General features: G+C 46.9%; 1 protein-coding gene across 1 annotated transcript; it reads right to left on the bottom strand.

Moving 5' to 3' along the window:
* Positions 1-25,721: 25,721 nt before the first annotated feature.
* UTP23 (UTP23 small subunit processome component) lies at positions 25,722-101,675 on the bottom strand. Its single transcript, XM_086966138.1, has 3 exons — positions 101,367-101,675; positions 67,504-67,678; positions 25,722-27,340 (listed from the first exon to the last, which is right to left on the bottom strand). Exons 1-3 carry the CDS (start codon positions 101,552-101,554, stop codon positions 26,942-26,944), a joined length of 762 nt encoding a protein of 253 aa, XP_086822264.1. The 5' UTR covers positions 101,555-101,675; the 3' UTR covers positions 25,722-26,941.
* Between the last annotated feature and the right edge of the window lie 42,504 nt (positions 101,676-144,179).

The raw sequence follows: 144,179 nt of genomic DNA, 5'->3' as shown, positions 1-144,179 counted from the left end.
TCAGAGCCCACGTCCTTCAATATATGCTCTTTTTCCCGGCAAGTCTTAAACTGAGACCTTTCTTCTTCGATATCCCCAAGACAGCCAAGACATGGGCAACAGATGAGTATCCCTTGTTAGGCAACCTGCAACCACTGTGGGGGTGATGAATGCTCTTCAGGAAAACAAAGCTAAAACCAAATACCTGAGGGGAATCCGAGGTCAACAAGACAGAGGTGCAGGGGCTCCCACCCTTGATTACCATCTAACTCCGAGGGGGGCAAGGCTTGGGCCCTGGTACTCCCCTAGGACTCACTGTGGGCCAAGCCGCCCCCATCACCACCCAGATCTGAGCTACAGCAGTCCTCACACCTCAGAATGACCAGTACTGCAACTCTTTCGCAATTCTGTATTGTCAGCACCACTATATCCTTGATGTATTACCGGTTCTTACCGGTTTGTACCGATCAAGGCTGGACCCAGGTCGGACTGGGACCGGGGAGTGGGCAGTACTAGGGGGTAGGGAGTAGTATATAGGGCTGGAGGCTGGTATCAGGGTAGTTTTTAAGGCTATGGACCGAGATTTAGGGCTTATGGCAGGGAGGAAGGGGCAGTTTTAGGGTGGTGGTTGGAGTCGTTTTTTGGGTTGGGATCCAGGTTTGAGGGCTCAGGGTGGGGTCGGAGTGGTTTTTAGAGGTAGGGTGGTTAGATTGAAAGGTTGGGGGTCAGATTTTAGGGCTCAGGGCAGGGGGGGCTGGGGTGTGATCTGTACCACACTTTTACCTTTTAACAATCATACAACAAAATTCATTGTAAAATCATGCGTGGTAAAGACACAGCCATTGTTAAGACCAGGTTGTTAAGGCATATGTGGTTTAAGGAGTTTTTGTTCCATCATACAACCACGCAGTAGACTCCGTAGTGTGGTGCCAGACTCAAACTACTTTTAAAAGAAAGGAGAACAAACGATTTTAAAAAACTATTTAGGCAGATACTAATACCTACACAATCCCAACACCATCCATTCAATATCAGATCTTTCTGTTTACTTTCTTAAATTGTGCGAATACGGATCAGGTATAAAGACAAACTAAATTAAGTAGTACAGAGTAATGTGTCTTAAGTCATTTGCATAAAGGTGGTGAGACCAATAAGCAATTCTAATTATCCCATTCATTCCATAAGCTGGCATTTTGGCACAGTGCCTATTTGTTTCAGCATTTATTACAGCTGTGAGGTAGAATACAGATCCGGATGCAAGCTACATTTTCATAGCACTACCTGGACATGGAGGTTACATCCATGCACTCACCTTAGGGTGAGCCAGTGAACTGGGCATCACATACCTTGTCCCCCATCACTTCCGCTACACAGATTGGGTAGGAATATTATATACTTTTTTTAAGCCCTCCAATCTTCATTGCTTCCACATTTGCATCTACTATTGCTGTTACAGCAGCAAAGAACTGCTCGGGCTGTATCTCTGATCCTATTTGGCTTCTGAAAATAGAATGACAACTTCTGCATCGATGCACTAACACCGATGCGTCAGAAAGTTGTGCTGTAGTCGGACCGTCGTCTAAGCGCTATGAATGCAACGTATTTACATTACAGAGCATCATGTTATAATGTCACAAGGTGCATCAAAAATATTGACGTATTTGTGAGATGGATGGCACAAAGAAATGTGATGCATTTGCATCCAAAGTGAAACTTAGCTGTTTTTCACCTCTTTGTGTCACATTGGAGTGCATCATGCGCCACACCCGCAGAATAAACAACACATTACAAAAAACAAAAAACCATTGATTCCAACACAAAGGGAAGAAATGGAGCAGGCAGCAACAGTCAGGGCAACAACCCAAACACCAACCAGGATGTCCAGATAGAACCCCAGGGGAAGAGGAAGAGTAATATAAGTGAAAAGACGAATCGCACTTTAATTACAGAGGCCACAAAGAATGAACACCTTCCATTTGTTACCTTCAAATTGCCATTAGGGACGGAAAAAGACATTTGGCAGTTGTTGGACTTGGCCCTTTTGGCAGGTTCACCCCTAAACTTTTTGTTTTTAAATGTGACCTGATGTTAGTTGTTTTTGGCTTCTGCGCCCTTTAACACTGTGTCCCAGTGTAAAGTGTGTGCACAATATGAGTGCGTGTGGTGAGATTGGCCTGCCCTCCCATAGGAATGCATGGAGGATATATGTGTTCATGGTCATTCCTGGTGTGAGAGGAGTGCAGGGGCGAGTTTGGTATGCGTGAATTCGTGAGAATAAGTGCTGCGCAATGGTGTGCGCAGATTTAATGGGACTAGTGGAGAAGTGGCACTTTTAGAAGTTCGCATTTCTGTGTGCAGTGAATGTGAATTGCCTGTCTGGCTTGTGAGTGACAGGGGGTGGCTGGTGTGCGTGGCTCCAGGAGCCAGAATGGGTCGGCCTGGTGGTGAATAGGGAGCTCTGCATGTAGATGGGAGGGAGGAGTTGCACCTGGGACCTGAATAGGGCTGTGCCTTCCCTCCACAATGCTGGCTCTGCCCCCTGTGTTGCATCTGATGTCCCTGGCCCATCCTATGAATAGAAGAGGAGCTGAGCAAAACAAAGTGCTCAAGTGCTCCCAAACCAGTTGCATCTGGTTTTCCCTAAAACCTGTGCTAGGTGACAAAGGAAATTTGTGTATAAGAAGGGGCTGTGACCCCATGAAAATGTTCTCTCTCTGTATTCCTAACTTGAGGGGGGCCTGCTGCTGCTGGGCTCCAGGAGGTGCCGCCACTGGGGACTGCCTCCCTGCTGGAGGGCCCTGTGAGCTGGCCCCTGGGCCCAGCCTTTGCCCCCTTTATTCTGCAGGACTTTCCCTGAGCCCTGCCTTGCATTGGTGTGGAAGAGCGCTTTGTTCTGACCCTGGACATGGGACTTCCAGGACCTGAGAGTGCTCCCGTTTGCTGTTGTTCTAGGGGGCACTTGTCTCATCCCAGGAGCACATGGGCTCCGCAGCGCGGAGCTGCCTCGTCTACAGAGGGAATCCCGGCCTGGGGATTCCCCCGCCATTGCCATCTCCCAGGCAGGTGCCCACCCTGCATCTGTGCGCTGGACAATGCATTTTTGCAGCATTTCTGCTTATGCCACAAGCGGGTGCCCACCCCGCGTTGTGGCTGCCTTTTTTTAATTAGGTCTCCAAGCGGGTGCCCACCCCGCATCTTTGGCGGTTCCTGAAGCTTATTCCCCTAGCGGGTGCCCACCCTGCCAGGGACTATGTGCATAGAGAGACGGGAGCCTACCCTGTATTGCCGCCTGCAGCTGCCAGGAATTGAAACACCGAGGGCCGCTCTGCCCGCAGTGACCCGGAAGTAAAGGGGAGAAACAGGAAGCGGATGAGAGCCCACCCCGCGCTCCTGTACACTGAAGGAGGCTCGCCTGGCGCGAGGAACAAAGGCGGCGTTGGCACCCGGGGCCCCCAAAAACGCGGGAGAGCCTCGTGGTGCCCAGAGAAAATTGGAAGCCAGAAGCCGACAAGAGCCCACCCTGCACTCTGGTGCCCAATGGAGAAGTGTGCCAGTCGGGACACCAGCGGAGCTGTGCCGGTGTCCCGGGAAGCGCCGCATTAAGAGAACCCAGGCGGGAGCCTACACCGCGCTGGGACGTGAGCGAGACCCAAATGGCAGGTCAAGAAGCAGCCTGTCCGGCAGCAGGGCTCCCATGCACGGAGGAGAGCCCCGCACCCTGCTGCTGTTGAGTAACTGAGGCGGAGGGGGCCAGAGGCACATTGTCGGTGCCTGCCCCCGCCGCGGTAGGAGAAGTGCTGCGTGGCCAGCGAGGACTCTGCAGTGAGAATCCTGCAGCGTGGAGAGGCCAGCCAAACCAACGAGGAGCCTCGCGCACTACCCCGCCATCGACCAAAAGAGTCTGCATAAAAGCCTGGTGAGTGGGGCTGGAGATCGTCTGGCGGGGTGGGAGACCTGGTGCACAAAAAGAAAGAGCCCGGTGAGCAGGGCTCCTGGGTTTATTGTTGTAGAGGGGGCATCAGGGTACATTGCTGGTGCCCCCCCCCCCTCTCCTGGTGTACCTACTTCGTTTGGGGCCTGGTGCATTTCTTTAGTCCCAGAGTCAGACTCTCCTGTGCCAGGCCACATTGCTGGTGGGGCATGATTTGTGGCACCAGAGGCACAGAGAGTGCCAGTGCTTGGTGGTGCTGCGAGAGTGCAGGCAGCTGCAATGTGGCGCAGAATCGTTGAGAGCCTCAGTGTGGATTCCTGTGGATACCAAGTGCCCGTGCACATCCTCTGGATTTTCTACAGCTGCCAAGCAATTAGTGGGCAACTGCCACGTTTAGGTGAGTTTGCGCACTTTGCTTTCGCTGCCTAGGCAGCGCGCCCTGACACTATTGGACAAAGGGCATTTGAGCCCATTGGAAGGCCAGTTGGCCTGGGTCAGTACCTAAAGTGATTCTGGCGCAAAGTGATCGCATCCTGTGTTTCCGGTCGGATATGTTTTATGCCTTTGGCGTAATGTATGTATGCACCCTGTGTTAGACCTCTAAATGTGTTTTACGATTAGGAGGTTGTTTTGCCTAGTATAGTTTATGCTAGTAAGTTTGTTTCACTGCGTGACCTATGCCTAAGGTGATTAGTATTGCGTAGTGTGTTCCCACCTTTTACCAGTGGTTACTGGTTGTGTCCTACAATTGTTCTTTGTGCTAAATTTACAATTGGTGATTTGTGATTGTTCTAACAGAGGCCCAATTGGACCTGTCAGGTGTATATAATCTCCGGAGGTTGATGACAGCACAACAGGTACCCCACAGGCCTTGACCTAGAATCCCGGTCAATTCCCTTGCCGAATCACTCCAGGGAGCACTCTCAACAAATCGTTAGCGTATGCATGAGGAGGGAATCCCCCTCTTACACTTATAGCAACTTAGTGAGTGCGACACAGTCTGAAAACACTCTATTGTTTTTAACCTACACTTGCACTATTTATGGTCCTGAGGAAAGCCAGCATAATCAAAGGCACTGGCTGAAACATGTTGACCCAAACTGGATGTAGGAGGTCTTAATCTTGCCACCACAACATCCACCTGCCTTGTTTGTAACCGCTGACGTAGGCCCAGGCTATTAAAATTTAATTCACCCTCGGGTACTGGGACCATCGTTTAGCCGTTTTAACTTCACTGCACAATTCACCACACTGCACTCTCAGAAAAATACCTGCTCCACAGTAATCAGGCATCGAAGCACACCCGGGACGCATTAGGTGTCACTGGGTGGGCCCGATGATGAAGCATGCCAGCAACTAGGTTGGTGGGTGAGGGCTTCATAAAAACCTAATAGTGCCTGCTGACAATCTAGTTCAGAGTCCTAGAATATGGTCATACCCAAACTAGTCCTTGTTGATAAACAGGTGTATATATCCCCTGTAGATACTGCCCAATGCCAGTTGGCACAGTGTACATTGTGTGATTATGATCTAATGTGTTTATGGTAATGCAAAGGCTATTTTTATATATAACCTTGTGTGGAGTTCCTTTTGTGGTGTGCCTAGTGTGTTGTTGCTGTGTGTGTGTTGCACAAGTGATTTACACATTGCCTCCGGCATAAGCCTGACTGTTCGTGCCAAGCTACCAATGGGGTGAAGCAGGGGTATCTTTGGTGTGCAACTCCCAAGCCCCGACTAGAGTAGTGGTCTCTGCCTGGCTTTGGCGCAAGCCTTAGCCAACCAGAGATCCCATTTCTAACAGCAGTCCATAGTGGAGAAGATCAACAGTGTATGGCAAACTAGAAGGACAGTGCCAGAGTGCAAGAAGCGCTGGTCTGCAGGTATGAATAAGCGCAGGACCAAGGAGAAACTGGCCAAGAACCTGAGGGCAGCCATGCAGACCGGAGGAGAAGGACAGGGAGGTGCTGGCCCCCGCAGAGGAGCAGGTGGCATCAGTCATACCAGCAGAGTTGGTGGCAGGAGGTGCTTGAGAGGACAGTGCTAAGGTTGAGGACCAGGAAGATCCACAGGGTAAGTGGCAACAAGGGACAATATGGTTAAAATTTAATGCATTCAGCAAGCTAAACTACTGCACTGCACTGTGCGCAAGGGAAAGGGCAGGAATCTCACATGTTAAGTAATAAATGTAAGTCATTCTGCCCAGTTACTTTTTGTACAGCCCAGGCCACCTCTGTCAAGTTTGTTAGGTTCATACATGATGTGCTGCCCCGTCAAGGTTCTACTTTGCATACTGGTACTTGTTGTGGAATGTATAACATCATTGACCAGTCCCACAATACAAAGCAAAAAACCAGTACTGGAGCAGCACATCATACATGGACGTTTGAACCCTGCCCAACTTTACTGTGATAATGCAAACCCCCTTGCACCATGAGGCTAGTGTGTCGGTCTCAGGCCTATGCAGCCAAGTGTAATGGAATGGGGTTACTAGAGGATTAACTCATCACCTGAAAGGGAATCCAAGTGTGGAGTAAGTGACGTATCTCCAAGCAGGAACATGAGAAGAGCAACATGTACAATTTCTAGCATGAAACTACGTTGCACACAGCTGTTCTGATGTGCGGGTGAGATCACACAGGTGTTGCCTGTCATGTTAGAGACTACCCTGCCCCTGGAGTGGGGGTGAATGCAAGTGATACACACCAGTGGACCATGAGTGTTTGTTTGAAGCATAAATGATGTGTGAACCACTGGTAGTGTAGTGCAATGTAGATGTGGCTGAACGCATTGAACTGGCCGTGTGTCTGAAAGGTGAGCCATTAGATAGCAAGGAGGGGAATTGTGATGTGTGTACTGCAAGGTACCCTGACCAATAGTCACACACTGCTGTGTCTGATTATGTTACACTTGTGTAGCAGCTGTGAAAAGATGAGTAGAAGATGGCATTGGTGTACTACATCGTACATGTAATGTGGGCGTGGGTGAAGGTGTAGCAGTTGTCAGGAGAGAGGGGTTAAAAGAAACGTCGGACTACACCACACATGCCAGATCAGGAAGGAGTGAAACAGGGAATAGTGAAGTGACAGGATGAGCTAGGTGTCCAGGATGATGCACAGGTTGTGTGGGTGGGTGGAGGGTGAGGTGTGTTTGCCTAGTTGTGTGGTCTACCAGGGTAGATACAGGTTACAAAATATCAGTGGAGTACAACTTGACCCATAGACCTCACACACAGCTAGGCATGTTGGTCAATTCCACATGATAACATATTGGTGGTGTTCATGTCACATACAAGCCAATGTATGATCTGGGTGTCATCAGTGTGTGACAGTAAGTTGAGTCCCTGGGTCTAAATGATGATTGCCAGAAGAGCTATGTACAGGTACAAGTAAGCTGGGTTGATAAAAGAGATGCAGGATACTCAGAATATTAACTTCGGCAATGACTATATGGAGTGAGCGTCAGTGGTTGCAATTTTCCAAGCTTGAAGGGCCTATCCCTCTCAGAGATGGTACACAGTGCCTACTGGTCTGGACTAAGGAGAGGAGTGTGTTTAATGAAATTACAGGATTACACACAAATAATTAAACCATGGTAAGTACATGCCCTTACACATTCCTGCAGTGTAGCAAGGTTGCTTGCTCTGTAGAGTTGAGTGGATCCATGTAAAATATGGGGCCTTTGCCACACGAGTGCACGAAGTGCATGCAAGACAGCACAACAAGGCAGACTGGCGTAGTGTACTGTGTGAGAGGCAGAGTGCAGGACCAAACTCAATACATGACTAATCCTACATCACTTTCCCAGGAGCTATGGGTAAGTAGTGGCTGATAGGAATGCAGGCACTCTGGTGACTTGGTGCAATGTGCACAGTAGGATCTCAAATCAGTTTAGCTATCACAAAAAAAATTACGTTAATCAACATAGTAAATGTGGCCCTTACCTGCACCTACCCTCATTGGCAGGACAGCAAGCTGCGTAACTGCATTGTAATGTGTGGTATGACATGATAAGGCATCCTTGTCACACATTGGTTATGTGACCAATTCAAAGATACTGCCATGTGAAAGGCAACTACAGTATAAATTGGCCTCATTTTCTTTCAGTAACATATGCTGTACACGTCAATGTTTAACATAAAGTGAATGAAAATAAAGCTGGTATGGAAGGCTTATTACTCGGCAACATCTATCATAGATCATCATTAACATATTCCATCATTACAGAGGGACAAACAAAACTTCCTGACAACCAGCCTGTCCTAGATGACCAACCTGTTGGTGCATACGGCCCTCACATGGACGATGACACCTTCTGGCAACTCCTGGACTCTATTGGAACTCCTTCTCAGGTCATGTCAAGGGGTGACAGTGCCACTGGGTCTCCAGAGGCACCACCGACCACTGCACATGTCCCATCTGCCAGCCCAAGCCCAGCTATGGACTCCTAGGTCTGCAAGGTTGCCTTCCAAAAGCAAGTGTTAGGAGTCCAGCAGCTGCGGTTTGATGAGGTGTGGCTGGGGATAGAGACCATGACAGGTACCCTAGAAGGTGTCTGAGGTGCCTCAGTTGTAATAAGGGCACCTGCTTTTGGCTCCATAGAATGGACGAGTCCCTGGCTGACCTTGCTAGTTATGAGGCAGAGGAAAGAACAGCCCTGCAAATGTGACCCCGGAGAGGTTGCCCTCACACCCTCCAGCTGAGGGCCATCCGTAACATCTTGCATTATATGGAGAGCAAGCAGGACTCCTACACATAGCAACTATAGGTGACTTCCACAGCAACATTGTTGCCTTGTTGACAAGCTATGAGGCTGCTGTCAGCGCTGAGCTGCCTTCCTTGCTGGCTCAGATGCTTCCCACACAAACACCACCACCTTCAGAGGAAGGACAACAACCATCAGAGGAGGAAGATGTGGACTTCACCATTTTCTATCTGCGAAGTGCCCAGTAACATTTATCAGTGCCTCCTGGCCAGTTTCTTAGTGGTCCTGTGTACAAAAACATGCCATCTAGTACTGCCCCTTTTTGTTTGCGTACATGTTTATCTAATCCACTTATAGACCGTGGGTAAGGCCTACCTTTCCTAATATCACTATGTACCTCCTCGCTGGAATTCTCCCCTCTACATGTCGCATGACATGATCCCATATGGACTCTATTTGGACATCCTTTGGTCACAATCAATGCTGGTTTTGTGGCCTCAAAAACTGCAAATATGCTCATGCTGACCCACGCACGTGAAAATAAATGTACTCCTATGAACCTGTAAGTTGCATGTCTGTTGCAGAAAGGACTAATTAGACTATGGGGAATGTGTATCAGCAGCAGCCACATCTTAACATCTCAAGGAGAGTTAGCCACAGTCACGAGCACTTCGGCCATTTGGAACTGCACCGACAACAAGTATATGCACTGCAATGGCATTATAAGGAATGTGTTGCTTCCCAACAGAATGAAAGACAGTGACAATAAGCTTCAGCTACTTGATTGACATACAGTGAAAAGCTGCAACTAAACACACAAATGCCTACCATCTAAAATAAATGGGGTCTGTGAGCCAATAACACCGTTGAACTCATCCACATATTTCTGGCTCACTGAACATGACAACTTGATAAAACACAATAGCATCAAAGTTCACACTGAAGAGATTCTACAGTACTTGAAATATCTTGAATGCAGTAATGATAGGCAGATTGTCATGCCCATACTCCTGAATCAGCATAATACCTGTTCCACACATGGCTGCAGAAGGCCAATTCAATACCTTGGATGTCAGTATAGCAGGAATACATGCACTTACGGTTGGGGCCCAGTTTCAACAGGAGGGCTTGAAAAATCCAAAAAATGGTACTAGTCCTGCAGGACTAGTACCTTAAAAAATGTCCTCGACCTAACTGCAACCTACTTGACCTCCGTCTCTGAAAGCAGAGCAAATGTGACAAGATAACAAGATATAAAGGCATCTTTATTGCTCATTTGCTTTGTGAGCAATAAAAATGTCTTTAAATCTTGTTATCTTGTCACATTTTCTCCGTTTTCATAGACAGAGGACAAAAGTTGGCTTGTTTGCCCTTTCTGGCGAGTAGGACCTAAAAACAGCTCGACCTTGTTAAATTTAGCTCGACTATGCGAGCGGAATTTTCTAGTCCTGAACAGATAAATGCTGATTATTACTACTTCGAGTCAAGTAGGGTAAATGTGTTTCTCTGACCTCAAGAGGACTTATATGTTTGGAGTGCGAGTACATAAACACATTACATCTATGGTACATTGGACACACATACTTCTGCATGGGAGACAGAGCAAAGAAGCAGGCACAAAGCAACACCACACAGGAAGATGACATGGGACACTTATGTGCATGAATCAACTAAAGAAGTTCCCCAAAGTGAACTGCATGTAGTGCAACACTTACCAAGTAGTCAATGGCAATGATGATGTCAGTTCTACACGCAGGTGTGGATAAATTCATGATTGGAAACCAGACAAGAACGTGACACTTTTAGAAACGAAGCGGTTAGACAGTGGAGCCCAACAGACCTCAGCACCTGACTTGCTATCCCTATCTTGTATGTATATAACCTGCAATTACCCATAGAGTCCTTGTGCACACCGAAAAAACACCCACTGTCACAATGTAATTCCAATACAGCAATATAACAATTTAAACAAAAAGCACAGGTGCACCACCAAAAGACATCTAACAAAGACTTTTTTAGAATCCAAGCCACAAGTATTCTTCCAAATTTCTTCTTTTATTTATATGAGTTTTAAAACACGATCAAGATGATCAAAACACAGCCGACGCGTTTCGTCCTTTTCAAAAGGACTTCTTCAGGGCTGATGGTTTAACAAACATATACAAACATAAATATATACAACAATGGAGAAAGGACAGATATGAAACAGTTACGACCACATTTAAGAAGGTACATTTTGATGTTGCGTACTGTTAAAATGTACATATCTTGTACTAATCTGTTGCCTGACCTTTAATAAAAATCAATAATACATTTCTGCCGTTATAGGTAGCAAAGATCGATTGTTGTAGTTGAATAACACATATCAATTGATAAATCCAAAGCAATTTAAAAAGTACAATTTAATTTAACGTATTGTTACTCTGAATGGATCATATCATTTTCTAATGCATGACCTTTAATAACAGTCTATAATAGATTACTGCCGTTATGGAGAAGAGAGGTCCATTAACATAGTTGGATAACACAAATATCAATTTATAAATCCAAAAAGGAGCCTTCAAGACCAAGGGATAAGACAGAAAAAAAATCTCAAGTGATGAAATTGTGGTGCAATTTACGAAGTGTAACACATCTAAGAGGTCAGTAAGAGAGAGCCTTATTCCCAATTTGTGTTGCAACATCTATATAATTTACCCACCGCAATAAGTCTGTACCCTTGTAACTGTTGAAAATAGTCCAAAGAGCGAGGAGAGTGGTCAAAGTATGGTATGCTTCCGTCATTGAAGTATCTATATTAGGAGAGACAGACAGTTTATTAATCCCAAAACCGGGTGTGGACTGGGTAGAAAAGCAGAGATCGGAAGGTATGAGCCTAATACTCACTTTGCTTAGTTTTAAGCAGCGCCTAGTCAGGTAGGGAAGGCAGATATATATATATATATATATATATATATATATATATATATATATTTCTCCCAAAGTGATCCTTTGTTAGCCAGCTTAGCGCTCAACAGCGGGTGCTCCGCGTTGTGGCCGGATCCTGGCCATCAATTTTAATTAATCCACAAATGTCGCGGCACTCCATATTAGGTTATTTATGGTATTGTTTATTCATACCACACCACACACCAACTCGACCAACGCGTTTCAGCCTGACTGGCTTTTTTCACGGTCAGTGAGTCCCTCTTTACTTTCACTATTTGTACCCATATCTGCCACAATGAGGCATTATGGGACTTGTAGTGATTCTAGTAAATTTAAAAACAAAACTATGCAATTTGAACATTTTAAACATTTTCAAAAGGACGTTGTGTGAGTGGATTGGTTTCGATCATTACATTGTGTAATCATGTAACTTTTACTTTTATGTCAATTATTTGTGACAAAGTGTTCAATATTTTGGATTCATCGCGCTTTGGTAAAACGGTATAGTACATAGTTCTTTCCTTAGCGCAGTATTGTCTCTGATGGTTTCAGACATTTTACGTTTTGGGTGTAGTACCCAATCGGTTGCTTTGTATTCAGTCATGTTGAAGTCTTTTCGGCACCTCTCTTAATCATATTTTGCTGATTATTCAAGATGAACATGAAGTTCCTCATCGAAATTGATGCCACGAGGATGTTTCGTTCTGAGTCGTATGATGTATTTGGACTCAATTTGATGCAGTTTCCTGATTCTATTTCCCCCTCGTTCTCCTAGGGGGGGATCATGGTGATTGCATAATATTGCATTGCTTTCCAGTTCCCTTTTTGGAATATGGCGAGGTGTTTTGCTGTGGCGTATGCAAAGTTACCATTTTTGACATGTTCAAATTGCATAAAGTTTTGTATTTAAACTTACTTGAAGGAGGGAAAAGTGAAGGAAAACGGACTAATACAGAACCAAGCCGAAAACGGGCGCAATCGTCAAATGGTGTCTATGCTCAGTGAAGTATTGCGGTGTAATCGAGAAGGTGACATTCTTACAAACTTAAATGCACCACCAAACGCGTGTGGTAAATATTTTAGTAATTTACCTTGATCGGAATTTCTATAATATCAATAAGGTCAAGTATGAAGAGCAGAATTCAGGGTCTTTATTCAGTAACCCGAGTTAAGGGAGAGCTCCGTCACCTGAGGAGGATCGGAAGAATCTCTAACTTTATTCTCAGAACACAGTATATTTATACATAGAAATGAGGAAGGAGCTTCCCTTTAATGCAGGCATGTGTCAATTGTTGCAATAAAACAGGAGTCATGACTAAAGAAAAGAGGCAGCATCATAAAAAGAGGAAACATGGCAGAGGAGATGAGGCTCGTCATGATTAAATGAGGAAGCACGAGAGAAGTAGAAATGTGGAGAAATAACCCTAGGCTGGTTCCTTAGATAAGAGAGAGATGGTCGTGACAGGATGTCTGTTTTGTCGTGTTTCAGCATTCGGGGACTCTTCTTCTCGGAATTGGTTGTCGTGGTTTAGCAAAACGGGGCCTATTTCTCGGAATCGGCTCGATTATAGGGAAATGGTTACAAATGGGGGGTCCTGTTCTCGGAATCGGCTTAACCATAGGAATGTACAGTTTGAGCGAGGAAGTTGTTTCTCTGAATCGCCCTAACCATAAGAACGTACCTTGGAATTTAGGAGGAAGGAGAGTGCGTGTGCAACTTTGTGTGCGCGTGATCGGGTTTGCTCGTGTTCTCGTTTGCTTGTTTTCCGGCATGATGGGCTCGGGGACGTGACTGAGAGGGTGAATGATGGGACATAAACTACGAAAAATAATCTTTTTCCACATTCCCTCCTTGTCCCATAATATACCCTTTTAAAATTCTTCTTCTTATTAGTCTACTTCTATACTCATTAGGCCGACTACTTGTTCCTGTAACATGATTCTTTCATTTTCTTTCTTTCTGGAGTGGGGTTTGGGAATGCAGGCAGTGGTACAGAAACTACAGAGAGCTGGGCCAGGCTGAATACAGAGGCAACAGGTGAAGAGAACGGCTAGAGCAAGACCTAGTATCGTAAGGATCTTCCACCCCCATGAGGACAGGAGGCCCCAGAGCCATCCCGTCAGGGACCAGGCTCTGGTGTCTGCATCTAGTTTCTTTGAAAGTACATGAAGGTGGGAAATGGCAGAATATACTGAGGGAGCATTATCTGGAATGTATATACAGCAGCTGGATCCGATCAGTTCACATACGCCACCACGGTCCGCTAATATGATATCTAGGGCCATACAGTTCTGTAACGTCATGAGTCTATCGGAAGCAATCTCAGCGGTGATGTTACTTAATGCACCAGCTGTTTCGTTTATGGCTCCCTGAACTACACGAGTCAGTTGTCTTATGTGGCGGCTATTGATCATGGGCCCCAGAAAGGGATGATTCCTTTGAAGAAATCGCCAGCCTCCTGATCCACTGTCTTCAGCATCCATGACCCCCCTTTCGCCGTTTATTAATCACGGTCAGAGGATCACTTAGATGATAATCTGCTGGGGCAGTGTAGGTAGGGGGGAGGAGAAATGCAATGTAGCATCTCCCGGACCAGCCTTGAGGTAGCCAAGTACGTGCGTGAGATCCACAAATAAAATAAGTGTTGGGGGCGGTGGTCATTGTTAGGAAGTTTAAGTCAGGTAGGGTGTACGTCTTATTACACTCACTGTCTCCCATCTTCTGACCCTTGCCCTTACCTCTTACACAAAACAGGCCCTTATGAGGCACAGCCCATCCTCCCTGCTCGGTCTGTCTCTTCTGAACTGAGAATGTTTCTCTAAAGGAGGTAGTGTTGTTAAAGAGGGAATAACTGGTGTTTTCACTATTATCTGCTCGTCCCCATGTTGCGGTGAAATCTACCATCTTTTGAACAGAGCGCACAGTCTTTGTTTTGATCTCGTTCCAGGTACTAGTGTTCTTGGTCTTGGTTTCAGGGATGTTTCTAACAGAGGCGGAGAATATCAGAGAGAGCATAGGTAGATCCAGCATAGCCGAGAGGGATAAAAGGCAGACCTCCGTGTACGGAGTGTGGCATTAAGCCGCAGACCCAACAATTGGTTTTGCTGATAACTAGTTGGTGATGTAGTGTGGAGATTAATGTGTTATTGAAGAATTCTTTTCTCCTACTTTCGAGATGCGGGGGAAGATCTACGTGTGAATGCATAGCAGTGTTGTTCAAAAGCATAGGGGAAGAAAGTGGAAAAGCTAGATGAAGGAACCAACCTAGACAAGCCATGATGCAGAAAATAAGAATCATGATAGAAAGGAAAATGTGAACTTTGTTTCGTAACAGTTTCGTACAATGAGTCTTGGTCTTCATGATTTCGGCTGCTTAGTCTGAGTAAAGTATGCGCCAATGACCGGACACTTCCCAGCAACCGCTTCACCAAGCGTCCGTCTTGGGCTTAATTAGCCACTGGTAGGTCGAGGTCAGGCACAATGTCTCAAGTCTGTTTTGGATAAGATCGCAGCCGCGATTTGTACTCTTCTTTGGGCAAAAGTTCTGGAAGTGGTGAAATAAAGTCTGTCGTTTCAGTGTCTTTAAAGTCTAATGGTTTAGTGTCTTTGGTCTCGGGACTAGCAACAGCGTCCGAAGGAGTTGGTCCGTAGAAAGGCTTGCAGTGGCTCACATGGAGCCACCCTTTTCGTCCTTCGACTTGGACGGCGGTCCTTGTTGTGAGCAGCACCAGTTTGGGAGACGTCCATCTTCTTTCCAGAGGGCTGGTTCGGTCAAAGTTTCTGACGAGCACCCATTGGCCAGGCTGAAGGGAGTGCTCGTCGGGCGTGGTCTTGTCTGGAAAGGCTGCAGCCACCTGTGAACGGCAAGAACGTAGTGCAGACATCAAAGAAGCCAAGTAATCGGTCAGTACATTTGCGTTAATACCAGTTAGTTTTTTAGGAGATGGGACACCCCAGATATTTGGAGGTCTCCCATATGTGACCTCATAGGGTGACAGGTCCGTCCGAGAATGTGCCACCATTCGCATGTAGAACAGGGCAACTGGAAGAGCTGTCACCCAGTCGATTTGCTTGTCAGCGCATATTTTTGCCAACTTGGTTTTTAATGTCTGGTTGTGTCGCTCCACCAGACCTGCTGCTTGGGGATGTCTAACACAGTGAAATTTCCAGGGGTAACCTAACAGTAGGGAAACTGCTTCCATTAATTTAGAGGAGAAGGGTTGTCCATTGTCAGAGTAGATGACTCTGGGCAACCCATATCTGGGGAAAAATTCCCTCACCAATTGTTTAGCTGTCATTTGGGCACCATAGTCTGGGACAGGGTAAGCTTCAGTCCATCGGGTTAAGGTACAGACTACTACGAGGACATACTTGTATCCTCGACATCTTTCCATTTGGATATAATCCATTTGGAGGACTTCAAAGGGATGGTCTGGAGGATGGAACCCTCCTTGTTCAACTGATACTCTTTTTCCGGGATTGAAGTGACAGCAAATCATACAGGTTCGTACTTTTTGTTTGGCTGCTGCACGCAGATGCTTGTTGTGCCATATCAAATTCAGACTCTCTAACCTTCATTTTTCTCCTAGGTGGGCAGGACCATGGGCAGTTTCTATCAATACGGGAACCATTAAGTCAGGGAGAAACCATTTGAACTTGTCTTTTGTTACCCAACCTTGATCTGTGAGTGAACCTCCCTCTTCCTCCCATTTTCTCTTTTCGGTCTCTGTGGCTTGGTTTTGGATGTCTACTTCATCTTTGGTGGGATCGATAACTGGACAGATAGTTCTAGTGATGGTTTCAGTGCTTAGTGTTCCTGTCTGAGCAGCATGTTTAGCTGTGGCGTCCGCCAGAGCATTGCCTCTAGTGATAGAGTCTATGACTTTGGTATGTGCTTTGCATTTTAGTATAGCTACTTCTGTGGGTCTGTGTACTGCTTCTAGTAGCTGGAGGATAAGATCTCCATGTTGGATCTTTGTTCCATGAGAGGTTAGGAAACCTCTCTCCCTCCACAAAATACCAAAATTGTGGACTACCCCGAATGCGTACTGTGAATCGGTGTAGATGTTGACTCGTTTTCCTTTAGACCACTCACATGCTTGTGTGAGAGCGATTAACTCTGCTGCTTGTGCTGAATGTACGGATATCCTAGCTGCTAAGAGGACTGTTTTCTGTAGTGACAGCATAGGCTGCTGAAAGTTCGCCTGATTGGAGGCGCATACAGGAACCGTCTACAAACAGTGTGTGTTCTGGTGTACTTAGAGGGACATCTGTAAGATCAGACCGGGGCTTTATGACTAGTTTGACTACCTCTAAGCAGTCGTGAATCGGATTGTCAACTGGAATAGTAGGCAGTAATGTAGCTGGGTTGAGGATATTGCATCTTTTGATGATGATGTGGGGTTGAAACAGAGTGACTTCGTAACCTGTGAGGCGGGCTATGGTCAAGTGTTGTGTTTGTGTCCTATTCAAGAGTAGTTCTACTGCATGTGGAACTTGTACTTCAAGAGAGTGTCCTAGTACTATGGAATCACTTTGTCGCATTGCTAGAGCTGTAGCTGCGACAGATTTCAAACAGGCAGGCAAACCTTGTGCAACAGGGTCAAGAGTGCTAGAAAAATAAGCACAGGGACGATGTTTGTTGGCTTGTGTTTGTGTGAGTACTGACAAGGCTGTACCTTCCCGTTCTGTGACAAAGAGGACAAATGGTTTGGCATAATCGGGTGTAGCTAGGACGGGTGCAGAGCATAATGCTTGTTTAAGGGTGTCAAAAGCAAAAGTATGATCAGGTGTCCATGGCAATGGGGAAGAGGTTGTGGTCGTTAGCTGTATCAGGGGTTTGGCCAAGTATGCAAATTGAGGAATCCACTGTCTACAGTAGGACGTGAGGCCAATAAAGGCACACACTTCTTTCTGTGTCTTAGGGACAGGAATGTTAAAAATGAGTTGAATTCTTTCAGGTGTGAGTGCCCTACCCTCCTTTGACAGCAGGTGTCCTAGGTAGGCCACCTACTGTAAACACAATTGTTATTTCGAGGGTGACACCTTGTGGCCATGTTGTGCAAGGAAGATTAGGACAATTCGTGATGCTTGTTCATATTCTGGTTCAGAGCGTGCGGTGATCAGTAGGTCATCGACATATTGTAACAATGTTGTATTTGAGGGCATAACAATGTCGTCTAACTGTCTTAAGTGCCTGACTGTAGATACTGGGACTTTCTGTGTACCCTTGAGGAGCTCTTGTGAAACAGAAGCTACGACCTTGTAGTGAGAATCCGAATAGGTACTGACTGTCTTGGTGAATGGGTACACTAAAGAAAGCGTTCTTCAGGTCGACTACAGTAAAATGTGTGGCTTCAGGATCTATAGCTGTTAGCAGAGTACTGATGTCAGAGACCACAGGGTATTGTGGTACCACAAACTTGTTTAGTTCGCGTAAGTCAACTACTAGTCTGTAAACCGGTGGTGCACCGTCATCTGTTTTCTTTCTTACTGGTAAGACTGGCGAATTACATATATTGGAAGGTACTTCTCTGACTACTCCTTTCTATATTAAGTCATCGATAATATGGATGAGGGCTTGTTCTGCATCTGGAGGTAACTTGTATTGTCGGACACGAGGTAGGACGACACCTTCTTTTAATGTGACCATGTGTGGTGTGATGTCCATGAACCCTACGTCAGTCGGATCTGTAGCCCATAATGTAGCAGAAATGTCTTAGTCTGATGTCTAATTCTCGTGTGGTAAAAATGACCTTTGAAATCTCGGAGGAATAGTCGTATTCCTTCCGGGGAACAGCATATCACAGCACCCAGTTCCTTTAACGTCTGGATGGCGAGTAAGTTTTCGGGACATGACTTAGTAAGTACCAAATCAGTGGATGTTGTGAGAGGACCAACTTGAAGTGATACTGGTTCAGAAACTTTGTTGATGACTGGTGTACCTGAAAAACCCAAGGAAATACTATTCGAGCCAGAGAGGGGTACCTTGGGAACTTCGTTGTGCTGTACTGTCGTCCTACTGGCCCCGGTGTCTATTAGAAATTTTGTTTCCTTACCTAAGAGCTTAGCATTTACATAGGGACCCTTTTGGTCGACCGGGACCAGGATCAGTGGACGACTGTCGTGTTCCTCCCAGCTGTCTCATGAAATTGAGGGGAATTCAGGATAGGATGACACTGGGTACTGATAGAGTTGGGTGGCAGGTTTAGTATCAGTCGGAGGAGCTGATGTGGGAACAGAGGGTCGTGGGGGATAGTTACGGGGTTGGGTCTTCCCAGTGGCAATATTATGTTGCAATACTGGACAGTCGCGCACAAAGTGACCTGGCTTTTTACAATAATTGCAAGTAACTTTTTCTTGTGACATTTGAGATTGTTTACGGGTCTGTTGGATTGTATTAGTCTGTGCTACCAATACCTTCATTTTAGTATCCTTTGTTCTTTTCTTTTCTTGTTCATCTCTAATCCTATTTTGGTGATATTGGAGCATCTGAAGTGCTTGTGAAGGGGAGCTTGCTTGCCAAGTACTCTCTACCTTCAGTGCTCTATTTCTGATCGCAGGCAAGGCATTTTCTACAAATTTGGAAACAAATAGACTATAGGCGTCTCCACCTGAGGAGAGGCCGCTGTTTCTAACCTGGTATAATAGTCCCCTATATCCTCATCTGGTTTCTGTTTGCATGCAGAGATAGCATCCCAATCTTCTTTCTTAGTGGTCAGCAACTGGGAGAGTATTTTCGGGAGAAGGCGAGGGAGTTCTAGAACTAGAGGTCCCAAGCCTTGTCTAGCATCACGAGTACTTTCTTCTGTCTCTAAAGCTGTCCATGCTATCTTTTTCCCTTCTACCTCCCAATCTTTTCCTTTTAGTTTGTCATATGTCCCTTGAGGCAGTAGGACTTTGAGGAGAATATGGAGATCCTTATAGGTAAAAGAACCCATTTGAAGAATATGCTTGAGTTCCCTATGAAAACCCGAAGGTTCTTTTTCGTGAGAAGGGACCATTTTCTTCATTTCTAGTATTGCTATTTTTGTCAGGGGTGTGTAGACAAATGTTTGTTGTAGTTTTCCTCCAAAATCTACAACGGGATGTACTTCTCGGAGGGGGAACTGTCCTTGGTCATAGTGATGGGGATTTGCGTCGTAACTGTCTGAAAAATATTGGACATATCGCGGTCGTAGGTCAAGGACGATATTAAGGAATTCTTGTCCCCTGGCCACCCACCTCCCTTCTAAGCAGTCTCGTAAGAGAGAATGTAACCTTTTGGGCGGGCAACCAGTATCTTCGTACATCGTAATGAGGTGTTGAACCATATAGATGCTTGCTAGCCTTTGGGATGTTAGAGGGATCGATAAAAACATTTGAGCGACTATATCAGGGCCATATATGGAGTATTGAGATACCCAATGGGTGCTTGATCGAGCTAGTTATTTTTCTTGGGTAGTGAGTGGAGGTTCGTCGTCCATCCAATCGTCTAGAGCGTCTTGTGTTCTTTGGAACAACCTATCTGTAGGAGCTGACAATTTCTTATTTTTAATCTTTATTTGTCCACTATTCTGGGAACGAGGGATACAGGAGCATACTGCTCCTTGAAAAGGAGTTTCTTCCTCCCTGTCTGTACTCTCATTCTCTATTTCCTGAGTAGGGGTGTCTTTTCGATGGCAGTCAGAAACCTTGCTTGTAAAGAGTGGAATAAAAATATCTATTTCTTTTATCTTATTATAACTACCTGCAACCACTGCTTGATCTAGTTGTAATAAATCATCAGGAACTCTTTTTCCTGCACTATCATCCTGATAAAACAGGTGATCATGAATCGTGAGAGGCATTTTCTATGCGCTATGGGTCTATTTTTAATAGCTTCCTGTAGGGCTTCTAAATTTTCTCCTGTTCGGAGAGTCTCGTAAATCTTGTTCAGGCAATTTGCGACATTCGGTACCTCTTGTATACCTTCTAGAGCTTCTCGTAGACGAAGGGAGATATCTACTTGTGAACCTTCCCCTGGGGTCGGGTCGTAATCACATTCTAAAATGGGTGGATCCCTGCTTGAGGTGTCAGAGATGGTTTCGGTCTGGGTGACTATTCGTCTGGCGGTTATTTGATTGGTTTAAGCAGGAGGAGGTTCCATTAAGTAAGTGGTAATGAAGTCTTTGGGAGCAGGAGGAGTTTTAGGACATGGAGGGGCTGTGGGAATACTAGGGTTATCATCGGACTCTGTCTTTTGTGAAAGGACGGGATACATTCCTGTCACGGAGGCAGAGGCCTCCCGCTTTATTTGTTCAAAATTAATACCCGCATTCTGTTCTCGTAACTTTCTCATCTTACTTTCTTCTGACATTCTATTTGCTTTCTCTACTTTCCTTTGCCCTTTCTGTTCCCTTTGATGTGCTTACTTTCGCCATAATTCGATACTTTCTAACATCGAGGGTCTTGCTTTCTTTTCCCAACATTTCTTTTCAACTGCCATAATACAATTCAAATCCCATGTGCCACTCTTTGGCCATCTAATCGCAATTTCTAAATCTTGAGTGTACTCTTTCTACAAATCCAAATACAAATACAAAACGGCACCTTTGCCATATTTTGTATACATAAGAAAACCAGGAGTATCCTTTGGGGGGACTGGTACATCTTGTTCCAGTAACCCCCTCCGGGTACCCAGTTTACACAACTTTGAAAACAAAGGCAATGTGACAACAAACAACAAACAAAAAACTTACACTTGATAACTTGATATATTCTGAGTATCAGAATACAAACATACCGTTTTCTAGAAACCTAGAACCCGTCTTGACCGTGCTCTTAAAAATCAGAACCCGTCTTGACCGTGCTCTGAAAAATCAGAACCCATCTTGATACACCCCCAGCAGTACTCACTGAGGTGCAGAGAACTTGAAGATCTGGACACTGTACTACTTGCGCTGCGCTCTTAATCGGTGGACTTGGAGGGATTCTGAAGACCTCGGACTCTGCAATCTTCACAGGTTTCGGGCTCTGGGTCGAGACTTCCGCTGTCGTCCTCACAGCCTCGTATGGATGCTCAGACCTCGGTACAGCCTCTCTCGGACACAGAGTTCATGCAGGAACACCCTGCAGCGTGCACTCTTTTGAAGTCCGTCGATGTCTTGAAGAGACCGGTTTGGGTCCGCATCACCGGCGTGTGGGGAGAAAGGGAAGTTCCTGTTCGGGCACCAATTTGCTGTGGTAAATATTTTAGTAATTTACCTTGATCGGAATTTCTATAATATCAATAAGGTCAAGTATGAAGAGCAGAATCTGTGGTGGTTCGAATTCAGGGTCTTTATTCAGTAACCCGAGTTAAGGGAGAGCTCCGTCACCTGAGGAGGATCGGAAGAATCTCTAACTTTATTCTCAGAACACAGTATATTTATACATAGAAATGAGGAAGGAGCTTCCCTTTAATGCAGGCACGTGTCAATTGTTGCAATAAAACAGGAGTCATGACTAAAGAAAAGAGGCTGCATCATAAAAAGAGGAAACATGGCAGAGGAGAGAAGTAGAAATGTGGAGAAATAACCCTATGCTGGTTCCTTAGATAAGAGAGAGAAGGTCGTGGCAGGATGTCCGTTTGTCATGTTTCAGCATTCGGGGGCTCTTCTTCTCGGAATTGGTTGTTGTGGTTTAGCAAAACTGGGCCTATTTCTTGGAATCGGCTCGATTATAGGGAAATGGTTACAAATGGGGGGTCCTGTTCTCGGAATCGTCTTAACCATAGGAATGTACAGTTTGAGCGAGTAAGTTGTTTCTCGGAATCGCCCTAACCATAAGAATCTACCTTTGAATTTAAGAGGAAGGAGAGTGTGTGTGCAACTTTGTGTGCGCTTGATCGGGTTTGCTCGTGATCTCGTTTGCTTGTTTTCCGGCATGATGGGCTCGGGGACGTGACTGAGAGGGTGTATGATGGGACATAAACTACGAAAAATAATCTTTTTCCACACGCGGTTCTGTGTGCTAGTTTAGGGAAGACGGTAGGGTAACTTAGGTATCATACTCCCATACTTGGTTAGAACCACAATTTTGAGTAGTGCTAAAGGCGAGTCAATACGTGTATGAACAAGGTGCTTAAAATATGAAAAAAAAGCTATGGAAATAGTTTGAAACAATCTGATTAGTCAAACAGAGTGCCCAGAACAGCTACCATTTTAGTGGAGCTTAATGAAGCAGCCTCATTTTATATTATGGGATAAGCTATAGAGTTAGTTTGAAACTATATAATTAGCCAAATAGAGTGCCCAGAGCAGCTATCATTTTTGTGGAGCTAAATGAAACGGCCTTATTTTATATTATGGGATAAGGTTCTATACAACCATAACCTCCATAGTATACCAGTGAATTGTCCTTGTTTGTATTGCTGTAATATATGGCCAACTCTGTTGACATAGCAAAGGGTGATAGTGAGTTTTGCAACTTATTGACTCTTTAGGTTGGATTTTAGACTTATACCAGGGATACCGGTATCAACCTACGTACTTGTAGCATTATTCTGGGAGAAAGAAACAAAATACAGATACTATAGCTCCCAGATTTCAATATATGGAACAGAGGAGAGTAACCATAATAAGCATAGTATGACAAACACAATTGTAACCGAAGCGGGAGTCATTTGATACTAGAGAAAAGGTATAAAGACAGTGATTTGAGAGAGTGGTAAAGAAATAAACAAAAGAAAGTATATACATTTTACTTGTCAATATTTTGACAAATTACACCATTTGCGCAGACACAGATTAATCCAACCTATAAGTGTGTGTTAATCAGGACCGGTACACAAAGGTATAACTTTTGAATTCTGTGATATAACCGTTCTGATGACAGTGATTCGCCATGTTGTATTCACAGCTGTCCCTCAGAGACATTTCAACAGTATAAAGAGTCTATAAGAAATAATGCATCTCCTCATCACTGTTATGACCCATCTCCACACACAGAAGTTTACAAATCCAGCCAGCTCCGTTTTTTCTCAGTGATAGAGCTGGCCTTAATTAAATCCACTGAAGAGATCAGAGAGGCACTAGATCAGGGAGGTGCAGCAATTCGGATTATGTTGGATTTGTTGGTGGCCTTCGACAAGGTCCACCATGAAGTGTTGTTGAACCGGTTAGTTGAAAGGGGGGGTTCAAGGCAAGGCCCACGCCCTTTTAAAATCTTTTCTCACCGATAGAACCCAAACAATGGATCTGGGCAATGATCGATCGAGGCCTTTCTCCCTGCCCTGCGGGGTCCACAGGGGTCTGCGCTCAGCCCTACTTTATTAATTGTATACATATCCCCGCTGGCAGCCCTTATACGATCTTTTGGGCTCCAGCTGACCTCCTACACCGATGACACATAAATAGTGTTGTCAGTACAGAATGGCAACGAGGCTGAGATAGGTTGAGACTGCCACGATTGCATGCAAGCCATAGCAAGCTGGTTGTCAGCAAACTGCCTCAAGCTAAATTCAGGGAAAACTGAGTTGATCATCTTCGGTAATCTCTCCAACCTCCTGTCACCCGACTGGTGGCCTAAAATCATGGGTCCGCCCCCAGTCCCTACAGTCAAGGTGAAGATAGTCGACTCTAAACTCTCCTTTGGGGATCAGATCAGCCGAGTGGTCTCTTCTTGTTTCCAACTTCTCAAGATCATGAGAAAATTAAATTTCTTCTTCCGGAGGATAGCTTCAGGACAGTAGTCACTGCTCTCATTTTGTCTTGACTGGATTACTGTAACAGCCGTTATCTTAACATTAAAAAAACACCTAAGCTAACAGGTCATGCAAAATGCAGCAGCCAGGTTCCTTTTGGGCACTCCGATGTTTGTTTCAGTGAAGAAGGGACTTTGGAACCTCCACTGGCATCCGGTGAAACAACGTGTGGAATTTAAGGCCCTTTGTACGGTCTTTAAGGCCCTTAAGGGTTCTGGCCCAGTTTACATGAGACAACACCTCCAATGGTATGTTTCCGGCAGAGCATTGCGCTCCGCTGAGGCAAAACTAATAAAAATTCTGCAAGTAAAAAAAAAAAAACAGTTGGGGGGCAGGAGTTTCTTATGTTGTGCCGCTAAAACATGGAACGACCTTCCCCTCCATCTCAGAAGTACAACCGAGCTCCTTTCTTTTAGAAAGGGGCTGAAATCTGTTTTTTTTCCTGAATCGGTCATTCTACCAGTAACCAAGTAGGCAGCTCTTTCAGCGCCAGAACACCTTAGGGTAGCAGGGCGCTTTATTAACATAACATAGCTCCCATTCACCTCCTCTCGGGTGAGGTAGAATATGATCTATGCCTATGAACCAACATTCTTTATTGGTACTGTTATTTTCTTTCCTATGGTAAGTCAGAGGATATCTATGATCACTGTTCCGTATAGCCTGTAAACGCAAGAAAATCAAGGTACCAATGACTAATTAGATTAGGTCAAATGATCTTTTTGGAGGCTTTTATTTTACAATAATGGGATGCTGGAAGTTTTTGGTCCTGGTGGTTGCACGCAGAAAGCCTACAACCCAAAGACATTTCTTTAAAGTGGAGAACCAGGAGGATTCAGGAAGGGGAGTAATCTGTTGATTATGAATGCTTTCCTCACACATAATGCTCGGCAAGCTCTTTCACCATTTCCCCCTACTTTACAAAGAAGCAACCCACCCCGCAGATGAATAAGCTCATAACTGCAGCAATGCAATTCAGCCTGTTTTCTTCTTTGGGAGCTGCCATTTTTATTATGAGAAATGTGGGAACAGGGGGTGGTAGAATTTTGCCAGCACACAGCAGAGTATTTCCGCATGTGAGATCGTGTTTTTTTTTTTTAACCATTTGACACTTTATGGCTATTCTTGGTAAGTAAAACAGGTGCGGATCCATGCGTGCCAGACTTTACTTGATTGCTCTGGCTTTTTTCTTTACAAAATGTCTGGGGTTGGAAGGATTACCGAGACCCTATAAAACACTTACCTTGACACGATTATGATTCAGGCCGTTCCTCTTCTGTACCATGTCAGGCGTGGTACCATGCACAAAGTTAACACGTTCGCTAGTAATTGAGATGCACAAAACTTTATAATTGCTCAGCAAAACCCCCCTCACAATCCCATGCATTACGGGTAATGCAGATTCAGGGAGGTAGAAAAGATACTGTTCAACTCAGATTTCGAAGTACTATAAAAAATATGCAGCTTTCCTTCATATCCACATTCTACTCCCTTTATTTTTCAATGTCAAATTTGGCTTGGTCGGTACAGGATTAAATCACTGGAAGACACATCTCAATAGTTGGGATTCTTTATTCCCCCCCCCCCCCCTCCCCCTCACTGTATCTAGGTGATGTAGCACACTATTACGATCATACAGCAGCATTCAATATAAAGTAACACACAAAAACCTTTACACCCATTTCTCGTTTTCTCGATTCATGTACACACCACGTTATGAATTTGATGACAATGTCTAACGAAACGTTTACCAGAATGTAATCGTGTGTAGAGCTACATGGGTGCTTTCACATATTTTCCACAGAAAATGCATGCATGAAGGATCAGCAGAAAATGAAATACTGGACAAACATTTACAAAAATGCTGAAATAATTATGAAAAACATTAATTCGTAACTGATTTTAGGAAGCTCAGAAGACGGTGGGAACAAAACTTTCATTTACACTATTAATGAAAAATGTTGTACAGCACTTTCTCTAGTTTTTTCAAAGTAATTGTTGTCATATTTTCGCAGATTAGAGAGGGTTAAATGAAACCATGCCCAAATGTCAGAAATGGGGCCCAGCATCAGGGGAACAACATCTAAATCAGAAAAACTGTTAAAGTCTTTAAATCTCATACAATTTACATTCATCCATAAAACTACCAATTGGCAAAGAGGTGGATTCAGACCCCAGCTCTTTGCACCCAGGGAATTAGCTGCACCTTACCAATGAATCTCAAGCAGGAGAAAATACCCTTGGGGGTTACTCTTGTTCCTATATATCACGGGCAGGGGTGGATTACAGCTGTCCTCGCAGATCCAGCTGGACTGGTCCCCAGGGCAGGGACAGGAACGGATTACATATTTAATCCCCTTTTGCAATTTGGCAGATGAGCTAAAAACAATTAAATTGAATGGTTCCAAGAGAAAGACGCTTTGCACCAAGTACTTCCATAAAACATCTTTTTCATGCTCTAAAAGGAAATAGCAGCACCAGCATAATTGATATTTTTAACTGTAACAACAATGCTAACAATTTTGGCAAGAACATAATTTTTTTTTTTAAATACATGGACAACAATGGCGTTTTTGTTTTCCATTTTCACTGTTTCTGTCCAGTCTACTTTACTGTACCATGAACAGGAATACTGTTTGCTGATAAAAAAAAACGTCTTTTATTACAATAAGCAAATGTAATTATTTTTCTTAACAGTTTACACTTTCACAGTGGTGTTAGGTAATTGTGCAGGCACAGGATTTCCTGTAGATTTCGAACGTTTCCGTTTCCGCTTCTTCTTTGCAGCAGGTGATGTTGCAGCGGGTTTTGGTGGGGTGGGTCCTTTTTTCTTTTTCTTCATACAGCTAAGAGGATTAGGGCCACTCATCCTCTTCCGTTTATGGCCTCTGCGGACTGAGTCTTTTACTATCCCCTCTTGTTCCTTGAGCATCTCAATGCTTTTATGCTGATGTACTGGGACAAGCTGGGTTACCTGCATTGACTGGACAAACGCAAGAGACTTTGGAGAGGGTTTGTCCAACACCATAGTGTTCTGAATGATGAAGAGGAGGGGAACCCCAGGCTTTTTCTTTACTTTTTCGGCCAACTCTTGATCCTGTTTAGACAAAAGAATAAAATCAAAATTTTCTTTCTGGTCTAGAAATTGACTACACAGATTCAACTTGCCTTCGGCTGCCCATTGCTTTGGGGAAAATAGACTTGCCTGTAAACCCAAAAATATTTGACCCTATCCAGGAGAAACCCGAATGCACGACTGACGTCAAGGGTGCAAATTACATATATCTGCCACTGGACAACAGATAGTTGGTTTATCTACTTACTATCTCAATCTAAATAAGTCTGTGTTCAGAGATTAGCGGTAAATCTGCTGTCAATGGCAATACTTAATGCTAAGGGGTTCTAAACTGCATACCAATGTCAATCCGTAATTATGGCGATTGGAGAAGACACATCAAGATTTTTTCAGTGGAACTTATCACTAGTAATACTACTGAGAAGCTGAAAACAGACTGTAGAAAAGAGTGCACATAATATGTCTTGGACAGTGGCTCACAAGCATAGCATTTTTGTGGCTGTCCATGTAAGAAAATATTGAGGAGGATATGTACGGAGTGCATGAATAGTGAAAGCTGTGATACTTGTTTTGAAATCTTTTGGTTAGTAACTAGAAGTTTTTTAACATAATACCAGAGAATCATCCTGGTCAATTATAATAGCAGGAGGACATTGACGAGCATGCTGGACTATGGGAACTTCCTCTACGCAGGAACGACCAAGCAACTCACGAAGAAACTACAGACCATTCAGAACACAGTTGCCAGACTTGTCGTCAACCTTCCACACAGGTCACATCACACATAAGGGAATGTCACTTGCTCCTGATACACAAGCACACCCAATCCAAGCTTCTCACCCACAAATAGGAAGCACTACACAATTCAGTCCCAACCTATCAGCTGGGCTCTTACTAGCATGCATCCCACGCATCCACAGAAGTAGATCCGGGGGTAAAACATTCTCATTTATCGCTCCTAAAACATATATTGACCTCCCACCCCACAGAAGACCCTCTTCATTTCTCCTTGACTTCCCCAAGAAGCTGAAGACTTGGCTTTTTAAGAAAGTCCCCCTTCCCGGACAAGCCTCTCACACCTGCAAAGAGCCAAGACACCCTCATGAGTGACAGTGCACTATACAAATACATTCAACATGTTTTACAAACCAATGGAGCCATGGAAATAATAAAATGGGTATTGGTTGAGTATATCCAGGGGGCAAAATTATGTGGCATGAAGATAGAGCAAGCAGTTCAGAGTATGTTTTAGGTCCACTACACTATTACACATTCTACAATGGAACTTTCTCCTTTTGAACTCTGGAGAGAAAGGCAAGAGTTGTATGAGAGGTGTCCTACTTGGAGGAGGAAGTGGGTTGACTAAAATAAAAAATCATAGGGGACTAGATGATTGGGGTATGCAAGAACGAGAGTTGAGTCAAAAGAAAATTAAAATCAAATATGCTCGAAGGAGGAATGTCATAAAAAATTCATTAAAGAAGGACGACTGGCTCAGCATGAAAGATTCCACTTAGTGAAGAAAGTGTTTGTAATTTCAAGGGTCCTTTAAAGATCGACTGAGTGACTTGAAACGCTGTAAAAGTATGAGGGTAGAATGTGGTAAGACTTGTTAAAATTGTGAGTAGTGTCTTAATGCACTTTTTTGTGTGTGTACCCCCATTTATTTGCTGAATTTTCTTGCCAGTTTTACACCCTGAATACTTTGAGCCCTCCTGTCTAGTGTATGATGTCTGATCCCTAAAGTATTTAGAATTTGGCTGGTGGACGAAGCATATTATACAGTTCACAGATCATCTTTTTATCCGAGTATTTGGTTATAAGCCATTTCTCATCCGTCGTCAGTTTTCTGCCGACCATCGGGTGCACATCGGGGTGTAGGAGCCAATTACTGATTTGGAAGTATTGGAATCGTTTAGGTTCTTTGATATCATAGGCTTCTGAGAACTTGAGAAACCCCTCTAAATCCAATAGAAGCCCTGTCGACTTGCAGTCTGAAGCCGGCCACTGCGAGAACGTTCGCTCTTCTACCCCTGGTGGAAATTCTGGATTGTCAAAGAGGGGTGTTAATGGTGAGAAGAAGGATGTGAATCAGTGTCCCAGACTCGCATCACCGTGCGTGTAAGGGGGGAGCCCTCAAGGTTCGAGGGCCTATCTGAATGCTTTAAAAAGGGTACCTTCACTAGGGATAACTTCGCCAGTGCCCGATATGAAACATCAAATCTCTTTTCGGACTCAGGTCTGTTCCATTCTACCAAGTATCTAAGTTGCGTCGCCCGAAAGTATTCCAGGAAATTTGGAACACCCAGTCCCCCCTCGTCAGGTGGGTTGTCGATGAGATAAATCTCCATGCATCCGAGGCCGCGCCCCAGCCCAGATGAAGTGTTGCACCGCCGCTTGCAGTTTGTGACTATCCCCAGGTATGGGAATCGATGCTTGGGATTGGAGTTCTCCGTATTCCCTTTGTTCTCCCTTATGTGGGTTCTCATTTAGGCCTAGCGGCAGGATCATCGATTTCCCCATGTTCATTTTAAAACCGGAGACTCTACCAAAGGAGGTCAATTTCCGAAGGAAAGCTGGAACCCAACACTCGGGTGCTGCCAAGGTCACCAATATATCGTCCGCATACAGGCTGACTGCGTGCCTTTCTCCTCAGAAGGGAATATCAAGATGTTGGGGTTGTCCCTTACCCTTTCTGCTAAGGGTCTACATAAAACGCAAAAAGGAGGGGAGAGAACGGGCATTCCTGCCTCGTGCCCCGGTGGATGTCGAAGGGCTGCGAAATTGTCCCATTGACAAGTATCGTAGCTCTGGGATTGTTGTAGCAACTTGCCGCCCAGGCTCTGAACCGCTCTTGGAAGCCAAAATGCGTCAGTGTTTTGTCCAAGAAGCCCTAGTGGACATGGTCGAATGCCTTTTCGGCATCGATCGACAGTTGTAGGGCATTCATCTTGGTGCGTGGGCTTTGTCGATTAGATGCATGATGCGTTTGGTGTTGTCGCTGCTCTGTCGATTTGGTATACAGCCGGACTGGTCTGGTTCAATGATACCGCGCATGCTTGGGCCTAGTCTGGCCGCTAGAACCCCTGTAAACAACTTCAGGTCCAGATTGAGTAGGGAAATCGGCCGGTAAGCACCGCATTGAGTTGCATCCTTCCCAGGCTTGGGAAGGACGACGATATCAGCAGCTAGCGTATCTGGGGAATAGATCCAGGGCCCTGGAAGGAGTTAAAAAGGGGAGCTAAAATCAGGGCTATGAGAGGACAAAACGTTGCAGAAAACCCTGCTGAAAAGCCATCCGGCCCTGGTGATTTTAGATGTTTGAGACGGGGAAAAAGCCCCTATCACCTCTTCAATCCTAATGGGTGCATCTAAGGCCTCTGCCCCTGCTGAGTTCAGTGCCGTCGTAGCGGCTTGTTGAAGATATGCCCCTCCATCCTCACTCAGTTGCATATCTTTACAATATAAGGAGGCATAGAAGTCCCGGAAGGTTTCGGCTATCTGATCGTCTTGTTCCACCTTTTCTCCCTTACTATTTTGAAGGGTCGGAATTTTGAAACGCTGGGTGCTGGCTCTAAGTTTACTCACTAGGAGACGTCCTGTTTTGTCTCCCCCTATATAATATGAGTGTTCGAGCCGCAGAGCTGCGTATTCAGCTCTGTCTAGGTCCAGACTTGCTAAAAATAACCCTTTTTGACAGGTCTACCTTTTAAAATATAAGTAAGGTATCCCTGTTAGACTTGAATTTTTCAGCAGGTTTATCCCCAGACCTTTTGCTTTTTGGGGTCCTATTTCTGACCCTGTTTTTTGGGGTTTTAGGACTCTGGGCACTTTACCGCAGCTAATCAGTGTTAATGTGCGTATGCTCTGTGTAATTTGTTATTATGGATTGATGTTTCCATGATTGGCTTGTTTGACCTACTACTAAGTCTCTAGTACCGTGCACTGTGTGTGCCCAGGGCCTGTAAGTCAAATGCTGCTGGTGGGGCTGCATAACTGACTGAGACACCCACAAAAGCAGCCTTTTAAAAGGGGTCTCAGAACTGCCACTGCAGTGTCTGCGTGCAGTTTCTACTGCCATGTCAACCTGGCAAGTGCACCCACTTCCCAGGCCCTAACCTTCCCTTTTCTTACATGTAAGACACCCCTAAGGTAGGCATTGACCTCAGAATATAAAAATGCATCTTTTAGTAAAGAGGATTTAAATATTGTGTCTTTGAAAATACCACCTTTTAGAAAGTAGGTATTTTCTTGCTTAGGCATCCTGTGTGCCTCTGCTAGTTTGTGGATTGACTGCCTGGCTTTGGAATGACAGGGGCTGGGGGTGTGCATTCACTATAGACAGCCTCTGGGGGGGTGGGGGTGAGGTGTGTTCTGCGTTTCCTGGATGAGTCAGGACTGGGCTGAATGGACCTGGTCTGCACATAGAGAAGTGCGATGAGATTTCCTTGCACCTGAATGGGCCTGGTCTGCCTTGCACAATGATGTCTCCACCTCCTACCTGTAAGCTGAACCAGGGAGGACAGAACTGGTTTTGAGCGAGCTCGGAGCCTCTTTGCCACAAGAAAACAAAGAGAAACAGAGTATAAATATTGGGGCCCAGAACCCACAACTTTAGAATACTTCTGGACCCAAGAGAAACCTCTGACAAGGAGAAGAGCTGGGAAAGCTGAAGGAGAAGTACTGCCCCTTTGCTATGTGCTGTGGCTGTTTCAATGGAGAGGACAAAGATTTGCTGTGTGCAGTATATCCTGCTTGAAGACGATCTCCAAGGACTTGAAGTAGAGCTTGCCTCCAGTTCTGAAGTCTCAGGGACACAAAGACTTCACCACCAGCTCCCCGGAAGTCCCTTGCAGGGAGTTCTGACCTGTCAAGAGGTGCCTGTTCCTGTGATGGGCTTCTGGAGGTTGTTCCTGCTGGTGTGAGCTAAGGAAAGAGAAGCAACTAAAGAAGCGTGATGCACCCGCACTCGTTTCCAATGCAGCACCCCCCTGTGAGAAGAATTTCCACGCATCACCGCTGGTGAAGAAACCGGCACAGCACCTACCAGTGGCTGGAGAAATCATCAAACTCGGAGTCTTGTGCACACTCTGAATCACTGCACTGACTGGGACGCAGGCCATGCTGTGCAACTGCAATAACCAATGCATTGAAGGACCACGGCTGGAGAGATCGATGTAACGCTATTGCTACATCAAAAGCCGATGCCTCCCGAATCCCCATGCATCGCACTAGGGCGCCAGGTCTACAGCAACACCGGGGCCGCAGTAAGAAACCAACGCATCACCTTCCCGCACAGTAAGAAGCTAAAGCAGCACTTCCTTTTAGTGACAAACTGCCGCATCACCTCTCCTGCGTGGTAGTAAGGAATCGACGCATCACCTCCCATGGAGCAAGGAACCGACGCATCACTTTCCCTGTGCGTAAAACTAAATATATATATATATATATATATATATATATATATATATATATATATATTTTGATGCATCACCTTCCCTGCGGCTGTTTTTGCTTATGATTTCGATGCATCCAAGGTACTTTGTGTTGAAAGTGTTAAATCAATAGTTTGCTATGGACAGAACTGTTTTTATCTTTTAAAAGTCATATCTTGATAACCATGTTGGATTTTTGTCGTTTTGGTCTTGTTTGGTTTAGATAAAGATTACTTATTTTTCTAAACTGGTGTGGTGTCCATTTGTAGTGTTTTCACTGTATTACTGTAGGTGTGCACAAATGCTTTACAAACTGCCTCTGAGATAAGCCGGTCTGCTCGTGTCAATCTACCAAGGGGGTGAACAAGGGTTGTCTAAGGCTGCAACTACCTGACTAGAAGAAAGGGTCCCTACTTGGACAAAGGTGCAAACCATTGCCAACGAGAGACCTCCATTTCGAACAATCCCTATGTAGGTCTTGTAGCCCACAAAGTAGAGTGCATGGTACTTCAAAATAGGACAGGTAGAACAAGGTGTAAAAAACAATTTTTACTGCGAGATGCCAAGCTGTTCTATGTATAAAATCAGAGTACATATTAAAATACTAAATCTTTGGAACAGGACCAACTTGATAAATAATTAAACCACCATTTAATTGGGCTTTTAATAATTAATAAAAACATGGTGAAGTTGAATTTGTAATAAATATTAAGGAAACATAACTTTTAGAAAGTTATCTATTCCCTGCTGCCTGGAGGCTAATCTCTATTAACTCTACAGCTCCTCACAGCCTATGCCCAGCCTGGGAAAAGGCGTGAAACAGCTGTGGAATGCCTCCCAGGAGCAAACATTAGGCTGACTTAAATGGGCAGACAGGACTCCTCAGAACGCCACAGAATATCCAGTGAAGGGGAAGTGGGCATCCTGTGACAACAGTGTCACATCCTGCTTGACGGATCAACTGAGCCAAATTTAACACTTTGGGCACACTTGAATGGGAGAGAACAGGATTCAAAGATCACTTTAGTGTATCCCCTGCCTCATAGCTGAAGGACCCTGCTTTAGTCCTACCAGGCTTCTGGGTTTGTTATGGGCACGGTGGCTGCTTCATACTAGAATTTAGTGTTACATGTGGAATGACGCTGGTGATTTCATTTTGGTTCTACCACACCCACCCTCAGCCCTCAGACACCAAGTTTATTGTGGCGAAAGACTCGCGCCATCATGAAAGTGCCCCGGCATAAGCCATTTTGGGCGATTTTGCAGCTAAGCAAACCGGACTACTGCAAAAGTAGCTAGGTCAGGGCCTGGGAACCTTTACTCAATTGGTCACAGAGGAACTAAGAGGGTCTTAAGGAGTGTCCGGCAGAGCCACAACCCCACCCACTCACAGGCCAGTGATCCCTACAAAACTGAACCCGCATCCAGCCTTCCTCAGCACGGAGCTGGACTTGCAAAAGGATACCATGTGGATGAAACCAACTGCACTTGGCATCTGTGACTTGTAAGAAGGACCTGAAGTAGTTGGACCCCTGACCACCTAAACTCTAAGGACACAAAGCTCTCCAAGGATCTAAAGACAGATTCCCCCTCAGTGGCTCCAATAACATAACAAAGCTGAAGGACATTCCTGTGAAAAATCCCAGCTGACTAGTGACAACTGAACCAGCACTGGACTTTTCTCTTGCCCTCTGCCGGACATCCTGATAGTCTCCAAGTGCTCTCCCTGAAGACCACAGAAGTGTACACCTATGGTTGTTTGGGCACCAAAAGAAGCGTGGGAAATTTTGCAAAACCTTTGCCTCAGCTCTCGAAGGGGACAGACAGACAGATTCACAGCATTTGACTAAAGTTTAGGTTTGCCCCATGTGGAGAAGAGGTTTTCCTCAGAAAAACAACAAAGACCCCAGTTAGATTTGGACTTTGATACTTTTTCAAATTTCTCTACTTCCTGGCAGGGCCAATCTACTTGGTATTTCCGACCGCACTCCATCTCGGTCAGCTTCAAGGCCCCGGTTTACTGCAGTCATTGACAACTATTGGCACTTTATGCTTTTTGGTGCTATTTTCCCTCAGATCTTTGAAAATGCATATCTCTAGTTCCCCTTATCGGAGGTTTGTTCTTTTGGTGTTATTTTGCTTTATAAACTTTTCTCTATTTTAATACACTGGGTGGAATGTTTATAGGTGTTGTGTTTTTTACTTTCCACTGTCTTGGTGCTTCTAAATGCTTTACAGATTTTTATTAAGTTAAGCTTGTCTGCTCTGTGCAATAGCTGCCAGGGATTGAGCTCAGGTTTAAATTACTAAACTGTTTGACTGGACCCAACAGGATAGTGTCTTATTTGTGATGAAAACCAATACACCTCAACTAATAAACCACTTTCTAACAAGACACGGCTTTCTAATGAGAGAAACCTTGAGGAGAGTGTTCAAGGTCCTTGTCTGACTCAAAGGAAGAGCGGATTGAGACATAATGGGATAAATAGTACTTTCCCATAAGACAGATACATTTTTAATTTCCAGGTCTGCTTTTAGGGAGATTTTGGGTGTTATCTATTAGGCATTGGTGTGTTTGGTTTGATTTCATGTTATGTTTTTGGTGTGTCCTGTTGTTCAGAGTGTTGGGGCAACATATTATATTGTGGAATGTTTGTAAAAGTGGGCAATCTGTTGAGATCATTGTACTAGAATTAAAGCGGAGATCTGTAGTAGTAACTAGCTTAGGTGTTAAAATATACTTTGTAGAGCATCAATTATATCAAAGGAATCCAGTTGAGCCTTCTTGCTGTTGGCTGGTTGGTTGTCAACGGCTGAAAGAAGACTTACTTCCATTAAGCCTGCTCATGGAATTCGATTAAATAGGTCAGGGATGAAGGGGTGAACCACACTGTTCAACCCACACAGGTTTAATTTTAGTGGCTCGGGCCTTCAATTATAACATGATATCCTAAGTTCTTTACATCTGTTCCACTCCATTCATTGTTATGGATTCTTCAACCCAGCTCTTAGTTACTACTACATCAGTTTCTGCCTCCTTTACCCTGTGGCTCGAATTTTAAAATACATTCAAAGTTCTCCTTTAGTCTTTCAAAGTGCGTTGATGCTATTTAAATCTTCATTAAACAAAGACGAATTTTCAAACACAGAGGCAGCCACTAGATTGTTCTCTGTGCAAGGCTGCCATGAGAAGCGATGGCCTCTTTATTCGGTCCCAAACGTTTGGATGCCACAGGGTATGGCTGTAGGAAGGCAAAAAACACTGGAGCTCTTCCAGGCTGATGGCAATGGGAGCCATCTTGTGCCTTCCAATCTTTTCAAAGTCACACCTTCAGTTCTGCAGCTCTGGGAGGTGACAAAATCAGAGCCTTCCTAGAACTGAAACCCTGCAATAATATGAACCCCGGTGTATTCAGTGAAGCTATTATCAGAGCACAGATATAAAGAGAACACTGCCATAATGTGTCTCTGTTACAGTAGAAGTGATTTCTGAAGTTTCCAGTCCCTTGGCCAACCAGATATTTTATGAAATTCCATACCACTGACAACATTATGGGCCACTATCATCACATCAAATGTCTCACTCCCCTTCATAACAAAGGTGTATATTGGGGTGTTGATTGGGAGTGTCAATAGAGAGACAATCTTACCACTCCACTATGCCAGAGATATATGGAACGTAAAATACCAAGAGGAGAAGGACTCTTCTTTTATCAAAATGGATCATATATATCAATAGAATGCAAATACAGCTGCAGAGGATATTAGGATGTTGTTAAAGATGATGCAGAAAACATGGGAATGTAGTTGTGGGTGGACTGTTTAGCCTTTCCTTTTTGAATTCACAAAGTGCAGGCCCCTCAAATTTCCTCTTGTGCTGAAAACGAGTTTATTTTGGTGTCCTACTGGAATATGGGCACCACACCTCCTCTCACCTTTTCCTCTATTGGTTTAGCCCCAGCTACCACAAAAGGTTGGTCTGCACCTGTGCTTTAAGAATCAATGCAGGACTGCTCACACACTGGCCTATATGCCACTCATAATAATGCTAGGTTCAACAATTCAAGAGATGACAGGCGTAAAGACATGAGGAATAATTATGTCTTTACATCTAATGATCTCTCAACATTAGATTTATTGGCTGCATTGTGAATGGGTAGAGAGGCTTCAACTCTGGCAGAGTAAGATCAAATCAATCACTGAGTGCACCAAGGTAACAGTCACTTTAGAAAACAGGGATGCAAATAGTACCTCCTTTCAAAAAAGACATCCTAAACTGCAACCCCAGGCACCACGGTCAATTCCATAACCCAAAGTGGGCTAAGTGGAACAGCCCACTGAGCAGCCAATCAACAAGGCATCCTTGGTACACAACTAGACTTCAAACGTCACTGACGGAAGTGCTTCATGGCTAGGAGCTAGAAAAGCTCTCACTATAATATTCACTGTTCCAGGCTGCCTTATGGGGCCACAGTTGGTACATATTGCCCTGGTCACAAATAGGCTGACAATACCCAGGAGTCCAAACAAGCAGCACTAATATGGAACAGTCCCAGGCTGCAGAGCTGCAACAATCAAAGTCCAGAACACAGCATGGAAGAGTGAAGTCAAAAACACTCACTGTGTAGCGAGACCTTATTTCAAGTGTACCATTGCTAATTTACCACCTTTAAGTACCAACCAGCTACTGTATAGCCAAAGACCACAGAACCTCAGTGTACAAGATCAGATATCCAAATTATTAGCGAACTGCAAATGCCGTAAAGAGCTTACAACTGAGCATGTGTATGAGCTAGAAGCTAGGATAAACTGTCAAAAGGGGGTCAGCTATAGGGAGGTATTAAGCTTGATTACTTCAGAGGAACCCTGCAAAAAGCTAACCAAATCTCTATTTACCGGACTGCCGTGCTGATCATTGTGCTGCCCAGTGGAGCGAGGGGAGCAGGGAGAAAGGAGGAGAGTCGCCGGAGCAGAGTCCCCCCCGCCGCCGCGTTTGACACCTGAAGCGGCCGCAGAGCGGGGGGACTTCAACCCCCAGGAGCCTTTGCGGGGGCGCTACAAGTGACGCAGGAACTGGCGCCCGGAGGCGCTTAAAACCCCAACACCCCCTCCACAAAGCGGGACGCGTGCGGGACACAGCACGGGGCTAAGCCCGGGCAAAGGGCGGGCCCTCTGTGGCCCTCAGAGGCCTGAGGAGCCTGGCCTGGGCCCCGGATCCTGGTCCATTTGCATCCAACCTCCAACGCTTGGACATCTGAACTGTAAGCATTGGAGCTCTCTTTTGACTTTAGTTCTACAGAAACTTATAAGGGGGGTGTAAATTGCTAAGAATTTGTTTTTTGCTGCCACAAGACTTATACCAATATAACGATAAGAGTTAAAATGGAGTGCCGAGAGACACGAAGTAGGACAGCAGGGGCCAAAAAGTTGACTGGCACCCTTGATGACTTCATAGTTCGCACCAACTCACTCATAGATGAAGGGATAGTCTTGATGGGTAGAAGGGTGTCTCAAGACCTGGCATTAGCGAAAAGATCCTCTCTAGGCCATATTGCCCAGGCTCGGTCCCCAGATACTTTAGCATGTGGTACACTTCCTGAAAGGCCCAGCCCCCTTAAAAACCCAGGGGCATTACTTGATCCTAATCCTGTGTTAGACCTTAATATGGGTAATGATCCTGGTACTCCGCTTGTGAATAATCAATCTATTATCACTGATATCACTGATATAAATGTGAGGGGCTTGAAAGAGGGGGCGATCCCTAAGAATAGACCCACTATTTTACCAGTTAATACAACGAGGAAGGTGGAATCCACCCCCAATCAGACAACAGGTGGCAAAGTAATGACGGCTGTTACTGGGACAATGGCCGCAGGAGCCAATGACCTTGGGGTTGTACAGCCAGCGGCTGGGGGCCTGTCATTGAGTTTGCTTGATGACACGCTTGCAGACGACAGCCTGGATGACATCCTAGAATTAAGTGGGGGAAATGTTAACCCGGGGGACTTAGATCAAGAAAGAGAAGTAACCCCAAATCTCATCGAGGACTTGAAAACCCTACTAGCACCTTTGGAGGCAAGGCTATGTCGCATTGAGCATGTATTAAAAAATATCCACATTGAAATAAGTACTCCTGGCCCAATTGGGAACCGGGCATCCACTGCGACCAATAGCAATCGGTCGCATCTCGTAGCAAGCAGTAATGTGGCAGTGGGTAAAAAAACAATGCTAAAGAAACCTAGTAATACCCCAACTGTGGTAGGCTCTAATGCTAATGCTAATACATCTGCCCCTAATAAAACCCCCACGCCTGTCACTGCTAAACCCAAGTCTACTCCTCAGGTTAAATTTAAGGATCAGACATCCCAGACATCACAGACCCCTCTGACACCGACATTGGACTCGGCCCCATTAGAAAAGGCTGAGCCCCGCAGAAATATTCATCTCCCCTCAGATGCCAGCCCCTATGTTGTGGTATTGACCGGGGTCACAGAACTATCACCACCCCACGTGGAATTTTTTCAAGCTTTAAAGAACAAGGTATGCCACTGGCTATAAAGCAATTACCCCCTTCCAGTGAACACCCCCAGCAATATCTTGATGGTGGAGAGAGCCCCTTGGGTGGGTGGCAATAGGAAAAGATTAACAGGTGATTGCATAGTGGTAACTTTTGAAAATCGGCAGGTGGTGGAATATATTTGTAACAGGCCCCCACGCTATCAAGCCAGCCTAGTCATTGCTAGACCACTTTCCTACTTTTATCAACAAACCGAACAGGTGGACAAGAGATGGAGTTGTTTGAGAGCTCCAAATGAACAAAAGGGTATGACTAGGGCTGTTTTTCCTTGGAACACAAACATTCAGGGATGGGGAGATGGAGGAGAGGGTGGCTGTAGCATGGTTCATGGTAGAGGGGGTAGACCTATGCAAGGGGGATTTGGGACCGAGTTACTAAATGGCAACTGTAACAGCTATCCTCATTTTAACAACCACCAAGATCAATTGTTTCACATCCCTATGGCTAACCGTTATGATTGTCTTTCTAATTTGGGCTGGGTAGACTGACAAATACAGGGATTGTTGGCTAAGGAGTTAGTTACCACTAACCAAACCCCACTACACCAGGCAAGCAATGTTATAAATTCCGGGGAGTTGAATGTAGATACAAGCCCATCACCTGTAGTCAGTGATTTGTGCACGGATGGGGCCAAATATGATTTAACAATTGGGGAACAGGAAGTAAGAGGGATGGGGGAGTGTGTAATGGCCACATGGAATATTGCTGGTCTTAGAAACAAAATTGATGACCCTATTTGGAGGGATTTTCTAGGCACCATGGACATCATCGGTATGCAGGAAACATGGGACACACAAAATGCTTTAACACTAGATGGGTTCACTACCTTCCATCTCTCAGCAGTTCCCTCCACCCGGGGGCGGGCGCGGGGTGGCTTGATAACACTGATCTCCGCAAAAATTCCCGGCACTTACAAAGAAATAGCCACTGGTTGCCCGTATTGCTTGGCAGTGCACATTTCATGTAAGGGTCGCCACAATGTCCTTGTGGTAAATTTTTATAACTCCTTTGATAGGATTGAGTCCACCAGTAATTTAAGAATGCTAAACTCCTTTCTTATAAGCTTCAAAGAATCAACTGAGGCTGAGTGTACTATTCTTTTGCTGGGGGACTTTAACATCCATGAGTGCCCGGACAAATGCCCACCAGATGTTTTTTTGGGGTCGCCGGATCAGGTTGGCATACATTTTGAGCACTCAGATCAGGGTGTCCTGTTGGAAGCCATTTTGGCCGAAAACGGGCTGATGTTACCTAGCAGGGAAGGAGAAGATATTCCCACATTCACAGGACAAGGCAGCAGGTCTACGATAGATTTTATTTTTTTAAGCAGTATTAGCCGCAGTCACATTATCAGTTATTCCGTGGTGAGGTCACACTTTAGTGATCATAACCCAGTCCTGCTAAGGTTGAGAAAGGTTATAGTAATAACCAAGAGTAAGCCGAACATGGTGAACAAGGGCGATATTCGGCTTACTGACCAAGCACGTAGAATTAGGTGGAGTAAGATAGTCCCGAGTGAGTTTCTCTCTAACCTCTACAATAGCAGTCGGTGGAGCTGGACCTCTGCATGAACCCTGATGCTGGGGATAAAGACGTGTTGGAGGCGTACCAAAAAGTTTGTTATGAAATTGCTGCCAACCTGACACAATATGGCAAAGGTAAATCCTGCGGGAGGGTAGGCTGGTTCGACAAAAACTGTACAATGGCCAATAAAAAATTAAAACTGGCGCTCAAATGTAGACCGGTGAACAGGCAGCTTGTAGCCATGCTTAGGAAAGATTATAAGGCTGTAGTGGAAAAGAGGCGACAGGAGATTAGAGAGGACGCCTGGGCAGAGTTAACTTCAATTGACGTGCTGAAAAATAGCGCCAAGTTCTGGGCCGTGGTCAATCAATCTTATTTTATTGATTCTGGTAATAATGAACTTGATTGCGGAATACAAGAAGATAGGTGGCTGCAGCATTTCAAGTCAGTCTATGAGGTTGAGAATCCTGGGGCAGAGGCATCGACCACCTTTGTGAGGCTCCCTTACACGTTATTAGTATATGAAGGTGAGGTGGCCGATGCAATTGGTAAAATGACAAGTAATAAGGCCCCTGGACCGGATGGTGTTCCATCCGACCTTTTTAAATCTAACATAGCATTTTGGTCCAAAATCTTAACTAATGTTTTTAACAGAATATCTAGTATAGGCATTCCGGAGACATGGTCCCAGTCGGTGATTGTCCCGATTTACAAAAAAGGTGATAGAGGCGACCCGGGCAATTACCGCCCAATCTCCCTCATTGATTCAGCTGTAAAGGTCCTAGGGAGAGTGGTGTTGCGCAAGCTTACTGATTGGCTGGAAGAAACGGACACCCTCTCCGCCCTTCAGTATGGCTTTAGAAAAGGGCGTGGCACAATAGACCAGAGCCTAAATCTACAACTGCTTATAGGGAAGTATACATTAGCAAAGCAAGGAACCCTGTACATTGCATTTATGGACCTATCCTCGGCGTTCGACCGAGTAAATAGGTCCAAGTTATGGGACCTGCTATTAAGAATTGGTATAGACCCTGATATTGTGTACTTCTTGGCAGACCTCCACAGGGATCTAACAGCGTCTGTGAGGTACGACCGCAAAGGTAATAGCACAGGGAAGATAAGTATCTCCAATGGTGTAAGGCAAGGATGCATTTTAGCACCCTTGCTATTCACTTTGAATATCAATGATTTGGGAGCGGTTTTAGAAAAATCTTGCAAGGACATACCCAGGGCAGGGAATCTCCAAGTACCGGCATTATTATATGCCGATGATGCTGCCCTGTTAGCCCGAACCGCAGTGGGTCTCCAATGCCTATTAAATTCATTTTATGTTTTTATGTCATCTCTGGACCTTAGTGTCAATTATGGCAAATCTCATGTAATGGTTGTGGGTAGTAAAAGCAGGCCCCAGAAAAAGGTGTTGGTTTTACATTGCAATGGCCATAAACTGTCAAGAGTATCTAGATTTCCCTACTTGGGGGTTGTTTTTGATGAATATTCTACCTGGAACCCCCAAATGCTGGAGAAAAAAAACGCTTTCGCCCGTTCCATCTCTGCAGTCCTGGGTTTTTCCCGCAAATTAGGGGTGAAACCTCTGGAGGCGGTATTGAAGGTTTACACCGCAAAATGTATCTCTATTGCGATGTATGGTGCAGATCTGTGGGGCCTCAGACCAGTTAAGATTCTCCAGGTAGCGGAGGACAACTTCCTTAAAACAATTCTATCCTTGCCAAGATCTACGGCCAGTTATATAGTACATCAGGAATGTGGCATAGATTACTTGGAGGACCGAATTGCGATGGCCCCGCTACTGAAGTGGATCTCAGTCTGGTTGAACTCTGAATTGAAGGTGAACCATTTAGTTTTAAATGACTGTCTTGCACTGGACCATTGGGACCACATTCCGTGGTTGAAATATGTTCAACTCCTATCAAAAAAGTTGGGTCGGCCAGAACTGTTTAATATGCCTTCTCAATTGGTAAAGGGTGACCTAAAGTGGGTGAAAAGTACCTTTTTGAAAATTAGAGGGATGGATAGAGAAGGCCTGGAACTGGCAAAGCCCACAGTGAGAATGCATCAACTGATTGTATCTTCTGGGTGTCAACTGGAACTTTATCTAAAAGTGGTAAACATCTCAAACCATAGATACTTGTTAACCAAGTTTCGCTTAAATAAAATCCACCTATTGATTTGTGGTCGCCCGGGTTGGACGAAACCTGTCGACCTAGGGCTGTGCAATTGTGATGGGTGTTCTCTTATGGATACCGCCCACTTTATGTTCTTTTGTGGTTATTTCACTAATATTAGGAGAAAGTTTATTGTACCCTTATTAAAGGGGAAAGGGTTCAACCAAGTGAAGCCTGCCTTAATGTATCTTCAATTACTGCCAATCACCTGGGAAATTTGTAATGTTGCCAAATTTTTAACCACTGCAATGAGATTAAGTAAAAAGATTAACTGGACATAGACATATTTTAATACCCTTTATTTTTTCATAAAATACTACTTATAATGTTTTGATCGTCATTTTTAGCCATGGACTATTTTTAATATGTATTTTTAAATTGGATAGGATGTAATTGTATATTTATTGTAATCTCTTAATAAGGTTTTGAGTTTTGTCTACACCCTAAACCGAGGTTTTTTATATGTAATTGTGTATATTATTGCCTTTGGACCTCTTTTGCATGTTTTTGTATACTTTTATGGTTTATGTATTGAACCGAATAAAGTATTTTTGACTGACTGACTGGCTGCATTGTGAATGGGTAGAGAGGCTTCAACTCTGGCAGAGTAAGATCAAATCAATCACTGAGTGCACCAAGGTAACAGTCACTTTAGAAAACAGGGATGCAAATAGTACCTCCTTTCAAAAAAGACATCCTAAACTGCAACCCCAGGCACCACAGTCAATTCCATAACCCAAAGTGGGCTAAGTGGAACAGCCCACTGAGCAGCCAATCAACAAGGCATCCTTGGTACACAACTAGACTTCAAACGTCACTGACGGAAGTGCTTCATGGCTAGGAGCTAGAAAAGCTCTCACTATAATATTCACTGTTCCAGGCTGCCTTATGGGGCCACAGTTGGTACATATTGCCCTTGTCACAAATACTGCTGACAATACCCAGGAGTCCAAACAAGCAGCACTAATATGGAACAGTCCCAGGCTGCAGAGCTACAACAATCAAAGTCCAGAACACAGCATGGAAGAGTGAAGTCAAAAACACTCACTGTGTAGCGAGACCTTATTTCAAGTGTACCATTGCTAATTTACCACATTTAAGTACCAACCAGCTACTGTATAGCCAAAGACCACAGAACCTCAGTGTACAAGATCAGATATTCAAATTATTAGCGAACTGCAAATGCCGTAAAGAGCTTACAACTGAGCATGTGTATGAGCTAGAAGCTAGGATAAACTGTCAAAAGGGGGTCAGCTATAGGGAGGTATTAAGCTTGATTACTTCAGAGGAACCGTGCAAACAGCAAACCAAATCTCTACCATCAGCGTGAACATACTAGTGAAACAAAAACCAGGATGAAGTTACAGAGGGTTGTGGCGAGTAGCATGAATATACTAGGAGTACCAGGAGTACCACAGTGATAGCATAACATAAAAAAGTGAAAGTCAATAATTCCTTCACATGGGAGTAAACCTTGAAAAAGGGGTTTACTAAATATCTGCAAAGCATAAACACTGGTGCACAAGATTCCATTTCAAGCAGTTCATTTGGTATCTCAAAACGGCAAGATATAAAGGGGGTATTCTGCAAGAAAACAAGACAAGCTCTATAGTACATGGCAAGACACTGCATCTTTGATTTACGTTGACAGTAAGAAGAGGGATATATTGGGAGTAGGGTGATACTTTCATCTGCAGACAATGGAAGGAGCAGGAGAGTTGGAGGGCTGTTTACATGTGTGTAGTATTTGCCATAATGGAAGGGGAGGTATAGGTAGTATGCGAAGCAGCGAAGGGAGATAACAGGTGTACGAGGTCCAATCTTGATGGGTGTTGTAGCAAAGATCTTTGAATGAGGACGCTGTTTACAGGAACTTGTATGTTCAAGTTTTCCTTCAATATTCTATACCTGACAAGATACAAACCTAGTGTGAACTGTACAAGTGGCTATCTTAAGTGTGCACTGCTTGAGAGCCAGTGACTTGTCTAATTTTACAGTAGTAAACGGTGTGTCAGAAGTGCTTCTGTAGGTTACTGATGTACTCTGTTGCTTGCAGACGTTATGTATGAGGGGCATACCACACGTTAACACAGATGTAGTTGTAAATGCAGGATTATTCTCATTTTTTGCTCTCAGAATTGTGCAGTCTATAGAAGAGACAGTTTTGTGAGCATACCATGGAAAGACCTTTGTCACTGCATTACTGGTTTGCTGCAGTGCAATCCTGTATACAAAGAGCTGTAGATGGAATCTTCGCCAGGAAGCCCTGACCCCAAAGTAGCATGCCGTTGTTTCTGCAAAATGAGTCATCAGTCTCTAGTATTCCTTGCTTTTTTTAGGCTTGGTTTCACCATCTTAGCAAGAAACTTTAAAAACAAGTGAAAACGTTGAGAAACTTTGGATTTCCATTAGGGGGAAGGGATTGTCATTGAGAAAGGTGAAGCTGTAGCCTGCATAATCATAATGGAGCTGCTGTGGGGATGCCAGTTTCTGAAGCAGTCTTGGGCTTGGCAAATGGCTTTTGAACTGTTAAGTTCCAGAGCACACATTACTGCACTGATCTGGATCTGTTGTTGGGCTAGTGACATTCTACCGTACAGCCAAATAAGGATTCTAAAAAATTTGCTCTGGGGGTATTAAATCTGCTAGTTGTCATGGGCGTTTGGGAGTTGCCCCACAACTTTACAGTACTGCAACCAAAGTCTTTTGTGCTACTTTCACGCTTAGAACAATAGAGAGCTGCTTTCTTACTTTGGCTTTTCTCTTTCTCCCAAAACCTTTAAAAGGTTTTTTTTTTAAAAACGTATACCACAATGTCAAAAACACAAACAATGCTGCTCGTACATCAAATTCACTCCTTCTGGCAAGTAGCCGGTGCCCAAAATCATGAATAGTGTATTATCGATCAAGAAGGCTATATGTGTAAGCCATCCATTCACCCCAGATCTTCTCGCAATTCTGTGGGAAGCAACAGGAATTATACTGGGGTTTTGCCGCCAAGTAACAATACTCCTTCCCACATGTCCACTGGTCGTTGTCTAGCTATGTCCCTTTTGCCTAGGAGGAATCCCAAGGCAACTAATGATCTCTTATACCAGCTTCCTCCCCATTCGTCCATCAGCCCTATCAGCTTCGGTTTGAGTGTTATTGTCCTACACGCAAATTGTGATAGTGTGGTGCAAGCGTTCTGCCAGTACTTTTGTATGTAGGACCATTCCCATATTGTGTGACAAAAGGTGCCTGGGGCTTGTTGAAATCTCAGGCACCGGGGGTTTGAGTTTCCCTTCATCCTACGTAGCTGTGTAGGGCTATAGTACATGCAAGTATTGGAGCTGAATTAGCCACAGCTGATCGGGTATTGCCAGTACTCTGGGAGCCATCCTGGCCTCTGCCCAGTCTTCCTCCTCTAAGGCACCAACATCTTGTTCCCATCTGTTGCGTGGTGCCACCATCGGGTTGGGGGCATTAGTTACCAAGGTATGATATAATGAGGAGATGCCATTTTTTTACCCATTTGTGACTCTTTGACATGTGCCGTAAGGGGATTGTATTGTGGAAGTGTGTTCTGGGAGTCCAAGGGAGCCTTAGATTGAAAATATCAATAGGATTATGTATAGAGTAAGTGTCGGTTAGGTGCTGAAATGTGCACATTGAGTTGCCCACCCAGACATCCCCCAGTTTGAATATTTCAATGTTGTACCACATACAGAAGCTCTTGAGTGCAACAGTGGGGTTAATCCAGTTCTCAACCCACAGCATCTTTTCTGCTTTCGGGACACCATGCCACCTGATCCATCGTAGTGCCCCACGCCAACATGTAAGAGATGTTTGCGTTGCAGGTGGAGGGGTTATCGGTGTACTGGGGCTGTAGAGAAGGTTCAATATGCCATTGTGTTTAAAAGCACAGATTTCAGCTGTTATGGAGGGTTTGTCTTGTTCCGCGAAAACCCAGTTACTTATGGGGACCAGGTGGCTAGTCCAGTAATAAAACTGTATATCTGCAATCCCCAAACCCCCATCTTATAGATTCAGAACATATTTGCGGTAAGAGATGCGAGACTGGCCTCCTGTCAAAGCAATTTCACAGTGTATGGCTCTAAGGTGCGAAAAAAGGTGAGTGAGATGTAGTGTTGGTAGTTCTGTAGCATATAGAGGAGCATAGGCAGTGCCATCATCTTAAATAATGCTCCCCTGCCAGCTATATTTAGCGGGAGCTTCTCCAAATGTTCCATGTCCTTCTGATCCCAACTGAATGAAGAGGAGATGCTAAGGTCCCATGTCTGTTCTAGAGTGAGAGCAATGTGCATCCCTAGGCATTTGGAGTGCTGAGTCGCCCTTTGCATGGGGAAGCTGGCCCTGATGTCTAGTTGAGGTTCACTTAAGGGGATGTAGGTGTATTTGGGCCAGTTCATGGTGAGCTCGGATGCATCTTATTTATTTTATTTAAACAGTTTTATATAGCGCTACCAAGACCCAAGGGTATCAGAGCGTTTTACAGGAGAAGGACAAGATCGAATAATACAATATTAAGTTCAAACAAAAAGGAAAGGCAAAAAATTAGAGCAAAAAGTAAAGGACAATAGATATAAAATCAAAGGTATAGGCAGAAACATTAAGCACCAACCTGGGCATTGGATGACTGAGTAAGTGGGATAGGCCAGAATAGAGGGGAGAATGAATAGGGGTAAGTTGGGGCTAGGGAGGGAGAAAGGAGAGAAGAGAACATGAAGGGGAATGAGGTGAGTATAAGTGAACAGGAGGAAGGAGGATAGAGGTAGATGTGGGAAGATAAGCAGGGGTGGCAGGTCAGGTAAGAAGCAGAGAGGACACATGGTAAAATAAGGGACAGGTTAGGAAACACCTGGGAAGTAGACAGGATTAAGTATCCCAATATTTGAAGAGAAGGTGTTGCTTGATATCTTTTTTTGAAGCTGAAGTATGAGGGGTTGCAACGTAGATCTTTGGGGAGAGTTCCAAATGGAGGAACCAGCATGAGGGCATTGGTGCTTCTCAATTCTCTGGAGCAGCCAGCCTTGTGAAGTTTTTGGGAGAGATACAGTGGGGTTTGAGGATGCAAGGCTTTATGTGTAATGCAGGCATTCATGTAGATGGATCTGCCATCCAAGGGAAGCCATTGGAGATCTTTGAGAATGGAGCGAGAATAGACCCCTGGCGAGCACCCAGGGAGACGGGCATAGATTTAGAGAGGCAACTGCTGATTTTGATTTGTTGGGATCTGTGCTGGAAAAAGGAAGTGAACCATTCGAGAATGGGACCATTGAGGCCAAACCGAACTTTGAGGGTATTGAGTAGGGCCGAGTGGTTGACAGTATCGAAGGCAGCGGAAAGGTCAAGAAGGATGAGAAGGGAAGCCTCGCCCTTGTCGAGGGAGTGATGGATGTAATCAACAATGTTGAGCATTACAGTTTCAGTACTACAACCCTTTCGGAAATCTGACTGTAATACATCCAGAAGGAAAAATGAGTCAATGTGTTTGTCTAGTTGGAGCAGGACGCATTTTTCGAGGGCTTTGGAGATAAGAGGTAGATTAGAGATGGGGCGTAGATTATTAAGGTTGCTAGGGTCTGCTGTAGCATTTTTGAGGATGGGTGAGATTTGGCCTAGTTGGAGGGAAACAGGGACACAAACCGTAGTCAGGGAGGAGTTGATGATGGTAGTCCAATAAGGAGTGATGATATGCTTTAAGTCTTGAACGATGTTGGTGGGGAGTGGGTCCAGGGTATGAGAGGAGGGTTTGAGCTTAGAGATGATGTTGAGTACTTGTAGCTCGGTAACTGGGCTAAAATGAAGCCAGGAAGCATTGTTTTTAGGCTGTGTGCTGGGGGGGAGTTAGGAAGAGATCCTGGGGGTTACCGTGAGCGGGATATGAGCAGGATCAGGAGGGGGAAAAGGATCAAGAGGGGGCGAAGGAGAGAAAGATGGCAAGGGTGAGAGGACAAGGAGGGGTGAGACATTGCGGGGGGGGGGGAGTTGAAGAAAAGGATGTGTCAATCTTAGCAATTTTTTCAGAGAAGAAATTAGCAATTTCTTCACAATTTTCGGTGGTAGCGGTCAACTTGGGGGTGGCAGAAGCAGATTGTTTTTTGATAATGTTGAATAATTCCCTGGGTCTATTCTTGGCTCGATCAAGTTGAGCGCGAAAGAAGGAGGCCTTTTCACTAAGGATGTGTTTTTTGTAATTATACCTAGCGGATCTGAGGAGGGTGAGGTTAGAGGGAGAGGGGTGTTGTCTCCAAGAGCGCTCGGACATTGAGTGCACGTCTCTCATTGTTGAGTTCAGCATTAAACCAGGATTTAGAAGGGATGTTTATTTTGCGGTTTTAATTTGGCTGGTGCAATTTAGTCAAGGACCTCGGTGATTGTTTTGTTGTAATGTTCAGTAATTTCGTTAACATTTTGTGAGGGAGGAGGTAGTTGAAGTTTAGCTTTGAGATTAGACTCTAGCACGCCTGGGGGAATAAGGTGAAGGTTCCTGGTTAGTTTTCTAAGTTTAACACCTTGGCTGCTTGAGATAATCTTCTGCTGTGCTGGACCATAATGGAAATGGGTGTGGTCATGACGAGCTGAGCTTGTCATGAGCAAGGAAGGGGTTAAGGTTTATGGGGGGAGGGGGAGGAGTAAAGCTGTTGATCGTGAAGAGGATGAGGTGATGGTCCGACCAATCAATGGGGACAATATGCGAGAGGGAGGCTAAATCTTTGCTAGTGATGATGGCATCTAGCGTAGCTCCTTTGTCGTGTGTAGGAGAGTGGCAAAGTTGGATCAAGTCAGTAACGTCAAGGAGGTCTTTGAGGGTTAAAACTGAGGGGGGGGGGGGGTCATTATTATTGCTCCAGTGAATATTGAAGTCTCTGAGGAAAATGTTATTGGAGTAGGAAATCGAGGCTTGGGAAAGTAGGTCAGACAGTTCATCTACAAAGGATATAGGGTCACCAGGGGGATAATAGATATTATGTAACCGAATAGGGGGGGGGGCCTGAACTATAAGTTCAGCAACCAGGTATTTGAAAATGGTTTGGTAGGAGTTCTTCACAAGTGAGAGAGGAAGGTTATCTTTATAAATGATGGCTAGACCCCCCCCCCCCCCCTCCCCGATATCGACAGGCCTATCTTTTCTGAGGATAGAGTAACCAGGGGGGGGGGGGAGCATGTCAAGAATAGATGAGGAGTGAGCCTTCAGCCAGGTTTCAGTAAGAAACGGATGTCAATGGCTTCACTGAGGATAGTCTCCGAGATTTCAGTTGCATGACGTGCAGCCGATCGACAGTTGAGCATGCAGTTAAGGGGTTTGGGATTGATAGCAGGAGTAGTTTCAGAGTGGACAGTGGTGCGTTGCGGGGGAGGCCTAGGCGAGCGAGGGGAGATGAGGGTGCAGCTTATCCCCTGGATCACGGAGATAGTGGAGTGAGGAATATCCTTATCCGGAGTCGCAGAAGGTTGTGGAGGGGGCTTGGGCGAGCCAGCGGCAGTAGGGATGAGGTTTATTCCAGGGGCCGACGGAAAGGTGGGAAGAGGTATGTGAGATTCACCAGTCAAAGGGTAGGGGGGTAGGAATTATTTAGGACCCCTGGGTCCAGAGAGGAAGGGTGGGTAGGTGTAAGAGGAGGGATGGGAAGGCAGTTACAGGGGAGTCCATCGTAGAGGATGTCATGAGGAGAGGTGCCTCTTTGAGGAGGGTGAGAAAGGTTGGGAAGAGTGTCGCCGAAGGAGATGGGATGGTTGGAAGGTTTCGTATCAAGGAGGGTGATCAAGTCTTTCCTGATGGATGAGAGTTACAATGACAAGATAGAGAGGTGGAGTTCAATGTTAAGAAGTGATTGAGTTAAAAAGGAGGACGATAAGGAGGCAAGGGGGTCCGTGGGGATGGAGGCTTGTTCCAAATTATCCGGGGAGAGAGGGATAGGCAGTGGGAGAGGCGGGACGAGAGGGGTGTTCCCGATTCTGACATGATTAAGGCTAGCTGTGTGAGCGCCCACTAACCCAGAGGTCTGATGGATGCTATGGGAGGACGAGGGTGCGGGGGGGGGGGGGGGGAGTAGCTGGGGAGGAGAGGAGCACTCATATCTTTGAGGTTGAGGATCGATAAGATTGGGTGGAATAGGAGAACAACGTGGGGCGGTAAGGGAGAGGAAGTGAGGGGATTCAGTGTGTTGGGGGGGTGGAGTAGGGGCATAAGACAGTGGGGGAGAGGAGGAAAGAGGGGTAGGATGAGCGCGGTTGAGGTTGGGTGTGAGGGGGTCAGAGGGGGTGAAGAGGGTAGAGGGGAAAGGAGTAGAGGGATCAGACAGCAGGGGAAAGGAGGAAAGAGGACTAAGAGGAAAGAGATTGTGGATGGGTGAGAGCATCGGAGGCGGTGGAAAGGGTGGAGGTCGGATAAGATAGGGAGGAGTCAAGCGAGGGAGCGGGTGTAGTGGTAGTGGTGGGATACAAGGTGTGGGATTGAGAGACTTCGAAGATATCCGAGGATTCAGGGGAGGAGGGGCTGGAGTCAGGAGCAGTGTCGTTGTGAGGACTTCGTGTGTTTGCGCGGCTGGGGAAGAACGAGTAGGTGAGGTTAGTAGATCGTATTGGTGGTTGAAGTGGTGTTCGAAGATGGTGAGGTGGTTTTCTGAGGCTTGAATGAGGATATTTCCTGATTTGAAGATGGAGATGTCAATTTCTCCAGCGAATGTGGGGGATGAAGTGGTGGATAGCTTCAGGCCATATGGGATTTTGGTAGATTTCTTTATGGGTACGTGGCGGAGGAAGATACTTTTCCATTTAGAGGGGCATTTAGAGTAGAAGATGTAGTTGGTTTTAACAATAGATGAAAGGCTTAGGTAATTATCTACAAATAGGGTTTCTTGGTGACAAATTGAAAGTTTATGTTTCAGGTTATTTTTGGCATTTTTAGAGAGGTTGGGAGGGTAAAGGATGGTCTGCATAGATTTCGAACAGACAGGAGATGGAGAGAGAGTTTTTCAAGGCAGCTAATAAAAACATTTTTTTAATAGAGTTGGAGGTCATCTGCCAACAGCGACACCCTGCCCTTGTGTCCCGTGGGCTAGCGGAATCCACTGCACTGAGCGTCTCATCAGTCCACTCAGCCAGTGGCTGCATGACAAGGGCAAATAGGAGCAGTGACAGGGGGCAGCCCTGTCTAGTCACTCGTTCAATGTTAAAGGTAGGTGAGAGTTCGCTGTTCACTCAAGACCCTTGCCCACGGTTTTGCATATAATACTTGAACATAATGGCAAAGAAGAGGACCAAAGTTCATGCCCTCCAATAGGTGAAGCATATATTGCCAGCAGACAGAGTTGAATGCCTTTTTTTTGTTAAATCAATTGATATAAGGACCCTACACTCTGTAGAGTGCACAGACAAGGCAATTGCGTTATTCAGGCATCGGAGACAATAACTGGTGTTACGCCCTGGCATGAAGTAATTCTGGTTTGAGTGCACTTTCGATCATCTTTACCAGGTGGTTGGCTAACACCTTGGCCAGAATCCTTGTCTCCGTGTTAATAATGGAGATGGGTCTGTATGAGTCACATTGACTGAGAGGCTTCTGCAATTTCTACATCAACTAGATCATGGCTCTCCTTAAATCATGTGGGAGTTCTCCTGATTTCAGAGAGTCATCGTACATGTCCAAAAGTTGTGGAACCAACTGCAATACAGGTCTTTTTGACAGAGAGGCCCAGAAGTAGGCTTTCGACTACAGCCAAAGAAAGAAAAAGTGATTACAATCTAAGTCGTCTTGATAATAATGTACATTCTTGGGACTATAGTGAATGGCTGTATTCATCCCCCTTTGGAGGCCATCAGGGTTCTACTTTAGGGGGGGGGGGCGTGGCTACAGCGCCGATGTAGGCAGACGCGGGCTCCGGAGCTCCCCCGCGGCTGCCCTCTTCATACACCGATCCTGGCGGGCAAAATCGGGCCCCAGCGCCGCATTGCACAGCGGAATACCTGCTGCCCCTTCTGAGCTAGGGTGCAGGCGGCGGAGGGGGCGATAACGGGCAGGAGAGTCTCTGTTCCTCCCGTGCTACGGGTCGCCAGCTTGGCGGACAAAATGGCGGCGATGTCCTGAGGGTTGGGTGCCTGACCCTGGAAGTGGCGGCCGAGACCGGAGGACTCCTTAGGGGACCTCGACCCCGCTGCTGGGGACAGAGGGCTGGCAACTGCTTCCCCAGGCTCATTGGGGTGAGGAGGCTTTTCCGGTGAGCGGGTGCAGGCGGGGGCGCCCTGGCTGAGGTGATACGGCTGCCTGACTTGGACATGGCGGCCCCCAAGACCTAATGGGTGCCATTTGGAGACGGACGCGAAACCACTAACTGCCACCAGCCCTCCACAGCATCAGGTAGGGGCCCCTGAGGCCTTGGGACTGGCTTGGGGAGACCCGCTCCCTGACTGACGGGCTGAGGCGCCCAGCAGCAGACGGCGGAGTGCCCAGGGCTTAATAAGGGGGTCGGTGAGTGTGGGCTGGGACTGCGGTCTACCCGGGAATGAATTTGCTGGCTTCGCGGCCCTGAAGGTCCCTCTGGTGGGGCCTGTGAAGTGTACCTTGAGCCCTCGAATTCCCTGTCGCTGACTTACCCCCGATGCTGCCTGGACTGGCGAGTCTCCTTGGGGGTGTTGTTGGTAGCTCCTGAGACGATGGGTGTGCCTACTCCCGGTACCTACCAGCGGAGAAGGGGGCTTGCCAGAGCGTAGTGAGGGCGAGCTTCTCTGGGCTGCCTGGCGGGTGGCCTCTGGCAATGGGGGCAAGATTGATGCATCAGGCTAGGGGATACCTTGGCCGGCGGCCCTAGACGACCACCCTGAAGGACACTTGCGACATAGGAGGTGACACTGCTAGTGGGTTGTGATACCATTGTGCTGGTGACGAACTGGTGGCGGCCGTGGACGGCTGGGCCATCTTTTGACCAGCGGGACACTGGAGGCACCGCGTGAACAAGTCCTACGACTGATCAGACACCTCGGCGTCGTGAAGCCCCCGTGAGAGGTGTCACTGCGCGACATTGGTCCGGTATCCACTTGGAGCGGCGTTTGGGGTGGAGATCAATGGAGCGGACAGCCGGAGACAGCAGTCCCCTGCTGGGGTGGAGTGTGACTGCGGGCTCCCCCGACACTGCCCATTTATACTGTACCTGACCACTACAATGGACCGCATGTCGAAAAAAAATAAGGGCTTTGAGGTGCTACGCCTGGACGAACCGGACCAGCACACAGAGGACGGCGATGAGGTGAGACGGAGACCGGGACGGCCTGGGGACCCCACCCTGGGTGAAATAATGCAGGCCATAGTGGCCTCCCGGAAAGCGCTTGAGAAAAGGATGGACGCCATCGGATCAGATCTTACTTTGCTGAAGGATTATCACCAGAAGCTCAAGGAGAGAGTGTCAACCCACGAAACCAACATGAAGGACATTCCGGATGAAGTGACAGCCCGGGTCACTCTTTAAACGAGGTAACTCACAGAGTCAAAGTCCTCAAGATGCAGGCGGAGGACAGCGAAGGGCGTTCCCGGCGTAACAACCTCTGTATCGTGGGGATCCCGGAACGCGAAGAAGGAGCTGACGCGGTCCGGTTTCTGGAGAACTGGTTGCGGAGGTGGCGCCGGAGGGCCTCTCCCCATTCTATGCGCTTGAGCGGGCACATAGGGTCCTGGGCCGTCCACCAAAGCCTGGAGGCCCTCCACGGCCAATGGTGGCGAGACTCTTGCATTACCGTGACCGGGACTTCATCCTGTAGAGAGCCCGAGAACAACAGAACCTGCAAATAGGGAACAGTAAGATGCTGATATTTCCAGACTACATCAGGGAGGTCCAGCGTCAACGGTCCTCCTTCCCGGCTGTCAGGAGAAAGCTGCGTCTCCCTTATGCTATGCTGTTCCCGGTGAGTCTGTGGGTGAGGGCAGACGAGGAGACCCATTTCTTTCTTATCCCGCAGGCGGCGTGGGACTGGATGGAGGGTCGCGGAGGTGCGGCCGCGAGTGCCCCGCGGGCGGCTTCCCCTCGAGAACGACAGGCGACTACCCCACCGAGGGGGCAACCCACTTCCCCGATGGTGCAGCAGCATGAGCGAGACAGGGCGGTGAAAGCGGTGGCGGCCATCAGCCGAGGGGTGGTCAGCCTGGCGAGTACGGATACTGACGCTGAGAAGAGTGGAGCAGGGAGCCCGGGGTCTGGAAGCACCCAAGGACTGACATGGAGCTGCCGAATGTCACCCCACAGACAGCTGATGGGATGTTTGGTTGATGGGGGCAATGAGGTTATGTGGGTAGTTTGCTGTAGGGGTTGTTGCACTCACTGGTACTGGGGGCGACTTTGATGTGGGGCTGTACGGCAAAGGGGAGATGCTACAAGGCTGGCGGGGTCCTAGCTGGCTATGCAGATTTTTCACACAGAAGGGGGGGCAGGGGGGGCTCTGGGGGCATTGTGCGTGAGCTACGAGTCTCCTTTTGGTTATGGTTACAGATATGAACAGTTCGGTTTGGATGGGAACCTGTTTTTTGTGTGCCTGTCTTGGGGTGTGGGAGTTGGGGGAAGTTTGAATGTTGGGTGGGATGGGGGAGGGTCAGACATTTCGCTAGGGGGGGGGGGGGTTTAGGCAAGCGAGTGCATGCGATGGATCCATGGGCACCTCCATAGGTCTTAAAGTCATGTCTTGGAACATACGGGGGATACATACCATGTGTCGGCAACACAAAATACATGCTTATTTAATACGCAGGGTAGTGTAAATCGCACTACTTCAGGAAACTCACTTGACGAAGGTGGAGAGAGTGGCATTACAACGCCGCTGGGGGGGCAGGTCTTTCAGACCTCTTACTCGGCTTATGCAAGGGGGACATTAGTCTGGGTGCGGGCAGGCGTTCCATTTCAGAGTGTGAGGCAGGTGATTGATCCAGAGGGTAGGCTTACGGTGATCACAGGGCGACTGGATGGGCGGGACATTACACTAGGCAGCATATATTCCCCTAATATTGAACAGTCCACCTTTTTTACACAGCTCTCACAGACATTGGCAGGGGTGCTGACGGGTCCTGTTCTTTTAGGGGGAGACTTTAATTGTGTGACAGATGTAGACTTGGACCGTTCCCACCCACCACTCCCTGATGCCCCTGCTCGCAGACTAGCAGAGGTCAGAAGGGACTGGCAGCGGAGCTGGGGGCTTACAGATTCCTGGAGGGCCCATCACCCTGGGGAGCGAGACTACTCTATAGTCCATGAGTTACACGTCAGGCTGGACGCAGTGCTGTGTTCCCCTGATGTCCATATAATGATCACGATGAGTGAATATTTGCCCAGGACGACTTCTGATCACAACCCCCTACTAGTGACCCTGAATTGGGTTCGCATTAGAACGGCGATTCCCAATTGACGACTCCGGCCGGAGGTCTTGGAGGATCAGGTCTTCCGAACCACCATAGGGACTGCCATAGAGGACTACTTTCAGAACAACGTGGGCACTTCTTCCAGTCTGCACAATGAGTGGGATGCATTCAAAGCGGTGATCCGTGTGCGGTGCATTGGGGAGGCTGTGGGAGTGTGCAGAACTCTATTGAGCGAGGTGCAGCAGGCAGAGTTACGGCTTCGGGAGAAAGAGAGAGACCAGGGTGGGAGGATCTTCAGGAGGGGCTATTGAAGGCGAAGGAAGAGCTAGCATCACAGGTGGAGAGGCTGAGATTTTGAGACTACAGGGCATACACCTTGTGCATGCGCATGAGAAGCGTGGCAAGTCAGGGGCACTGCTAGCCTGGTTGGCGAATCCGGCGTGCAGGGGCACGCCGATCCTTGATCTACGGGAAGAGGGGGGTATGACAGACTATGGGCAGCAGGCCATGAACGCGCAATTCCTGGATTAATATTCCACCCTTTATAGTAGAACATTGGACCCCAGGGAACTAGAGGAAGGGGATTTCCTGGACATAGAGTAACCGCAGATCGAGGCTACAGAGGCCGAGAACCTGGGTCGGCCGATAGAATTGAACTAGGTCAGGGGAGCTCTCAAGCGTATGGCCAAGAAGAAAACCCCAGGCACAGACTGACTACCATCGTAGTTCTACGTCACTTACATCGACGTGCTGGCTCCGCAGCTGGTGTCTCTTTATAATCGTTCAAAGCAAGTGGGCTATCTGCCTGCTTCGCCGAGGGAGGCAGTGATCGTACCGCTCCTTAAACCGGGTAAACCAGAGTGGGACCGAACTGCGTATCGACCCCTGGCAATGTTAAATATCGATTATAAAATACTGAGCAGTATTTTGGCCATTCGTCTGGTGGTGCACATGACAACTCTGGTGCAAGGAGACCAGTCTAGATTCATCCCTACCCGAAACACGGCCTACTAGTGACCCTGAATTGGGTTCGCATTAGAACGGCGATTCCCAATTGACGACTCCGGCCGGAGGTCTTGGAGGATCAGGTCTTCCGAACCACCATAGGGACTGCCATAGAGGACTACTTCTAGAACAACGTGGGCACTTCTTCCAGTCTGCACAATGAGTGGGATGCATTCAAAGCGGTGATCCGTGTGCGGTGCATTGGGGAGGCTGTGGGAGTGCGCAGGCTTTGTCAGTTACTACATGAGGCGGGTGTAAGAGACGATGAGGCATGTGTACTATCCATAGACATCGAAAAGGCCTTCCATAGTCTAGAGTGGCCATATCTGTTCAGAGTTCTGAGGGTCTTTGGCTTCGGTGAGGAGTTCGTGGCATGGACGAAGATTCTCTACTCTCGGCCAGGGGGGGGTGAGATCTCGGCAGCTTGAAACGTGGGCAGGGGGACGAGACAAGGCTGCCCGTTGTCTCCCCTCCTGTTCGCCCAAGCAATGGAACCGATGGCAGTCCGGGCAGAGACAGGGGGACATTATAGGGGTCTAGAGGGGATGGGTCAGAGGCACTATATTGCCCTGTACGCCGACGATTTGTTGATGTTCCTCGCCAATACTACTGATGAGCTCCTTGGAGCCCGGGTTTTGCTGGAGAGATTGGGGTGGGTTGCAGGGCTCGAAGTCAATTGGGCCGAGACCTGCCTGTTTCCGATGCTTGGGGAGCGCGGTGATCCTCCTGAGGGGGTAGATGTGAGATGGAAGCGTAGGTGTTTGCCATATCTGGGGGTTAGAATTTACCATGAGGCAGCTGACTTCTTTGAGGGTAACATAGGGCGCACCCTGCGCACCAACAAGAGTAACCTTGACTTCTGGGCCTCTCTGCCTTTGTCGGTTGCGGGACGTGTGGCATTACTAAAAATGATAACCCTCCCCAGTTTACTTTATTATTTTGTTACCCTGCCGATTTGGATACCTGGAAAGTATTTCGCCCAACTCAACTCTATGGTTTCGAGCTTCTTGTGGGGGAACGGGAAGACGGAGAGTAGCTCTGCCGATCATGATGCGCCCACGTTGGGAAGGGGGATTTGCAGCGCCTGATTTCGAGGCTTACTATCATGCAGCCCAGTTTCAATGGTTCGCACAGCGGTTGGCTGGGAAGCTGGGAATGGAGGCAGACCAGAGAGGCAGGGACCTAGGGCTCCGCAACTTGAGTCGGATTTTGCTACAGCTTACGGTGCGGGAAAGGGAGGTGTCCAGGGAGCACTGGTTCTTGAGGCAGTGTTGGTGTAGGGCTCTGCGACGCACTAAAGGGAGCCCAGCCTATGCCCCCGAGATTCCGGTGTGGTTTTGCGTGGAGCTTCCCCACAGAGGAGACTAGCAGCGGCTACATGAATGGGAGGAGCTGGGGATCTTTACCATTGGCGATCTGTATGAAGATGGTACACTTCTACCATTTCAGGATCTCATGCAGAGGCACGAACTACCTGCTCAGGACTTTCTCTTACACGTGTGTGTAACGGCCGCTGTGCGCAAGCACTGGAAAAAATGTGGTCACCTACGCAGATAAGATCAAGGCGGTGATGTGTTTATATCGGAGGCTGACGCAGGGCTTGAGGACTCCTTTAGAGGAACTGCGTGTTAAGTGGGAAACTGACCTGGGAACGCCTATAGAGAAACCCTGGGAATTGCTAATGGAACGGGCCTGGAAGTGTTCCCGCAACGCGAGATTTCAACTTATCCAATTCTATGAGTTTCATCGGGCGTATCTTACGCCTCACAAAATTAATGGCTCCCACGCTACTTGCCCACGATGCAGACTGGAAGGTGCAGCATTCATGCATATGTTCTGGGATTGTCCATTGCTTCAGGGATACTGGGGGGAGATACTGGCCAAATTGACAGAGGTGACGGAGAGGGACTGGCAGCATACTCCAGGGGTGTGCCTGTTACACTGGTTTCCCCACACTTCCAGCAACAAAACCTCCCGTAGGTTCCTGGACCTGGGATTAGTTCTAGCCAAGCGAGAAATCACCAGCCATTGGAAGGCGGTTACGGCCCCCAGTGTTGTGCGCTGGCTACGAGACTTTATAAAGTGGGCGGACTGTGAAGGGACACTCCGACTCCAACTAGTGCGGAGGACTGACAATGACAAATTGTGGGAAGCGGCGAGATCCTGGGTGGCGATGGTAGATCTGCTCAAAAACCCGACTGACGATGAAGAGTGATCTCTCTAGCTAGGAGTGTCCTCTTTACAACATGTGATCGCAACAACAGGTAGCGAGGTGAGAGAATGGGGGGGTTGATCGTGAAGGTGGATGTGTCCTCTCAGAAGAGATGTGGGCTACTGTCATAGGACTCGAATGGAGTGTACAGAACACATAATGAGCAATAACTGCACTGTTAGGGAAGCGACATGTCTGAGGGGAGGGGGAAGGTAGGGTTGGGAGGGTGGGTTCAGGGGGGGGGGGGGAGGGGGAGTGGACTTCAGGGGGGGGATGTTCTTTGTTCTCTGCTATGATGCATAGAGGCGGACAGTGCTGGCATAAGCAAGGAGCAACGTGATTCAGCCTTTAGGACTGTGCCTTAGGTTAACTAGGATATGCTCTTGCCACAGGAAAGGCCTCACCCCTTATGTGGAACAGACTGACGGACTAAACAAGTTTAGCCAAGGCGAGTCAAAGTTATGATATGAGCTCAACTATGAGACAAATGTCGCAAGGCCAATGAATTGTGTATGAATATATACGAGAAATGTTTGAGCACAAAATGAAAACTTAATAAAGTCTGTTTTAAAAGAAAAAAATCAGGGTTCTACTTTAGTGTGAATCTAGGGTGTACAAACATTCATACTGGCCTGTGGAATTTGTAATCCTTGACTGGGCAGCCCAAGTTGTTCTAGCGAGCTCTGTGAACGTCTGCCATAGAGAAACTGAACAATATGGAATGGAAAATATAGCCCTTTTGCTCTCCATCTCTGCCAAAGGGCGGGTGTGGAGAGCAATTATTAATTAGACAACATCTGAGTTTTGGTGGAGAACCATAGCTTGCTCCATATAAAGGTCTTGAGTGGCCCAGTTAATAAAATGTGTGAAAGGGGCCTTCAAAAGGTATGCATATTTAGTCACTATGTAAGGCCAGCATAGTTGCAGTAGCTTCTCAAAAAAGAGGTAGCCTAAGATGATATTTCGTGATGATTTCCCATTTGTGTCAAGAAGGAAAATGGGACTTCGGCTGCTGGGGATGGGTCTAGCATGCTTTTTGTGAAAGGTGGCAACAATAACATATTTTTTATACATTTGTTCATTTACAAGAGAATGGCATTCGCATAACCCAAAATGCATAAAGTCTGCAATGTCAAACAGTTCTCAAATTTTAAAGGGCTGCACTTCATATATCAACAGAAGGCGGGGAAAGGACAAAAATCCAAGAGCTCCTCATCCAGAACTAAAGTTAGCACATTAGAATCATTTACATAAAACAAATCTAAAATAAATGTGTTCACGCTGCCAATAGTTAGAATAAAAATCTAGAATGGATATTGCCCTCCTGGACCTACTTTACACCCCACTGCGGTAGGCAAATGACTAGTCCTCTAGTGGGTTTTCATATCACTGTTCTAAACAGGCACACAGCCTTACCATACAAATTATCCAAGAACCGAATCCCCCCCACCCCCGATTATTCTGCCATCTACACTATTTAAGGGACCAAGAAGATCCTAGTCCCTGTAATGACTAGATTCGCCAAACATAACTGCACAGGCAGCATGCAGGGAGGCTTTGTATGCACAGACTACTTTCCAGATGGAATGTAAGCAAGGTCTGTTTATTGCAGAAGGATATATCTAGAAAATGAATAAATACTTTGAGAGTCATAATGCATTACCATACACCCATAAGTGCAAACGTGAGTGAGAGGGAGATTGTAGGAGATTAGGGTCTGCAATCCTATGGTCACCCCAGATTTTTGCTTTTTGCTTCACTGGTTTACGACTTTCCCTGGCTGTGGGCCTGCTAATCAGACCCACAGCCTAGATGTTCTCTCTCTAAATTGACATCCATGTACTTTAAGTGCATTTACCAATTGGTATTGGGTCACTCTTGTAAGTCCTTGTACAGTGTACCATAGGTACCCAGGGCATAAGTGAACCCAAGGCCTACCAGGGGCTGCAGCATGTATTATGCCACCCCTGGCTGGCCATCCAAATCTGACACAACTGGCTGATCAATCAGCTGGGGCAAGGTGGTGTATTCACCCTTGGCTTTAGATATAGTATACCTATATCTAAACCTAAAATGGACACATATACTCCTATAAGTCACTCCTATGGCAGGCCTTAACAATCCTGGAGGCAGAGTGCTTGGAATTATGTGAGATAGTGCTCTGGCATGAGCTGAGCCTGTCTGTGGCTTTCGGAACCAAGTCCTTTAGCTGTTTCCATGATAACGCTATACCATATACTCTTAAGTGCATTATAATCCTTGCGGTTATTGCTAACTTTGGCATAGCATTATCAAAACATGTCGAGTAAGGTGTCATACGAATTGGAATACTACCCCCTCGACAATTTTGGCGACGGGGGTAGCATTCCACCCTTCTAGAGGGACACGACATGTATGTAACTGTGAACCCCGGTTAAAGTTAACTCGAGCCTCAGCATCACAAAATGGATGCTGCCACCACAGACACAAGTCTGACCTCCTGCTGCTGGGAGTCCTTCCAGCGAGGGAGGCTTGGACAAAGGGTTTCCTGCCTTGGGAGGTGCTAGCACCACCCCAGACAGGATTTTGTGTATTAGGTAGGACCGGCCTGAAAGTAATGAGACATGCCTGGGGCACACAAGGTGCCTCTGTGGATAGCCCGGTTCAAACCAGTTGCTGGGGCACTCCAGCCCCAGCTCTGGCGCGAAACTGGGCAAAGGATAGGGGGTGTAACCACCCCCCTTCCTGGTCCCACCCATAGGAGGGACCTAGAGATAGTACAGCCCCCTTTTGCAGAATAAAGGTAGGAGCTGGTCTCATTCCAAGTTAGATTATCCTGAATTGGTTTTACATGAAGAAACTCTGGACTTCGATGTTCTGCTCCACAGAAGACTGAAGAAGATCTCCCTTGTGGGTAAGGAGTGTCCACCCTGCACCAGCAGGCACCATCAAGCGTCCAGCGGCTTCACTTTGTCGTCTTCCCTCGTAGGATCCAGACTTCAGAGCCCGACGAGACCCGGATTCCCAGACCTCTCCGACCTCTACCTACATCTGCAGCACAGCTGAGATCCGTGGGTGCGACGAGACACGTGGGACCGGCCATCTTGAAGAAACTGCACTTCGCTTCCAGCACGACTTCTGAGGTATCCTCGACGAAGTGCTTTGGGGATTGAGAAGCCCCAGCCCAGAGCAGCTCCTGCACAGAAGATCAGCCCTCCTGCATCCACGAGATCTGCGTGGGGCCCTTTTGCTTGATTGCTGCTCGACGCGTTGTCTGGTCACTTGCCGGCTGGCTAGTGGCCTCCTAGACGACGATCCTTGAAATCCACACCGCTGGTCTGCTCCAGACTGGCCCTTGCTTCCCTGCAAAGGAGAAGCACCCCGGACCCTCTTGGTCCGCACCAGACGCCTTTTCCACTCACCGCGTGGGTTGCCTTTGCCAAGGCCTGTTGACGCTGAATCCGGATCCAACACCGCCGACAGCGAGAGCTTGCGTGGGACAGCTCGTGCCTCCATCCTGGTCGTCGAAGACACCACCTGATCCACGCGGCTGCAGAGTCAAGCGTCCACCCTTCACCTGATCGCGACGACAGCCTCTGGTTCCTTCCTGGTTCCACTCCAGTCACTGGCTAGTGACTTTGAACATTGTCCCCTCTGCTTTCAGGTCTTCAGCTTCACTGATCCTCCCTTGGATCACACCGGACATCTTCCTCCTGGTCGCCTGCAGCATCTTTTCTTTCAGGCTCCATATATTTAAACGCAGAAACCCGACACGACTTCGCACCTATGCACCCGCAGCCCGTGGGTGAGGTAACAAGAGCATTTCGGTGCTCAAGGGTAGATTGACTCACCTAGTGTCCAGATTCACAGTCGTTTTAGTCCCATCTAGTCAGGATTGTCCGTACTCAACTTTTTCTTGAACTGTACTGTCCATAAACGTTGTTACGCATCTCGCGTGTGAGTGCACACTCTGCACACGCGTTCCGTGGGCCTCCTACTACTTACCTAAAGTTAAGATAGTGTAGTCCCAGCGATCCTACAGCCTCTGGACAGCTCCATTCCTTCTATCGACTTCCTTATACCACTTGTTTAGTATATGGTTTGTTGCGCCCCTGGGGCAACATTGTAACTCGTGCAACTTAACGTATATTTCTTAAGAGTCTTGTCATGTGCTTAGCCCTCTGACCTCATAAAGAGTTCAGAGGGGTTTGTTAGTTAATAAATATCTTGTTTATTTTCATAACTACCTGTGTGGTGTCCTTTCATTTGGTATTCAAGGGGTTATATGTGGTAAAACAGCTGGCTTCACATGCCAAAAGAGTTTAGCCTAAGACTGCTTTGTCCATGCTACCATTAGGATAGCTGGACTATAAGGTTGACTTACAACCAATCACCATAAGGGTTGTTTGGACTGATACAAGGTGATCACTAGAACTAGTGAGCATCATACATCAGGCCAACTTGTCACAGAGAGATTTATTTATTTGTAACTTTTTTTTTATTAGCAACACAGGTCACAAAAGTATACAAACAAAGCAGAACAAGCAGCACGAGAAAATATAAATACAAGAAAAAGTAGTCAAAACATATACAGAATAGACATTAGATCATTTAACTAGTTCTGTGAGCAAAATAAATACATGTATCGTTGCTAGTATACAACATAAATCAGCAGCTATCTAAATAATAAATAACTTTCAACTTAAGTAGGAAAGACCCCCAAATCTTATCAAATTTAGCTAGTGATTAAGTACCCCTGAGCCTAGCCAGAGCCAGTTCCATACGATAAATTTTGTTAAGCAGTGACCACCATTCCATTATGTGGGTAGAGTTAGGAGAGATCCAGGCACGCGCAATTGTGAGTTTGGCGCATGACACCGTAATAGTAATTAGGGATCTTTGTAGAGTGTTTCCAGCATTAGTGTCTAACAAGACTAGCGCTGAATCTAAAGAGAATGAACCCCCTAATTTCAGTGTCATAATGTTCTCAAAAGATGTCCAAAATTCTGATATCTTGGGACAGGTATACAACATGTCACAGAGATTACATTCCCAATTTTGTTTGCTCCAATCTAGTCTTCCTCCCCTACCTCCCGTTGTGTGTTACAGGAGTACTATAGTTGAGCAACTCATGTACTCTATGTGTTCTGTGTGCAGTATATTCCTAAAGTCAAGTTGCATTGTTATATAATTGACTTTACCATTGTAAACTTGTGCTTTTGATCGGTTGTATTTATTTATTTTTATAATCAAGTTGTAATACTTGAGATAACTGCAAAATAAAACAAGTAAAATCTTGTGGGAGGGTGTGGCGAGTTGGGAGGGGGCGGGGTCAACATTCTTCTGTAAACATTATGTGCAGAAATATTAAATAGTCACGTTTTGTTAGTGTTGGACTTGGCCCTTTTCGCAGGGTCATCCCTGAACTTTTTGCCTTCCTCCTGTATTTCATTCTGACCTGTTGTTTACTGTTTTATGACTCTGGGCACTTCACCACTGCTGATTAGTGCTAAAGTGCATATGCTCTCCCTATTGTAAATTGATGCAATGGATTAGTGACTCCATGATTGGCTTATTTGATTTACTTGTCAGACCCTAGTACAGTGCACCATGTGTGACCAGGGCCTGTAGATCAAATGCTGCTAGTGGGCTTGCAGCACTGATTGTGCCACCCACAGCAAAAGCTTGTAAAGTGTGGCTCAGGCCTGCCATTGCAGAGCCTGTGTGCAGTCTAGTACTGCTATCTCGACTTGGTTAGTGCACCCACTTGCCAGCCCCTAAACCTTCCCTTTCCTACATTTTAGTCATCCCTAAGGTAGGCCCTAGGGCCAGGTGCCTTGTATGCAAAAGATAGGTCATGCCCTGATGTGTGTGGCATGACCTGATAGTGAATTGCAGCCTTTTTCGTTTTTCCCCATTGCATGGCTACCTGTCCCCATAGGCCAGAATAGCAATTTGATTATAACATCTTATAATCCTGACTGATCCAGGGAACATGGTAGAAATTCGAATTTAATATGCCTGAACTCAGAATGATAAAATACATATTTTAGTAAAGTTGGTTTTAACATTCTGTGTTTGAAAATACCACTTTTAGAAAGTAGGTATTTTCTTGCCTAACCATCCAGCCTGCCTCTCCTAGCTTGTGTATTGTGTGTCTGGTTTTGTGAGTGACAGGGGCTGGGGGATTCCAGGAGACAGGAGAGTCAGCACAAGGCTGAATAGACCTATCTGCATGTAGAGTGGTGGGAGGAGTAGCTCCTGGGCCTGAACAGTACTGTACTGTACCTGCCTTCCACAATGCTGGCCCCACCTACTGTGGTGTGTCTGATGACCCTGACCCACCCTGCCAAAGGAAAGAAGGAGTCATGTAAACAAAGTGCTCCAGGACTGCGCAGAACTGGTTTGGACTAGGTACAGGACCCTCTGCCTTCAGAGGACAAATGATTTTGCAGTATAAATATGGGGACCCAGACCCCAAGATTTTAGATCACGTCTGGAATAACAAGACAGACTTCTGCCAAGGAGAAGATCCAAGGAAGCTGTAGGAGTTCAACTGTTCCCCCCCCTGCCATTGTGCTGAGTTGCTGGGTTGGCCTACAGTGGTGTCTTCAGTGTCAAGGAGATGAGAAGGAAGTTTCAAAGAACTTTCATCATTTTGCAGAATATTCATCCAAGGGCTTGAGTTGAGCTTGCCTCCTGACCGAAGTCTCAGGGATACCAGACTTCACCCCTTCTGTTTGCCTGCCCCTGGAACTTGCTGTTCTAGCTGCTACAGGAGGAATTCTGAAACACTGACGCAGGCGAGCGTCACCGTCATCTGCATCGAAGCTGTGAGCGCTCTCCGACTTGCAACGTAGACCGGCCGCAGTGTCCCATCAACGCCAGCGAACGACATCGTAAGCCTGCCAGAGCTGTGAGCGCTGCTCCGACTTATGATGTAGGCCCGACGCCTGCTGCTGTGCCGCATCGACTCCGAAGCCTACATCATCGCAGAGCCGATCGTCAACATGGGTGGTCAAGAATCCATCGACATCGTACGTAACCGTGGTTTCGGCGCCATCGTGACATCACCTCTTCTCCGGTCAGGAACCAATGTCTTCCTTGCCTGCGCAAGCATCCAGGAAACAGACGCATCTTCTCCCCCGAAGCAAGGAACCAACACCGCAACGCGCCAACGACACCGCACCTCCCGGACGCTGTGAGCTGTCTTGGTTTTCGCTTTTCCAAGGTACTGTTCTCTGTGGGACTCTTTTGACTCCGGGCCAGACGCCGCGCACCTTGCGGTCTGCGCCGTACTTGGGATTTCTTGGACCTTGACATCGTGATAACTACTGTTGGGGTTATCTGTTGCTAAAGGATGCTTTTAAGTGAATAACCTACTTTTGAACTATTTTTACCATCTTGAAGAGTTATTATGGATTACAGTATTGTGGATTTTTGTCCTTTATGGTCTTGTGATACGTCTACATAAAGAATACTTATTTTTTATAAAACCTGTGTAATGTCCATCTGTAGTATTTTCATTGTATTGCCGTATGTGTTCACAAATGCTCAACACACTGCCTCCGAGATAAGCCTGCCTGCTTGTGCCAAGCTAGCAAGGGGGTGAAGCAGGGGTTATCCAGTAGTGTAATCCCCTTTCCCCGACTTAGAAGCAAGGGTCACTAATTGGTCAAAGGTGTATACCATTGCCAACTAGAGACCCCTAGTTCTAACAGGGAGCATTTATGTGTTAAGGTGATGCCATTTGTAGCAATTTGGATTTACAATTAAATCTATATTGCACTTTGCATGTCCACTGAAATTTAAAACATGGACCTTTAACAAGTGTCATCGCATTATTTTGGATCCAGGCCCCTCACCAAGTGGAAAGACTGTGAACATTAAACAAGGTCATTTGAATATGTTCTAAAAGAAATACCTGTGTGGCAATGAAGTAATGATGAGGGTTGCCTTCTGCGATCATAGACAAGAGGCATGCTGTGCCGCCAACTGGACTCTTAAAATGAGCACAGTGTCGAACTTGAAATCTCTGTGCAATTAGTTTGGCACCATACAGCTCCTTTCCCAACGACTGCAACTCCTTTAGAACACAGCTGAAGAAAAAAGAAATAATAATTAAACTACAATTCTGAAAAACACGTGCAGATCAGGACCGCTTCAATCTGCTTATTATTTGATTGTATTTCCATTATTAACCCCTGCTTTCCTTAGGATTTAGGAGACCATTTAACTTTCCAAACTGACACACATTCATTGTCCCACCTAAGGAAGGGCGTCACTTGCCTAGAACACTACTTTGCTGGTTAATATGGCCTAGAGATGCAGCGTTTTGCTATAACACAATCACACATGAACCACTGTCAGCAAATGGCACAATATCCTACAGGGTTAGGTTTCCCCAGATGTAAACACTTCCCAGGTAGCTTTTCCACAGCCATAAAATAGTAGGAATCCAGACACAGCAATACAAGTGTGAAATGTCATCTATAAAATTTGCAGTAAAAGACACCTCTCATCACGGTAGTTTCTGGCTTGCTCACAGAAAATATTGATATTAGATATCTACGTAACAAAAGGAGGACACATTTTTCAAAAACTGCATTTTGATTTTGCCCTTTGATTTTATTTTGAAGGGTTCCTAAAATTGCAGACACACTGGGCAGAATACTGGTCACATTTATACAGCCGGTAAAAACGGTGTAAGTTACTTTGTATGTTTTGCATTTTAATGCTTGCATGCAGTCTTGTCAAAAGAGTCAGTGTTGTGGTATGGAATGATATATATATATATATATATATATATCTCTCTCAAGAACTTCGTATCCACGTAAAAGATCCAGGACTGACAAACACGGACCCAGGTAGAAGATTTGCAAGTAGTTTTATTCCATCAGTGTGCCGTGCACCGCCATGACGCTTTTCGGGCCCGGTGAGCCCTTGATCACATGACGCTAGTCAGAAAAGCCCATACATATAAAGTGCAACAGTGCCTATCCTGTGACACGCGGGCTAATGGACATAGAAAACAGATATTCAGTCATTGCTTAAAATACTGCTAAAATCAATATCAATAGATTCACTTTGGCCAATTAAAAACCGTGAAACAGTGCAAAGACATGTAATGGTGCAAATTGTAAATACATGTGAAAATTACGCCAGGGCTGAGCAAACAATGCTGCAAAAACATGTAATAGTGCAAATTCGAAATAAATGTGCAAAATACGCCAAGGCTGGGCAAAACTTGCAGTATTTACAGTACCAACATATGTCTGACACATATTGTATGGTTGTAAAATAATGTCCACAAATACTCCATTTTTGAAAAAATCATAATGATATTGTGTGCATGTTGATTACAACCTATGGCACCTGCGAGCAATATTGCTGAAAGAAAGCAGTAGCAGTCTACTCTTCCAACACACACTCCACAAAATACCACTCAGTGCCTCAGAAGTAAATACTACATTACACTGCACTCAATGCAACATACACTCCAAACAATACCACTCAGTGCCACATAATTACACGCCACACAATTACAATCTACTGAATGCAACATACACTCCAAACAATGTAATATAATTATATGCTACAATATTACACTGCGCTCAACGCAACATACACTCCAAATACCACTCAATGCCACATAATTACACTCCGCATAATTACACTGCACTCAATGCAACATACACTCCAAACAATATAATATAATTATATGCTACATAATTACACACCTCATACTTACACTCTACTCAACGCAACATAAATACACTCTGTCTAGCGATCTATCGCCCTCACTCTATATGTCTATCTATCGCCCTCTATCTATCTATCTCCCTCTATCTATCGGCCTCACTCTATCTATCGGCCTCACTCTATCTATCGGCCTCACTCTATCTATCGGCCTCACTCTATCTATCGGCCTCACTCTATCTATCGGCCTCACTCTATCTATCGGCCTCACTCTATCTATCGGCCTCACTCTATCTATCGGCCTCACTCTATCTATCTATCGCATCACCACAGCATCACTCAGGGGTACCACAACATCACTCAGGGGCACCACAACATCACTCAGGGGCACCACAACATCACTCAGGGGCACCACAACATCACTCAGGGGCACCACAACATCACTCAGGGGGACCAAAGCATCACTCAGGGGGACCAAAGCATCACTCAGGGGGACCACAGCATCACTCAGGGGGACCACAGCATCACTCAGGGGCACCACAGCATCACTCAGGGGCACCACAGCATCACTCAGGGGCACCACAGCATCACTCAGGGGCACCACAGCATCACTCAGGGGCACCACAGCATCACTCAGGGGCACCACAGCATCACTCAGGGGCACCACAGCATCACTCAGGGGCACCACAGCATCACTCAGGGGCACCACAGCATCACTCAGGGGCACCACAGCATCACTCAGGGGCACCACAACATCAATCTGTGCAACCATTCAACAACTGGTTCAAATATGTTCTCTCAGTGTTTTAAGCTTTATTACAAATGTCACAAAAAGATATTAATATTTCACTTCTGTTCTTGGATTTTCGTCACAATGAAATACAATGAACATAATCTTCACAAAAGTTATTTACATAAGTTTAAGCTATTGCTATTACAAATGACAATAACTTTTATTTAAGTATTAATTATTAAAAAAATTAAAAGTCATTGTTATTTGTAATATCAATACATCTAAGTCACGTAAATACAACACATATTGCATTACAAATGCTATAGGTGTCACATTTGCGAAAGTTGAAACTATTGGCATTGTAAATGACAAAGCTATTAATTTAGCTATTTTCAAAACCAACACATAAATAAAAAAAATTGTCATTTACAATACCAATAGCTCAAACTTTCCTAATGCGAGACCTATTGCATTGCAAATGCTTGTTTTATATTTTATTTACAAGAGATTTTGCAAGCACAGCTGTGTAGGCGAAACCTAAAAAAAATTCAGTAGACAACATATTGAAAGGGGAACAATAAAAAATATCCATGGCTGATCTTTGACGATAGCAAACTGGAATTAACACAACACTGATACAAGGAAAAATACCACAATTTTGCAAGATGTTAAAACAAATAAGGTGGGTAAAGTGCACAATATAAGTTAGAGATCTCCAAAACGTAAGTGTATGTCATAATTATGTATGGTTCTTAAAGTGTGCAGTCTTGCAGAGGCTAACATAATGCTACTAACACAAAAGTTATCCTTTTGGAACAAGCCTTTGCTCATCCATTAGGCTAGCAAGATTCTGCTTTAAAGTGTTGCTGTGGTGAATGAGCTCACCAACTCAAAGATCATCTTTACTGTATGCTCTTCTATGGATGGAAATAACAAGATCTGCTGGGAGACCGATATGAAGAATTCATATGGAAAACTGCCATGCAAGTAGCACAAAAAGCTTCAATCTGAGAAATAGAAAATAAAATAGAAAGAGTCATTCTGCTGGCAGACCTCAACGAACAACTTAATGGCTGGCCAAAGAACATCCCTTCTTTCTTGTGTTCTTTTGACTTTTTTTCCACTGCCTGCTTGCCTTTTAGGGCCTCCTTTGGAGCGTGTTGTCTGCATTTGTAAAATTATTCATTTTATACTTTAATTCTCTTTTTTTATGTGTGAAAATGGTAGATATGTAGACATTGCTAAAAAAATTAAAAAAAAATGGATGCCTCTTGAGGGACAACAAGTGGTCAATATAACAAGCATTAGAAATGCAATAGGTCTCGCAGCATTAGAGTTAGTGCTTTTAGAATTGTTAATGGTTTTTTTTGTAAATCTTTAGCATGAGGTTGAGGGTGAGTGAGGGTGAGTGAGGGTGAGTGAGGGTGAGTGTGAGTGAGGGATTGAGGGTGAGTGTGAGTGTGAGTGTGAGTGAGGGTGAGTGGGGGTGAGTGTGGGTGAGGGATTGAGGGTGAGGGGTTGAGGGTGAGTGAGGTTGAGGGGTTGAGGGTGAGTGAGGGTGAGGGAGGGTGAGGGGTTGAGGGTGAGGGGTTGAGGGTGAGTGGGGGTGAGTGAGGGTGAGGGGTTGAGGGTGAGTGAGGGTGAAGGTGAGTGAGGGTGAGGGTGAGTGAGGGTGAGTGTGGGTGAGTGTGGGTGATTGAGGGTGAGGGATTGAGGGTGAGGGGTTGAGGGTGGGTGAGGGGTTGAGGGTGAGTGAGGGTGAGGGGTTGAGGGTGAGGGGTTGAGTGGGGGTGAGTGGGGGTGAGGGGTTGAGGGTGGGTGAGGGGTTGAGGGTGAGTGAGGATGAGGGGTTGAGGGTGGGTGAGGGTGAGTGTGAGTGAGGGTGAGTGAAGGTGGGTGAGGGTGAGGGGTTGAGGGTGAGGCGTTGAGGGTGAGTGAGGGTGAGGGGTTGAGGGTGAGTGAGGGTGAGTGAAGGTGAGGGTGAGGGTGAGTGAGGGTGAGTGAAGGTGAGGGTGAGTGAGGGTGAGTGAAGGTGAGGGTGAGTGAGGGTGAGGGGTTGAGGGTGAGTGAGGATGAGTGAGAGTGAGGGTGAGTGAGGGGTTGAGGGTGAGGGGTTGAGGGTGAGTGAGGGTGAGGGGTTGAGGGTGGGTGAGGGTGAGTGAGGGTGAGTGTGAGTGAGGGTGAGTGAAGGTGGGTGAGGGTGAGGGGTTGAGGGTGAGGCGTTGAGGGTGAGTGAGGGTGAGGGGTTGAGGGTGAGTGAAGGTGAGGGTGAGTGAGGGTGAGTGAAGGTGAGGGTGAGTGAGTGTGAGGGGTTGAGGGTGAGTGAGGGTGAGTGAGGATGAGTGAGAGTGAGGGTGAGTGAGGGGTTGAGGGTGAGGGGTTGAGGGTGAGTGAGGGTGAGGGGTTGAGGGTGAGTGAGGGTGAGGTGTTGAGGGTGAGGTGTTGAGGGTGAGTGAGGGTGAGGGGTTGAGGGTGAGTGAGGGTGAGGGTAGGTGAGGGGTTGAGGGTGAGTGAGGGTGAGTGAGGGGTTGAGGGTGAGTGAGGGTGAGTGTGAGTGTGGGTGAGGGTGAGGGTGAGTGTGGGTGAGGGTGAGTGAGGGTGAGGGGTTGAGGGTGAGTGAGGGTGAGTGAGGGTGAGTGTGAGTGAGGGGTTGCTCGCTGGGTGCTTAAAACTAAAACCGGGGGACAAACATAATTCGCTCGCGGGCCTTACAGAGTCGCTTTGAACCCGACGATCACTTCTGCAGTTAATAACAGGGACTAACATATCAACAAGTTATGCGAACAAATGTGTTCACGACGTTACCGCTGCCGCACAATTATGCATGCGCCATTACCTCAAGTAGGGCCTGGGGGAAATTGCCCGTGCAGAAATTGAAATGAGGGTATTTGCGCACACCTTGTAGTGAGGAAACAAGCGCATAAACCGTTTGTTCTTCATTTTTTCAAAATTACCTCTGAGCCCAACTGGAGAAGGCTATAAGAGTGCGCGCGTGATACATGCACCGTTTATTACATTAGCAGGAACGCGCGGGTAAATGCTGTATTCTCGTCTACAATCGCCGTACAACGCATACTAACGAAAAGCTGCACTGCCAGACATAAAGATGCCATGGAGACCGAGAGCGAGAAACCAGAGCTTGAAAGAGGTGTACACACAGAGAGGGTCACGAGAGAGACCCGGATGGAGAGAGACGGGACAGGGGAACAGTAGAGGAAGGGAGTGGTGATGGAGGCGGCAGGGAAACAAGGCTAGCGGCAGGCAGGCAGGGGAGGAGAGGAGGAGGGGGGAGGAGAGTGAGTGCGCGCGTGATGCATGGAGGAGAGGAGGAGGGGGGAGGAGAGTGAGTGCGCGCGTGATGCATGCACCGTTTATTACATTAGCAGGAACGCGCGGGTAAATGCTGTATTCTCGTCTACAATCGCCGTACAACGCATACTAACGAAAAGCTGCACTGCCAGACATAAAGATGCCATGGAGACCGAGAGCGAGAAACCAGAGCTTGAAAGAGGTGTACACACAGAGAGGGTCACGAGAGAGACCCGAATGGAGAGAGACGGGACAGGGGAACAGTAGAGGAAGGGAGTGGTGATGGAGGCGGCAGGGAAACAAGGCTAGCGGCAGGCAGGCAGGGGAGGAGAGGAGGAGGGGGGAGGAGAGTGAGTGCGCGCGTGATGCATGGAGGAGAGGAGGAGGGGGGAGGAGAGTGAGTGCGCGCGTGATGCATGCACCGTTTATTACATTAGCAGGAACGCGCGGGTAAATGCTGTATTCTCGTCTACAATCGCCGTACAACGCATACTAACGAAAAGCTGCACTGCCAGACATAAAGATGCCATGGAGACCGAGAGCGAGAAACCAGAGCTTGAAAGAGGTGTACACACAGAGAGGGTCACGAGAGAGACCCGCATGGAGAGAGACGGGACAGGGGAACAGTAGAGGAAGGGAGTGGTGATGGAGGCAGCAGGGAAACAAGGCTAGCGGCAGGCAGGCAGGGGAGGAGAGGAGGAGGGGGGAGGAGAGTAGGGGAGGCACGGCCTAGCGGCCGTGCAATCAAGTATTGAGGGGGCGGAGCTGGGGGAGGCTGTGGAAGAGAGTAGGCAAGGCGACACGGCGGGAGGGGGCGGAGCGGGTAAACAAATACGGACATGCACGCGCCCGTGACTTTTAAGGTCAATGCGCATGCGCATAAGCTTAATGCGCATGCGCATTGACCTTAAAAGTCACGGGCACTGCAAGGAATCGCCACGATTCCTTGCAAGTTAGATAAAGAGTCGATGAGCCCCCATAGTCTCGCTTGCTCGATGCGCATGCGCATCGACAGGCGAGACCTAAAAAGGCACTACTTATGGTTTGCCAAGCAAGTGCATGAAAAAGGTTACCATCTCCATATTTCCATAATGAGCGCTCTTTAACAGATCTGGTACCCAGTCAGGAGCTTCCCAGCCAGGTATCAAAAGCCTGATTGACAATTTGATAGACTCGTAACTCTTATGGGATATACAAGGATTATTTCCTCACCCTCTCATATGATCGGCTGCCTTGTATGTAGCACGTGCACCCCAAGAAATAGTAAGAGAGTCTTTGGGACAGCTCACAGAAGAGGGAACTAAACCCACTATGATAAGATTGAGAGGGCAGAGGTTTCCCAGCTTGGTCAAGAAGACACGAGGAAAGAGCAGAAACACAGTTCAGGTAGACCGAGGCTTACTAGGGTCATATTAGGTCATGAGAATTAATGTTCCCCTAAATGTATCTGACCACTTTATGTGAACTGTCAAACTGGGTGGTTGCGAAGTTATATGAAGACGTGTTTGAATGAATTATCTTCTTGTAGGTAGCACAACAGTTCTTGCAAATTACCTCTGCATAAGGGACCCGTTACTACACTGCAGCCGCTATCATTTAGGAAACTCAATTCACGTCCTGCTTTAGAAAAAGGACATTTTCCTAGATTCTGTAGGTCAGCTCCAAGGAGAGGTAATGTTATCAAAGAACATGAAGAGCTATGTGATTATCAGTCAGTCATAAGCTTTTATTCGATATGCAAGATATCTTGTAAGCACATTTAGAATACAAACATTACAGTTTTCAAAAAAGAAAAACATTGCTACAAGAAGCCAGTATAAAACTCATTAGAAAAGATAAAAGGACATGAGGTGCCCGTTAATAAATTAGCTAAAAAATGAATTAAACAGCTACTGACAATCTCTTACAACGAATAAGCCAAAACTGCTTTAAAAATTGCGCTATTCCACACACTATAGGGGGGGGGGGGGAAGTGTCCGTGGTTAGGATACGCAAGGCTACTAGGTGGTTACGTGTGCCCATATTTCGACACAGGGGTTTCAGCCAAGAGCTCCTAGGCCTTGCATAATCCGGGCATTCGAATAGGACATGCGCAATGGACTCAACCCTGCTCGGGCAGCATGCACAATTAGGGGAAGTACGGGCCGCTGTTGTCCATTTCGATACCACAGCACCTAGCGGGAGGGATCCAACTCTGAATTTAAACTAAAGTGCTCGGTCAAAGGGGAGGGTGATCATGTCCAGGTAGGGTTCAAAGGCCACAATATCTTTAATTTGTAAAAAGGCAACAGTGGATTTGCAGTGGTTAGAGTTTGTATTTAGACGCTCCGAAATCCATTTCCAGTAATGCGCCTTAACAACTTCTTTTGGAGGGGCTGAACGTGATGGCCAGCAGTCTCCTAGACCGATCTTCTCCAGGAGGTTTTTAGTTTCACTTAACCATCTTATCTTAGCCCAACCCCCCAGGCTCATTATTTTCCCCAGGGCATCAGCATAGGACTTTAGTTCTTCGCCCCTCCAAATTCGTGTCCATAGTAGGAGCGGGCGGAGCTGGGCCTGGTCTTTGATATTTTTACAGCCCGTGTCCAACCACACTGGTACAGATGGAGTGCTCAGTGGAACGGAGATAATGGATTTCAGTAGCTTGCTCTCCGCTGTCACTAGGGCGTCCATTCGACAATGGCCCCACAGTTCTGCCCCATACAAGGCTGATGACACTACTTTGGCCTTGTAGATGTCGTTTACTGGGGTAAGTGATCTCCTAGGTGAGGCCCTGCACTCCCTCATGAGAGCTCCTCCAACTCTCCTATGGTTGAGGACCATTTTATCAATATGATTTGCCCAGGACATCCTATCCGTAATTCGAATGCCGAGGTAATCGAATTCGGCTACTTTTTCTAAGGGGATCGAGTTAAGTGTAGGTGGGCGGCCCAGTTTCTTAGGAGGGTTTAGGACTAAGTATTTTGTTTTGTCCACATTTATTGTTAACCCTTTTGCAGTACAGAACTCCTGAAATCGCGTTAGCAATTTCTGCAGGCCTTGTGGGGTCTTCGAAATCAGGAGCGTGTCGTCCGCAAAGAGTAGGGTGGGGATACGGACTCCTCCGAGGCAGGGGGCGTCGGCTGGTTCTTGCTGAAGATGTTTGACCACCCCATTCACATATAATGAGAAGAGGGTGGGAGCCAAGACACAGCCCTGTCTTACGCCCCTGGACACTGGTATCTTCTCAGTGAGCTCTCCGTTCTTACCCCAACGGACCTGTGCATAGGTATGGGTATGAAGGCTAATGAGAAGGGACAAGATGTAGGGAGGTAGTCCCATCTCATAGAGTACCCTCCAAAGCTCTTACCGGGGAACCAGGTCAAAGGCAGTCTTCAGGTCTATAAAGGCCAAATAAAGACTACCCTTGCCTAGTTCCACCACCTTCCACCCCAGTAGTGCTAGCCTAAACACCTGCTCTATTGTCCCCATACCTGCCCGAAAACCTGCCTGAAAGTCTGATAGGATTTTATTCTCCTCCACCCAATGAAGAATCCTTCCAAGGATAGCTTTACCAGCTATCTTTTGGGTGGAGTCTATCAGACTTATAGGGCGGTAGTTCCCCGGTGTTTCCCTACACCCTTTTTTGTAAATCGGGACCACCACTGCCCCTTTCCAGGATTCTGGCACTGCCCCTCCCATCATGATATCGTTCAGGAGAGCTGCTATGACCCTTGCCCACTCCGATGGGAATGCCCTCATAAGGTCCCCCGGAAGGCCGTCAGGGCCCGCTGCCTTACGCGGTGCTACCCAACCTATAACCCCCTCAATCTCTAGGGGAGTGAAGAGATCATAGGCATGAGGTTCAATTTCTCGTGTAAGGTCCATTCCCACGATCAGTTCCCCATCTGGAGGGAGATATAGGTTCCCAAAGTGTTTTACCCAGTTTTGGGGCGGGATGTTACAAGGTCTCATCGATGCATCGGGTTTATTCCGTGTGCTAATGAGATTCCAAAAGGCCCTTGAGTCCCTGATCTTACTAGCCTGGAGGAGGTCATCCCAAAATTTTTCTTCCCACTCCCTCCTAGCAAGTTTAAGGGATTTATTATAGGCCTTCCTTGCTTCCTGAATCACACCTCAGGATTTAAGTTTAACCGCCTCAACTAGCCTTGCCTTGTGAACCCTACAGGTTTGGGTATACCAACCATCGACTGGTTTTTTACATTCTTTGTTGCCCGACTTGTTTGGATACATGGTAAACACGTTAGTTAGGGCTTCTACCAGGGAGACAAAAAGCCCACTAGCTCTACCCACCCCTTCTAGGGAGGTTCCGAGGGTTGTTACTGCTTGGATTAAAAGGGATTGAATTTCCCCTACCTTTGCCTCGGATAAGACCAGTTTGGCCCATTTTATTCGTCTGCCACTAGGGGAGACTTCGGACTCATCCGGGGATGCGGCTACCAGGTTGATATTATCCCTCTTTAAAGTGCGCCACCACTGGACCATACTTAAGGAGAGTGAGTTGTGGTCACTTTCAGTCGAGGGGACCACCTGCATGTCCCTTACATAAGGCCATAAGAATACATCTATTAGGAAGTAATCTAGCCTAGAGGTGTGTCCTGGTCTATTGTATGTGTGGGCACACCCCCTATCCGAGGGTGTCCTCCCGTTTGCTGCCCTTAAGTTAAATTCAAGGCACAGTGAGTATAACTGGAGCGCGACTTCTGTCCACCTTCTAATCGGTGGGATTTCTAGTACCGGAATCCCCATCCTGGAATCCTCCTCATCTTGGTCGAGGGAGACGTCCGAGCCCAAAGGCTCGAACGTACAGTTCATATCACCTGCAACCAATGTACGTGTTTTGTGAGGGGTATTATTTAGCAAAGTCTCGAGGAAAGATATTACAGGAGACTTACTACCACCCTTGGTTCCCCGGGCATAAACATTATAAACATTTAAGACAATTCTTCCCCTTTGATCTATTAGGGTGATGTTTTGTATGTCCGGGGACCCTGTGGGGAACTCCACTACTCTGCAGTCTAGGGAAGCCGCGACCCAGATGAGGAGGCCGCCCGAAGGTCGCCCTCTCCCTGTTTCCGAGACTTGTGCAGGGGTGAAATAGGAAGAAAATCCCACCCTGTGGGCCGGGACCAAGCTCCATGTCTCTTGGAAGAGGCACAAGGAGTGCTCATCAACCCAAGCATTAAAATCCGGTAGAGCCAGTTTTCTTGCAATCCCTGCGACATTCCAGCTGAAAACCTTAAAGACTAGGTCCGTCACAGTTGGAGTGTCGTTGGGCGCTACAAAGCCCCTATCTAAGGACCTCTTCTCAGGCATCTGGGGGGATGAGGAACCTTGTGGGGAAGCTATAGGGGCTCCTATTTCGCTTGTGAGGTTTATTTGGGTGAATGATACTCCTGCGGGCTCTACTCTGCTCCCAGTTTCCAGTCAGTGAGGGCCTAATGCCCACAATTGGTTCTCCCTAGTGCCCCCCGAGACCCCAGCCCAGTTTTGACCAGTAAAAGGGGAACCAAAACTTCCTTCAGTTGGGCTAACATTTTGCCTGGGGTAAAAATAAGAAAGATCTATCACCTTTACCCCCGGGGCCCCCATACTTTTAATAGGAGTACAAATCGATGGAACTACTCTTGGGTCTTGGAAGTTTATGATTATGCAATCCCCCTCCTGCGTTTTTCTCCCCTGCCCTACCCAACCCAACCCACTCTGCGGACACTTAGAATAATACCATCCACACCCAGCGGGATTGGCTTATTTGCCTTCAGCCAGTGGATACACTTATTTTTAAGTGATTGGTGATTTTCCACCTGGCCATCCTTTAAAGGGGGCACGTTGACCATGACAGCAACGAAAGGTTGACAGTCTGGTGGGAGGTTTACTGGGGGGATCCGTCGCACTGGATTGCTGGGGACCATTGAGGGGGTGGAGGGGGCAGTAGATTGGGATGCAGACTTAGGGGCTTTCCCTGTCGCTAGCCCGTGTGATATGCTGCGTGCCCCTGGTTTTTGGGAAACTTCCGTTTTACCACTAGCTGAATGTGGCTGCTTTTGTAAAAGAGGCTTAGGCTTATTTTTGACAGGTTCTAAGTGTGTTGAAGGTCCCTTGTGTTTTGGCCCTGAGTTGGGACGGGGAGGAGATTTAAGAGCTGGAATTAATGGGCTATTAGGGACAACTTTTTTTGGACCAGTGGATGGCTTAGGGTCTCTCTGGGGTGGTGGTTCATTCCCCTTTGCGCCCAAGTCCTTGTTTTCGGTCACTCTGGTTATTTGTTTAAATGTTGTCTTGAGTGAGTGAAACTCATCAAGGGTTGATTGCTCTAATTTATCTATCCTCTCTCCTAGACCCTTGACTTGCGATAGTAACGGTTTCAAGAGGCTGTATACCTTCTCAAGGATGTTTTCAACTGTTACTAAGTCAGAGAGCTTAGAGGCCTTGGCAGTGTTAACATCTGGGTGTAGCCCCGTGGGAGAGATCTGAACATCCCCGTCTGTGTCAATTTCATTCACTATAGGCGTGCCCCTTATGGTTGTCGTACTCATTCCAGAACGACTTCTTGCTCTTTGATAAAGAGCGGCCTGACTCACTAGCCTACCCTTTTTGCGTTTTCTTGGCTTTTTGCTCAAGGGCCTAGTCTCCTGCCTAGTGTCGGGGGTTTGAGTGTTGGGGGACGCCCTAACTGACTCCCCTTCTGATATAACTATGGCGGGAGCAAGAGGGTTTGGGGACTCAGGATCACTAATTGCTTCGCTTGGGAGATTGGGTGATAATGGTATGGACAGCTTGCTGGGACCATCATCTTCCACTGTGACTATAGGGAGAAGAGCGGCCAGATTTTCCAGCCTATCTATGTTTTGCTCTATGCCAGCCAACTGAGGGGGGTCTGTGAGAACACCAGGCACACTGGGTGGGGAAACAGATTGGGCCCGGTTACAGGCCGGTGTAAGCGACTGAGCGGCAACCCCCAGAGATGAGCGTCTTGAGGGGAGGTATACCTCAGATAACCGTCGCTCAGACATGGCAATTTCCTTTTCAATCACCGCCGCCACCCTGGTGATGAACCGGTCCATAGTTCCTATAACAGGGCTCGCGGCATTGACCCCTTATCAGCTTCGCTCCTAAGAAGCTTTCCAGAGCGAGTAGACATGGTTACGGGAAACAGAACGGACGACACACCAGGTGAATGTACTCAGTGTTAACAGAAGGAAAGGGACGTGGCCCAGCCCAGCCTTGACAGCCCCTGACTGCCACAGACTGCCCGCCCTTTGCTCGGGCTTCGCTCGGCGTCCCGCTCGCGTCCCGCGGAGCGCCTGACAGAGCGTTATATCAGAGAGCGTTGCAGGCGGGGGGCGTGGCTGGTGGTGGGCGCGTCCGCTCGCGCAGCTGTGAGAGCAGGGACTCCTGGATCTTCGAGTCCCTGCTACAGCGCCAACGCCGGTTTGATGTTGCTCCCAGCGCCTCCAGGAGCCCAGCGCCTACAAGATGCTTTCACCCTCCTTGGTCCGCGAAGCGGCACCCGCGGAGCGGGTGCGGCGAGGGGCAGCGGCAGGAACACAGAAGACAGTCCCTGGATCAGCGGGACGTGTAGATGGCTCCCCAACACACCGCTACTCAACTTCTGCTCACAGGTAGGGTCCCGGGGAGCACTAGAGACACGCGCCTTTTCAGGCTGGCCAGGCGGGGGACGTGGCTGGTGGTGGGCGCGTCCGCTCGCGCAGCTGTGAGAGCAGGGACTCCCTGCTACAGCGCCAACGCCGGTTTGATGTTGCTCCCAGCGCCTCCAGGTGCCCAGCGCCTACAAGATGCTTTCACCCTCCTTGGTCCGCGAAGCGGCACCCGTGGAGCGGGTGCGGCGAGGGGCAGCGGCAGGAACACAGAAGACAGTCCCTGGATCAGCGGGACGTGTAGATGGCTCCCCAACACACCGCTACTCAACTTCTGCTCACAGGTAGGGTCCCGGGAAGCACTAGAGACACGCGCCTTTTCAGGCTGGCCAGGCGGGGGGCGTGGCTGGTGGTGGGCGCGTCCGCTCGCGCAGCTGTGAGAGCATGGACTCCTGGATCTTCGAGTCCCTGCTACAGCGCCAACGCCGGTTTGATGTTGCTCCCAGCGCCTCCAGGAGCCCAGCGCCTACAAGATGCTTTCACCCTCCTTGGTCCGCAAAGCGGCACCCGCGGAGCGGGTGCGGCGAGGGGCAGCGGCAGGAACACAGAAGACAGTCCCTGGATCAGCGGGACGTGTAGATGGCTCCCCAACACACCGCTACTCAACTTCTGCTCACAGGTAGGGTCCCGGGGAGCACTAGAGACACGCCCCTTTTCAGGCTGGCCAGGCGGGGGGCGTGGCTGGTGGTGGGCGCGTCCGCTCGCGCAGCTGTGAGAGCAGGGACTCCTGGATCTTCGAGTCCCTGCCACAGCGCCAACGCCGGTTTGATGTTGCTCCCAGCGCCTCCAGGAGCCCAGCGCCTACAAGATGCTTTCACCCTCCTTGGTCCGCAGAGCGGGTGCGGCGAGGGGCAGCGGCAGGAATACAGAAGACAGTCCCTGGATCAGCGGAACGTGTAGATGGCTCCCCAACACACCGCTACTCAACTTCTGCTCACAGGTAGGGTCTATGTGATTATGACTATGATGTTAACACTATACTTTGTGTAACTAAAGAGATAAGCATTACAAAATGTCCTTCATGCAATGTTACCAGCAATGGAATTTCCACGAAAGTATTAGAAGACTCTCTTGTTCATGGTATACCATTTTGCCTCACAATTTGGTTTGCTCCAATTGGCCTGACATTGAACTCACACAACCTGATATTTCACCAAGTGGTTACACTGGTCATAAACTACAACTTACTAAGTATTTTATAGCAGATTTTGCATTTCATTAGCGCAACACACGTGGAATAATGGATGTTACAAAAGTGGGAGAATCGCTGTTAGGTTGGCCACATCAACAGAAACTAAGTATAAAACTAGATTCTAATGCTGATCCTCCAGTATATTCTGTTGATACTATTCCCACAGCATCTAGTTTGGTTAAGTATAAGGACTCTGCTTTGGTTTCTAGGATCAAAAAGGAGTATCCTACATTATTCAGTGATAAACTGGGTGAGTACAAAGGTTTTAAACATCGCATAAAGGTACATGCCAATGCTGTACCTGTACGTCACAGAGTCAGAAATTTTCCTCTATCTTACAGAAACAAGCTAAAAAGATATGCTCAATGATAAGTGTAGCAAGAAAATAATTGAACCTATAGAGTCATCTCCTTGGATTTCTATTAAATCTGGGGGAGATCTTCGTTTGTGCATAGACTTGCGCAACTTAAACAATGCTATTTGTGTGAATGCTCATCCCCTTCCAAATTTACATGAGATGGTTTCTACATTGGCCAATGCACAGGTATTTTTATGTTTGGACCTTGCTAGCGCATATCACCAAGTTCTTCTCCATGAGGAATCAAGGGACCTGACTGCGTTTATAACACCAGAGGGATTGTATAGATTTTGCAGGATGCCCTTTGGTTTAGCTAGTGCCTCTGCTGTATTTCAAAGGTTGATGAAAGAAACTTTAGAAGGGCTCACTGGAGCTATAGCATTCCAAGATGATATCTTGTTTTTTGGAAAAGATGAGGAGGAACATGACCACAATTTAATGAAAGTACTCAATGCCTCATCAAACAAAGGTCTAACACTTCGTGCAGATAAGTGTAAATTCAAAAAGAAAGAAGTTGAATGCCTGGGACACTGTATCAGTGGAAATGGGATCAAACCTAAAGTGTAACTGTGTTATCCCAGAGCACTCAAGGATTCATAGATGAATTGAAATTGGACTGATACTTTAATCAGGTTGGCGCTGCATTCGTCGCACGTAGTCTAACCATGCCTTATCCAAACCGTGTCCATGTGGTGGGTAGAAGAATCTAACCAACAGAATGTGCGCACTGTAAACTTGAAACAAATGTTTCTTCACAAAGTTTCATTTATTGATTTCCAAAGTTTGTTTGAAGTTTCAAAACAATTTTCTCAAGACTGTACTTCAGTATATCCTTGCAAACATAATACAGTTCTTATGATGCAATTTTCAAGTCCTAGTTGTCTATATGTTGTATATATAGCCAATGCATTTCGGGTCGACAAAACGGGGACCCTTCGTAAGGGGTCTGTAAGAGAAGTTAAACAGGACCAGTTCAAGACCTCCACATACAAATATAGTACTGTCAAAATATATACATAAAAGTGAGTTTAAGGACCTACATGCATATCGAAAAAACGAACCGAATGAACGAAAGGTGTGCGTCAAAGAAAGAGAGGCTCTAAGTATACTGGCTTCATGTTCGAAGGGCCATATGTGATTTCCAAACCGAAGGAAAACAGAACCGAGTGGTCGTGATGCGTGCGAATAAAACACAACTAGAATATCGGAGTATCAGTGAAATCTCGCATGCCGTGTTTGTGGGTTCCCGTGGTTTCAGTGAAAAAATATAGACAAGTACCAAACCATCCCATAAAACAACTTACATCGGACCGAACACTGCCGCGACTCTCTCGTTTCAAGATGCAGGAGATGACATCATCAGCAAGACCACAGCAAAACCATCGACCAGTCACACCAGTCAACAACCGGCTTTTTTAGACATAAGCCCGGCAGCCAATGCTCCACCAACACCAGAAGTTCCCCAAGAAGGGGTAAAAGAAACCGCAGAAGAAATAGCCAAAAGGACCAGGAGACAGATGTCAAAAGCGACTTAATCATAAACATTTCATCAAAGACCTTGACCCCGGCGCAAAAAAAACTTCTGAATAAAGGGACCACTTTTGTTCCCACTTACCGTTCGAATCAAGCTGAGACTGAAATTACTCTCTTTAAATTTTTCAGAAATTTGAAACTCAGATTCTTCTTCAAAGACATCCAAGAAACATAAATCAAGAACACTTGGGATAAAAAGTTTAAACCCAAGAGTAATTTTTGTGCACCTTTTTCTGACAAGACGCTGGAAGCCTTAGAAAGATCCGTGCTATCAGAAGTTCAACGCATTTCGTTCACGAAACCGAAAAGAAGTAATTTGTCTCCCAATGAATGGAACACTCTAAAAATCTTAACACAAGATAAGAGTTTAACTTTTCAGAAAGCTGATAAGGGCGGCGCCCTCATCGTAATGGACACAGATTTTTATCTCAACAGCGTGAATGAACACATTTATTTACCTCTGGATTCCGACCCCACCTAATCTTATCAACAGATCTTACAAAAAATCATTGATCACGCATTAGAAATGAAATGGATTAGTCCCAAGACACACAAATTTTTTGAGATGAAATACCCTAGAAGACCGCAACTGTATATGTTGCCAAAAGTCCATAAGGATCCAATAAAACAGCCTTTCAGACCCCATTGTCTCGGCCTGTGGATCAATATCCGAACCTATTGGAAAATTCGTAGACCGATTTTTACAACCCATAGTGCAGACAAGCAGTACCTACATCAAAGACACTACAGCTTTTTTAAATTTGCTGCAATCGGGGAAATTGGTCAAAGAACACACGTATTGGTTGTGCACTATTGATGTGATCACCTTATATACATCCATCCCTCACAATGAGGGCATCGAAGCTCTTGAATGGAGCCTTTTGAATAGTGATCTAGAAGAGTCACAGAAAATCTTCATCATGGAATTGATGCAATTCGCATTATATTACAGCTATTTTGAATGGCAGGGTCGATTCTTCAACCAATGTAACAGCACTTCCATGGGCTTTGGGGGGGGGGCGCCCTTATATGCCAACATTTTTATGCATAAATTCGAAACTGATCACATTCTACATGAACAACATTGGATCGAGGGTCTCATTATGTTCAAGCGTTACATCGATGATATTTTTTTAATATGGCGAGGTTCCAGTCATCAATTGGAAGAAAACATCAAAACACTGAACACCGTAAATGACTGTATCAAATTCACTCATAAGATTGAATCAGAAACAATTCAGTTTCTAGATGTACAAGTCGCATTGCGCAACAACACCATTACCACTAAAGTCTACACGAAAAAGACAGACAAAAATGCCAGTTTGTTGTTCCAGAGCTTTCACCCAGAATCGCTCAAAAAGCACTTTCCCACGTCTCAATATATTAGACTCAAAAGAATTACCACAAATGATCAGGATTTACATGACTCCCTTGAACAACAAACTCTTAAATACCAACAAAGAGGACATCCTCAAGATATCTTGGACACATCTCTTAATAAAATCTCAGAATTACCGAGAGAGACACTATTACAAGAGAAGACAAAAATCACTGAGAAAAAAAACTTATGTGTTTTGAAGTACTTCTACCGAGTCTACCAGAATTAAACGCATCATTAATAAACATTGGTCATTGATCAAAATGGAACCAGACCTTAAGGATTTATACAGTGAAAAAGTAACTTTTGCATTTCAAAGATCCAAGAATTTGAAAGAATTACTTAATACTGCTGAGAAAACCAAGGTTATATGGAAAGGAATGCAGAGATGTTTAAATTGCACACATTGCAATAATGCCATAGTAGGGTCAACATTTACTCATCCCACCTAAGGTCATCAAATTGCATTAAGACATTCCAGTACTTGTGACACCACTAATTGCATCTACGCAATCAAATGCCCGTGTGGCAAAACATACGTGGGACAAACTGAGTGCAAAATTAAGGTTCGGATCACCGAACATTAGAGTAACATCCGCTTGGCTAACATGAAATCCACCATAGCCAGTCATTGGAAAGAAGCTGGTCATCAAATTTCGCAACTCAGATTCATGGTTCTGGAGACGGCTACACAACGTCGAGACATGGATCCTTTGAAACAGACTCAGAATGGAGTATTTTTGGATCAAAAAATTTAACTCTATGCATCCGATCGGGATGAATGATCGGATAGAACATTCATGTTTTTTGTAATGAACTTCCGTATTCATGCATTGATTGATGAGAAGTCCTGAGCCCCGTTTTTCATCTCTCTATTTGCTGCTCGTAATGTCATATTTTATTTTACCTTGTTTTGTGATATATTTCCAGCAGTACATGTTTTTACAATGCATTTCTGTTGTTTCTTAAACCCATTTCTTGTGTTTTGCACTCGACTTCACTCGTACACATTGTTTACATTTCCTTTCACGCAATTCCGTCACTCCAATCACATGGTATCCCTAGGGTTCTATCGGGTTTCCCCATTGTTTCCTCACACGCGTCACATGACCTTGCAATGTAGATATTATCCAATAACGAGTCCCGTTAGGTAAATCTCCTGCATCTTGAAACGCGAGAGTCGCGGCAGTGTCCGGTCCGATGTAAGTTGTTTTATGGGATGGTTTGGCACTTGTATACATTTTTGCACTGAAACCACGGGAACCCACAAATACGGCATGCGAGATTTCACTGATACTCCGATATTCTAGTTGTATTTTATTCGCACGCATCACGACCACTCTGTACTGTTTTCCTTCGGTTTGTAAATCACATATGGCCCTTCGAACATGAAGCCAGTATACTTAGAGCCTCTCTTTCTTTGACGCACACCTTTCATTCATTCGGTTAGTTTTTTCGGTATGCATGTAGGTCCTTAAACTCACTTTTATGTATATATTTTGACAGTACTATACTTGTATGTGGAGGTCTTGAACTGGTCCTGTTTAACTTCTCTTACAGACCCCTGACGAAGGGTCCCCGTTTTGTCGACCCGAAATGCATTGGGTATATATACAACATATGGACAACTAGGACTTGAAAATTGCATCATAAGAACTGTATTATGTTTGCAAGGATATACTGAAGTACAGTCATGAAAAAATTGTTTTGAAACTTCAAACAAACTTTGGAAATCATAAAATGAAACTTTGTGAAGAAACATTTGTTTCAAGTTTACAGTGCGCGCATTCTGTTGGTTAGATTCTTCTACCCACCACATGGACACGGATCAAACCTAAAGCATCACATTTGGAGAATATTAGTAAAGCTCCTATTCCTGAGAACAAGGAACAATTAGTTGCTTTTTTAGGATTAGTGGAATTTTACGCTAAATTCCTCCCAAATTATGCAACTGTGATTGAACCGTTTAGGAATCTACTAAAGAAAAATGCCAAATAGAATTGGGTTGATACAATGACTGCAACGTTTACTACTGTTAAGGAGATGATTACCAAAGCTCCGTGTCTTAAACGTTTTGTTATTGGTAAACACTGTATTGTAATGGTAGATGCACGCTATTGTGGATTAGGTGTGGTACTGATCCAAGAAGAGTGGGGTAAAGAATGGATTGTGGCATATGCCTCAAGAACCCTGAGGGAATCTGAGCGTCATTATTCTGTGATTGAAAAGGAGCCATTAGCATGCGTATGGGGTGCAGAACATTTTAGACCATTCTTATGGGGCACTAAATTCACCATCAAGTCTGACCATAAACCTATAGTTCACATCTTATCACCTGGGGGTGGACATACATTATCATCAAGATTGGCCAGACTCATCAAGATTACAAAATGCCCAATATTCATTAGAGTATGTTCCTGGGAAATCACATGTTCATGCTGACTGTATGTCAAGGCTACCTCTTCCATGCAAAGATTCACAGTGTTGATACTGAGGAGTGTGAATTAGCTTCATGTGGTATGTGATGTGAATTTATTGTTTGGTGAGAATTCCATGGTCCATGATGAGCAATTGTGGAATGAAAAGATGGAAAAGGATCAGGAACTCAAAGAAGTAAAGGAGTTTATATTAAATGGTTGGCCAGAAGAGAAAGAACTCATTGAAAGTTTAGCTAGTTATTACAAGATTCGAGATGAATTGGCCATAGAGAATGGAATTATCTTAAGGGGGGGTAAATTAATTCCGCCTTTTGGTCTCAGGAAGATGTTTGTTGATTTTGCTCACAAAGGGCATTTTGGAATTTCAATTACTAGGAGACGATTAAAAGATAGTTTTTGGTGGCCAGGAATAGACTCATATGTTGAGCATCAGGTGAGACTTTGTAGATTGTGCGCTAACAGTGATAAGTCAGCTAAGGCTTTAACTACTACTCCACAACCAGTAGATTTACCTGCTGCACCATGGAGTAAACTAGGTATTGACATTATTGGCCCATTTACTATATTACTGCATCAATATTCATTAGGGATTGTGCTTATGTATTATTTCTTAAATGGCCAGAGATTAAGATGGTTAGGGAAGTTACCTCTGGAACTATCATTCAATTTTTAGATGAAGTCTTCTGTAGAGAAGGTATTCCTCAGGAGATTGTTACAGATAATGGACCACAATTTGTTAGCAAACAAATGGAAGATCTAATGAGATGTGGCATAACTCACAAAAAGATTGCAGTTTTTCATCCAGAGGCAAATGGTCAAATTGAGAGGTTTAATAGAGTTGTTAAAGAAGCAATTCAATTGGCCGTTAAAGGTGGTTTGTGTTGGGAAAAAGCCTTACAATCCATGTAGCTTCCTTGTAGAACAGCTCCTAATGCGGTCACTCTACTGACACCCTTTGAATTATTGAGAGGACGTAAACCTAGTACAAAATTAGTTCCATGGTTGTTAAGAAACAAAGATAAAACATGAGCGGAGTTTGCTGAGATTGATTTCAAAGAAATTCGGCGGAAAGTAGAGACTTATAAAGCAAAAATGAAGAATGTATTTTAAAAAAATAAGACTGTGAGAAATGCTTTTGTTCAAGTTGGAGATTTAGTACAGTTGAAGAAGAATTGCTCTGTACGTAAGGGAGTACCAAACTGGTCTGATCCCAAAGAAGTTGTTGAAGTATTCAAAAATGCAGTACGAGTGGAAGATGGGAGTTTTTGGAACTTTAATAGAGATTCAATTTTTAAAAGGCAGAAAAGAATTTTGTGATGATAACTCTTCAAATGTATTTCTGGATGTAAATAGTGAGAGCATGAGCACTTCAAATTCTGAAATATCTGTTAGTGAACAATGTGTTTCTGCTCCTACATGTTCAACCAGAAGCTCAAGAGTTCGTAATTTACCCACCAAATGTAAGGATTGTGTGCATGTTTAATCTTTGTAAAAAAAAATTAAAAAAGGAGGTAGGGGTGTTGTATGTTGATATTTGAAGTGGACAAGAGCGCACACGCGCGCGTCAACTTCAAATAATAATTCAGGAGGTATGATTTGAATGGTAGGCGCGTGAGATGTGCATGTTTGCTGCATGAGTTGTGTATGTTTGATTGCCGCAGGAGTCGTGTATGTTTGAATGGATGTTGGGAGATATAGGCATGGTAGGGTGACAGTTACGGACATTCTTGCTTTGTACCTGACTGAAGAGAGACGCATAATAAACAGCTCCGCACAGTACCGGTTTCCTTATCTTTTTTTTTAGATTTCAAAGAATGTGATGAATACTTTTCTACAACTACCTCTTCATTTCGTGAACGGCAAGTGTCCTTCCTCTCATGTTGTGTGAAGTGGAAGGATCCTCCTGCTATGGTGCAGGCTGGGTCCTGTTCGCTCTAATGACTCCAGGGATTGCACGTTACAGGCCTCACTGATTTGAGCTATTGTTCTGTCAGTGTGACTGATGGTGATTGTGAACACAATGACAGAAGTCATACTAGCATGTTAGTTCACTGGAGCAATGCTGTGCATTTAAAAGGGCTCTGTTTTAGATCATAAGGAATCTCAGCCTCTGTGATAAGCTGATCTCGGTGCATGCTCTGCGCTTGCGTGTTACAGGTCTGTCAGGGGGCAATGTATTGCATTGCGAGGTACCTGGTGTGCACACTTACATCAATCATGGAACGTGCACTCTGCACTTTTATCCGCTATCGTGGTTTGCTTTGGAATTATGTCACTTTAGTGAAAAACATGAGTCTTCAATAAACACTTTTTTTTTTTATTAAGTATAACAAGCAAGGCAAAAAACAATATACATAGCGCTTTGTTCACATGAGGCCAGATAAACAGTACATCAAATAATAAGCAATTATTATAAGGAAAGAGGAGTACAGGGGCAAAGCAGCAAGCAGACAACATTGCAAACATTGAATGTGGGGTCAGGGGGAAAGTGGGATATCGATGTTATTTACTGCAGGTGGTGTACATATGTCTCCTCGATACCTATTCCACGGCCCCCAGACTCTATGCCATTTCCGGGGGTGGCCACGGGCCAGATACACCGTTTTTTCCCGAAACATGCACCAGCCCATGTTTTCCTTCCATACCTCAACCGTAGGCAGCCTTTGGGATCCCCACAGTTGTGCGATATCACGCTTAGCGATCATGGCCCACAGGGTCGTCCACTGGGTCTGGGGCACGTTGTAATCCGTGGGTTCCCAGACATTTAACAAGCAGCGCCTGGCCTCCGGTAAGAGAGGAACACCCGTAACTTCTTTCAGTACATCATACACCCCGTTCCAATAAGCCGCCACTTCAGGACATTCCCAAATAATATGAAGAAATGTCCCCACCAGACCACATCCCCGCTTACACAAACCCTACTCGGAAAAGCCCATGCAAACTAGATGGGGGCCCGCGATGTACACCCTATGAAGAATCTTAAGCTGGACCAGCCGAAGTCTCGCTGGAATCGCAACCTCCTTGGGAGAGGAGATCGCCGACTGCCAATCCTCGTCATCCAATTTGAGGCCGTCCCGGACCCAGAGGTCACGCAAGGGCAACAGGAGATCCCACTAATCGTTGATCAGCTTTTTATAGACAAGGGAGATTGTACTGTCCGCAACATGACCATCTAGCAATCTATCTTCAAGCGGGGACGACTCAGGGACCACCTCCCCCATTGAAAAGACGGACATCAATGCATGGCAGATCTGGAGATAGCGGAAATACTCTGAGTTCCCCAATTCAAACTCCGTCTTTAATGTATCAAACAATTTCACTTGTCCCTTAACCCAGAGGTCTCCCACCTTGCTAATGCCAATGAGGTCCCACTTATCGAACCCTTTTGTCTTCCACAGTGTACCAAGTCTATCAGAGTTGAAAAGTGGGGTCGCTAAAGTCAAGAGGTCCTTCCATCCCATAGAAGTAGTTGCATCTTGCCATACACGAACTGCCGTCTTAGTAGGCCCTGACAATGACTTGACCACTGATTTAGGGTACAGTGCCCTATAGTAATTACCCCCAGGCAACAGCCATCTATCCATAGCGAACGCAGGATTCAATTCAGGACCATACATACCATGATTAATGGCCCCCAACTGAGACACCCAGTAATATCGCTTGATGTCTGGGAGGGCAATATCCCCATCGTACCACGGGAGCGTTAGTTTGGCCAGCGCAATGCAAGGTCTACCATCCCATATCAGTTTCCCCTGGAGAACCTCGACTTTACAAAAATAACTGGCGGGGACTATATCAAGAGTGTTTTGGAGGGCATATAGGAAACGAGGCAAAGACATCATCTTAAAGAGGGCCGCGCGTCCCAACGGCGAGAGTGGAAGTCTACGCCAACCCGCGATGTCCTGCCGCAATCTAGTTAAAGGTGGGAGAAGATTCAGCTCATACCGAGCCACAGGGTCTGTGGAGACCCAGATACCAAGATATTTAAATCCCGTCTGCGTCACCTGTATGGGGCAGTTACGCGGGAGGTGGGGTACGTCACCAGAAGGAAACGTACAAATAGGATTTTGCCCAATTGATAATTAAACCCGAGTTTCTACCAAAGGAGGCCAGGACATCACAGAAAACCATCAACGACTTCTTGGGCGAGGTCAGATATAGCAGAATGTCGTCTGCATAGAGCGAAATGCGATTTTCATAGTCGGAGGACTACCGAATACCCCTTATCGAGGGCTCCCAGCGGATCCAGGTGGCAAGGGGCTCAACGGCCAGGGCGAACAGGAGCGGTGACAGGGGACACCCCTGAAGGGGACCACGCCCGAGACTAAACGGAACCGAGACTCGACCGTTTACTACAATTTGCACAAGGGGGTCTTCGTAAAGAAGTCGGACCCAACCGATAAAACCGGGACCAAAACCAAATTTAGCTAATGTAGCCCACAGATAAGGCCACTCAATAGTATCGAAAGCCCGTGGCATCCAAGGACGCCAAAATCGGCGGCTCGCGCAGCGTCGCAGCCATCGCGAGAACTCCGTGCAGACGCCTGAGATTCAATGCAGTGTTCCGATGGGGAATAAAACCGGACTGATCCGGATGGATCCGTTCGCTAATGACAGTAATCAATCGATTGGCCAGTACCTTTGCAAGAATCTTAGGCTCGGCGTTCAAAAGAGATGTAGGTCGGTACGACCCACACTTGTCCCTCAGTTTCCCCTCCTTATGTATAACAACAATCGTCGCAAGTCACTGATCTCGGGGGAGAGAACCACGTTCACGAGACTCCAAAAACATCTCTCTCAAATAGGGAGCTATCTTGTCGGGCCGCAACTTGTATAGCTTTATCCGCAGCCCATTAGGACCCATGGCCTTACCAGACCGCAAGGAGCGGATCGCTAGGGCAACCTCATCAGCGGCTATTGCGCTGTCCATTTGCTCTCTGAGTCCGAAAGACTCGGCAAAGCAATGTCACGCAGCAACAAATGAGAGTCTTCCTCCGGCCTATCCGACACGGGGGAGTACACCGTCCGAAAATGATCAGCAAAGCACTCAACAATCTCTGCCGGGTCCGAGACCCACTCACCATCTCAATCTCAGACACAACACGACTAGCTCTGTCCCTCTTGTCCAACCATGCTATCAATTTACCTGCTTTATCTCCCACATCATATAGACGACCCTGTTGCTCTCGACTCATGGCCTTAGCTGCATCCGTAACCAACGCCCTGTATTCCAACTGTTTTAATCGCAACATATGTGTCTTCGCGTGGGTAACCTCCTGTTCCAGGTCTAACTCCAGGTCCGCTATTTCAGTCTCAACCTTCACTACCGCCTCATCTCTCTGTTTCTTAACGCCCGCAATCAGAGACAGGGCTTGACCCCTAAGTACTGTTTTAAAGGCCTCCCAAAGCAACACTACGGACGAAACAGAGCCCTCATTCTCTGAAAAATATAGATCAAGTGACTTTTTAAATCGTGACGAGTTTTAGGATTGCGGAGATACCAAGGGTTGATCGGGGCCACCCGCCCCTCGGTCCTCGAAGTCAATTCAATTCAAAGCCATAAAGGAGAGTGATCAGAAATTCCCCGAGCCATATGTTTAACCTCAGCGACAAAAGGCGCCTGTGCAGCAGGCACCAAGACGTAATCAATCCTCGAAAGGCTACCATGGGCACCAGAGTGGAATGTGTATTGCCGCTGAGAGGGGTGCAACAGTCTCCAGCAGTGTACAAGACCTAAAGTATCGATGAGATCATGAAGCCAGTTCTGCGCCCCCTTGAGGTCCCTAGGTGGATGTCTATCAAAGATACCAGATACAACTGCATTAAAATCACCACCACCCAGTATTAATGATCCCTCGGGAGAGCAAGGAGTACCCGCCCCAAGACTGCAAAGGTAGTGGACTGTAGGCCGGGAGGGACATATACGGAGACCAGGGAAAGGGTCCTGCCCTCCCAACGACTAGTAAGGACGACATAGCGCCCTCTATCATCGAGGACCGTTGCATCAACTTTCAACGGGAGAGAGTTCTTAATAAGAATACCCACCCCTTGGGAGCCCAAGGAGAACCCTGCATGGGCGACTAAACGATACCCCTTCCTATTCATAGCGTAGCATGCATTTCCTATCAAGTGAGTCTCCTGAAGTAGGACCACATCTGGGGAGTGACGTTTTAACAGCTGCAGCACTACCCCACGCTTTATCCTATCCCCCAACCCATTTACATTCCAGCTCAGAAGCCTCAACCCCCTACCCCCATCCCATGCGAGGAAGAAAATCCAACCCCAAGAAGAAACCAGCGCTTCAATCAGAAAGTCTTGCAATACTTTGCCTTGCGGGGAACAAAACTGGAAAAACAACAAAAAAAACCTCCCCCCCACCAAAAGCCCGTTACAAAACCCCCCACCCTGCCCCCTGCATAAGACTAGAAAGCCACCCCAACTTGCAGTGTGCCTGTCGCCCCCACTCTAAACTAATCTACAGAAAGTCAAGCAGAGGAGGAAAACGACCCCTGATAGCCCCGCAACCCCCCGAAATGCCTCACAGAGTCATATTACACAGTTAATGCACCACAGTTCGAAAACTACAGAAAACCCCAGGAACCAGTCAATGATAAGGCTTATTCCTGGTCCATCAATCCGCCCTCTGCACCACCGCTCTGCCCGTCCGGAGGATGATGGTCTGGAAGAGTATCAAGCCAGTCGGCCAGCACGTCTGGTCTGCCGAAAAAAATTATTCCGCTCTGCATGTTCAATGCGCAACTTGGCCGGAAAAAGCATGGCGTACTTGCGGCCCATCTCACTGAGTCTCCTTTTCACCCCAAGAAAACCAAGTCTCTGTTTCTGAACAGCTTGGGTAAAGTCTGTATAAAAACTGATGGTAGTGTTCTCAAACTTTATGGGACCGCCTGCCCGCGAAGCTTGCAGGATAACGTCTCTATCACGGAAGTTAAAAATCCGCGCTATCATAGGCCGCAGCGGGGCACCCGTCTTGGGTTTTCCACCCGGAACCCTGTGGACTCGTTCCACAGTGAATAAAATTACTCAGTCCCTTGGGTGCAAGGTGATTCATGATCAGGTTCTCCACAAAAAGGATCAGCTGCCGGATCCTCCGCCTTCTGTGGAACCCCTATGATACGGACGTTATTCCGCCTAGACCTTCTTTCAAAATCCTCCAGACGACGCGCAAGGAGGTCATTGGAGGCCCTCAAATTGCGAACCTCCGTCTGTATCTCAACGACGTCGACCATCAGACCAGAAGTCTTAATATTCAACGATTTAACCTTTTCGTTGGTTTTCGTTAGGTCCGTGCGAATCAGATTCACATCAATCGCCACAGTGTCGAGTTTGTGGCCGAGAGTCTCCATTTGTTTCCCGAGGGACGATCTGATCCCATCGATGGCGGCCATGACGTCTTGCAGGGTAGGCTCCGCCACTGAGGTCAGTGGATCTCTCGTCCCCTCCAGCGACCTACCCGGTTCACTGGGCGACACCTTAGCCTGGGCATAGCGGTTCATGATGTTGGTTTGGGTATAGCCATCCCGCCGAGTGGTCTTAAACCTCTGTTTGTCCCCCTCCGGCTTCCCCGCCATTGTGGAAGGCAGTAAGTGTGATTCCAAACGGGGGTGGAGGATAAAAGCGCCATCAAGAGGCTGAGTGGTAGGCTATGCCCGGCAGCAATAGACGTTGGTCAACCTGAGAAAGTCAAACAGAGTAGAAAGATGGAGGTCTCAAAAGGTCCCTCGAGCGGAAGTGCGGAATCAGCCCCAAAACGCGGCTCAAACATCTCTTCAAGGCAGGTCCATCCGTGAAATACACACACTTGAGTACCAAACCAGACCGTAACCTTCAGCGAGAGGGAGGCACTCACAGTATTGGGTCTCTCCAGCAGGCGAAAGTGAAAGTGGGCCTGACCGGTCGTCCCCGCCACCTCAGGTCGATGTTGTTCAACTACATCTCGGGCACCATGCCAACTCCACAGCCGGGCATCACGGAGGCGCAGGCCTCAATCTTCCAATCGTCACAACTCCGGTTCCCGGGGTCCGATCTGGATTCTGGTTGCAGTTTTCGCCTCCCCAGTGGTTGGTCTTCACGAAGACATATATAAAAGTCAGGATAGTCTGCAGGATATATGCGGGAGGTTACGAGGGTCTCTGGAGCCCTGTGCTCACGGGGCCATCTTGGTTGCGCGCGAAGCTCCTCCTCCAATAAACACTGTTATTATCAGGGGCCACGGGAGTAGAACTGTGTAGTTAGATTGTACAACACCTCTTGCTGCTACTTTGAACGGAAGAGTAAAAGGAACACAGCCTTACATGAACCGATCTAAAATCACTGTCCTAGGGGCTTGCCTTGCTATTGCATTACTTCAAGCGACGGTGCCTCGTCTGCGATTTACAGGCAAAAACATGTACACATTTGCAATCTTTGACAAAAGAAGGCTACTTATAGTGCTCCCAGAATTCTCCCCGATTTCAGGTAAAAGCCTGAAAACGTTCAAAATCAAACTTAGACATTACAAAATAGCAACTTGAAAACTCGTTTTGCTAAACTGTTGAGCAAATTTCTCTGAAGCATGTTTTAATCAATCAGTATGCATGCGAATATCTCAAAAGTAACTGAAGGAGAATCATTGTAAAACCATAAAGGACAGCATGATAATAAGTCAGAGGCCCGATTTTGGAGTAAGACACAAAAGTTCACCCACAGATACATGTCCTTGCATTGATGCAGATTTAAGACTTTCAGGAATTATCAAACGTTTACCAAAGTATGACTGGAAACTGTACTCCGGGCAAACTTTTGCGAATTCCATTTTTGAACTAAAACATATTCACCCCCACGAGCAATACGTTTTAATTAATTTCTAAGAAATGAACTTCTTCAATATTCGTTTTTCTGTTTTTGTATTTGGGGAGGAAATTAAAAAGTTATTTTGTGTAAACAGACCCCTTTTGTCACTAACAAACCTAGACTCAGCCTTCGATCACTTCTCTGATCAACACTCTCCTTTTCTTTCGACCACAATAAAACAACCACACAACATCTACACCCCACTACACCATACATATTACCACTTGCAGCAAAAAGTCTAAGAAACACACAACTGTAGTTCATCCCCTCTTACACACAACATATGTTCATTCTGACAAACACATCACCACACCCTTTACCTTACAAGTTTCACTCTCCAACAATACTATACTAACAAATCCATTTCAAAACAAATACATCAGCATACCTACCATCACAAACTACAAACATACACCCACCTTTTGATTACACAAATGAATTAACTCCAATACCAAACTTTCGATCTTCCACCACAGCGAACACATATACAGCATCACAGCAACTCTTTTAACTGCCTCACATCCATTGGACAATTTAGAACCTTACTACATGACCCACATGCTGCACCGCCAATCCGAACTCATACATCTGCCACCCTAAACAGACACAAATAAAATAAGCAACATGCCACACCTCACAACTCTGTTTCTCCTTCTGTACTACACAAGGTTACACTGCAAAAACACATCGCACCAACTCACTCTCAAACACCATCCCCACCACCTACGCACGAAGACCCATCAAAATGCCTTCTAAGCCTGCTGGACGACGCACACAAAGCAGAAAAGCTACACAATTGCTATCCTCATATACCTAATACCAACACTAAGAAAACACCAACTGTAAGCCCCCAAAATACTGCTCACTGCTCTACAAAAAAAATAAAAATGTTACACTATCGCCAAAGCACATTCTCTAAACTATCTACTAATAAATGCTCGATCGCTCTCTAAGGACAAACATCACATCCACAACCTTCGCACAGACGCCAAACCAGACATAATATTTATTACTGAATCATGCTTGGGAGATGATATGGCTCCAGTACTGCATGAAGCTGTTCCTCTAGGCTATCAAACAATCACCCAAAATTGTATAGGCAAAAAAGGAGGTGGCCTAGCTGTTGTGTTCAGGCAAACAATACATATCACTAAAGTGGACGTATGCGCCATAAAAAAATTGAAAGGCCCTTTTCACAATATGCGATCCTATACAGTCTTCCTCCTGTAACTTCCTACTCCTTTACAGACCTCCACCTATCAAGGCAACTTACCCAGATGCACTTCTAGACACGGTTTCAAACCTGATAACACTACCCTCCTGCCTATGCGTTCTGGGTAACCTCAAAATTTGGTTTGACAAACCAAATATGCCCCATCCAAAACAATCATCGCTAGCCTAGACGCACTGAACTTGTATCATATCATCCACGAACCCACACACATCGCTGGACACATACTAGATGTCATTTTTGCAAATACAGAACAAGTTACCTTTCAAACAATGACTCCTGTCACATGGTCAGAACACCATTTGCTTGCCTTCCAACATAACACAACACTAAGCGGCACACCTAATACCACCTTACATCCATCCACCTATCGGCCACGGAACAAACTCAATTTTGAACACACTTAGAAACACAACTAACAACCAGTAGAGATCTACAAACAATAAATTCTGTTAAAAAATATGAGTGGGTACAGGAAGCTTTTGATATCCTGATACCACAAAAAAACACATAACAGAGCAAAAGAAAACAAGCACTTCGGAAAAATAGAGAGATAAAAACAACAAATTAGAAAGCTGCAACGTGCTTTGCTCAAAACAAAACGCCAACCAAGACAAACTTCGCCTACACAAAATTAAACAGATTGCTAAGGTCAGTTATAAAAAAACAAAGAAAAAATTCTATTCAGACAGAATTCAAAATGCTAAATGTGCAAATAAAGAATTCTGTAACATCCTCAATAAATTTCGTAAACGAAATTGCCTGGAAGCAGCTCACCCCATTACGCAAGAGTTCACAAACAAACACAATGGCCTCATATTTAAAACAGAGACAAAGCATAAGCCCTAACCCTTTCACAAAGCTACAATTCAAGAATACTCTAAATCCAGCCTCTCCATTCCCTCAAACACATTTCACACGACAAATTTATGGACCTGGTCAAAGAAAGCAGGCCTGCTGGCAGCCCTTCTGACCCATGTCCGTCGCAAACCTTCAAGACAATTCTTCCAACAATCTTTGCTGCCACTCTAGTAAGGAGAATCATCAATAACTCCTTAACTACCGGAATATTTCCAGAAGAACTAAAAAAGTCATACAACGCCCATTACTGAAGAAAACAAACTTGGAACAGCTGAACCCTGACAACTATAGACCGATTTCAAATGGACCTTTCATGGGCACACTGATAGAAAGAGCAGTTTTTGCCTAGATGTCACAAATCATTAAAGAGAATGCCATACTTTTAGACTTTCAAAGGAGATTCCGTCCTGGAAGCGGCACAGAATCTGCCCTCCTTGCCATCTGGGATGACCTGAAGACTGCAACGGGGTTGCTGCAGTACTTCTCTTGGACCTCGCGGATGCCTATGACACGGTGGACCATGAGACTCTGGTACATAGACACCGCAAAGCTGGCATAGAGGGGACTGCTCTAGACTGGATCATGTCCTACCTTTGCAACAGAACTAATGACATCCATACCCCACCTTTCTCGCCCAAACCTGACTTCACAAAAGCAGGGTCCCTAAATGCTATATTATCTCGCCCATGCTTTTCAACATCTACATGAAGTCATTACTGCCACTGATTAATCAACTTCACTTAACGTGTTATAACTATGCAGATGACATGCAAATACTCCAACGTTAATACCTCAAAAACCTTGGAAACTCGCCAATTTGTAGTGTTCTCAGAGCTGTGGATCAATGGAGGACGTGGGGCCAACTCAAATTGAATGCTTCTAAAACTGAAATACTCATGTGTGGCAATTGGAAACATTATGACCAGCTCGCCATATGCCCTGATGATCGGAGAACACCGCCTAAAATATCGAAAGAAGTAAGAAACCTTGGAATGACCATGGACTCCAAGCTATTGATGAATGCCCAAGTAACAAACTAGCAAGATCACGCTTTTTTATAATAAAAACTCAGTGATGAATCTTCCCCTATTTGGGATTTTCACACAAGGTCCAGGCTACCATTTCCCTTGTTTTGTCCAAACTCATTTACGCCAATAGCCTCTACCATGGATCACCTTTAATAACCATGAAAAGAATACAACGGATTCAGAACTCAGCTGCCAAACTGCAATGTATGAGTATTTCTCCAATTTTCATCCTGACTGAAAAGCGGTCACAGAAACTAGTTACAAAGATCCATGCACCCCAGAGCCTTTAAAGAAAACAAAGCTTCAAAAGTGCTTCAAACTACGGTAAACCTTTCCTGAGGTCAGTCCTGCAGTGCCCTAGGAGACTTAGGGTGACTTCTAAAGAGGGTCGGAGGGCATCAAGTGGGGTTCTTCTCTCCTTGAAGACTCCAGAAATCACTGCAACGTTTTGTACTGCCCCAGCTCATCTTGGACACTCCAGCAAACTATTCAAATGAGCACCCCAATGCACTATAAGCAGTCCTTTGGCCTGCAGCTACCTTTCCCTCAAACTGGATGCAGCAGTAAAAATTTGCTTTTCGTTTGCGTTCCTTTTCCTCCTGCCCCCCAAAACAAACCCACTAGTACCTCCGGTGCCTCAGACTCCAGGGTATGTCCATAGCACTGAGTTCGGGGCTAGGAAGGAGCTCCCACAACCCTTGCGGTACCGGCTGACCTTCTGCCCTCTCTGCAATATTTTAATATCAAGGAAGTGAGCTTCAAGGAGTCCTGCTTACTTCTATCACCCACATTGTGGCCAGTGGGGGAGGGGATGGGGGGGGGGGGGGCACTCTTTCAAAGTACATTCACGGAGAAGGAAGGAGACTTACAGCAATGCTCCAAGGCTTCGACCACCACAGAGACCCTAGTTACAAGAGTACAGTAACATCCCAACAGGTTTGAGATAATGCGTTGATTGTGTATGTGGGGGCGAGGGTTAGTCATCATTTCACCAGCGGCGTTCTCTCTCCCTCTCTGAGAGAAGGGGTAGCAAACTAGCTTGACAGATATCAAACTTTTATGCCATGTGCTGCGTCACCCTATCATTCCATACCCGTTTTTGTTTCGCAACTTGCAAATCAAGTCTACTGTGACACCGGTAAAAACATTAGAAGCGTTTGCATACAGCATGTCATAAAACATCGCCAACTCGACATCCCGCAAAGCAATGTTCATAAACATAGTAAGTCACTGTTGTACGTTAATGCCAATATGCAAAGGATTTACATAAAGTAAATTTTTCACTTGTGATCATCTTTCATACACTTATCACGTGGGCATCTTGGTTTACATATGTAAAATTTGAAAAGTCTCGCGAGCTATGCGTTAATATTAAACTTCTATAAGCGAGGGCTCTCATGTCCCAGTTTTTGGGCTTCCCCCTAAACCCTATATAGACAGCTTTCACGCCTCCGAGTCACACTTGCATACACTTCCACCAATTATAACCCACCTTCCTCTCTGCAGTGCAGCCACTCACCTGGTGGTACAGAGGGTCACCTCGCCCAGAAGGTATTTTGGAAGCTGTTCTTTGATCTGGATCTGGCCACGCAGCGCTGCCTGGCAGAAGGTCCCGTCCAGTAACACCTGGAAAGGCTCCCTCAGCCCAAAGTTATACTTGTAGAAGGACAAAGTCTTCTTGGCGTGTTTCTGCCGCCGAATCTTCATGTCGCTGGACTCCAAAAATCCTAGTAGCTCATAAAGTACAGGGGCGACACGGCAGTGAAAGCAGCTGCAGCACAGTGCCCGTTTCCGGAGTAAACACAAAAGCAGGACAACACATTGCACACGTGCATTGGCAGCCATCTTTGAACGCTTTTATACTTCAATGGATGCTTCATCTCTGCCGTCGTGTATTCGTGTTGGATGGGAACTGAGCGCTCATGATGGCATTGGTTACTCTCCTCTGCCTGCATCTTTAGTGACTGAGGCGGGCTAAGAAAGCGGTAATCGCTGAAGATCATTGCTTCTGTGCAGAGAGCTCACTTCAGCTAGGCTGGGCTGTGCCTTCTCACAGGGCTCCTCTTCCTGCAGCAATTCAAACCTTTGAATGGTTGCTTACGGGTATTCTATGATACATGCCCTTAACTTTACAGGCAAAACACAGATGGTTTTTTGACAATGTATGTGAAAACCAATAGGGAATTCTTTTCAGTGATGCATTTATTCTCGGTTTACATTTCAATATGTTTTAGTTGAGTTCCAAAAGAGTTTGCTTTTTAGGGCTCGCCTGCTAATGCGCTTGCGCATAGCTGGCGAGCTATATTGTGGCTTAACTAGAGCTTAACCATCTCAGCGATTTGTTGCTGTGCCTGAGAAAAACAAGCTCAATGCGCAAGCGCATTGGCAAAAAGCGCGGGCACATCAAAGCCACCAGCACATCAAAGCCTCCCTCCCACAGGCATCTCAGCTTCCCCCAGCCGGCATTTCTCCTCCCCTAATTATTCACTGCACGGCCGGCAGCAACATCAAAGGTTGCTGCTGCCGTGACTCGCATTTCTCTTCCCTCCTCCCCTTTCACTGCCCAGGCCGGCCGTACTTTCACTTTACACGGCCGCCAGGCCGCGCGTTTATTTTAACATGGCAGCTTTTCCTTTTCTGGTTGAATGTCTTCTAGCTTTCCCTCACCCTATTCTCGTCACCCTTACTCACTCCCATCAATCTCCCGGACTAAACCCTTCTCTTTGTACCCATTCCGGGAGTGACCTTTGTTTCTGTCAAACTCCTCTGCTTCGTGTGTGAAGCTTTGTAATCTCACTATTGGCAAGCCGCTTGTAGATGCATTTCTCACCCAGAATCATTTCTCTCCCGGCTCAAGCTCTACCTATCCCATACCGATTTTTCCCCCACTTCCTCCAAGTACAGATTCCTTCCCTCTGTAAGTATAGTTCTTGCAGATCACCTTGCCAGTCGTAATTGTTTTCATTGCGCATTTAAGGATATATTTTCTTTTTTTCCTGTGGACATTGTCTGACGAGCAGTGCCTAGCAATGCAGCGCTGACATCTCGAGGAAGAGGCGGCTGCATATGAAGAGTGCCCATGTTTGTATTGGCATTTTGATCTTTCCTTGAATGCGGGCTCAGGCGGAGATGTGCTAAGAAACTCAAAACTGCTCCGGTAGTCTGGGTAGTTCCACTGCCAGTTTACTCTCTTGTTTCATGAAAAACTTAGTTTTTTGCTTTGTACCCATTCCCGGAGTGACCTTTGTTCCTGTCAAACTCCTCGGCTCTGCTTCGTGTGTGAAGCTTTGTAATCTCACTATTGACAAGCCGCTTGTAGATGCATTTCTCTCCCGGCTCAAGCTCTACCTATCCCCTACCGATTTTCTCCCCACTTCCTCCAAGTACAGATTCCTTCCCTCTGTAACGATGCACCCACCACACAGCTCCACCGATGCAGCCACCACACAGCTCCACCGACACAGCTCCACCCATGCACCCACCACACAGCTCCACCGAGGCACCCACCACACAGCTCCACCGATGCACCCACCACACAGCTCCACCGAGGCACCCACCATACAGCTCCACCGATGCACCCACCACACAGCTCCACCGATGCACCCACCACACCGCTCCACCGAGGCACCCACCACACAGCTCCACAGATGCACCCACCACACAGCTCCACATATGCACCCACCACCCAGCTCCACCGATGCACCCACCACACAGCTCCACAGATGCACCCACCACACAGCTCCACCGATGCACCCACCACCACTGATGCACCCACCACACAGCTCCACTGATGCACCCACCACACAGCTCCACTGATGCACCCACCACCCAGCTCCACCGATGCACCCACCACACAGCTCCACCGACACAGTTCCACCGATGCACCCACCACCCAGCTCCACTGATGCAACCACCACACAGCTCCACCGACAGAGCTCCACCGATGCACCCACAACAGAGCTCCAGAGATGCCCCCACCACACAACTCCACCGATGCACCCACCACACAGCTCCACCGAGGCACCCACCACACAGTTCCACCGAGGCACCTACCACACAGCTCCACCGATGCACCCACCACACAGCTCCACCTATGCACCTACCACACAGCTCCACCGAGGCACCCACCACACAGCTCAACAGATGCACCCACCACACAGCTCCACCTACACAGCTCCACTGATGCACCCACCACACAGCTCCACCGATGCACCCACCACCCAGCTCCACCGATGCACCCAGCACACAGCTCCACCGACACAGCTCTACCGATGCACCCACCACACAGCTCCACTGATGCACCCACCACACAGCTCCACTGATGCTCCAACTAAGCTCCACCAATGCACCCACCACACAGCTCCACCAATGCACCCACTAAGCTCCACCGATGCACCCACCACACAGCTTCACCGATGCACCCACCGCAGAGCTCCACCGATGCACCCACCACACAGCTCCACCGATGCACACACCACACAGCTCGACCTACACAGCTCCAGCGATGCACCCACAACACAGCTTCACCGATGCACCCACCACACAGTTCCACCGAGGCACCCACCACACAGCTCCACCGATGCAGCCACCACACAGCTCCACCGACACAGCTCCACCGATGCACCCACCACCCAGCTCCACTGATGCACCCACCACACAGCTCCACCGACACAGCTCCACCAATACACCCACCACACAGCTCCCCCGATGCACCCACCACACAGCTCCAACGATGCACCCACCACACAGCTCCAACGATGCACCCACCAGACAGCTCCACCGAGGCACCCACCACACAGCTCCACAGATGCACCCACCACACAGCTCGACAGATGCACCCACCACACCGCTCCACCGAAGCACCCACCACACAGCTCCACCGATGCACCCACCACACAGCTCCACAGATGCACCCACCACCCAGCTCCACCGATGCACCCACCACACAGCTCCGCAGAGGCACCCACCGCACAGCTCCACTGATGCACCCACCACACAGCTCCACCGATGCTCCAACTAAGCTCCACCAATGCACCCACCACACAGCTCCACCAATGCACCCACTAAGCTCCACCGATGCACACACCACTCAGCGCAACCACAGCATCACTCAGCACCACCACAGCATCACTCAGCGCAACCACAGCATCACTCAGCGCAACCACAGCATCACTCAGCGCAACCACAGCATCACTCAGCGCAACCACAGCACCACTGGTTCAAATATGTTCTTTCAATGTTTCAAGCTGTTTTCAAGCTTTCATGCTTTATTACAAATCACAAAAAGATGTTAATATTTCACTTCTGTTCTTGGATTTTCGTCACAATGAAAAACACTGAACATAATCTTCACAAAAGTTATTTACAAAAGTTTAAGATATTGCCATTACAAATTAAATAAATTATTTAAGTATTAATTATTTAAAAAAAATAAAAGCCATTGTTATTTGTAATATCAATACATCTAAGTCACGTAAATACAAAACATGTTGCATTACAAATGCTATAGGTGTTTGCGAAAGTTATAACTATTGGCATTGTAAATGACAAAGCTATTAATTTAGCTATTTTAAAAATTAACACATAAATAAAAAAAAATCATTTATAAGACCAATAGCTCAAACTTTCCTAATGCGAGCCCTATTGCATTTCCAATGCTTGTTCCCTATAGGTTCTATAGTTGTGTTCTTCTTGCAAAATAGAAGTATTGTATTGCTCCTGCTGTAAACTTCTTCACCTTCACGCGCCTCGGTGGGTTCTGTGTGTGGAGTATCATAGATTCCAAAGGTTCCAGATTGCTAAGTGTGTCATTTTCATAATTTTAGTGTAATTATGAGTGACAGTTCAACCACCATGAGTGGCACTTTCTCGGAGCAAAATCAAGCTATGAAGATGAGGGAAGCGTATAAATATCAGAAATTATACTCATTTGAGCAATGAGAAACTCTAAGAAGATTTTGAAATTGCTGTAAAGCATGAGAAAAGGAAGGGCACTAACCGTCCTGGTGCCTTTTTAACCTGAACGTACCTTCAAACAAATATCTAACTAACCATGATATTAAAACTAAAACTCTGACCATAGCAGGAACATTTATGTCAGCAGCTTTCTTTTTTTATACTTACCAAGTCTCTTGAGTCACAGTGCCTTATCTAGGGATATAAAGACTGCTGGCCATGGGTCGCCATAGTATCTTGCAGTCTGTCACCCTCCTTGGCTGCAGACATCTGCTGGCAATCAGGATACATTTCACTTAGTGATGAGGGTGAGATAAGCTACAAAGTGGCACCGCTGTCTTGAGAGCCATGCTTGTGCATTTTAAAGACACGCAGCACCAGCTCTAAGACTCCTGCTGTGATGGAACACAACCCTCAGGGACCCCAAGACAGGGGCTAAGCAAGCAGGAAGTGTCGAGGTCTGGAGGTGACAGGCTGAACAATGGCCTACTCCTGTAATTATTCAAACCGGCAATTAACTTTTGGGGGCCGGGTGGGCAGAAAATTGTGATTTAAAACCTTAGGTGTGTCAAAGGAGGTACATACCTTGACACTAATTTACATAGCAGAGCGAGCGCCACCACCGTATGGGTCAGTGCTGAGGTATGACGACTGTTCAAGCAGCGGCCGAGATACGGTAAGGATTTGCTCAGCATTCTCAAGAGGTGTAGCTGCAGGCACTCTCTTGCGCGCAGACATGATTAATAAACTTGTATATATTACTGGCACCGCAGCACAACACAACGGTGCGAGCACTAGGGTGGCGTGACTTGTGGCTGTCTCAATCTACACATAACTGCCGACAATCCAGCCAGCGACAGCTGTGCTCTGAGTGCTATTTTTTATACTGCAGCTCTCCAGTCTTGACATCTAAGGATATGAGGTGCTGTAATGCGTGATAATTATTTTTAATGCAGCAATGCAGGGATTTGCCTTAAAATGTATAAGGCTAACGCATTATGCGGGGTACTTGGCAGGACTGGGGTGTTTCTAGGGCAGTGGTGCCCAATCTGTGCGCTGTGGCTCCCAGGTGCTTCATCAAAACTAGCCGGTGAGCTCCGCACCAAACACTTTATTGCATTTTATGTTGAAGGGATTTTTGGCTTCAGTTAAACTAATTAGACTAAATGCATGATGGCGATGATTTGTAAGTGATATGTCTAAGACTGGAAACGCAGTGCTGTACCCCTTCACTACCAGGCCTTCTCCCCTGTGCCATGTACTTTTTTTTAGCTATTTGGGGCCCCAATACCTTTTTGTCCACAGAAGGTATCCACCCCAAATTTCCGTCCTTTTCTCCCAACATCCTTAGGATTCTAAAGGTATCCAGGGTTTAAAGATTTCCCTGGAGGGTTGCGAGAAATTAGGCAAAATACAGCAAAATTTTGTTTATGGGGGGGGGAATAATTGCTGCAGAAGACAGTGTCTGTTTTTTCCCCTGCAAATGGTATCAATGAAGGGTTAGTGGTGCCGAAATCACCTTCTTCCCAGCTTTCAGAAACAGGCAGACTTTTGTCAGAAAAACTCAAATTGTTCTGAAAAAATAAACTTTTCCACACCTTTCTGTTTGGGATCACCATGGCAGCACACATTTCCTACCACCCAGCATTCCCCTTGGTCTCCCAATAAAAATTATACCTCACTTGTGTCAGTGTCAAATGCAGAATCAGCCAAAAAACTTCATTAAAAGAAATATAGCGCTAAGAGCTCACTGTGCTATCCCCTCAATCTCTAAATTTTTGGCATTCCCAGTCACAGGCCCTTGGCCCACCCACACAAGTGAGGTATCATTTTACTTGGGAGACCGAGGGGCACGCTGGGTGGTAGTAAATTAGTGCCGGCATGGTGATCCTACACAGAAATGTGAGAACAATTAGATTTTTTTAGCTAAAATTGAGGTTTGCAGGGGATTCTTGGTAAGAAAACTTTGGGGGATGCACGCAATCCACACATCCTTGGACTCCTCCAGGTGTCTAGTTTTCAGAAATGTCTGGTTTGTTAGGTTTCTCTAAATGGCCACAGAGCGCAAAGCAGGTCAGCCTAAAAACGTATTTACAAAACTGCCCTTTTGGACCCACTTTGGTTTCCCCCTCTTTTTTTATTTTATCCGTTTTTAGGTTCTCTGCTTTGGGCACCCACACAAGTGAGGTATCATTGTTATCAGAAGACCAAGGAGAACACTGGGTTGTGGGAAATTTATTCCGGGGCCTTGATTCCACAACTTTACCAGAAACAAAAGGGAGGAAAGTGTGACTTTTTAGCTAAATGTGAGGTTTGCAGGGGATTCTGGGTAATAGAACACTAGCAGATCCACGCAAACCACCCCGCCAGGTAAGCGCCACCCATGCACATCATCAGCACTCCACCAGTCAAACGAAAGTCCATGCACACCAGCAGCCAAGGGCCATCCATGCAGACTGCTATCCAAGCGACAGTCCACATACACTGACAGCCAAGCACCATCTATTCACACCACCAGCCAAGGGCCACACACGCACACAGCCAGCCAAGCACCATCCACGCACACTGTCAGCCAAGTGACAGCCCACGCAGACCGCCAGCCAATCGTCAGTCCACACACACTGCCAGCCAAGTTCCATCCATGCAGAGCACTATCCAAACTACAGTCCACGCACACTGCCAGCCAAGCGCAATTCCACACACACTGCCAGCTAAGCAACACATACTGCCAGCAAAATGCAGGTTTGCACACAGTCAGCCAAACGCTAGTACACACAGACCTTCAGCCGAACTCCAGTTCACACACATACAGAAACTTTCACTTGTGCTTCCCGGCACCCTCTGGAGGCAGATGAGCCTAAACATATTGCTGATCTGCCCAAAAGAGGGGCATAAATGGCCATAATGTGTGCATAAAAAAGGGGGAGCGACCCTTGCTTAGGGGCCACTACCTGACATGCCCATAAACATATCTCTGGTACCTATTGGGCATTCTGCCGCCCGGGGAGGGGGAAGATCGGGGGCTTTGCCCCATCTGCCTTTTTACGCGGGCAGAAAGACTCTGGCTATCTTTGGTGGGGCATTAGCATGCCTATTCTGGGTAACCCCCACCCCTAACATACAAACAAAAAAGTCGCTGGTGCCTAGTGGGCTACATATACCCCCCCCAGAGGGAGACAGAAAGACTGGGCCCATTTTGTTTCTGAGTGGGGTGGGAGTATTGGCATGCCCTTTCTGGGCAGCCCCCACCCCTACCCTGGCTAAATAAATACTCCCTGGTGCTTAGTGGACTTTCTTACCCCTCTGGGGCAGACTGGGGGGAGATTACCCCTGGGCAGAAAGACTGTGGCTTTTTTTTCAGGGGGGCATTGGCATGCCCATTTTTGGGCATCCCCACCCTTACTCTGGGTAAAAAATACTCCCTGGTAGTTAGTAGGGGGGCAGAAAGACTGGCTATTTCTTTTGGAGGGGGTGGGGGCATTGGCTTGCCCATTCTTGGCAATCCCCACCCCTGGTCTACTAAAACAAATCGGCCCTGGCATCTTAGTGGGAAATCTGGGGCTATTGCCCCATCTGCCTCCCAGGAGGGTCGGGGGCAGAAAAACTAGGTATGCTGAGGATGTAACAGTTACGTCCTCGGCACACCAGCACCACAGCCTGGGATGGAACCGGTTAATTGATGATATGACGGAGGAGATGACCTTCATATTTCAATGGATCCCTACGTTCCAACACTCTCAAAGTAAGCAGAAGATGCCTGATTTGTTTTGTTAACCTCGTTGATAGTTTAGTTTTTTTCCAAATGCATTTTACAGAAATGCAAGTTATCTGGAAAGTAAAGGTGTCCTGTCTCTCAGACACACAAAGTGTTATTAAGTATGGACGTGTACTTAAACCATAAGTACTTCCAGTACACATTGCTTCTAGTACACACACATTTCCAGACAGGCCTGTTCACTCCATGAGCACACAGAAGTAAAACACCACATTCATCATAATTCCAACATTTGGAAGCAAGTAAGAGGGACGTTTTAAAAAAATGAGAGTAATTAATTTTGCTTGCATTGAATTGGAGGCAATTGTAGGTAGGAGACAGCTAAAATAAAGCTGTATTTGGTTTAAAAAATCGTGAGCCACCCTGAAGAGACAGGTGTGTTGGCACGTATGGCATGGGTAGAAATGGAAGTGCATGCAAATATTTTTCAAGCACAGAAACACTTTGGCAATGGGCCTACATGCATAGTGGTGCTATCTAGTACTGTAAGTGGGACAAAAAGGTTTGAGAGGGGGGCAAAGAACTGGAACTAGGAATATTTTATTAGAGGTGCCTCCTTAGTAATATGAAACACCCTGCATATGTGATTATAATACCTTCATCCACGTTATCCCAATTATTTACACGGGGAGAAAAATGGAAGTTCTCCAGAGTCCGTGCTTACACCCCCCCCTCCCCCGCCACTACTCTCCAAAAAAATTAACATATTGGGGAGCCGTTGACAATGATCAATAGGTCAAGAGAGCCATGGGTAGAAAAAGTTTGGAAACCAGTGTTCTAGAGTATCTTTTCTTATGGATGACATTGCCAGGTATTAGGTTTGCTTATGTGTGACATTTTAAGGCCATATGTGTGATGCTTTATCGTGAATTAAATAAAGCAGTTATAACCATTAAATAAGATACATTTTAGGAAACTCTAGCTTTGCTTATTAAAGGGGTTTAAAAGTTTCCTTAAAACAGACCAGAAAGCAAGAACAGACTGAAGTTTTCCATCATCCAAGGGCAGGAAGACTTGCCAGCTATATCATATGTCATGGCTTGCCACCTTACCATCATGCCTCCTATGCATGAAAACACACATGCACACAGAGTTTAAAATATTCCAAACTGTTCTGTTTAGTTTTGAAAAATGCAAGTCCTGTAAACATTTTTATTAGGAACACCACTATAATCTAGTCCGTTTAGACTTTCAGCATTGTCATGTCCAAAAGCAAAACACCACCTAAATGCGGCGAATAACAATGGACACATTTTCAGTCTGCTGAAGAAGGTACAGTGTCACTTAATTATGTTTTATCTTTTTATGAAAAACGTAGGTTCACAAGACTAGAATCATTGAATTATATATACTAAGCAGATTGCTTTGGGGCCTCTTCGGATGGAGATTGTTGAACACTACCAGACTGCTGCAGCTCGCACACAGGAGCCTCAGGACTAGTTTCAGTTTAGCTGCTATCAGGGAATTGGCAATTAGCAGCACTCCATTTTAGGTCTCGCCTGAGCTAGGGCATGCGCTAGTTCAGGCGAGACCTTTAGTAAGCAGGTTTTGAAAGTGCTACCAGAAAGCCTTTTGCTGGCCTCAAGCTTGCGTGCATATGAGCGTGAATGTGCACAGGCCATCTGGCTTCTGTAATGGCTCATTAAGCCTTACAGCACGTGAATCCCCTCCCCTACCCTCTCCCTTCTCCCACTCCCTCCTCGTCAGCTTCATTTTCACCCCTCTCGAGTCTCGCGCATCTTTCTCTTTCTTCTGCCTTTTCCTCTCTCTCGTCTCGTATCGTTTTCTCTCTTTCTTTTCACTTTCTATTGTGTTTATCAATGGTGCCAGAATCAAATTTTGCTATGCTACAACAAGGTTTTCAGGGTCAGATTTTGATAGATCCGTTTCGTATTACAAAGACAGAGAAAAGAAGCAACATTGCACCAGTACTAAGTTTTTCTAATATGGTCCCAGGTGTCAGCAACGGGTACCCAACTCACTCAGCTGCCCTGCTGTAAATCCCCCAAAGTGGCATAGCCTCCTGAAAATATTCACCTGTGAGAAATCAAGGGGCTCGTTTAAAAATAAAAAATAAAAAAATAAAAAAACAAAGTAAGGATTACTCATATTCAAAATATTGCCTGCAATAGTTATGCATCTTAACTTATTGCACAATTAAAGATTTCTCAATTTGGAGCAATATTATTATTATCAGTAGTAGTAGTAGCAGCATTATTACTATTATTTACTAATAATATATTTTTGTTTGTTTCTTGGTTCCATAACACTTTAAGTGAAATATTTAGGTATGCATGCTTGTATATACACATCGCCACCTGAAAAATGTCCAGGCGCCTGATTCACAAGTAGCTCACATCTGTCTTTCAGTCGCCTGAGGGAGAAACTCTGATGACAAAACTCAACATCAATTAGGCTGTTGGTCAGGGACTCAGAACCATGCTTTGCAACTCTCTGAACCGGAGTAGTTACCTGAGCTTCTCCCGACTCTAACTCACTCCCTCACAGCGCTTTCCCAAGGGCATTTCCATGAAGCACTTCTAAGTGACGTTAGTAATATATGAACCGTAGTGATCCTTCTTTTCCAGATAGAAGTAGTGAAATATATTGCGTTTATAGCGTCTATGTGGCTCAATGAGTTGCCTGCGAACAGGTGCGGTCTCCTGCGGGCTACTAATTCGAGTTTGGGCTCTCTCCTCTCAACCTAATACTCTTCAGAGGCCAGTAAATAGAGCAGCATAAATGGTCTATTAGCGGCGTCTGTTCTTTACAGTACTTTGAAACGGCAGATGTGAGGAATGAAGCGCTATGTAAAATAAAATATTATTTTTCAAACAAAGGTTCTAGTGGATGTAAATATTAACATACGGTATATGCCTGCTCTTGACAATGATAGATAACCAATTGGAAATTAATTGAAATGGACGTGCTCACGTCACGTAAATCCTGTGCAGATTGAGAATGTCATTAACAGTCTAAAATACAGTGTGTGGGACACAAATCTTTCCAGAGTGAACAGGACTGCGCAGAGATGCTGGCGTTTGTGGGAGCGCGGAGCCTGCGGTAACCGAGCACAGAGGGGGTAAGTCCGTCTCCTGCGGTAACCGAGCACAGAGGGGGTAAGGGTCCCCTAGAGGTCCGTAGCCTTTGAAGGGTACAGCATGCACCATGCCCCCTCCAAACCCCAGACACAATAGTCAGCTTTAAGTCGTGTAACAGACCTGTTGGAAAGAGCCCTGGGCCCTGAAGTCTGCTGTGATATTTCCTGCTCAGGAGAGGAATAACGACCCACCCCCCTCACTGGTGTCTCGCAGTTTCTTCTGTATTGTTCATTATAAATGAGCAGACGAACTTGGGAAGAGTTAAGCTTTTCACAAACCTTGATTGCCTTTTGTTCTAATAATAACTCCATATTCCATGCAGTTCCGCGTTTCTAAGCACTGTAAATCACAGTGCTGTTCTGCTGCTCCTTGGCGCTATAACATAGCACTCCAATTGCTAAACTCTGAAGGATGGCTGGCTGAGTTGGCCTTTCCAGTAATTTATTTTGTGGCCTGTTTCAGGGGTGGCTGTTCAGTGTGATTAGGATCACATCACTCCCACCCTGATTGAACTCCAGGCTCGCACATCTTCAAAGCTAGCTTCATCGTATACAAACCCATCACCACCAGCTTCGTCTCTTATCTTACAAACAAGCTCAACAGCTCTACTGGTTCCCAGCATACCATGGGTCAGGTCCCCTTCAGACTGCAGAATAAAAAGTGTAAAAAAGAACAAGCATTGGCATAGCCAATAGGTCTCGCTTTGGGGACCTTATAAGTATTGTTATGCAGCACAATATCCTTGGTGCAACAACATCAACTGTTGCATGGCAAAACACTTATAAGATCCCAAAAGCAAGACCTATTGACTATGCCAATGCTTGTTCTATGCTGTAGCACAGGCATCTGTACGCTGTACCCGCCTGAGGCTTGCACCAGACCGGAGCCTGTTCATGTGTTTAGGTCTCCACTAGGCAGCACTTGGGCTGCCTCTCTCTGATGTACTGTATTCAGAATATGGGCTTGAAGCCCCTCCCATTTTTTTCATGGGCTCCTCTTATCATCTTTGGTAAATACCAGCTTTTCATTGGTGAAATAGCTTACTCGTACCTCCTTTTCAAATTTCGTAATCTCCTATACGGGCTGCCCCTGTTACATGGTTTCTTACACTGCATGTTATTCTTACTCTTGTAAGTACTATTTTCTTAGCTGTCCTCGAGCAGAGCTACCGCCGCTCAGCTATCCTCAAACAGCGCACGTGCTCAGCAGATGGATGCCTTTCCTTTCTGTTTACATTGCATGGGCTCGTGTGCTTGGTAGGTTGTTTCTTTAGAACCCTTCCATGTTCCAACACAGCATGGCATCACACCTGTATTTATTTATTAAGTAACAGTGCCACAATCCCTTTAGGCTTGTATGCTTGGAATTTTTTTTCTTGGCTTCCTGTTAGAAATGGCATTTCTGGTTGGCTAAGGCATGCGCTAAAGCCAGGCAGACACCACCACTCTAGTCAGGGCAAGGGAGTTGCACGCCAAAGATACCCCTGCTCACCCCCTTTGTAGCTTGGCACAAGCAGTCTGGCCTATCCCGAGACGATGTGTAAAGTGTTTGCACAACACACACACACACACACAGCAGCAACACACTAGGCACACAACAAAAGAATCTCCCCACAAGGTTATATAAAAATAGCCTTTGTATTACTCATAAACACATTAGAACATAATCACATATGTACACTGTGCCACCTGGCACTAGGTATTACTTTACAGGGGATTATATACATTACACACCCAATCCGGCCACTGTCATCACCATTAGAATTACACAAGTAATAGAACAACCAGTAACTACTGTTAAAGGCACTTAGCATAACCACATTATGCATGAATCACGTTAGGCATATATCACATTAGGCATAAATCACATTAGGCATTCATCCTAATTCAGCAGTGCACCATAGTAACACTAACAATGTGCACACATCACGTTAGGGCCTTGCGCCTCACCAGAACACAAGGTAAACCCAGGCCAACTGGCCTTCCTCAGGGACCCATCTTGGGCTTCCCCGCAATTCCCTCTGTCCACAAACGCAAAGGCTCTATGAGCAAGTGGCTTCCACCAGCCTGTACTCTAATGGGGGCGAGGGTGCAACTCACCCTTGTTTCTCTCATGCCAAAAAAGTAATGACCCTGTAAATCTAGCGGTGCAACTGGGAAAATCGGCACCAACAGTGCTTTGGGAGCTCCCCCCTCCCGGGGCTCCTCTTTCGGACGTTGTAGTTACCCGTGATCTGGCGGTGTAGCTGTAACCCAAGAATGGCACCAACAGTGTGCCTTCCGAGCCCCACTCACCGGGGCTGTCCTTGTGGTCGTTGCGAGCAGCAGAATGGATGCGTCACCTAGGAAGCCCGCGAGGCTCCGGTCCTCTTTTCCTGGGACCCGGTGAGCCTGCGAGGCTCCCTCTCCGAATGCCGGCACACGAGGCTCTACTCCTCAGCACAGGGAGCCCCGTCCTCTTCCAGGCACGAGTTTGCCTGACTTCCTACCTTCTCCTCTCAGGTAACCTGCCACCAGGCGGGACTTCAACGGAGAGCCTGCGAGGTCCCGCTTCTTTTATGGACCACACATGGGATTCGCCTCCGCACGTAGCGAAATTTCCGTCGACCTCGTCTCCTCCTTGGCACCACACGGGGGGCTCTCACCGGCACACGGGAGCCACGCCCTCATCCATGCCTTGTCTGCTCCGATTGGTTTCCTGTGCGTGGCGCAGCTCCACCCACAACCAGGCAGCCCGCCTGGCTTCCTGCACGCCGCAATTTCACTGAAAAAGTCTCTGTCGATGTCACCATTTTCAGCCCACAGCACCCACCGCACTGTAGCAGATGGGGCCCACTCCTGGGGCGCAAACACCAGGCCCATGCTACCCTGCACTGGGTAGGCCACCAGTTCTGCCTCACACAGGAGCGCTCCTTGCAGGCAAGGTTGGAGCCCCTCTCCCTGGGCTCAGGCAAATGAAGAGGTAGCGCTCACAATGCTAAGACCCAAATTCAGAGAGGCAGAGCTGGGCACAGGCAGGCCAGCACGTAGGGACCCCCAGGAAGCAGCAGCTGGGTCTCACACTGGTTCCTCCTTGCCCAGCAGTCCTTCAGCTTCACAGCTCCAAGTAAGCAACACACATGGGGCCAAAGCCTCAATATTTATATGGGAAAGGTATTTGTTCTCCCCCTGCAAAGGGCTCTGCATTCGGTCCAAACCAGTTGTTGGGGGCACCCCAACATTTGTTTACAGTGCACAACAGTCCCCATTGACAAGAGTAGGTCCTGGCACCAGACACATCACAGGGGGGCGGAGCCAGAATTGTAGAAGCAGTCACAGACCTATTCAAGGTAAGGGACTACTCCTCCCACTACTCCAAATGCATATCTGTCTATTCAGCCTAGTTCTGAATCACCCAGTCCCTCTGGAGCCACTGCACTTCCCAAGTCTCTGTCACCCCAGAGCCAGACATGCAATACACAACAGGCAGGCAAAAAGACACATAGCACAAACAAATGCCCCCTTCTAAAAGTGGAATTTATACAATAGCGACAATAAATCTGTTCACACCACCACGCAGCATTTATCACCACTATTCCAAGCATACCAAACTCGATCAAGCTGCTCCTCTCATATCCGGAATTACCACAGAAACACATATCAGGGAATCCCCAATGCATTTCTATGAGAGGGCAGCCTCACAGTAGTGAGAAAGCAAAATGGCTGTTTGTCACTACCAGAACATGCCACACAGTTAATGCACATGTCCTACCTTTTACCTACAGCGCACCCTGCCCTTAGGGCTAGCTAGGGTCTACCTTAGGGTGACTGATATGTACTAAAAGGGGAGTCCCAGACGTGGCAACCACTTTATGTATCATGTCAGAGCGGCAGTAAACTGCGCGCACAGGCCCTGCAATGGCAGAGGCCTGAGTCAGGTTTGAAAGGCTGCTTTGGTGGGTGGCGCAAGCAGCGTTACAAGCCCACCAGTAGCATTTAATTTATTGGGCCCGGGTAGATGAGGTCCACTTTATTGGGGACTGATAGGTAAATTAAATACGCCAAACAGGTGTAGACCAATCTTACCACGTTTACTATAGAGAGCACATGCACTTTACACTGGACAGCAGTGATAAAGTGCCCGGAGTCCTAAACAACCAACACCAGGTCAGTAAAAATACTAGGAGGAAAGCAAGAAGTTCAGGGATGACCCTGCAAAAAGGGCAAAGTCCAACACAACCCCCTTCCAGCCTAAAGCCAGGGTAGCTTGATGAACTTCCCTGCTTGGGGCGATAGAACACAGATGTGGGCCCGCAACTGCAGGGGCACACTCCAGTTATTCGCCAATCTGAACCTATGTGGTTCCCTCTGTCAAAGCTCCCCGGACCAACTAAGTTACCCTACTGGGACTCCCTAGCTGTCCGCGGCCAGTACCAGGCCCTAGTCCATCCAGATGTCTCCGGTCCTTGCCATCTCACAGAGTGGTGGGCAGTATCCCCAGGTACTTAGTATCCATTCTCCCCTCTACCTATCATCAGTGCAGTTGTAAACTGACACTGATCCCTCAACCCAGTATCTGCACCCTCAGGCTGACTAGGGGTAACGGGGGAGGCTCTCCTCCCTCTACCCCTCCTTCTGGGGTTCCGTACTCTCTTCCTATGAGAGGCACCCTCAGAACCTAAAACTGCCAGGACGCTGGAATCAGCCCTCCCACACAATTCTCCCACCAGTTCATGACTCCTGCCCTGCAACTGGCCTACTAACATAGGATCTAAACCCTCAGGTTGAACCGGGGTCAGAGGCGAGGACTCCCTCCCTCTGCACCCCCTTCCAGAGTTCTGCACCCTCCCACCTAGAGTGGTACCCCTAGAAGACAAACTGGTCAGGAGACTGCTTACAGATGTCCTTCCCTCCAGGTCAAGTAGAACCTCTGAGCTCCTTCGTGATTGCAGGTAGAAATTGAACCTGACCTCCCAATCCAGCGACTACACCCTGCACCTGAGCACCCACCTGGCACACCAGGACTTCCTGGGGAGCACACATGCCCCCCCAATGGTAACACATAACCCATGTGTTGTGTGACAGTCTGCCTGGTGCTAATCTCCTGACCCCTGTCCAGCTGACAGTGCGCAAGGACCCCCCAGGACTGAAGTGGTGTCACCATAGTCACTCCTAAGAGGCTTAGCTCTGATGGCTGGCTCCTTACCCACTGGTTCTCCCACTGGGGACCACATCCTCCTCTCACCCCTCCATCTAGACTTCTGCACCCTTCACTTAGGAGTGGCACTGCCAGACACCAGAACTGATGGAGCTCCACTTACAGACGCTCCAAGTTCTCCTAACACTAGGAGATTCAACGGATGACCTACCAGTACAGCCTAGGCTCCCCACCTGGTGTTTCCTGAAGGAACCCTCCAGGCCGTAAGACTGGGTTTTGACACCTTGGGACTCATCCCATTCTCACTCCTTCTCCGCTGAGACAGGACGTGAGTCCCTACACCCCTCGCACTACGCCGGGACCTATCTGGGCTACTAAGAACCTTTCCCACCACCCTGGGCTGGGAAATACCTGAGCCACTCCTCTTAGGGTCACTCCCAAATTCCTCCTCAGACCCTCTGGCACTCACCCAGAGATCTGCTTCCTGTGCAAGCTCCCTGGGATCAAAGAACTCACACACAGGTGTTGGCATAGCCCTGGAAAACAATAATGGAACTCGTGCTCTCTGACAATCAGATTGAACAGCCCTTAAAAATTGTTTGCCGTGCTACCCATCACCCAACCTTCCAGTGCATCACAAAATTCATCCACAAAGTCCCCCCAAGACTGGCGAGACTGTTTCCTACTGCCCCTGAACCTCAATCTATACCCTTCAGGTGTGACACCTTCTTCCTGGGACCTAGGTACCATGCTCCGGGATCTGGAAGTGGGACTTCCTACACTGGATTCACTTTTGCTGCCACCACTTGACCCCACTCTCACTGGGGAATCCAGACCACTAAAACTACACTCAGGGTACATAACCTCAAGAGTTAGCTTTTCCCTGGCGAAGGCCCTCTCTGCCTCCGACATCCTCCCCTGAGCTAAGACTCTCTGTCTCTAGCTGTTTCTCTTCCACTCCCAGCTGTGCTAGCTCCAACCTGAGCCTTTCCAATGCCAGCTGTTGCTCCCTTGCTTCCTTCCTATCCACCCACTCCTCTCAGCAAGGGACTCCCTCTCTACAGGGTCCTCACTTTCTACTGGCGACCCAGCCCTGTCATTTTCTCCCTCCTGCTCAAACTCACCAGGGCCACTGCCATCTAGGGGTGCTGGTCGGGTACCCTCCCTCTCAGAGACCTCACTGATCTCCGTTTCCTCCTTCCTAGACTCCTCCCTCACCCGGTTTTTGGACGTCCAACAGGCCAACACAGCCTCCTGCAGTTCCACTTTCCTGGCAAACCTACTCACTTGACACCCAAGATCCTGACAGAACCTCTTTAGGTCCTTCACAGTATACCTACGCAACATCCTTACAATAAATGCACTTTCTGTCACTACAACTGCTGGATCACCGAGGTGAGACATGATTGACACTTTAGGGGTGTCACCAAAATTTAGAAAAGCAGGAAAACACAATTAAAAAATGACACTTTTGAGGAGAAATAAAAAATCAGGAGGAATCCCAAAACATGTTATTATCTAAATGCAGAGTTTGTAGTGCAACCATGCGTCACTGTGGTACTGCACAAACGCAAGTCCTATCCTCCCGGCTGACAACCACTGTTAGAAATTGGATTTCTGGTTGGAATGTGCCAAAGCCAGGCAGAAACCACCACTCTAGTCAGGGCAAGGGAGTTGCACGCCAAAGATAACCCCTGCTCACCCCCTTGGTTGCTTGGCATGAGCAGTCATGCCTGTCGTGGAGGCAATCTGTAAAGCGTTTGCACAACACACACAGCAGCGCATCACTATGCACACCACAAAAGAAACTCCACACAAAGTAATATAAAAAATAGCCTTTGTATTACTTGTAAACACATTAGAAGGTAATCACGTATGTGCAGTGTGCCACCTGACACTAGGTATTACTTTACAGGGGATTATGTACATTCAGGGCCAATCGGGCCACTGTCATCACCATTAAAATCACACAAGTAATAGAACAACCAGTAACTACTGGTAAAGGCACTTAATATAACCAAATTAGGCTTAACCCACATTAGGCATAAATCACATTAGGCATTCATCCTAATTCAGCAGTGCACCATAGTAACACTAACAAGGTGCACACATCACCTTAGGGCCTTGCGCCCCACCAGAACACAAGGTGATCCCAGGCCAACTGGCCTTCCTCAGGGGCCCCTCTTGGGCTTTCCCGCAATGCCCTCTGTCCACAAAAGTCAGGGCTCTATGAGCACATGGCTTCCACCGGCCCGTACTCTAATGGGGGCGAGGGTGCAACTCACCCTTGTTTCTCTCCTGGCAAAAAATAAATACCCCCGTTGTTGCAGCTGCCCAAAATCTGGTGGTGCAGCTGGGAAAATTGGCACCAACAGTGCTTTGGGAGCTCCCTGCTCACGTGGTTCCTCTTTCGGACATTGTAGCTACCCGCCATCTGCCGGTGTGGCTGTAACCCAAGACCGGCACCAACAGTGTGCCTTCCCAGACCCACTCACCGGGGCTGCCTTTGTGGCTGGTGCGACAGCGAATGGATGTGGTCACGTAGGGAGCCCGCGAGACTCTGTTCCTCTTCGCCTGGGACCCGGTGAGCCCACCAGGCCCACGCTACCCTGCACTGGGTAGGCCACCAGCGCTGCCTCACATAGGAGCACTCCTCACAGGCAAGGTTGGAGCCCCTCTCTTTCTGGGCTCAGGCAAATGATGAGGTAGAGCTCACAACGCTAAGTCCCAATTTCCGAGGGGCAGAACTGACCCCCAGGAAGCAGCAGCTGGGTCCCATGGCAGTTCCTCCTTGCCCAGCAGTCCCTCAGCTTCACAGCTCCAAGTAAGCAACACACATGGGGTCACAGCCCCAATATTTATATGGCAATGGTCTTTGTTCTTCCCCTGCACAGGGCTTTGCGCCCAGTCCAAACCAGTTCTGGGGGGCACTCCAACATTTGTTTACAGTGCACAACAGTCCTCATTGACAGAGTAGGTCCTGGCCCCAGACACACCACAGGGGGGTGGAGCCAGAATTGGACAAGGCATGAACTAACCTATTCAGGGTCAGGGTCTACTACTCCCACAGAGCAAGACATGCAATGCACAATAGGCAGGCACAAAGATACATAGCACAAAGAAAGGCCCACTTCTAAAAGTGGAATTTCTAAAATAGTGACAATAAATCTCTGCACACCACCACGCAGCATTTATCACCACTATTCCAAGCATACCAAACTCGATCACGCTGCTCCGCTCATATCAGGAATTAACACTGAAACACATATCAGGGAATCCCCAATGCATTCCTATGAGAGGCCAGCCTCACAATAGGGAGAAACCAAAATGGCTGTTTTTCACTACCAGGACATGTCACACAGTTAAGGCACATATCCTACCTTTTACCTACAGCGCACCCTGCCCATAGGCTAGTTAGGTCCTACCTTAGACTGATATGTAGTGAAAGGAAAGTCCCAGACATGGCAGCCAATTTTTGTGCCATGTCACAGTGGCAGTAAACTGTGCACGCAGGCCCTGCAATGGCAGAGGCCTGAGACAGGTTTGAAAGGTTACTTTTGTGGGTGACGCAAGCAGCACTGCAGGACCACCAGTGACATTTAATTTACTGGCCCCAGGTATATGAGATACCACTTTATTGAGGACTGATAGGTAAATTAAATACGCTAAACAGGTGTAGACGAATCTTACCATGTTTACCATAAAGAGCACATGCACTTTACACTGCACAGCAGTGATAAAGTTACCAGAGTCCTAAAGCCACCAGCGGCAGGTCAGAAAAAATACTAGGAGGAAGGCAAAAAGTTCCGAGAGGACCCTGTAAAAAGGGCCAAGTCCAACACTTTCCAACAAAGCAGACCCCTTCCTCCTCCCCGAACTGCATGGCAGTGCACCTTTATTTACTTATTAACAGTGCTGCAATCACTTTCTCTTATTGTGCGCCTCAGCTCCTGTAACAGCACGGCTCCCACTTCACGGACGCCACGCTTCATGTTTTGGTTTCTCATTGCAATTAAAAACAAAGCTGCCTGAGTGCTGGCCACGTCTTGAAAACAAGTCTGTAAATCTTTCTCCAGTTCAAAATAATTTTATTAGGATATAAGGAGGTGTCAATACATAGAAAAAAAAAAAACATGTTGTCAAGAGTAAATAAAGCAAATTACAATTGTAGGATTGAGTCATAACAATGAAAAGGCAAGTATGAGAATTACAAGGCTATCAGATAAGTAACACAATGATGGGTAATGTTCATGATGGGGATGGCGAAAAGAGGATAAAAAATGACTGTGAAAAAGATAGAGGAATGAGAAGGCATTTAAGGGGGTTTAGAAACCTCTTGTTGAAAAGGGGGTAGGTGAAAGGAGCGTTTTGCACAAACATCTAGATATAGAGTTACTGTAAATCTTTCTATTGAAGCATTTCCCTGGGCCGCCTGTCACTGGCTGTTATTTTCAGTAAATTAATAGCCCATCCCGTCACAGCTCCCCTGTTAACTTCTCTCCCACAATTCCCTTGTGCTGCCCCTACCCGTCTCTGCCTTCCCCATTACCCCTTAAAGTGACCCAATGATTGTGAGAAGTTGGCCTGATATATCATGCTCACTAGTTCTAGTGATCACCTTGTATCAGTCCAAACAACCCTTATGGTGATTGGTTGTAAGTCAACCTTCTAGACCAGCTATCCTAATGGTAGCATGGACAAAGCAGTCTTAGGCTAAACTCTTCTGGCATGTGAAGCCAGCTGTTTTGCCACATATAACCCCTTGAATACCAAATGAAAGAACACCACACAGGTAGTTATGAAAATAAACAATATATTTATTAACTAACAAACACCTCTGAACTCTTTATGAGGTCAGAGGGCTAAGCACATGACAAGACTCTTAAGAAAAATACGTTTAAGTTGCACAAATACAATGTTGCCCTAGGGGCACGTCAAACCATATACTAAGTAAATGGTATAAGGAAATCGATAGAAGAAATGGAGCTGTCCAGAGGCTTTAGGATCGCTTGGACTACACTACCCTAACCTTAGGTAAGTGGCAGAAGGCACACGGGACGCGTGTGCAGAGTGGGAACTCACACGCGAGATGCGTAACAAAGTCAATGGACAGTACAAATTACGAAAAGGTAAGTATTAGACAGTTCCGACTAGGTAGGACTAAAACAACTGGAAATCTGGACACTAAGAGAGTCAATCTACCCTTGAGCACCGAAATGCTCTTGTTACCTCACCCACGGGCTGCGGGTGCATAGGTGTGAAGTCGTGTCGGGTTTCCGCGTTGAAGTCTATGGAGCCTGTAAGAAAAGATGCTGCAGGCGACCAAGAGGAAGATGTCCGGTGTGATCCAAGGGTGGATCAAGCAAGATGAAGACCTGATAGCAGAGGGGACAATGTTCAAAGTCACTAGCCAGTGACTGGAGTGGAACCAGGAAGGAACCAGATGCTGTCGTGGCGATCAGGTGAAGAGTGGACGCTTGACTCTGCAGCCACGTGGACCAGGAGGTGTCTTCGACGACCAGGATGGAGGCACGAGCTGTCCCACGCAGGCTCTCGCTGTCGGCGGTGTTGGTTCTGGATTCGGCGTCAACAGGCCTTGGCAAAGTCAACCCACGCGAAAGGCATCTGGTGCGGACCAGGAAGGTCCGGGGGGCTTTTCCTTTGCAGGGAAGCAAGGGCCAGTCTGGAGCAACCAGACCAACAGTGTAGATGTCATGGATCGTCGTCTAGGAGGTCACTAGCCAGCCGGCAAGTGACCAGACAACGCGTCGAGTAGCAATCAAGCAAAAGGGCCCCACGCAGATCTCGTGGATGCTGGAGGGCTGATCTTCTGTGCAGGAGCTGCTCGGGGAACCCACGCATCTCAGCTGTACTGCAGATGTAGGTAGAGGTCGGAGAGGTCTGGAAGTCCGGGTCTCGTCGGGCTCTGAAGTCTGGATCCACCAGGGAAGACGACAAAGTGAACCGCTGGAACGCTTGATGGTGCCTGCAGATGCAGGGTGGTCACTCCTTTGCCACAAGGGAGATTTCTTCAGTCTTCTGTGGAGCAGAACGTCGAAGTCCAGAGTTTCTTCTTTGTAGAGTTTCAAATCAGGATAATCTAATTTGGAATGGGACCAGCTCCTACCTTTATTCTCCTAAAGGGGGCTGTACTATGACTAGGTCCCTCCTATGGGTGGGACCAGGAAGGGGGGTGGTTACACCCCCTATCCTTTGTCTGGTTTTGCGCCAGAGCTGGGGCTGGAGTGCCCAAGCAACTGGTTTGAGCCGGTGTATGCACAGGGACACCTTGTGTGCCCCAGGCATGTCTCTTTCCTTTCAGGCCTGTCCTACCTTATACACAAAATCCTGTCTGGGGTGGTGCTAGCACCTCCCAAGGCAGGAAGCCCTTTGTCCAGACCTCCCTCACTGGAGGGACTCCCAGCAGCAGGAGGTCAGACTTGTGTCTGTGGTGGCAGCATCCATTTTGTGATGCTGAGGCTCGAGTTAACTTTAACCGGGGTTCACAGTTACATACATGTCGTGTCCCTAAAAGGGTGGAATGCTACCCCCATCGCCAGAATTGGCGAGGGGGTAGTATTCCAATTCGTATGACACCTTACTCGACATGTTTTGATAATGCTATGCCAAAGTTAGCAATAACCGCGAGGATTATAATGCACGTAAGAGTATATGGTATAGCATTATCAAGGAAACAGCTGAAGGACTTGGTTCCAAAAGCTGCAGACAGGCTCAGCTCATGCCAGAGCACTATCTCACATAATTCCAAGCACTCTGCCTCCAGGATTGTTAAGGCCTGCCATAGGAGTGACTTACAGGTATATGTGTCCATTTTAGGTTTAGATATAGGTATACTATATCTAAAGCAAAGGGTGATTACACCACCTTGCCCCAGCTGATTGATCAGCCAGTTGTGTCAGATTTGGATGGCCAGCCAGGGGTGGCATAATACATGCTGCAGCCCCTGGTAGGCCTAGGGTGCACTTATGCCCTGGGTACCTATGGTACACTGTACAAGGACTTACAAGAGTGCCCCAATACCAATTGGTAAATGCATCTAAATTACATGGATGTCAATTTAGAGAGAGAACAGCTAGGCTGTGGGTCTGATTAGCAGGCCCACAGCCAGGGAAAGTCGTAAACCATTGAAGCAAAAAGCAAAAATCTGGGGTGACCATAGGATTGCAGACCCTACTCTCCTACAATGATAATGCTCATGAACAGCCATTTTTGAATTCCACGATTTGTGCTGCCCTCCATATTTCGTCCCTCCCTCACGTTATCCTCCTACCTGCCCTTCCCCTTATGTGCTTATTAGAGGTCCCTTTTCAACTCCACAGGGACACCTAGTAACAGCTTGGGGTACTACACCCTTTTCTTTCTTCATGGATTTTATTATATTACTTATGCTACGGCTGGGATATTTTTTCATTAAAAAAAATCTAACAAACATTATGATTTTCAACGACAGTAGCTCAAACTGTCACTAATGCGAGACCTATTGGATTGCAAATGCTTGTTTAAAACGTGTGAAACTGGATCCACAATTCTTTGAGTGCCTAATAGATGCCACATCTTAAATGGTTTCAATGAAATCACAAATAAACAAACTTTTACGGTTCCCTAGGTCGTCACCTAGAAACGAGTCATCACACCTCGACCAAAGCTCATAATTGCCATGGTTAGCAGCTCATAGCAAGAGCGCTGACTTCTGCTTTGCAAATTATACTCCCACAAAGTCAGGTGCCTGTAGTGTCTTGTCGGTCTACTGGGAGGTAGCTTAATACATGTGCGCAAGCATTTTAGTGCGAGATGCAGACACCAGCACTAAAATACGTTAGTCTGACTCGTGATGCGTGGTACTTGGCAGGAATGTCACATTTGAGACCTCTGTAGTTCAGCATGAAGGGAGTGTGAATCTTCACAGCATAGTTCCAAGTTTTCCAGGTTCATGTGGGATTAGTTAGGGCAGTACCATTAGAACATTTTGCATTGACAGTGCATGAACTATCTCTGCGAGTCATGTTGTTTACATACTGTGGGCTTACAGCCCTTCCATAGCTTACCATTTGTTAGCTTCAGCTCCACTCTCATTTGCTTTGCTCCGGTTTCTCACGGCATGCGGGCGTCTTGTCCTTTTCTTGTATTTGCCCTCCTCTGGAGCCTGGATCAAGTACTTGTGTCCATCCACTGCTCCTGTTTTAGAGCTACTTTATTTCTTTGTGTTCAAGCACTCCATATGAGTGCTTGGATTTTCAGGTCCTCTCCCATTTCTCCATCCATGTTGATGCTTTTCTCTTCCAGCACTGATGTGTGCTTCTGTGAAACTCCCACTCACACCCATTTTCTCTTTCTTGCCTTCTCCTCTCCCAATTCCTCTTTTCCTACTGTCCACTTTGTGTTTGTTTTCCCCTCTACTATGCTTGCTGTCTGTGTCGCCTCTGCTACTATGTGCCTAGCCCGTTCCTTTTTCGCATGGGTGCTTGTCCCATCCACCCAACATTGTGCACTCTCATTTTGGGTTCCTCCGCTATCGTTCTTCTCTCTCTCTCCATGTGCCACCCCCTAAGTGTTTCTTATGCCCACCCACGCATCCCCTGTTGCTTCCTCCTCTCAGCGTTTCCCCCGATCGTTGCTTCCCTTGATTCCTCTTCCCCGTGAGTTGCTGCACCACTTTGCTCCGGTTACTTACACCCCATCCCTGTGTTTTCTTTCACCCAGCCGCTTATCCTCTAAGGAAGCTGCCAAAGTTCAATCTGCTGGTCTCCATTCAGGGTCCATATAAAATAAAGCGGAACTTAATGGCGAAGCACCGTTTTATCCCACACAGAAAATCTCCACACTCCCTCTGTCGCCATGTTCCTTTCTATTACATGTTGCCGGGTGATAACAATAATTGGCCATCCTCACACCATTAAAGGCACATGGGTATTCAGTTAAAATCCAATTTGTACGATGATGGTGTGAGAAGTTGGCCTGATATGCAGTGCTCACTATTCTAGTGATCACTATGTATCAGTCCAAACGACCCTTATTGATGATTGCTTGACAGTCAACCTTATAGACCAGCTATCCTAGTAGCATTGACAAGAGCAGTCTTTAGGCTAAACTCTAGAGGGCGTGTTAAGCCAGCTGTTATACCATCACATATACCCCTTGAACACCAAGTGAAAGGACACCACACAAGTTGTTATGAAAATAAAAGGATATTTATTTAGAACACAACAGCCCTGGACTCTTTATGAGGACAGGGCGCTAAGCACAATACAAAGCTCTTAAAGAAATTCTGAAAGTCGCACAATTTACACAAATGCCCGAGGGGCACGGAAAACCATATACTACAAAAGTGGAATGCGAAATTACTAGCAGGTAAGTACTACTCTCAAAGACTTTAGAAACGCTAGGCCTTTAATGCTGAACCCTTGGATTAGAAGCAGGAGGCATAGGGACGTCGTGTGCAGAGTGGGAACTCTCACGCGTGATGCGGGACAAAGTCTATGGTTGCTAGAAATTACAAAGTTAGTGTTTTCGGGCGAACCCGACTAGGTAGGTCAAAAACGAAAGTGGATCTAGACACTTAGAGAGTTGGTCTACGCTGGAGCACCGTGGTACTCGGTTTACCTAGCCCAGGGGCTGCGGCTGCATAGGGTCCAAGTGTCGTCAGGTTTCTTCGTCGACGAACCAGGAGCCTGAAGTGGAAGTTGCTGGCAGGCGACCAGCGAAGATGTTCCGGGCCGATCCAAGGACTGGATCAGCTGAAGAGGGTACCTGTAAGCAGAGGGGACCAAGTTCTGAATCACTAGCCAGTGATTAGATGGGCACCAGGATGGCACCGGATGAAGTCACCTCGACCAGGTGAGTGGGCGACGCTGGGCTCTGCAGTCTCTTGGACCAGGAGGCGTTGTCAGCGACCAGGATGGAGGTGCGAGCTGTCCCACGAAGGTATCTGCTGTCGGCGATGCTGGACCCAGGATTGGGGCAACAACTCTTGGCAAATGCAAGCCCACGCGGTGGACCCAAAATGGCGTCTGGAGTGGACCAGGAGGGTCCGAGGTGCTCCTCTGTTGGAGGGGAGCAAGGGCCAGTATTGAGCAACCAGACCAGCGATGGAAGAATCGTAGTTCGTTGTCAGGAGGGCTACAAGCCAGCAGGCAAGTGGCCGGACAACGAGGTGAGCAGCAAAGAGCATAAGGGCCCCACGCAGATCTCGTGGATGCTGGGGGCTGGACTTCGGTGCTGGAGCTGCTCAGGGTTAGGGCTTCTCAAACCCCAAAGCACTCACTCGAGGATCCCTCGGCGGTCGTGCTGGATAAGCGTAGTGCAGTTCTGAAGATGGCCGGTCCCTCGAGGTCTCGTCACACCCACAAATCTCAGCTGGGCTGGTGATGTAGGTAGAGGTCAGAGGTGCCAGGGAAGCCGGGTCTCGTCGTGCTGGTCGGTCTGGTTCCGGAGGAAGGACGTGCAGCAAACCGCAGGTTACTTGGTTGGTGCCCGCAGATGCAGGGTGACTACTCCTTAGTCACAAGGGAGAAATCTTAGGAAGAAGTCTTGAGTTCCTTTCGTAGAAAGTAGTTTCAGGATTCAAAGATGAAATTAGAGTCGGTGATGCTTTGAAATATAATGACTCATATTAAGTGATGTGGAGATCATGTATTTGGCAAATATGTCCCTTCTTTGGGAATTCGAATGAGTAAATACTTGCAACTATATATTATACCTTGGTTAAGGTCAAAAAATAATTTTCAAATGATTTAGTGCTTTACGTAGAAAAATGTACATAATGGTTTGTTTTGCGATTTTGAAATTTTGTAAATTAAGACTGATTGTGAGTATTTGGGTTGCAGCCCTGAAGAAGTCAGTTTGTCCTACACGGACTTGACGAAACACGTGTTGGCTGCGAGTTATCGTTTGATGAAAACTGGATTTGAATTTGAAGGAAGATTGGACATTAAAAGGAATAGTGAAAACTATATAAAGACTCTTTGATATTTGATTGAGTGCTCGGAGGAACACAGTAACTGTTTGGACCATTGGTTTGTCTTGGAGGCTGTGGTAACCAGTCCCCCACCTCTTCCTGAGCACCGCTTTTACATATTGTTTGATTACTTATACCTGGACTCTGTGTTGTGCGCTCTTATAAGCCGTTACCATTGTTTGCTGAGCTATTAGGACTTGGTTCCGCAAGCTGCAGACGGGCTCAGCTCATGCCAGAGCACCATCTCACATAATTCCAAGCACTCTGCCTTCAGGATTGTTAAGGCCTGCCATAGGAGTGACTGATAGGAATACATGTGTCCATTTTAGGGTTATATATAGGTATACTATATCTACAGCAAAGGGTGATTACACCACTTTGCCCCAGCTGTCGTGCAGCCAGTTGTGTCAGATTTAGATGGCCAGCCAGGGGTGGCATAATACATGCTGCAGCCCCTGGTAGGCCCTGGGTACACCTATGCCCTGAGTTACAGGGTCTGATAAGGTGGCCCAGTACCAATTGGTAAATGCACCTAAGGTACATGGAATCCATTTTACAGAGAGAGCAGTAGGCCTGGGGTCCTGATTGGCAGGGTCCCAGGCCAACTATGTCAAAAACCAGCTAAAACACAAGGCAAAAAGTTGGGGGCAACCATAGTCAGGAGCTACCCTCCTACAGATGGGAACTTACAATGTATTCAGAGCAGATAGGTTCTTATTTCTCGAACAAGAGAAGGTCTATATGTGAGGCCAACTACGTAGAGCTTAACCTCACGACAGGGTGTGATGGGAGAACACAAAAATAAAGTAGAAACAAGCATTTGCAATGCAATAGGTCTCGCATTTGCGAGGGTTTAAGCCATTCGCATTGTAAATGACAATTCCTTTTATTTATCTGTTTTGAAAACCAACACATAATTAAAAAGCATTGTCATTTACAATGCCAATAGCTAAAAATCTCGCTAATGCAAAACCTATTGCATTGCAAATGCTTGTTCTATACTGGGCTGTAGCTCGAGGGCATCTACCATTTAAGGGTCAAACCCCGCAGTCCAAGTCGGTTAGAAACTTCCAGCTGAAACTTTATTTTCAGCCTGAGATTGACAGGTGGTTTGCTACTTCTGTGCAAGTCATTTACATCATTCCAGAGAAAAGTATGCTTATTACACTCTAAGGAGCAGCAATTCAACATTCTATTCACGAATGTAAAATAACAACAAAGACTCCCCCCCGGTGACAGACTACGCAGTTTAAGTATTGTGCTTCGGGTATAAGTGGCCACGCAGTACGCTGGTTTGCGACAGCTCTGGTTGTACACTGGGAGCTGATAAGCAAGAGGAAAGCTAAGTTAGAATAACATTAACTGACATTAACATGAGCACACTTGCAGTCCTGGGAAGTTTCTTTGGGCCGGTGACAGTGTCTCCGGTTATCCATAACATGTGCGCAGCCCTAGGCGAGACCTAAAAATGTGACATTAAACAAACCTGTCTCCAATTAGTTGTTACAAGTGTTTCCACGTGCCTGTACAGTGGCATAGGCGCTGTTGTGCTGACATTGCCTGCGGTTGTATTCACATTATTCCGTAATATGTCAGCTTCGCTACAATGACAATGATTAAAGTGGGAAAGTGCATGCAATACTGAACCACTGTCCATGAGCTGCCGCGCCACATCACCATTGAGCACAAGCAAGAGACAGGCTAAGGCAGTGGGCTTTTGTGGAGGGTTACACATCACCTGCTTGAGTGCACGTCCCCTCAGGGACAGCACTACCGTCGCTGACATGGAAGATCAGGCAGCTTATTCTGACACGTAACGCACAGGGTGTTGCCCCTCGCTTACTCCTGGACTGATTTAGAAGCTATGAATAAAGGGGTGCAAATGTACTGCCCAGTTCCCCTTCTAAGAGTGTCTTCTGCTCAGCCACGTAAACTTCGGCTGGTGAGTGTGCTTACTCGCATCATATCTCGTGTTTTATCAGCTCTCCCCCACACTTCTCCTCTGACCCCGCCCCGCTCCTCCTCCTCCTCCACTCATGTGTGGCCATCTCCTCCACAATCATCTTTTCACTTTACTCCACCCTTCTCCTCAACTATCTTCCACAGTCTTCCCTTCACCTACCATCAATCACACTTTTCCCTCACCTCTCCTTTGCATTCCTCTCATCAATGTTTCCCTCCAGGATGTGCGACACTCCCCTTCCTCGGGGCCCTCACTCTCCAGCAAGGCCGCCATCTCGACCTAGTCATCGGATGCCATCGCTTCGTCCATGTCCACCAGAAGCTATTTCACCTGATGGCAGTGAATGTTCCTCACAGTGACTGGTGCCCTTGAGGGAGTCCCGCCCACGAATAAAAGCAGCCAATGGGAGCAGCCTCCTTCCAGTACTCCTGCACTCAAGAGATCCAGCCTAATCATTCCCATCTTGTTGTGTAGGTGAGACAGCCCGTAGCAGCACTGCCTTGTTTCCAGGACAGTAGAGACGTCACCAGTTACGCACATAAAAGCGCCGGATGGCTGAGGTAGGCAACGGCTCAGGAGAGGGGATGCGGGTTCACGGTCAGACAAAACGCAGGCCCTACTGGAGACGCAAGGGTGACGAGGGTAGGGTACGGGCTCAGACATCACCGCCTGCCCAATAGGACTAGAGCTCACTGGGCTGCAGTGCGCTCGTGACGGCACCTGATTTGTGCAGTTTTTGTTTAGAGCAAACTCGACCCCAAGCTATAGAAGTGCTTTACATGAGCACAAGCTGTATTGCACAAGGTGAAATGTATGTTTTAGGCATGGTGTGCGCGTTGTGCTGAATGCGTGAGCCATACGCGTGCACATCGCCTATCTGGGCCCGTGCGTGCACTCCTGTTTGGGCGCATGCACATCTCTTGTACCCCTTCGCTACCAAAACCGACGACAATAGATCTCGCCAAGGCAAGCAACGCATGCGCTGCATCGCTAGGCGAGACCTAAAAATATGTATGTTAAAATAGGTGCCATGCTGGACTGGAGGGGGACCGGACCGCACACCAAAACTGAGCTTTGATATATTTCAATCGACTCGTTGATGTCCAAATAATGAATGCTAAACTTCAGCTTTCACTTACTAGAAGTAGATGAAAAATGCAAAAAAAGAGAGAGGAAAAGCATTACAATTAACTACCCTCCTAGTATCATTTCAGCATGGTGCAACACGTCATTTTCTATTACCCTCACGTGAACAGGGACTGCTGCTGCATGTTCGATCCAAATACATGATCTCCCTTTACAAAGGGGAAGAAAGAGGGCAGGATTTCGGATAAGGTCATCTAGATGTAATCATTGGGCCCAGCCCTGCAAAACCCGGAATGCAGTAATTACGCAATAATAAGTTAACAGCAAACATACACAGGAAACAAAAAAGATCAATCTCAAATTTGAGCTAGGCATCTTTGTGTGCTGGGTCTTCGTGCAGTTCTCCTTTATTACATCTCAGCGAAATAAAATGTAGATTTAGCATGAATAGTAAAAAAAATACTTGTGCTTCCCCCCAAAAAACCCAAGATGTAGGCATTTACTAACTCGCATTCCATATTGTGCTGGTGATGGAAGCGCCAATGCGGCAATGTTATCTCAGCTGAGCTGATGTTATCACTTCCCAGGACTGCAGAGCAAATGGTGTACAGCTGGCTCTCTCCATAAAACATAAGGACCATATGCAGCTGACACATTAAGTAGCCAAGCTGCATTCCAAGGCTGGAGAAGATGTTGCACTCCCTAGCAAATTAGGAACTTAAGCATTTAAGAGTTTCGCTTTAGTAGGATAATATAGGTGCCCAGAGACTGATTCTATAGTGTGCTTTGACACTATGAATGAGCAAAAAAACACATGCACTCGGATGGAGTTTTGGAACAAAAAAGTAGCTAGCATTGCAAAAGCCAATATGTCTCGCCTATGCAAGAACTATTAGCTTTCAATGTCCTTTAGCCATGTTGTACAGCAGTGGGCTGCTGTGCACCGTGGCTGTAAATCGGGTGGGGGAAGCACTATGACACAGCCACCCCTGAACACTAGAGGAAGTGATCTGTTTTCTCAGTATGGGATTATTCTTTGCCTCCTCCCCCAAAAATGTTTTCAGGAACAAATGGCAAAAAATACTTTGCAGCAAACGTAAACCATCAAGGAACTAAATACATATTTATGCATCAATCTTTTTTAATGGAGGAGAAAATGTGAGCCAAAGTCTGAGGACACTGGACAAAACACGATTAAGCTATCATTAAAAAACTAAATGATAACTGCTATAAACTGGTGTGAGGGCTACAATCTACTTAAAGTGGTCTGTAGTTGTCAAAAGCAAGAATGATCCTGGCATAGCTGCGATGTCTACAGCTCACAAATATATGAAAGGCATTCAATGAAACTCACCTATTTAATTATCTCACCTTCAAATTCGTCATGTTGGCCCCACATGAAGACAGTTCCAAAAAAGCCATGCAGAGCTGGGAGTGCAGCGCCATCTGCATCTGTGAGGTGACAGGAAGGGCAAGCAACGAAGGGGAGCAGGTAGGGACAAACAGGGCAAGCAACAACAAAGAAGGAGGCAGGAGGGGGTTGGGTGTGGGGCAAGAAACAATGCAGGATTGAGAAGGTAGGGACGCGGTCAAGTAAAAGGAAAAAATGTACCTCTAAAAACAGCAAACACAACACCAACTTCTGTGGAACGGTGGGGTGGTCAGGGTCGCACTCCGCACATGTGTACAATCCACATACTGTGGGGGGATTGCAGTGTGCAAAGGTGGCCTAGCATATGCTGTCCACTATTCTAGTGGGCACCTTGCACCAGTCCAAACGACTCCTTATTGATGGTAGGTTAAAGACAACCTTATGGAAAGCTATCCTAATGGTAGCTGTGGAGAGCAGCCTTCAGGCTAAGTCCTGAAGGAATGTAAAGCAGCTTGTTTTACCAGTCTATAATCTCATGTAATGACCAAGTGAAAGGAGAACCACACCAGGTATATATAGAATATATGTATTTATTCTAAACACATCCCCCTAGTCTCTTTATGAGGCTAGTGGCAAAAGTATACAAGTAAACTTATTCAGCACACTGTAAATTAGCACAATATATGATTGGCCCTAGGGGCGTCACAAACCATATACAAAGAAAGTGGTATAAGAACCACGGCTGACATAGATACAAGGCCTAGAGCCTTTAGAACTGCTGGGGCCCTAGAAACCAACCAAGGTAGTGACACAGGGGACCCAGGGGGGACCTGTGCAGTGTCTAAACACAGCCGCAAATCACCATCAACTTCTATGGGGAAAGTCGTGGTTGGAAAATTACAGATTAAGGACACTTAGGAGTGGACTTGGAGGAAACCCCTTGAGAATGAGACAGTTTGAGATTCAAGACCCATGGGAGCAGCGGAGTACTCTTGTTACCTCACCCAGGGAAGCCGGGTGCATAGGTGTCTTTTGGTGTCAGGATTTGTTGTTGTTTCCTATGGCGAACTGCGAAGATGTGCTGCAGGCGACCAAGTGGAAAGTGTCCGGATGGATCTAAGAATGGATCGAAGATCTGAAGAACCTGAAAGCAGAGGGGACAGAGTCTGGGTCACTAGCCAGTGACCAGGAAGGCAAGGAGACGATGCCAACCAATGTTGGGTGATTTCAGGTGAAGAAGGTGAAGCTTGACTCTTCAGCCACGAGGACCAGTAGGCGTCGACGACAACCAGGAGCTGGATTCGAGCTGTCCCACAAAGGATATTGAGTGCTGCAGTTTTGGTGTCTGGATTGGACCCAAGAAGCCTTGGCAATAGCAACCCAAGCAGAAAGCAAAGATTGGGTTTGGTGCAGACCAGCAAGGTCTGAGGCACTCACCCTTTGGAGGGGAGTTAGGGCACGTCTGAAGCAACCAGGTAAGCCCAAGAAACAGAAGAGTTACCTTCGTGGAGACCCACCAGTCGACGGACCAGGGATCGCAAAGGGGCCTTGAGCAGAAATGCAAGAAGTGGGTCCAAGGAACACTCGTGGAGTATAGGCCCACAATCTTCGGTGCAGATGGTGCTCAGGGCTCGGACTACGAGTAGCCCAATGCACAACTTTGGGAAAGCTCGGGAAGTAGGTGCACTAACAAATGTGCACAGTGTCCAGGAGTTCCGGACCCACGTCTCTCGTGTTGGCTACACGTCTCAGCTCTGCTGGGATCTTGTTTCGGCCTCAGAGATGTCTGGAAGTCCGTGTCCTGTGTTGCAAAACCTTCGGGTTCCGGCAGGAGCCTTGGAAATGCAGACCGGCAAGATGCTTCGTTTGTGCCTGTTTGAACAGGGGAGTCATTCCTTGACCCCAGGGGAGATTCTTCTGTCTTCTAGTCGAAACAGAATGTTGAAGTTCCAGGATATATGTTGCAGAGTTTTGTCAAGGGTAATCTAAAGTCCTAAGGACTGGGTTCCTATACTTATTCTAAGTTTAGGGGTTGGACTTACTCTAGGGTCCTACTTATTGGAGGACCTGGGGTGGGGGTGGTTACACCCCTTCCCCTTTGTCCAGTTTCATGCCAAAGCAGGGGCTGAGTGCCCCTGCAACTGGTTTGAACTGGGGTATGCACAAGGACACCAAATGTGCCCCCAGCACTGTCTGAAAAAGCATTCTATGAATGCACCCACCCGGCCCGACACACTAAATCCTGTCTGAAAGGTGGTTACACCTCCCTGTGACCGGAAACCTATTGTCCAGACCTCCCCTGTCGGAGTTTAGTCCAGCAGCAGGAGGTCAGACCCATGTCTGTGGCTGTGGCATCCATTTTGTGATGCCAGGGCTCTTTAAAACTATTACAGTTTAAGTAAGTGTGCACATGTCTTCTCCCTTTAGAAGGGTGGAATACTACCCCCGCCGCCAGAACTGGTGGGAGGGGGGTAGGATTCCAAAGTGTTTGACACCAAACACGACATGTTTCCTTGCAGCCATTCCAAGAATAGCATTAACCGCGAGGATATAATGCACTTAAGAGTATATGGTCTGGCTGCATCACAGAACAGCTACAGAGAAGTGATTCCGAGAGCTGCAGAGGGGCTCAGCTCATGCTTGGACACCCTCTCACACAAAACCAAGCACTCTGCCTTCAGGATTGTTAAGGCCTGCCATAGGAGTGACTTATAGGTTTATATGTGTCTGTCATTTAAGGTAGATATAGGGAGCCTATATCTCAGTAAGGGGTGAATGCACCACCTTACCCAGGCTGCAGTAGCAGACCTGTGGTGCCATTTTGGAAGGCTTCCCAGGGGTGGCATAATACATGCTTCAACCCCTGGTAGACCTCTGAGGTACCTATGCCCATAGTACCTAAGGTCCCATATACTAGGGACTCACAAGAGTAACCCAGCAACCAATCTGGAGTGTACCTAATGTACATGCAATCAATTTAGAGAGGAAGCAGCTAGGCTGGGGTCCTGAATAGCAAGACCCCAGCCAAACCAAGTAAAAAACGATCAAAACACCAGGAAAAAAGTGGGGGCAACCATGTAGTCAGATTCCACCTTCCTACATAACCGCCCCCCCAAATGAAAGGAGATGAGGCTAACCTTGTCCAGGTGTGCCCTTATTGACTAAGTGGCAGTGGCAGCTGGTGACATTTCAAAGTGGTGGGCGAGTAAACTTCAACTGAGAATGCGTCCAGACCTATGAAACTAGCTATCCTATCACTGCTGAGCGGTTTATGAAAAACGCAAAACACAGAAGCCAACAAGCACCTACTGTTCCATCACCTGTGAAACTACAAATTATTCTCTGAAACTCCATCTTGAAGTAATCTAAAACGAGCCAACAAACCCATGCCACACATTCAAAGGAGCCTGAATTTCACACATTCACAGAAAGGGTCACACATTTGGATTACATGTAGCGTTTCTTTTGCTTTTAAATAAATACTCGCTGAAAATGTGGGTGAAAACATCCAACTTTTGACATTTGGTTTTTCAAGCTGTACAAAAAACACCCAGGCTGGTGTTGAGGCAGGCTAAAGTAATGAAGATTATAAAACTCATTGTGAAATACTAATTGTCACGGAGCATTTCATGATCACTCTCAGCACCATTGTTTCCCCTGTTGTCATTGTCACTTTTTTTTAGTGGCACCCTCCATACCCCAGCTCCCCTTCTAGGCCTGCTGACAGGCATTTCCACACCTGCAACGGCGTCACCATCTAATTAGGTCCTGCAGTGCAGGCAGCGAAATCCCATGTCAAGCACCAACGCAGGCCAAGGTCTGCATATTCACTTATTCAGCTGTAATTGGCCAAAACTCTCACGTCTCCATGTCAAGCAAGCAGTTCCACTGCTGCCTGCTTGTATTTGCAGTCCTGCATTAATAGTGGGGAAACCAAAATACAGGTAGCAGGATGCAAAGTTCAAATCTGCACACGTGACCCTGGGGCGCCAGAGAGCTCCGTTCTGGCTGCATGTGCCCACCCCAGGTGCGGCGATGTGTATGATGTGTATGCTTCCGGGACACATTCTGTGTTGTGCAGAATTCATGGTAAGGCGGATAGCAGGTACTCAAGCCTCAGCCAAGAGTAAATACAGCCCTCATCTGGCTACCCCCCCCTCCCGTGGGCACTATTATTAAGACCAGGCATGGCAATGCACAGGTTAAAAAAACAGGAACTACATCGCAGAGCTCCCAGAACTCCTGTTTCCCAGGTCTATTCCTGAGTAGTTTATCAGTCCGGGTTTTTTTTTAATTTAGATTCCGGAATTTGTGGTCCTGTTTGTAGCGCATCTTGAGAGCTCTGAGCTCTTACGGCAACGAGCTTACTCATGCATGCAATAACTCATTCACAAAACCTTGACCATCCAATGCACAGCTGTCAGAAATGACATTGGATTTCAAAGGCGATTCATGAATCAAGGAGCCGCCGCTGCTTGTTGCCTGTAAAACACACCTGTTACTTATCATGAGGCTGGGTTCGAACTCCAGCAGGCTGCTCTCATGGGCATGTGAACTGTGACAGAGTCTCAGCGTCGTTTCCCTGGTCACCCCTCCTGCTCGTCCTCCCAGTTCAGTTTTGTTTCTCCGGCTCCTGTTAGCATGGGAGGCCCAGATAGAGGAAACTACTACCCCGCCCGTGACGGCAGAGGCGCGAGAGAGTGAGTGAGGGAGACTGCACGCATACAGAGACGGAGAGCAAAGCCCACCCGAGAGCAGTAACTAACTAGGACCCACTGACGCGAAGCAGACTCATTGCACTAACACCCGAGAAGACTCGCACCCAGCGCCCGGGTAAAGAGTCCAACATACTGTCCTGCAGACTTCCCACACACTCACACATGGAAAAGACAGCACCATAAAGCAGTGGTACAAGCTTAACAGACTCAGAATAATAAAATAAATATAAAAAAACTTACCTTGGCTTCCCGCGCTGACTCCCGACTCGAGTCCCGAGACTGCAGACTTCCGCCGTCCTGGATTTTGAATGCCGCCGCTGCGTCTGACGTGGTGTGGGCTCTCGTCACTGAAGGCTGCAGGCAGCCTCCCTCCCCTCCATGGCAGCCGGCGCTGATTGGTTCAGCCGGCTGCCCTAACTGCGTAATTTCTCCTAGTCTGCATCCTGCAGAACGGAGAGTGGGAGGTGGCTTGGGTGAGCGGCTTGCCCACTGTTGCTAATACTGTCTGTTTGGACAGCCTCTCAGGCTGTCCAAACAGTCAGTATTAACAACAGTGGGCAAGCCACTCCCCCCTGCCCTGAGGCTCGAGTAACCAGGAAGTTCTGCTGACTGCTTTCTCGCCGTGCGAGAAGGGCAGGCAGAAACAAATGGTAGTTATAAATAAATAACTACCATTTGTTTCTGCCTTCTTCTCGCACGGCGAGAAAGCGGGGGGGGGGCGGCGCCCAAATACCCCCATGGAAGAACCGCTATAGGGAAGTACCTGCGCTAGCATGGTTTCACCGTCTTATGGTCCACTAAGCAATCCCTCACCCTAAGGGTATGAGAGGGTCTCCACCATGGGGCATTACTACCTGAGGTGTGTTTTGGTAAAGTAAAAGGCTGGTGACGTGTCTGGGTGGGGAAGTGAGGACCTAATAAGGTTGGTCTCAGCTTCCTCAGATCACTGGTCAACATGGATGCCTTTCTTTCCATGACTGAGTTACACTTGGCTCTAAGGGTCAACATTTGGCTACCTACAGCTTGAGGTTGGGTCCCTTTGGTTGGGACACTGGAGGGACATGGTAGGTTTGGGACCACTGGGTCCCAGGTTTGACTTTACCCAACAGAGCCCATCTGGGGTGGTCCCTGTTCAATGTCAAAAGGGTTTCTTCAGAGGGTTGAGGAATTCTCACTCGGCTAGGGCTACTAGACTAGGTGCCCCATATCTGCTGAAAGGGGGGTTCCTCCCGATAGAGAGCCCTGTGGGGTCCACTGACCTCCCTGGCCTCTGCAGCCCTGGGCTGACTGAGGCAGGGTAGAGAGGGGCAGCTTACCTGCTCCAGACTGGGTACCACCTTGGAAGGGTCCACTGCCATCATGGGTCCTGCCAGGCCAGGCCCGGCCTGACTACCTCTGGGGCAGTTCTTCCACAAGGGGCAGGGTCAGTTCCCTGAGGAGGCTGACCCTCACCTTTAGTGTGATGGAGGGAGACTGTTTTTCCTCCCCAATGCTCTCTGTTTGAGTGGAGTGATCCATAGTTTCAGGCTTCGACCACAGTAAAATCTGTCTGGGATTGGGCTGTGGCCCTCACAACCCCCTTAACGTTTTCAGGAAGGCCTAACATTTTGAAATGGGCCTCTTCTTCTACCTCAGCCCAGGCTGAGATCTCTAGATCAATGCCTAGTACACAGTCTACAGGCACGTTTGGGGACACTGCCACTCTCTTTGGGCCAGTGACACCTCCCCAGCTGAGACTTATTACAGACATGGCATGATCTGTCCTCACCGCTTTCTGACCATTGATGTGGGGCTCTTGTCTGTACTTACCCAAGGTATTGGGACAACCAGTGAAATTGGCAAACCCCATACCACCATCACAGACTAGAGTTGCTACTGTAGGGGACCTAGTTAGGCCAGAGTCCACCTTAGTTCCCCAAGAAAACCCAACCAAATTTTTGGGGGCACTCCCACCACCTGGGAGGTTACTATTAGTAGTAACAGGAGGTGTTGGAGTATTACTTGGAGGAATATTTTCATTATTGCTGGCTTTTGAGCAACTGCTGTCAGTTTTCCAGTGGCCAGGTTTCTTACAAACATGGCAAGAAGGTTTCTTGGTAGGAGAGGAAAGAGTTTGGGACCCACCCCCTTCAGAGGATTTTTGGGGCCCCGTTGTGGATTTATCTTTAGATTTATCCCTACCTTTCTCTTGGGACTTGGTAGAATCTTTCTTCTGGTCACCACCTTGATTCTTAGGCCTCACCCTGGATCTGACCCACTTTCTGCCTTCTATCCCAATTCGTGGGGGGAGGTCAGATCAGAGTCCACCACGTACTGGTGTAAAATCTGGTTTTGACAATTATTAAGGATCTGCTCCCTCATAATCAAATAGTACACTCCTGTATAATCACACACTTTATTGCCCAGTAACCAGCCCTACAGAGCCTTGGTAGCACCATCAACAAAGTTAACCCAGTCCTGAGTCTGTGCCTTTTGGGTATCTCTGAACTGTATCCTATATTGCTCAGTGGTTAGGCCAACCCCATCTATAAGTGCACTCTTCAGGACTTTGTAATTATCAGCATCCTCTTTTCTGACAGTGAGGAGCTTGTCTCTACCTTTGTGTGCAAAGGAAAGCCACAAGATTGCTGCCCACTGCCCCTGGGGTACCTTCTGTACTATGCAGGCCCTCTCCAGTCCAGTTATCCATTTGTGGATGTCATCCTCACTCTTGTAGGGAGGGACACTCTTGCTTACGTTTTTATGGTCATAAGACCTATCCCTAACTCTAAGGACCTTGCTGCCACCAAGGGACTCTAGTCCCATATTTTCCCTTTGTCTTTCAAGGTCTAAGAACTCCCTTTCTAAGGGTACAGTCTGTTTCCTTATTTCCAGCTGGGCTTTTTCAAACTCCAGCTGTTACTCTCTCCTCTCCTGGAGGTGGCCCTCCTATGAGAGGAAACAGAAGTTCCTACTGATGAGTCAGAATGATTAGATTCCACTGAAGGTGATCTGGATCTTCTGGGCCCACCACCACCTCTTCCTGGGGGTACAAAGACATTCTTCATCTCCATTTGGAGCTGGGTTCTCCAGGTCTAGGTCATTGTCACCTCCCTGGTCAACTTCAGAGTCTGAGTCCTGTGGATTGATACCACTGGCCTCCTCCCCTTCAGTTGCATCCACCACACTGTCTACCTTTTCAGACTCTGAAGCCTTTCTCTGGTCATCAAGTATCAACACTTCTCTGAGATGTTGCATGGTTGCATTTTTTGGTGTCTTCAATTTCCTTAAACTACACAAAGCCCTTAACTCTTGAAAAGGGAATGTGTCATACTTGGATGTCTGTAATCTACTGACATCTGGCAAGGGTCCACTGATTCCTGGCCTTGAAGACATAACTAGTGAGGTGTGGTGTATGCACTACCTACTCTAGTTGCGTACCTACTGGACTCTCTTGAGTTGTAGAAAGGGTGTGCTTGAGCCCTTGACACACAACTTTAAGTTCAGTAGAACTTACTGTATTTAAGCTTATATTATATGTACCTCTGGTACCTTTAGTAGTTTTCAAATGATCACACACTCGAGATTATCTGGTAAAATAATGGCAAGCTGGAATCCCATACGCTGCACACCAATGTGAGAAGTTGGCCTGGCATATGCTGTCAACTATTCTAGTGGGCACCTTGCACCAGTCCAAACAACCCCTTATTCAAGTAAAAGGAAAAAATGTACCTCTAAAAACAGCAAACACAACACAAACTTCTGTGGAACGGTGGGGTGGTCAGGGCCGCACTCCGCACATGTGTACAATCCACATACTGTGGGGCGATCGCAGTGTGAGAAGTTGGCCTAGCATATGCTGTCCACTATTCTAGTGGGCACCTTGCACCAGTCCAAACGACTCCTTATTCATGGTAGGTTAAAGACAACCTTATAGAAAGCTATCCTAGTGGTAGCTGTGGAGAGCAGCCTTCAGGCTAAGTCTTGAAGGAATGTAAAGAAGCTTGTTTTACCAGTCTATAATCTTGTGTAATGACCAAGTAAAAGGAGAACCACACCAGGTATATATAAAATATATGTATTTATTCTAAACACATCCCCCTAGTCTCTTTATGAGGCTAGTGGCAAAAGTACACAAGTAAACTTATCCAACAGACAGTAAATTAGCACAATATATGATTAGCCCTAGGGTTGTGTAATCTTCCGATTATCTCGGGACGACTTAAAAGATACACGACAAGCCTTGGTGTGATGTTTGCTAACAAGCAACTGTTTAATAAACACAGTATAAAGGAAACAAAGGGATGCAATGTTAGCTAATAATGTCACGCTATGGTGAGAATGTTTACATCCACTGTTTGATAAACAAGAAAGTATACGATACCCATCAGCCGTCGCCCTGGTAGTAGAAGGGCTGAGTTCCAACTGTCCTCTGCAATAATACCGGTCCCCGTATTAATCCAACAGAGGACACTGTGCAAAGTAACAGCCGAAAATGCCGTTCGAAGACGACTGATGAGGCAGATTAAGATTTCTGCAGAACAGCGCAGTGATCGTGATCCTGCGCTGTGTCTTGGTACCTTCGGGAATGCCCAGCCGGGCACTCTACCAATGGGTACCGTTGTTTCAGGGAGGGAGCAGCCGCTCTACCTTTAATCACACCCTTCGGGTTTCTTTTCCTTCCGTAATGAATAACAAAGCCCAAGCAGAGACGCGGTAAACACCTCCCTCGGTGTGCGTCTCTGCCCCAAATCCGTCCTGGGAGTGTATAAACCACACTCAACCAAGACTCCTGAATATCTGTAACGAGACGAGCACCCGCTCGTTTGCTCATCTTCAGTGGTTCACCAACTTTGGACTGTGGTTCCGTTTCCTTCTGTGAGCAACTCAGGTAGGGCTCCTAAGGAAAACGCTGGGACTTGCTCGAAGCAAGGAAGCCGGCAAGCATTCAAAATATCCGACGATGTCCCGTCGTCCTGTGCGTCTTATATACTCGTTTCCGGGTGCGCACTAGTCGCGCTATGCATGCTGGTTTATGAAGTTCCATGTCCGCCCGCTGATGCTGGGTTCCTGCGGCTATCTCCGCTGTCATGCACCATTGAGCCATACATCGTTCCGGGATACCTGACAGTACATCCTCCTCCCATCAGCCCGTCTCACGGGCCTGCGCAGGCAGGATGTTTCTTGTGGAATGAGGACACCAACCATGGGGCGTGAACACCCTACGCGGGCTCCCACGATTGCTCCTCCGGGCCAAAGCCTTTCCAATCCACGAGATACCATAACTTGGTACCCCGCCACTTGGAATCCAGAATCCCGGCCACCTCGTATTCCACATCGGCGTCCACTGACACGGGTACAGGCGGCGCCCTCTGGCCAGGAGCAGAGGGCTTCAACAGTGATACGTGGAACACCGGATGGATTCGCAGGTGTCCAGGCAAACTTAGCCGTACGTTCACAGGGCTGATGCACTTGATGATGCGATAAGGTCCGATGTACCTTGGAGAAAACACGCTGTGTTTGCGGAACCGCATGTTCTTGGTGGATACCCAGACTGAATCCCCAACAGTATACACAGGGCCAGGTCGCCGTTTTTTGTCTGCTGCCATTTTGTACGCTGCCTTGGCCTTCTCCAGGAACGACTTGGTCCGAAAAAGCGTGTCCTTGATGTGCGCCACCCTCTTGGCTGCTTCCGGCACCCTAAGGTCCCTGATGGGGTGTACGAATGGTAGAAACCTGGGGTGATGACCATAGTTGCTGTAAAACGGAGAGTTTTTGGTGGAGCTATGCGTGGCGTTGTTGTACGCAACTTCCGCGAGCCAAAGAAGATCCACCCATTCCTCAGTTCCCTGATTCACAAAGCAGCGCAGGTATTGCTTGAGGGACTGGTTAAGGCGCTCCGTCTGACCGTCCGTCTGAGGGTGATAGCTCGTTGACAAAGCAGATGTGACTTGCAACGCCGAACACCATTTCCTCCAGAACTGGGCCGTGAACTGCGATCCCCTGTCTGATACGATCAGGCTGGGTAGCCCATGCAGACGTACCACGTTCTTCAGAAGGAGCAATGCTAGCTGGCCCGCTGGGGGAACCTGTTTACAGGCTATGAAAGGCCCCATCTTCGTGAGGTAGTCCACCACAACCAGGATTGCCGAACAGCCCTGATCCACCGGCAACCCCACGATAAAATCCAGGGATATGTTCTCCCATGGCCTACTGGGCGTGGAAGAGGCCGAAGCAAGCCCTGTGGGCGTCGATGGTCCGATTTCATGGCA

This window comes from Lissotriton vulgaris, chromosome 4_1, assembly GCF_964263255.1.
Source record: "Lissotriton vulgaris chromosome 4_1, aLisVul1.2, whole genome shotgun sequence".
Taxonomy (NCBI): domain Eukaryota; kingdom Metazoa; phylum Chordata; class Amphibia; order Caudata; family Salamandridae; genus Lissotriton; species Lissotriton vulgaris.
This window is presented reverse-complemented; position numbering and strand designations above follow the sequence as displayed.

What these genes read in the sequence shown, in the direction of transcription:
- UTP23 (XM_086966138.1), bottom strand. Translation starts at nt 101,554, where the DNA reads ATGAAGATTCGGCGGCAGAAACACGCCAAGAAGACTTTGTCCTTCTAC. An exon ending in GTGACCCTCTGTACCACCAG is followed by an intron (nt 67,679 to 101,366) that starts GTGAGTGGCTGC and finishes TTTTTTCTTCAG; the next exon opens with CTGTGTTCTAAAGGAGTTGC. An exon ending in ATTACTTCATTGCCACACAG is followed by an intron (nt 27,341 to 67,503) that starts GTATTTCTTTTA and finishes TTGTCTAAACAG; the next exon opens with GATCAAGAGTTGGCCGAAAA.